Genomic DNA, 144,179 nt, shown 5'->3' with positions numbered 1-144,179 from the left:
TGCTTAAACCTTCTTTCCTCCAGACGTAGAGGATGCCCCCTTGTCCCTGTCTCAGGTCTATGATTAAAAAGATCACCAGAAAGGTCTTTGTACTGTCCCCTCATATATTTATACATTAAAATAAGATCACCCCTTAGTCTTCGTTTTTCCAAACTAAATAGCCCCAAGTGTAATAACCTATCTTGGTATTGCAGACCCCCCAGTCCTCTAATAACCTTGGTCGCTCTTCTCTGCACCCGCTCCAGTTCAGCTATGTCTTTCTTATACACCGGAGACCAGAACTGTGCACAGTATTCTAAGTGTGGTCGAACTAGTGACTTGTATAGAGGTAAAATTATGTTCTCCTCATGAGCATCTATGCCTCTTTTAATACATCCCATTATTTTATTTGCCTTTGTAGCAGCTGCCTGACACTGGCCACTGAATATGAGTTTGTCATCCACCCATACACCCAGGTCTTTTTCATTGACGGTTTTGCCCAGAGTTTTAGAATTAAGCACATAGTTATACATCTTATTACTTCTACCCAAGTGCATGACCTTACATTTATCCCCATTAAAGCTCATTTGCCATTTATCAGCCCAAGCTTCTAGTTTACATAAATCATCCTGTAATATAAAATTGTCCTCCCCTGTATTGATTACCCTGCAGAGTTTAGTGTCATCTGCAAATATTGAAATTCTACTCTGAATGCCCCCTACAAGGTCATTAATAAATATGTTAAAAAGAAGAGGGCCCAATACTGACCCCTGTGGTACCCCACTGCTAACCGCGACCCAGTCCGAGTGTGCTCCATTAATAACCACCCTTTGTTTCCTATCCCTGAGCCAGCTCTCAACCCACTTACACATATTTTCCCCTATCCCCATTACTCTCATTTTATGTAACAACCTTTTGTGTGGCACCGTATCAAAAGCTTTGGAAAAGTCCATATATACTACGTCCACTGGGTTCCCTTGGTCCAGTCCGGAACTTGCCTCTTCATAGAAGCTGATCAAATTAGTCTGACATGAACGGTCCCTAGTAAACCCGTGCTGATACTGGGTCATGAGGTTATTCCTCTTCAGATACTCCAGCATAGCATCCCTTAGAATGCCCTCCAGGATTTTACCCACAGTAGAGGTTAAGCTTACTGGCCTATAATTACCGAGTTCAGTTTTTGCCCCTTTTTTGAATATTGGCACCACATTTGCTATACGCCAGTCCTGTGGTACAGACCCTGTTATTATGGAGTCTTTAAAGATTAAAAATAATGGTCTATCAATGACTGTACTTAGTTCCTGCAGTACTCGGGGGTGTATCCCATCCGGGCCCGGAGATTTATCAATTTTAGTTATTTTTAGACGCCGCTGTACTTCCTGCTGGGTTAAGCAGGTGACATTTAATGGGGAATTTTTATCACTAGTCATTTTGTCTGCCATGGGATTTTCTTTTGTAAATACTGATGAAAAAAAGTCATTTAGCATATTGGCTTTTTCCTCATCCTCATCCACCATTTCACCCAGACTATTTTTAAGGGGGCCAACACTGTCATTTTTTAGTTTCTTACTATTTATATAGTTAAAGAATATTTTGGGATTATTTTTACTCTCTCTGGCAATGAGTCTCTCTGTCTCAATCTTTGCTGCCTTGATTTGCTTTTTACAGAATTTATTTAATTTTCTGTATTTATTTAATGCCTCCTCACTACCTACTTCCTTTAATTCTATAAATGCTTTCTTTTTGTCCCTTATTGCGCCCCTTACAGCTCTATTTAGCCATATTGGTTTCCTCCTATTTCTAGTATGTTTATTCCCATACGGTATATACTGTGCACAGGTCCTATCCAGGATGCTAATAAATGTCTCCCATTTTCTTTGTGTATTTTTGTGTCTCAGGATATCGTCCCAGTTAATAAAATGTTGTGACACTTGTGACATATTTCTATGGGTGTTACCATTTTCCACATCATAAATATGCTCACGGATTCTTGTTTTAAGTGGACGTATCGTGCTCCCCACATACTTAAGATGGCAAATTGTACATTCCATAATGTAAACCACGTTGGTGGTATTACAATTAAGGAATGTTTTGATTTGGTACGTTTTTTGGTTGTTTGCATCCGTGAAGTCGGAGCATTTCTGTGTAAATTTACAGATTTTACAGATTGAGGCACCACATTTGTGGAAGCCCTTAATGTTAAGCCAGTTGGAAGGCTGAGCATGAGATGTGTTTAACCCCTTTCTGTCATTGGACGTACTATTCCGTCCATGTGGGGTGGGCCCTACTTCCCAAGGACGGAATAGTACGTCCAGCACGATCGGCCGCGCTCACGGGGGGAGCGCGGCCGATCGCGGCCGGGTGTCAGCTGCCTATCACAGCTGACATCCGGCACTATGTGCCAGGAGCGGTCACGGACCGCCCCCGGCACATTAACCCCCGGCACACCACGATCAAACATGATCGCGGTGTACCGGCGGTATAGGGAAGCATCGCACAGGGAGGGGGCTCCCTGCGTGCTTCCCTGAGACCCCCGGAGCAACGCGATGTGATCGCGTTGCTCCGAGGGTCTCCTACCTCCTTCCTCGCTGCAGGTCCCGGATCCAAGATGGCCGCGGCATCCGGGTCCTGCAGGGAAGGAGGTGGCTTACCGAGTGTCTGCTCAGTGCAGACGCTGGTAAGCCTGCAGCCCTGTCAGTGAGATCGGTGATCTGATAGAGTGCTGTGCACACTATCAGATCATCGATCTGTGATGTCCCCCCCTGGGACAAAGTAAAAAAGTTAAAAAAAAATGTCCACATGTGTAAAAAAAAAAATAAAAAAAAAATTCCTAAATAAATAAATAATAAAAAAAAATTATTCCCATAAATACATTTCTTTATCTAAATAAAAAAAAAATCAAACAATAAAAGTACACATATTTAGTATCGCCGCGTCCGTAACGACCCCACCTATAAAACTACATAACTAGTTAACCCCTTCAGTGAACACCGTAAAAAAAAAAAAAAAAAGAGGCAAAAAACAACGCTTTATTCTCATACCGCCAATCAAAAAGTGGAATAACACGCGATCAAAAAGATGGATATAAATAACCATGGTACCACTGAAAACGTCATCTTGTCCCGCAAAAAACGAGGCACCATACACCATCATCAGCGAAAAAATTAAAAAGTTATAGTCCTCAGAATAAAGCGATGCCGAAATAATTATTTTTTCTATAAAATAGGTTTTATTGTATAAAAGCGCCAAAACATAAAAAAATGATGTAAATGAGATATCGCTGTAATCGTACTGACCCGAAGAATAAAACTGCTTTATCAATTTTACCAAACGTGGAACGGTATAAACGCCTCCCCCAAAAGAAATTAATGAATAGCTGGTTTTTGGTCATTCTGCCTCACAAAAATCGGAATAAAAAGCGATCAAAAAATCTCCCGTGCCCAAACATGTTACCAATAAAAACGTCAACTCGTCCCGCAAAAAACAAGACCTAACATGACTCTGTGGACTCAAATATGGAAAAATTATAGCTCTCAAAATGTGGTAATGCAAAAAATATTTTTTGCAATAAAAAGCGTCTTTCAGTGTGTGACGGCTGCCAATCATAAAAATCCGCTAAATAACCCGCTATAAAAGTAAATCAAACCCCCCTTCATCACCCGCTTAGGCTACATTCACATTTGCGTTGTGCGCCGCAGCGTCGGCGACGCAACACACAACGCAGGAACACCGCATGCACAACGCATGCACAACGCTGCGTTTTGCGACGCATGCGTCCTTTTTTTGCTTGATTTTGTACGGACAAAAAATGCAACTTGCTGCGTCCTCTGCGCCATGACGCGTGCGCCGTAGTGACGCACGCGTCGCAAAATGCAAGTGCAACGCATGTCCATGCGCCCCCATGTTAAATATAGGGGCGCATGACGCATGCGGCGATGCTGCGGCGCCCGACGCTGCGGCGCAGAACGCTAATGTGAACGTAGCCTTAGTTAGGGAAAAATTACAAAAATTTTAAAAATGTATTTATTTCCATTTTCCCATTAGGGTTAGGGCTAGGGTTAGAGCTAGGGTTAGGGCTAGGGTTAGGGCTAGGGTTAGGGCTAGAGCTAGGGTTAGGGCTACATTTAGGGTTGGGGCTAAAGTTAGGGTTAGGGTTGGGGCTAAAGTTAGGGTTTGGATTACATTTACGGTTGAGAATAGGGTTGGGATTAGGGTTAGGGGTGTGTCTGGGTTAGAGATGTGGTTAGGGTTACCGTTGGGATTAGGGTTAGGGGTGTGTGTGGATTAGGGTTTCAGTTATAATTGGGGGGTTTCCACTGTTTAGGCACATCAGGGGCTCTCCAAACGTGACATGGCGTCCCATTTCAATTCCAGCCAATTCTGCGTTGAAAAAGTAAAACAGTGCTCCTTCCCTTCCAAGCTCTCCCGTGCGCCCAAACAGGGGTTTACCCCAACATATGGGGTATCAGCGTACTCGGAACACATTGGAGAACAACTTTTGGGGTCCAATTTCTTCTGTTACCCTTGGGAAAATACAAAACTGAGGCTAAAAAATAATTTTTGTGGAAAAATTTTTTTTTTTTAATTTGCATGGCTCTGCGTTATAAACTGTAGTGAAACACTAGGGGGTTCAAAGCTCTCACAACACATCTAGATGAGTTCCTTAGGGGGTCTACTTTCCAAAATGGTGTCACTTGTGGGGGGTTTCTACTATTTAGGTACATTAGGGGCTCTGCAAACGCAATGTCACGCCTGCAGACAATTCCATCTAAGTCTGCATTCCAAATGGCGCTCCTTCCCTTCCGAGCCCTCCCATGCGCCTAAACGGTGGTTCCCCCCCACATATGGGGTATCAGCGTACTCAAGACAATTTGGACAACAACTTTTGGGGTCCAATTTCTCCTGTTACCATTGGGAAAATACAAAACTGGGGGCTAAAAAATAATTTTTGGGGGAAATTTTTTATGTTTTTATTTTCACGGCTCTGCGTTATAAACTGTAGTGAAACACTTGGGGGTTCAAAGTTCTCACAACACAACTAGATAAGTTCCTTGGGGGGTCTAGTTTCCAATATTGGGTCACTTGTGGGGGGTTTCTACTGTTTAGGTACATTAGGGGCTCTGCAAACGCAATGTGACGCCTGCAGACCAATCCATCTAAGTCTGCATTGCAAATGATGCTCCTTCCCTTCCGAGCTCTGCCATGCGCTCAAACGGTGGTTCCTCCCCAGATGTCAGGTATCAGCGTACTCAGGACAAATTGGACAACAATATATAGGGTCTAATTTCTCCTGTTACCCTTGGAAAAATAGAAAACTGGGGGCTAAAAAATAATTTTTGTGGAAAAAAAAATATTTTTATTTGCACGGCTCTGCGTTATAAACTGTAGTGAAACACTTAGGGGTTCAAATCTCTCACAACACATCTAGATGAGTTCCTTAGGGGGTCTACTTTCCAAAATGGTGTCACTTGTGTTTTTTTTTATTGTTTAGGTACATTAGGGGCTCTGCAAACGCAATGTGACGCCTGCAGACCATTCCATCTAAGTCTGCATTCCAAATGGCGCTCCATCCCTTCCGAGCCCTCCCATGCGCCCAAACGGTGGTTCCCCCCCACATATGGGGTATCAGCGTACTCAGGACAAATTGGACAACAACGTTTGGGGTCCAATTTCTCCTGTTACCCTCGGGAAAATACAAAACTGGGGGCTAAAATATAATTTTTGTGGGAAAAAAATTTTTATTTTATTTTTACGGCTCTGCATTATAAACGTCTGTGAAGCACTTGGTGGGTCAAAGTGCTCACCACACCTCTAGATAAGTTCCTTAGGGGGTCTAATTTCCAAAATGGTGTCACTTGTGGGGGGGTTTCAATGTTTAGGCACATCAGTGGCTCTCCAAACGCAACATGGCGTCCCATCTCAATTCCTGTCAATTTTGCAGTGAAAAGTCAAATGGCGCTCCTTCCCTTCCGAGCTCTCCCATGCGCCCAAACAGTGGTTTACCCCCACATATGGGGTATCACCATACTCAGGACAAATTGCACAACAACTTTTGTGGTCCAATTTCTTCTCTTACCCTTGGGAAAATAAAAAATTGGGGGCGAAAAGATCATTTTTGTGAAAAAATATGATTTTTTATTTTTACGGTCCTGCATTATAAACTCCTGTGAAGCACTTGGTGGGTCAAAGTGCTCACCACACATCTAGATAAGTTCCTTAGGGGGTCTACTTTCCAAAATGGTGTCACTTGTGGGGGGTTTCAATGTTTAGGCACATCAGTGGCTCTCCAAACGCAACATGGCGTCCCATCTCAATTCCTGTCAATTTTGCAGTGAAAAGTCAAACTTCCGAGCTCTCCCATGCGCCCAAACAGTGGTTTACCCCCACATATGGGGTATCGGCTTACTCAGGACAAATTGTATAACATCTTTTGGGGTCCATTTTCTCCTGTTACCCTTGGTAAAATAAAACAAATTGGAGCTGAATTAAATTTTGTGTGAAAAAAAGTTAAATGTTCATTTTTATTTAAACATTCCAAAAATTCCTGTGAAACACCTGAAGGGTTAATAAACTTTTTGAATGTGGTTTTGAGCACCTTGAGGGGTGCAGTTTTTAGAATGGTGTCACACTTGGGTATTTTCTATCATATAGACCCCCCAAAATGACTTCAAATGAGATGTGGTCCCTAAAAAAAAATGGTGTTGTAAAAATGAGAAATTGCTGGTCAACTTTTAACCCTTATAACTCCCTAACAAAAAAAAATTTTGGTTCCAAAATGATGCTGATGTAAAGTAGACATGTGGGAAATGTTACTTATTAAGTATTTTGTGTGACATATCACTGTGATTTAATTGCATAAAAATTCAAATTTGGAAAATTGCGAAATTTTCAAAATTTTCACCAAATTTCCATTTTTTTCACAAATAAACGCAGGTAATATCAAAGAAATTTTACCACTATCATGAAGTACAATATGTCACGAGAAAACAGTGTCAGAATCACCAGGATCCGTTGAAGCGTTCCAGAGTTATAACCTCATAAAGGGACAGTGGTCAGAATTGTAAAAATTGGCCCGGTCCATAACGTGCAAACCACCCTTGGGGGTGAAGGGGTTAAAGAGCTGGGTGATAAACTAAAGCCCAATGATGGTGCTTTTCTTGACACAATTCTGCATCCGTGTCTCAACACGGACGCAATATCAGGATTTTCCCGTAAGATGGCCAGGTTGTCTCTCATCAGTTTACTGATAGAAGCAAATTGATTGCTGTATTGAAAGACAACAGTAATGGGGTTAGTGGAGCCTGTTTTTTTATTCTGTTTTGATTTAAACCGTGATTTTTTCTCCACTATTTTTTCCGCCCTTTGTAAATACCCTTTACTGTAACCTCTCTGTGTGAGTCTTGCTTTAATTTCCTCAACCTCTCTAGAATAATCTTCTTGTGTGCTGCAATTTCGTTTTGCCCTAACCATTTCCCCCACAGGTATGCTTTTGATTGTATGCTTAGGATGATGACTGTTTGCCCTCAATATTGTGTTCCCCGCTGTATTTTTCTGAAAGTTGATGTCACTACAGGAATGTTGTTTACACCTTTGAGTTTTAGGTCCAGGAACTCTATGCTTGTGTGTTCCTGGCGAGCGGTGAAACTTAAATTAAACAAATTGCTATTGAAGTAGTCAATTAAGTTATGTACAGTAGATACATCGGAATTCCACACCATAATGATGTCATCGATGTATCTACCGTACCAAAATATGCAGTCCTTAAATGGATTCTCTACATTGTAAATATATGACTCCTCCCACCAGCTCATCACCAAATTGGCGAGAGATGGTGAGTACTTGGCCCCCATTGAGACACCGCTGATTTGCATATAATAAGTTTGATTAAAGCAGAAAAAATTGGTGGTCATGAGAAAATGGGTAACCTCTATTATATAAAATTGGAGATCCGGGGGGAAATCACTATATTTTTCCATATGAAATTTTAATGCATACAATGCTATCTCGTGTGGTATGGACGTGTACAATGAAACAACGTCCGAAGTGATCCATGAATAGTTAGGTTGCCATGTCAAGTCTTTCATGATATTAAGGACATCTGTACTGTCCCTAAGATAACCAGGTGTCCTCTGGACGAGAGGCTGGAGGAGCAGATCTAACCACTCCCCCAGTCTCTCACCCAGGGACCCAATGCCTGAGACAATTGGTCTCATGGGTGGTGGATATAGGTTTTTATGAGTTTTAGGCAAGGCATACATCACAGGGGTGACAGGATTCAAGACTTTGAGATGGTCGCTTTCTTTTTTGTTGAAGAAGCCCAAGCTAAGACCCTCTTCAATGAGCCCAAAAATCTGATCTTTTATCACTGAGGTGGGATTGGTGGGTAAACGTTTGTACACAGCAGAGTCTGATAGCATTTTGTCAACCCAGGCAATATAATCATTTCTACTCATCACGACAGAGCCACCTTTGTCAGAATTTTTAATGACAAGGTCATCATTATCTCGTAGTTCTCGTAGTGCCTGTTGTAATTTGGGTTTGAGATTATTGTTATACAGACGTGCATCATGGACGCCTTCAGAAAGGAGTCTTAGCTGCGTTTCCATGACATTTTGAAACCTATCCATCACAGGTTTACGTGCTTGTACAGGGTAAAATTGAGGATTAGGTACCTTAATGTGGCTCATGGAAGAATTTGAATTCATATCCGAACTAGATCCCTCTTCCTGTAATTCCAATAAGCATATGAGTGACAGTTGGTCAGCAAAATTAAACGATTTAAAGACATTATTATGCTCATGTATGTTACCTTCAACCTCAGTCAGATCGTCCTTAAAGTGCAATTTTAGCGCAATATTTCTGATAAACCTGTTTACATCACATATAGTAGAAAAAAGATCGAAGTTACAACTGGGTACAAAATTAAGGCCATGAGATAGAAGTTCTTTTTGATCATTAGTGAGGAGAGAGGAGGAAAAATTAATCACATCAAAATGCCCTAACGTTGATGTCTGAGATGATATCTGGGGGGATTTCTGTTGGCATCGGTGTTTCCTTCCCTTTCTACGGTAAACCTTTTTTTGTTGTTGTTGAATGGAGGCTTGCGTTTCTTGAAGTAGGAGTTTTTTGATGCCTGTAAGGGTTCTGAATCTGAATCTTCAGTAACTCCAGTGGACGTGTCCAATTCTGATGAACTAAAAGTAACCTGTCTTTGCATGCGGTTTTTAGAAATGCGGCGTTTCTGGGGTTTAAGGATTGACTTTTGGGATTGAGTTATTTTATCCCACCTTCCCCATTCATAAACTTGTTCATGTGCATAGTCATATAAATCGCGATCCAATTTGCGTTTTTTCATATCCATAATGTTTTCTTCTATTTTAACAATTTTGGAGTTGCTGGTATTCATAAACTCATCAAATTGAGCAGATGTCATCCTGTCTTTAGCGTCCTTGGTTGCAGTTTCAATGTCCTTTTGCAAATCTATTAACATCTCTTCCTCATGTTGAATAATCAGTGCAATAAGTTTCAAGGAACAATCAGATAAAATTGTATTCCATTCTTTGACAAACATATCTGAATAAACAGTGCTGGGGATTTTCTTTATTCTCAGCCCTCTTGGAATCACATTTTTATCTTTATAGTTTTTAAGTGAGCTGAGATCCCACCATACACGATTTTCTTTTAGCATTAATGATAATAAATTGTCCAGCAATGCATCTTTATTACCAGGCATTGAAGTATCCTCTATTGCCGTTTGTGCAAACAGTTTTTCAGCTTTGTTTTGTCTTCCAGACACATTCATAATGATAAGCCAAAGTCTATTGTGCTAGTTGTAAATATAATGTTAAGTCCTCTTGACATAAATAGTAATGATAAAAGGGAAACTATGTGAGCACGGAGACACTGGTAAATGTGAAGACAAAATAAAAAATCCAGCTCACCATAGTTGTAGTCCCTGGAGGCTTGGAGCACGGAAACACTGTGTCAAGGCGTGAGGAATGCAGGAAATAGTTATCTTGTTCCACGCAAAGAGTCTCCTGAGTTATCCCCTATAATTATTACAGGATACTCTAGCCTAAAAAAAAAAAGAAGGAGACTGCTGGAACAATGAATGCAGAAAGCAAATTAGAGCAGGTGTTTTCCATAATTAGATCACTGCAGAAAGATGTGGAAGGTCTGCAAAAGAAGTTTGGAAGCTTTGAACACAATCAACAAGTGTTTGGACAAACTTTGCAGGACTTGAGCAACCGCATGGCAGCCCAGGAAAACAAACTTGCTGGCATAGAGTCCCAGTATGGACGGGCTTTTCAGGACATAAGCGCGCAAATAGCTGCACAAGTGACTTTACCCTCTCGGCAACCGCCACAAGCTGGCCCACCTAAGTTGCCCCCATTCAGATTTAATGGTGATCGCGACAAATTTTGTGGCTTTGTGAATCAATGTATGCTATATTCTGATATGCTCATAGATTGTAAGCTTGCGAGCAGGGCCCTCATTCCTACTGGTATCTGTTTTGAACTGTGATTTCTGTTATGCTGTAATGTCTATTGTCTGTATAAGTCCCCTCTATAAGTTGTAAAGCGCTGCGGAATATGTTGGCGCTATATAAATAAAATTATTATTATTATTATTATATGCATGTTGACCGTTTTCCTACTGATAGATCCAAAGTATTGTGTGTAATAATGCTACTGACCTCACGAGCGCTCGCCTGGGCGAATCCGATGATTGAGTCTCGTGACCCACGGTTAAATGACTTGGATGATTTCTTGGCCGCTATGGCATTGATGTTTGATGACCCTAATCGCCGGGCAACCGCTGAAGCTGCTTTGTTGTCTTTACGCCAGGCTAAACGTTCTGTTATTGAGTATGCCACTGAATTCAGGAGATTGGCGGTAGATACCAATTGGGACAGTTATGCTCAAATGCCTATTTTTAAAAGGGGTCTGTCTAGTATTGTAAAAGATGAACTAGCCCGCTCTGAGTCACCACAAGAGTTAGAGACATTTATACAGCATTGTGTGCGCATAGACATTTGCCTGAGCGTAGGCAGGAGAAATTTGCTGCATATAACCGTGTTTCTAACTTTTCCCTTCCTTCCAAAGAGCCTGCAGGTAAAACCTCTCGGGAGGTGGAGGAGGTGCCCATGCAAATTGATTCCGTTCAGAGGCGCGAGATCAATGAGCGCCGGGAGCATCGCCTTTGTGAAAGTCTAGGTTTCTACTGCGGCCAGTCTGACCACTTCTTGATCAATTGTCCTAAGTGTCCTAAGATGGCCTAACAAGGTGCTAGTAGCAATAGGGGAGTATGACAACTGTGATGATGAATCTGACATCTCTGAATGTAGCCTGCCTTTAAACGCTGTATTCCATTCACTTTCTATGACTTCACCCCCTAAGGAGCTGAAGGAAAAGAACTCTCACTGTTCTCTCCCTATTAAGATCCTGTGTTCAGGACAGTGGATTTCCAGTTCAGCTATGATTGACTCTGGTGCAGGTGGCAATTTCATGGATATCGCATTTGCCAAGGAACATGGTATTAAAATTCAGCAAAGAGCCTCTCCAATTACCATGGAAACAGTGGATGGGTCACTGTTGTGAATTCCGTTCTTGGGCTCCATCCTGTGGTTACGAATGGTATTTTTGGGAGTTCTGCTCTTGGGCTCCCTCTGGTGGTTTTGAGTGGAACTTAGCAGCTGCTTTCACTAATCGGTTCCCTGGCCTTGTGTTATGACCCCAATGGCGAGGGTCTCAGAGATATCAGCAAGTCTGCGAAGTACAAAAATCCAGCTCATAGGGCAGTGGTAACTGGGTTGACCATATATCTACTCCTAACGCCAACCCTAGAAGTAGCCGGGGAACATGCCTACGTTGGTCGCTAGATGTCTCGCGCCAGCCGGAGAGCTAACTACCCCTAGAAGAGGAAAACAAAGACCTCTCTTGCCTCCAGAGAAAGGACCCCAAAAGTAGGATACGAGCCCCCCACAAATAATAACGGTGAGGTAAGAGGAAATGACAAACACAGAGATGAACTAGGTTTAGCACAGAGAGGCCCACTTACTAATAGCAGAATATAGTAAGATAACTTATATGGTCAACAAAAACCCTATCAAAAAATCCACGCTGGAGATTCAAGAACCCCCGAACCGTCTAACGGCCCGGGGGGAGAACACCAGCCGCCCTAGAGCTTCCAGCAAGGTCAGGATACAGATTATATACAAGCTGGACAAAAATAGCAAACAAAAACAAATTGCAAAAAGCAAAAAACAGACTTAGCTTAATGAAGCAGGAACCAGGATCAGTGGACAAGAGCACTACAGATTAGCTCTGATATCAATGTTGCCAGGCATTGAACTGAAGGTCCAGGGAGCTTATATAGCAACACCCCTGACCTAACGACCCAGGTGAGCATAAAAGGAATGACAGACATACCCAGAGTCAAATCCCTAGTAGCCACTAGAGGGAGCCAAAAAGTAAATTCACAACAGTACCCCCCCTTAGTGAGGGGTCACCGAACCCTCACCAAGACCACCAGGGCGATCAGGATGAGCGGCGTGAAAGGCACGAACTAAATCGGCCGCATGCACATCAGAGGCGACCACCCAGGAATTATCCTCCTGACCATAGCCCTTCCACTTGACCAGGTACTGAAGCCTCCGCCTGGAGAGACGAGAGTCCAAGATCTTCTCCACCACGTACTCCAACTCGCCCTCAACCAACACCGGAGCAGGAGGCTCAGCAGAAGGAACCACAGGCACAACGTACCGCCGCAACAAGGACCTATGAAATACGTTGTGAATGGCAAACGACACCGGAAGATCCAGGCGAAAAGATACAGGATTAAGGATCTCCAATATCTTGTAAGGACCAATAAATCGAGGCTTAAATTTGGGAGAGGAGACCTTCATAGGAACAAATCGAGAAGACAGCCATACCAAATCCCCAACGCGAAGTCAGGGACCCACACCGCGGCGGCGGTTGGCAAAACGCTGAGCCTTCTCCTGTGACAACTTCAAGTTGTCAACCACATGATTCCAGATCCGCTGCAACCTATCCACCACAGAATCCACCCCAGGACAGTCAGAAGGCTCCACATGTCCCGAGGAAAAACGAGGGTGGAAACCAGAGTTGCAGAAAAATGGCGAAACCAAGGTGGCAGAACTAGCCCGATTATTAAGGGCAAATTCAGCCAACAGCAAGAAGGTCACCCAATCATCCTGATCAGAAGAGACAAAACACCTCAAATACGCCTCCAGAGTCTGATTAGTTCGTTCCGTTTGACCGTTAGTCTGTGGATGAAAAGCGGACGAAAACGACAAATCTATGCCCATCCTACCACAAAAGGATCGCCAGAACCTGGAAACAAACTGGGATCCTCTGTCAGACACAATATTCTCAGGAATGCCGTGCAAACGAACCACGTTCTGGAAGAACACAGGAACCAGATCAGAAGAGGAAGGCAGTTTGGGCAAAGGAACCAGATGGACCATCTTGGAGAAACGATCACATATCACCCAGATGACAGACATGCCCTGAGACACCGGAAGATCCGAAATGAAATCCATAGAGATGTGTGTCCAAGGTCTCTTCGGGACAGGCAAGGGCAAGAGCAACCCGCTGGCACGAGAACAGCAAGGCTTAGCTCGAGCACAAGTACCACAGGACTGCACAAATGACCGCACATCTCTTGACAAGGAAGGCCACCAAAAGGACCTGGCCACCAGATCTCTAGTGCCAAAAATTCCCGGGTGCCCTGCCAACACAGAGGAATGAACCTCGGAAATGACTCTGCTGGTCCATTTAGCAGGCACAAACAATCTGTCAGGTGGACAAGAGTCAGGCCTACCAGCCTGAAATCTCTGCAACACACGTCGCAGATCTGGAGAAATAGCTGACAGGATAACTCCTTCCTTAAGAATACCCACAGGTTCAGCGACTCCAGGAGCATCAGGCACAAAGCTCCTAGACAGAGCATCGGCCTTCACATTCTTAGAACCTGGTAAATATGAAACCACAAAGTCAAAACGGGAGAAAAACAATGACCAGCGGGCCTGTCTAGGATTCAGGCGTTTAGCAGACTCGAGGTACATCAGATTTTTGTGATCAGTCAAGACCACCACACGATGCTTAGCACCCTCGAGCCAATGACGCCACTCCTCAAATGCCCACTTCATGGCCAACAACTCCCGATTGCCCACATCATAATTTCGCTCAGCCGGCGAAAACTTCCTAGAGAAAAAGGCACAAGGTCTCATAGTAGCACAACCAGGGCTTCTCTGCGACAAAACGGCCCCAGCCCCAATCTCCGAAGCATCCACTTCAACCTGAAAGGGAAGTGAGACATCAGGCTGGCACAAAACAGGCGCTGAAGCAAACCGAGCGCCAGAAAAAACGCATCAATATCAGCCAATGCCGGATCTCCTGGCGCCAGCGAGAAAGCCCAATCCTGAGGGTCGCCCCGTAAAAAAGAAATAACAATTTTCACTTGCTGAGCGGAGTCTCCAGAGGAACAGGGTCTCAGGGACAAAAACAATTTACAATTATTCCTGAAATTTCTAAACTTAAATCGATCTCCGGAAAACAGTTCAGGAATCGGTATCTTAGGTTCTAACATAGGATTTCTGGTAACATAATCTTGTATGCCCTGCACACGAGCAGCAAGCTGGTCCACACTTGTAATCAAGGTCTGGACATTCACGTCTGCAGCAATCACAAGCCACTCAGAGGTAAAGGGGAAAAGAAAAAAAAATGAGAGAGAGAAAAAAAACCTCAGAGCTTTCTTTCTTATAATCCCACTTCTGCAATGCATTTAACATTTAATACAGGCCTGGCAAACTGTTATGACCCCAATGGCGAGGGTCTCAGAGATATCAGCAAGTCTGCGAAGTACAAAAATCCAGCTCATAGGGCAGTGGTAACTGGGTTGACCATATATCTACTCCTAACGCCAACCCTAGAAGTAGCCGGGGAACATGCCTACGTTGGTCGCTAGATGTCTCGCGCCAGCCGGAGAGCTAACTACCCCTAGAAGAGGAAAACAAAGACCTCTCTTGCCTCCAGAGATAGGACCCCAAAAGTAGGATACGAGCCCCCCACAAATAATAACGGTGAGGTAAGAGGAAATGACAAACACAGAGATGAACTAGGTTTAGCACAGAGAGGCCCACTTACTAATAGCAGAATATAGTAAGATAACTTATATGGTCAACAAAAACCCTATCAAAAAATCCACGCTGGAGATTCAAGAACCCCCGAACCGTCTAACGGCCCGGGGGGAGAACACCAGCCGCCCTAGAGCTTCCAGCAAGGTCAGGATACAGATTATATACAAGCTGGACAAAAATAGCAAACAAAAACAAATTGCAAAAAGCAAAAAACAGACTTAGCTTAATGAAGCAGGAACCAGGATCAGTGGACAAGAGCACTACAGATTAGCTCTGATATCAACGTTGCCAGGCATTGAACTGAAGGTCCAGGGAGCTTATATAGCAACACCCCTGACCTAACGACCCAGGTGAGCATAAAAGGAATGACAGACATACCCAGAGTCAAATCCCTAGTAGCCACTAGAGGGAGCCAAAAAGTAAATTCACAACACCTTGTTATTTAACTGGGCTTTTGGCTGTAGTTGATGCCAGCTGTCAATGTTTTTCCTGTGGATTCAGTTCTTTCCTGGAAGTTCTCTGTTGGCCAGTCCATTTCAACTTAAGATAAGTTCTGCTAGTTTTTGGGTGTTTCCCTGCTTATGACCTTCTGTTCAGTTTAAGTTATGTCTCTTTTGTCCAGCTTGTCATTATGAAATATTCCGGCTAGTTGGAAGCTCTGGGGTCGCAGATTTGCCCCTCCACACCATGAGTCGGTGTGGAGGTTATTTTTGTAAACTCTGCGTGGACATTTAGTTTTTATACTGACTGCACACTAGCCTTTTCTATCTCTGTCTATTTAGATAGTATTGGCCTCCTTTGCTAAAATCTAGTTTCATTTCTGAGTTTGTCATTTCCCTCTCCACTCACCGTCAATATTTGTGGGGGGCTATCTTCCTTTGGGGGTTTCTCTGAGGCGAGATAGTTTTCCGTTTCCATCTTCAGGGGTAGCTAGTTCTTAGGCTGTGAAGAGGCGTCTAGGCAGAGATAGGAACGCTCCACGGCTATTTCTAGTGTTGGTGTTAAGAGTAGGGATTGCGGTCAGTAAAGCTACCACCTCCTCAGAGCTTGTACATTATTTGTTTTACCCACCAGGTCATTTCAGTGCTGCTTCGTAATCACTAGGTCATATCAGTGATTTCTGTCTGTGGAGCTGCCACTTCCTCTGAGCTTGTCCATGATTGGTTTTACCCACCAGGTCATCTCAGTACCGCTCCGTAACCACCAGGTCATGACAGTACAGCTGGTCCACAATGTGTTAAATGCATCTCAAAAGAGGGAAGAGAAAGTTCTGAGTCATTGGTTTTTTTTCTTGTTGCTTGTTTCGTCTTTTTTTTTCCCCTTGATTTTTGGATGGTGCAGGAGCTTGGTGCTGATATGGAGGTTCAGGGTCTGTCTGCGCGTGTTGATCATCTCGCTGCAAGGGTTCAGAGTATCCAAGACTATGTTGTTCAAACTCCTGTTTCTGAGCCTAGAATCCCTATCCTTGATTTGTTTTCAGGGGATAGATCTAAGTTCTTGAACTTTAAAAATAATTGAAGATTGTTTTTTGCTCTGAGACCCCGTTCCTCTGGTGACCCCATTCAGCAGGTGAAGATTGTTATTTCTCTGCTGCGCGGCGACCCGCAGGATTGGGCATTCTCCCTTGAGCCAGGGAATCCTGCATTGCTTCAATGTAGATTCATTTTTTCAAGCACTTGGATTGCTTTATGACAAACCCAATTCTGTGGATCAGGCAGAAAAAATTTTGCTGGCTCTGTGTCAGGGTCAGGAAGCGGCAGAGATATATTGTCAGAAATTTAGAAAGTGGTCTGTGCTTACAAAATGGAATGAGGATGCCCTGGCGGCTATTTTCAGAAAGGGTCTTTCTGAAGCCCTTCAAGATGTTATGGTGGGGTTTCCCACGCTTGCTGGTTTGAACGAATCAATGTCTCTGGCCATTCAGATTGATCGGCGCCTACGTGAACGTAAGGTAGTGCACCATATGGCGGTGTCCTCTGGGCAGAGTTCTGAGCCTATGCAATGTGATAAAATTTTGACGAGAGCAGAACGGCAGGAGTTCAGACGTCAGAATGGGCTGTGTTTTTACTGTGGTGACGCTACTCATGCTATCCCTGACTGCCCGAAGCGAACTAAGAGGGTTGCTAGGTCGGTTACCATCAGTACTGTACAGCCTAAGTTTCTCTTGTCTATTACCCTGATTTGCTCATTGTCGTCCTTTTCTGTAATGGCATTTGTGGATTCTGGCACTGCCCTGAACTTAATGGACTTAGAATTTGCCAAGCGCTGTGGTTTTTCCTTGGAGCCTTTGCAGAGTCCGATTCCCTTGAGGGGGATTGATGCTACGCCATTGGCCAAGAATAAACCTCAGTACTGGACACAGTTAGCCATGAACATGGCTCCAGCACATCAGGAAAATATTCGCTCTTTGGTGTTGCATAATTTGCATGATGTGGTTGTGCTGGGATTTCCATGGTTACAGGTACATAATCCAGTGCTGGATTGGAAATCTATGTCTGTGACTAGTTGGGGTTGTCAGGGGATACATAGTGACATTCCTCTGATGTCAATTTCCTCGTCCCCTTCTTCTGAAGTTCCTGAGTTTTTGTCGGATTTCCAGGATATATTTGAGGAGCCTAAATCCAGTCCTCTGCCTCCTCATAGGGACTGTGATTGCGCTATTAAATTGATTCCTGGCTGTAAGTTCCCTAAGGGTCGACTTTTCAATCTGTCAGTGCCAGAGCATGCCGCTATGCAGACTTATGTAAAGGAGTCCTTGGAGAAGGGGCATATTCACCCGTCTTCGTCACCGTTGGGAGCGGGGTTCTTTTTTGTTGCCAAGAAGGATGGCTCCTTGAGGCCCTGTATAGATTATCGCCTTCTCAATAAGATCACGGTCAAATTCCAGTACCCTTTGCCTTTGCTCTCTGATTTGTTTGCTCGGATTAAAGGGGCTAGCTGGTTTACCAAGATTGACCTTCGAGGGGCGTATAATCTGGCCCGCATCAAACAGGGTGATGAATGGAAAACAGCATTTAATACGCCCGAAGGCCATTTTGAATATCTTGTGATGCCTTTCGGGCTCTCTAATGCTCCATCTGTGTTTCAGTCCTTTATGCATGATATTTTCCGGGAGTATCTGGATAAATTTATGATTGTATATTTGGATGATATTTTGGTTTTTTCCAATGATTGGGAGTCTCATGTGAAGCAGGTCAGGATGGTATTTCAGATTCTTCGTGCTAATACTCTGTTTGTGAAGGGGTCTAAATGCCTTTTTGGAGTTCAGAAGGTTTCTTTTCTGGGGTTCATTTTTTCTCCCTCGGCTATTGAAATGGACCCTGTTAAGGTCCAGGCTATTTATGATTGGACCCAACCCACATCTGTGAAGAGCCTTCAGAAATTTTTGGGCTTTGCTAATTTTTATCGCCGCTTCATTGCTAATTTTTCTACTGTGGTTAAACCTCTGACCGATTTGACCAAGAAAGGTGCAGATGTGGTGAATTGGTCCTCTGCGGCTGTGGAGGCCTTTCAGGAGCTTAAGCGTCGTTTTACTTCTGCCCCTGTGTTGCGTCAGCCAGATGTTTCTCTCCCTTTTCAGGTTGAGGTTGACACTTCTGAGATTGGGGTAGGAGCTGTTCTGTCTCAGAGAAGTTCTGATGGCTCTGTGTTGAAACCGTGTGCTTTCTTCTCTAGAAAGTTTTCACCTGCTGAGCGTAATTATGATGTCGGCAATCGGGAGTTGTTGGCTATGAAGTGGGCATTTGAGGAGTGGCGACATTGGCTTGAGGGAGCCAAGCATCGTGTTGTGGTCTTGACCGATCATAAGAATTTGATTTACCTTGAGTCGGCCAAGCGGTTGAATCCTAGACAGGCTCGTTGGTCTTTATTTTTCTCCCGTTTTGATTTTGTGGTCTCGTATCTTCCGGGATCTAAGAATGTGAAGGCTGATGCCCTGTCTAGGAGTTTTTTGCCTGATTCTCCGGGAGTCCGTGAGCCGGCTGGTATTCTCAAGGAGGGGGTGATTCTTTCTGCTATCTCCCCTGATTTGCGGCGGGTGCTTCAGGAGTTTCAGGCTGATAGACCCGACCGCTGTCCTGTGGGGAAATTGTTTGTTCCTGATAGATGGACTAGTAAGGTGATTTCTGAGATTCATTGTTCGGTGTTGGCTGGTCATCCTGGGATCTTTGGTACCAGAGATTTGGTTGCCAGGTCCTTTTGGTGGCCTTCTTTGTCACGGGATGTGCGTTCCTTCGTGCAGTCCTGTGGGATCTGTGCCCGGGCTAAGCCCTGCTGTTCTCGTGCTAGTGGGTTGCTTTTGCCTTTGCCTATCCCTGAGAGGCCCTGGACGCATATTTCCATGGATTTTATTTCTGATCTTCCTGTTTCTCAGAAGATGTCTGTCATCTGGGTGGTTTGTGACCGGTTTTCTAAAATGGTCCATTTGGTACCTTTGCCTAAGTTGCCTTCCTCCTCTGATTTGGTTCCTTTGTTTTTCCAGCATGTGGTTCGTTTGCATGGTATTCCGGAGAATATTGTGCCTGACAGAGGTACCCAGTTTGTTTTTAGGTTTTTGCGGTCCTTTTGTGTTAGAATGGGCATTAATTTGTCTTTTTCTTCGAGGTTTCACCCTCAGACAAATGGACAGACGGAGCGAACCAATCAGACCTTGGAAACCTATTTGAGATGCTTTGTGTCTGCTGATCAGGATGATTGGGTTACCTTCTTGCCGTTGGCCGAGTTTGCCCTTAATAATCGGCCTAGTTCGGCTACTTTGGTTTCGCCTTTTTTTTGTAACTTCGGTTTTCATCCTCGCTTTTCTTCAGGACAGGTTGAGCCTTCAGACTGTCCTGGGGTAGATTCTGTGGTGGACAGGTTGCAGCGGATTTGGACTCATGTGGTGGACAATTTAACATTGTCTCAGGAAAAGGCTCAACGTTTTGCTAACCGCCGTCGGTGCGTTGGCCCCCGGCTTCGGGTTGGGGATTTGGTCTGGTTGTCTTCTCGTCATGTTCCTATGAAGGTCTCCTCCCCTAAGTTCAAACCTCGTTTTATTGGTCCTTATAGGATTTCGGAAATTATCAATCCGGTGTCTTTTCGTTTGGCCCTTCCAGCTTCCTTTTCCATTCATAATGTGTTCCATAGATCTTTGTTGCGGAGATATGTGGTGCCCATGGTTCCCTCCGTTGACCCTCCTGCTCCGGTGTTGGTTGAGGGGGAGCTGGAATATGTGGTGGAGAAGATTTTGGATTCTCGTCTTTCAAGGCGGAAACTTCAGTATCTGGTCAAGTGGAAGGGTTATGGCCAGGAGGATAACTCTTGGGTTTTTGCCTCCGATGTCCATGCTGCCGATTTGGTACGTGCTTTTCATTTGGCTCGTCCCGATCGGCCTGGGGGCTCTGGTGAGGGTTCGGTGACCCCTCCTCAAGGGGGGGGTACTGTTGTGAATTCCGTTCTTGGGCTCCATCCTGTGGTTACGAATGGTATTTTTGGGAGTTCTGCTCTTGGGCTCCCTCTGGTGGTTTCGAGTGGAACTTAGCAGCTGCTTTCACTAATCGGTTCCCTGGCCTTGTTATTTAACTGGGCTTTTGGCTGTAGTTGATGCCAGCTGTCAATGTTTTTCCTGTGGATTCAGTTCTTTCCTGGAAGTTCTCTGTTGGCCAGTCCATTTCAGCTTAAGATAAGTTCTGCTAGTTTTTGGGTGTTTCCCTGCTTATGACCTTCTGTTCAGTTTAAGTTATGTCTCTTTTGTCCAGCTTGTCATTATGAAATATTCCGGCTAGTTGGAAGCTCTGGGGTCGCAGATTTGCCCCTCCACACCGTGAGTCGGTGTGGAGCTTATTTTTGTAAACTCTGCGTGGACGTTTAGCTTTTATACTGCCCGCACAGTAGCCTTTTCTATCTCTGTCTATTTAGATAGTATTGGCCTCCTTTGCTAAAATCTAGTTTCATTTCTGAGTTTGTCATTTCCCTCTCCACTCACCGTCAATATTTGTGGGGGGCTATCTTCCTTTGGGGGTTTCTCTGAGGCGAGATAGTTTTCCGTTTCCATCTTCAGGGGTAGCTAGTTCTTAGGCTGTGAAGAGGCGTCTAGGCAGAGATAGGAACGCTCCACGGCTATTTCTAGTGTTGGTGTTAGGAGTAGGGATTGCGGTCAGTAAAGCTACCACCTCCTCAGAGCTTGTACATTATTTGTTTTACCCACCAGGTCATTTCAGTGCTGCTTCGTAATCACTAGGTCATATCAGTGATTTCTGTCTGTGGAGCTGCCACTTCCTCTGAGCTTGTCCATGATTGGTTTTACCCACCAGGTCATCTCAGTACCGCTCCGTAACCACCAAGTCATAACAGGTCACCTTTAATCTCTGGGCCTGTGGATCAGGAGACCGTACCCCTTGAAATTTTGTTGGAGCCTAATCATCAGGAGCAACTTTCTTTCTTGCTAATTTCTTCTCCTCATTTTCCTGTGATTTTAGACATTCCTTGGTTGCATTCTCAGAACCCAATTATCAACTGGGAGACCAAGGAGATTATCTTCCCAACAAGGTGCAACTCAGCGTTAACAGAAGCTGTCCCTGAGTCCACGGCTACGGAACCACATGTACAGGTATTTTCTTTACCTCCAGCTTATAAAGAGTTCTCTGACATCTGTGACAAGAAGAATGCAGATCAGCTTCCTCCACACAGGCATTATGACTGTCCCATTGAGCTGCTTCCCGGGGCAGCCATTCCTTTTGGTAACGTACACCCTTTGGCGGCACCTGAGCTTCAAGCCTTAAAAGAGTATATTGATGAAAATCTGGCCAAAGGCTTCATACGTCCTTCTTCCTCACCAGCAGGGGCACCTATCTTTTTTGTAAAGAAGAAGGATGAGACCCTGAGACCCTGTGTTGACTATCGAGAATTCAATAAGGTAACTGTACGAAACCGTTACCCTTTGTCTCTGATTCCCGAATTACTGGAAAGAGTCCACCATGCTAAGGTGTTCTCTAAACTGGATCTTCGTGGGGCTTATAATTTGGTGCGTATTCGTCCAAGGGATGAGTGGAAGATAGCATTCAGATGCCGGTATGGACACTTTGAATCTCTTGTGATGCCCTTCGGGCTTTGTAATGCCCCTGCAACATTTCAACACCTTGCTAATGACATTTTCAGAGATTTGTTGGACCAGTTTGTAGTGATCTATTTGGACGATATACTAATCTTTTCTGACTCTCTACAGGAACATGAAGAACATGTCAAAACTGTTTTAAGACGTCTGAAAGAGAACCATCTGTATATTAAGCCGGAGAAATGCGAGTTCCATCGTTCTGAGATACAGTTCTTAGGTTATATCATCTCTCCCCAGGGGCTGAATATGGAATCTGGTAAGATTCAGGCTATCCTTGACTGGCCGGTACCCAAGAACGTTAAGGAGGTCCAACGTTTTATTGGTTTTGCAAATTTCTACAGACGCTTCATTCGAAATTTTTCTGATATTGTCCGTCCCATTACTTCCTTGACAAAGAAGGAAAAGCCCTTTAAGTGGTCATCACAGGCTCAAGAAGCTTTTGATCGGCTTAAGATCTGTTTCACATCAGCACCGCTGTTGATACACCCAGATCCAACACTTCCTTTCATTGTGGAGGTGGACGCTTCTGATAATGCTTTGGGGGCTATTCTCTCCCAAAGAACTGGAGAGAAGGGTCTGCTACATCCTTGTGCTTTCTTTTCCCATAGACTAACCTCAGCAGAGAAGAATTACAACGTGGGAGACAAGGAATTGCTGGCTATTATTGCGGCTTTCAAAGAATGGAGGCATCATCTGCAAGGAACTGCACAACAGATCATAGTGCTAACTGACCATAGCAATCTAGAGTTCCTTAGATCCGCTAGATGTCTTTCTCCTCGTCAGGCTCGTTGGAACTTATTTTTAAATCAATTTAACTTTGTTATCTCGTACCGCCCAGGTTCTCGTAATGGGAAGGCTGATGCTTTATCCCGAATCCATGCTGTGGATTCCGTACCTGGAGCCCCGTCCAAGACCATTCTATCTGATGCCAATTTCATCAGAGTTAGCCACGATCAGGACTTGTGGAAGGAGTGCAGGGAGGCCGATGAAGGTGATGTATTTCTGGCCGACCCACCTGTGGATATTAATCTTGTCTTTAAGGGTGGCATGTGGTTCAGAGATCGATGTATCCACGTCCCGGAGGTCGTCCGCCTGCAGATCCTCAAGTTGGTACATGACTCCAAGTTGGCTGGTCACAGGGGGGTACAGAAGACACAAGAGTTCCTGAGCCGATTCTTCTGGTGGCCAACTTGCTTGAAGGATACCAAGGACTATGTTCTCTCTTGCGAGGTATGTGCCCGTAACAAGACTCCTCATGTGGCACCTATGGGTCTTCTACAACCATTACCTGTTCCGTCCCGCCCTTGGGGGTCTATATCAATGGACTTTATTGTGGAGCTGCCTATATCGGGGGGCATGAATACAATCATGGTGGTAGTTGATCGCCTGACTAAAGCTGCTCATTTTGTTCCGTGCACCGGCCTCCCTTCAGCTAAAGATACAGTGAACTTGGTTATACAGAATGTCTTTCGGTTGCACGGGGTTCCAGATGAGATCATCTCTGACCGTGGAGTACAGTTCACTTCAAGATTCTGGAAGGGGTTTTGCTCTGCACTCAATATTAATGTCTGTCTCTCTTCTGCTTACCATCCCCAGACAAATGGTCAGACTGAGCGTACCAACCAGATGCTGGAACAATATCTAAGATGTTATGTCAGCCATCTCCAGGATGATTGGTTGGAGTTGTTGCCGTTAGCCGAATTTTCATATAATAATTCTCAGAGTGCCTCCACTAAATTTACACCTTTCTTTGCCAATCTGGGTTATCATCCGTGTATTTTACCTAGGTCTCCAATTAATTCTCCGGTTCCGGCAGTGGAGGAAAGGCTGACTGCGATGAGACAGAATCTGGAGGTTCTGAAGGAATCCCTGACCACAGCTCAAGAACGTTATAAGAGATCGGCTGATAGATTCCGTAAACCTGCACCCATGTTCAAGGTAGGAGATTCCGTGTGGTTAGCAACTAAGAATCTGAAGTTAAACGTTCCTTCACAAAAACTTGGACAGAAATTCATTGGCCCTTTCAAGATCAACGGTATTGTGAGCTCTGTGGCCTGCCGGCTGAAGCTGCCTAGGACAATGAAAGTACACCCAGTTTTTCATGTATCTTTACTAAAGCCTGTATCTCCTAATACCTTCGAGGGACGTGTTGTGCCACCTCCGCAGCCTGTGGTGATTGATGGGCAAGAACAATTCGTGGTGGAGGAAATTATTGATTGCAGGATTCGCAGGAATCGGCTCCAATATCTGATAAGATGGCAGGGATATCCCCCTGAGGAAGACTATTGGGAACCTGTGGAAAACATCAATGCCCAACAGAATATTTCTCGTTTTCATCAGAGATTCCCTGAGAAACCAGGTACAGGATCATCCTGAGGCCGCTTCTAAGGAGGGAGTAATGTCAGGACTCTGAACATTTTTTACCTTTTGTGCATTACTGCCCTTTTCCAAGATGGCGTTTTTGGTCTCGTGTACTGTGTCTTCCTGCTATAAAACTCCACTCCAGCCTTCAGTCTGTGCTAGAGTATTCTGCCTTGCATCCAGCTCCTGACCTCTGATTACTCCCTGGCTATACACCTGCTCCTGTGAACCTGTGTGGTGATCCTGCTACTCAGCTCTGAGTTCCTGCTGCATACACACGTTTCCAGTAATCCTCCTTCATCTGCTGTTCGTGTGTACTTGCATCTGCATTTGCTGGACATGTGTTATGGTTCTCAATGGCAAGAGAACATAGCCCAGCATACATAGGAACTAGCTCTTGGAAGGATGGAAACTTAAACTGACCATGAACTAAACCTGCCGCACAACTAACAGTAGCCGGGTAGCGTAGCCTGCGTTTTATCCCTAGACGCCCAGCGCCGGCCGGAGGACTAACTAATCCTGGCAGAGGAAAATATAGTCCTGGCTCACCTCTAGAGAAATTTCCCCGAAAGGCAGACAGAGGCCCCCACATATATTGGCGGTGATTTAAGATGAAAATGACAAACGTAGTATGAAAATAGGTTTAGCAAAATCGAGGTCCGCTTACTAGATAGCAGGAAGACAGAAAGGGTACTTTCATGGTCAGCTGAAAACCCTATCAATACACCATCCTGAAATTACTTTAAGACTCTAGTATTAACTCATAACATCAGAGTGGCAATTTCAGATCACAAGAGCTTTCCAGACACAGAAACGAAACTGCAGCTGTGAACTGGAACAAAATGCAAAAAACAAACAAGGACAAAAGTCCGACTTAGCTGGAAGTTGTCTGGTAGCAGGAACATGCACAGAAAGGCTTCTGATTACAATGTTGACCGGCATGGAAGTGACAGAGGAGCAAGGTTAAATAGCGACTCCCACATCCTGATGGGAACAGGTGAACAGAGGGGATGATGCACACAAGTTCAATTCCACCAGTGGCCACCGGGGGAGCCCAAAATCCAATTTCACAACAGTACCCCCCCCTCAAGGAGGGGGCACCGAACCCTCACCAGAACCACCAGGGCGATCAGGATGAGACCTATGAAAGGCACGGACCAGATCGGAGGCATGAACATCAGAGGCAGTCACCCAAGAATTATCCTCCTGACCGTATCCCTTCCATTTGACCAGATACTGGAGTTTCCGTCTGGAAACACGGGAGTCCAAGATTTTTTCCACAACGTACTCCAACTCGCCCTCAACCAACACCGGAGCAGGAGGCTCAACGGAAGGCACAACCGGTACCTCATACCTGCGCAACAATGACCGATGAAAAACATTATGAATAGAAAAAGATGCAGGGAGGTCCAAACGGAAGGACACAGGGTTAAGAATCTCCAATATCTTGTACGGGCCGATGAACCGAGGCTTAAACTTAGGAGAAGAAACCCTCATAGGGACAAAACGAGAAGACAACCACACCAAGTCCCCGACACAAAGCCGAGGACCAACCCGACGCCGGCGGTTGGCAAAAAGCTGAGTCTTCTCCTGGGACAACTTCAAATTGTCCACCACCTGCCCCCAAATCTGATGCAACCTCTCCACCACAGCATCCACTCCAGGACAATCCGAAGATTCCACCTGACCGGAGGAAAATCGAGGATGAAACCCCGAATTACAGAAAAAAGGAGACACCAAGGTGGCAGAGCTGGCCCGATTATTGAGGGCAAACTCCGCTAAAGGCAAAAAAGCAACCCAATCATCCTGATCTGCAGACACAAAACACCTCAAATATGTCTCCAAAGTCTGATTCGTCCGCTCGGTCTGGCCATTAGTCTGAGGATGGAAAGCAGACGAGAAAGACAAATCTATGCCCATCCTAGCACAGAATGCCCGCCAAAATCTAGACACGAATTGGGTTCCTCTGTCAGAAACGATATTCTCCGGAATACCATGCAAACGAACCACATTTTGAAAAAACAGAGGAACCAACTCGGAAGAAGAAGGCAACTTAGGCAGGGGAACCAAATGGACCATCTTAGAGAAACGGTCGCACACCACCCAGATGACAGACATCTTCTGAGAAACAGGAAGATCCGAAATAAAATCCATCGAGATGTGCGTCCAAGGCCTCTTCGGGATAGGCAAGGGCAACAACAATCCACTAGCCCGAGAACAACAAGGCTTGGCCCGAGCACAAACGTCACAAGACTGCACAAAGCCTCGTACATCTCGTGACAGGGAAGGCCACCAGAAGGACCTTGCCACCAAATCCCTGGTACCAAAGATTCCAGGATGACCTGCCAACGCAGAAGAATGAACCTCAGAAATGACTTTACTGGTCCAATCATCAGGAACAAACAGTCTACCAGGTGGGCAACGATCAGGTCTATCCGCCTGAAAATCCTGCAAGGCCCGCCGCAGGTCTGGAGAAACGGCAGACAATATCACTCCATCCTTAAGGATACCTGTAGGTTCAGAATTACCAGGGGAGTCAGGCTCAAAACTCCTAGAAAGGGCATCCGCCTTAACATTCTTAGAACCCGGTAGGTATGACACCACAAAATTAAACCGAGAGAAAAACAACGACCAGCGCGCCTGTCTAGGATTCAGGCGTCTGGCGGACTCAAGATAAATTAAATTTTTGTGGTCGGTCAATACCACCACCTGATGTCTAGCCCCCTCAAGCCAATGACGCCACTCCTCAAAAGCCCACTTCATGGCCAAAAGCTCCCGATTCCCAATATCATAATTCCGCTCGGCGGGCGAAAATTTACGAGAAAAAAAAGCACAAGGTTTCATCACGGAGCAGTCGGAACTTCTTTGCGACAAAACCGCCCCAGCTCCGATTTCAGAAGCGTCGACCTCAACCTGAAAAGGAAGAGCAACATCAGGCTGACGCAACACAGGGGCGGAAGAAAAGCGGCGCTTAAGCTCCCGAAAGGCCTCCACAGCAGCAGGGGACCAATCAGCAACATCAGCACCCTTCTTAGTCAAATCAGTCAATGGTTTAACAACATCAGAAAAACCAGCAATAAATCGACGATAAAAGTTAGCAAAGCCCAAAAACTTCTGAAGACTCTTAAGAGAAGAGGGTTGCGTCCAATCACAAATAGCCCGAACCTTGACAGGATCCATCTCGATGGAAGAGGGGGAAAAAATGTATCCCAAGAAGGAAATCTTTTGAACCCCAAAAACGCACTTAGAACCCTTCACACACAAGGAATTAGACCGCAAAACCTGAAAAACCCTCCTGACCTGCTGGACATGAGAGTCCCAGTCATCCGAAAAAATCAGAATATCATCCAGATACACGATCATAAATTTATCCAAATAATCACGGAAAATGTCATGCATAAAGGACTGAAAGACTGAAGGGGCATTTGAAAGGCCAAAAGGCATCACCAAATACTCAAAGTGGCCCTCGGGCGTATTAAATGCGGTTTTCCACTCATCCCCCTGCTTAATTCGCACCAAATTATACGCCCCACGGAGATCTATCTTAGAGAACCACTTGGCCCCCTTTATGCGAGCAAACAAATCAGTCAGCAGTGGCAACGGATATTGATATTTAACCGTGATTTTATTCAAAAGCCGATAATCAATACACGGCCTCAAAGAGCCATCTTTCTTAGACACAAAGAAAAAACCGGCTCCTAAGGGAGATGACGAAGGACGAATATGTCCCTTTTCCAAGGACTCCTTTATATATTCTCGCATAGCAGCATGTTCAGGCACAGACAGATTAAATAAACGACCCTTAGGGTATTTACTACCCGGAATCAAATCTATGGCACAATCGCACTCCCGGTGCGGAGGTAATGAACCAAACTTAGGTTCTTCAAAAACGTCACGATAGTCAGACAAGAATTCAGGAATCTCAGAGGGAATAGATGACGAAATGGAAACCAAAGGTACGTCCCCATGCATCCCCTTACATCCCCAGCTTAAAGGGAACCTGTCACCACGTTTTTGGAAGATGGGATAAAAATAGCGTTAAATAGGGGCAGAGGTGGGCGTTACATTAGTGTGTGTGTTATGCGTTTATTACCCACCTAAGTTGCCGAAATAACTTTGCAAAGTCTCCGTTTTCGCCTGTCAATCAGGCTGGTCAGGTCGCATGGGCGTTGTCTTCCCCCAGATTTGGCGTAGTTTTCCGTTGGTGGCGTAGTGGTGTGCGCATGCCCAAAGTCCGGAATCCTCTTCCAGGGGATTTAAAATAGCGCGGTGTTCGTTATTGCATTGGTGATCGGTGGGCGCGGCCATCTTCCTTTGGCCGCGCGTGCGCAGAAGCGGCGCTCTGCTGGCCGCGGCTTCAGGAAAATGGCCGCCGCGATATCCATCTGCGCACGCGCGGCATCCCGCGGCCATTTTCCTGAAGCCGCGGCCAGCAGAGCGCCGCTTCTGCGCACGCGCGGCCAAAGGAAGATGGCCGCGCCCACCGATCACCAATGCAATAACGAACACCGCGCTATTTTAAATCCCCTGGAAGAGGATTCCGGACTTTGGGCATGCGCACACCACTACGCCACCAACGGAAAACTACGCCAAATCTGGGGGAAGACACCACGCCCATGTGACCTGACCAGCCTGATTGACAGGCGAAAACGGAGACTTTGCAAAGTTATTTCGGCAACTTAGGTGGGTAATAAACGCTTAACACACACACTAATGTAACGCCCACCTCTGCCCCTATTTAACGCTATTTTTATCCCATCTTCCAAAAACGTGGTGACAGGTTCCCTTTAACACAGACATAGCGTTCCAGTCGAGGACTGGGTTATGAGATTGCAGCCATGGCAATCCAAGCACCAACACATCATGTAGATTATACAGCACAAGAAAGCGAATAATCTCCTGATGATCCAGATTAATTCGCATAGTTACTTGTGTCCAGTATTGTGGTTTATTACTAGCCAATGGGGTGGAGTCAATCCCCTTCAGAGGTATAGGAGTTTCAAGAGGCTCTAAATCATACCCACAGCGTTTGGCAAAGGACCAATCCATAAGACTCAAAGCGGCGCCAGAGTCGACATAGGCATCCGCGGTAATAGATGATAAAGAACAAATCAGGGTCACAGATAGAATAAACTTAGACTGAAAAGTGCCAATTGAAACTGACTTATCAAGCTTCTTAGTACGCTTAGAGCATGCTGATATAACATGAGTTGAATCACCACAATAAAAGCACAACCCATTTTTTCGTCTAAAATTCTGCTGTTCGCTTCTGGACAGAATTCTATCACATTGCATATTCTCTGGCGTCTTCTCAGTAGACACCGCCAAATGGTGCACAGGTTTGCGCTCCCGCAGACGTCTATCGATCTGGATAGCCATTGTCATGGACTCATTCAGACCCGCAGGCACAGGGAACCCCACCATAACATCCTTAACGGCATCAGAGAGACCCTCTCTGAAATTCGCCGCCAGGGCGCACTCATTCCACTGAGTAAGCACAGACCATTTACGGAATTTTTGGCAGTATATTTCAACTTCATCTTGCCCCTGAGATAGGGACATCAAGGCTTTTTCCGCCTGAAGCTCTAAATGAGGTTCCTCATAAAGCAACCCCAAGGCCAGAAAAAACGCATCCACATTGAGCAACGCAGGATCCCCTGGAGCCAATGCAAAAGCCCAATCTTGAGGGTCGCCCCGGAGCAAGGAAATCACAATCCTGACCTGCTGAGCAGGATCTCCAGCAGAGCGAGATTTCAGGGACAAAAACAACTTGCAATTATTTTTGAAATTTTGAAAGCAAGATCTATTCCCCGAGAAAAATTCAGGCAAAGGAATTCTAGGTTCAGATATAGGAACATGAACAACAAAATCTTGTAAATTTTGAACTTTCGTGGTGAGATTATTCAAACCTGCAGCTAAACTCTGAATATCCATTTTAAACAGGTGAACACAGAGCCATTCCAGGATTAGAAGGAGAGAGAGAGAGGAAGGCTGCAATATAGGCAGACTTGCAAGTGATTCAATTGAAAGCACACTCAGAACTGAAGGAAAAAGAAAAAAAAAAAAAATTTTTCAGCAGACTTCTTTTTTCTCTCCTTTCTCTGCCAATTAATTTAACCCTTTGTTGGCCGGTCAAACTATTATGGTTCTCAATGGCAAGAGAACATAGCCCAGCATACATAGGAACTAGCTCTTGGAAGGATGGAAACTTAAACTGACCATGAACTAAACCTGCCGCACAACTAACAGTAGCCGGGTAGCGTAGCCTGCGTTTTATCCCTAGACGCCCAGCGCCGGCCGGAGGACTAACTAATCCTGGCAGAGGAAAATATAGTCCTGGCTCACCTCTAGAGAAATTTCCCCGAAAGGCAGACAGAGGCCCCCACATATATTGGCGGTGATTTAAGATGAAAATGACAAACGTAGTATGAAAATAGGTTTAGCAAAATCGAGGTCCGCTTACTAGATAGCAGGAAGACAGAAAGGGTACTTTCATGGTCAGCTGAAAACCCTATCAATACACCATCCTGAAATTACTTTAAGACTCTAGTATTAACTCATAACATCAGAGTGGCAATTTCAGATCACAAGAGCTTTCCAGACACAGAAACGAAACTGCAGCTGTGAACTGGAACAAAATGCAAAAAACAAACAAGGACAAAAGTCCGACTTAGCTGGAAGTTGTCTGGTAGCAGGAACATGCACAGAAAGGCTTCTGATTACAATGTTGACCGGCATGGAAGTGACAGAGGAGCAAGGTTAAATAGCGACTCCCACATCCTGATGGGAACAGGTGAACAGAGGGGATGATGCACACAAGTTCAATTCCACCAGTGGCCACCGGGGGAGCCCAAAATCCAATTTCACAACAGACATGTAAGCTGTTTCTGCTTTGCAATAACCTGAGACTATTAACCAGGCCTCCCTGGTTGAGCTAAGATATGATTTGAACTGCCTAATAAGCATATCTATCTGTGCCTGGACTAAGACAAGGATTTAGTCGTGTCAAGTATCCTCAAGAATAACTGTGCTTCATAGACTTTCTGCTTGATTGTATTTTGCTCTGAAGTTTCCTATAGACTGCTAAGCTGCGTTTATTATTTGCACCAAGTGTTGTGGGCTTGAGTTTCTCCCTGCACCTGTTTGGATCACCGTGTGATAATATAGACTTTACCACTTATAAAACTGTGTCCTGTAGTTGTCTTGTTCCACGCAAAGAGTCTCCTGAGTTATCCCCTATAATTATTACACTGATGTTCCCTGACAAGCTCCCCTTTATTTTACTCAACAGTACATTATCACTAACTTTCCAGCTACATACTATTAACTATGTAATACATTAACTTTTTGGTACAGTGCAACAAGTGAACCATCCCTTTAAGGGCGAACTCAAGTCTTTTTCTGAGGTAGTGCAAACAATCACATCATCTGTGTTCAAGTCAATTTAAAAGTGACGTGATGCGAAAGACCCGTGACAAACCCCTGAACGTTGGTCTTGGGTGGGCTACTAGACGTGTAATCCTGACCCGGAATTCTGCCACACCAATGGGTGTTTCTTCAGGTCTGTAAGGCAAAGTTATTTTACAGCAAAATTAACAGCAGTTTCTGTTAAGAGGCAGTCTCTGTAAAAGCCTCCTATGTAAAACCAGTAGAGAGCACCTTTAAGAAGGTGCAAACTATTTACAAGCAGTTTGTGACCATGCCCAGTCCATGATTCTACAGTTCTTTAAAGGCAATGACGAAACTTGTGCAAAAGACGTGCAACCAAAACATAGGGTCCCTTTAAACAGGGGACCCCTTTAAGCTAATAACCCTGGACGGGTTCAGTACTTGTAAAGCAGCAAAGAAGGAACAGTTAACTATTTACATTTTCTCGGGTTCTTCAAGGTTTATTTAAATGGTTTCCAGGGCATTACCTGGCACATAACCCTTCTTGGCCTGGGAAGGGTAGGATCCAGGGTCACACCCGGTGCCAAATAAACCCCATTTGTCTGTCTCTCGTGAATTGTCATATCATATGCAGCGATGGAAGTCTGCGTAGCTTGAGTATGGACATTTGCTGCATCAAAGGTAACGGCTGCTGCAAGATCAGTCACTGGAACGGAGTCATTAGCGGTGGCACGAGCAGTCGCTGGAGTGGTGTCGGTCATCAGGGCAGGGTCGTTCTTCATACCTGCTTCAGATGCGGTCCCTCCGGTGCCGGTCTGCTCCGTCTCCGCTGGGGTCTGGAATGCTGGTTGCAGGGCCTTGTGCTGCGGCGTTGTCATCTCTGTCTGCAGCATCTCGCTTTCCGGCAGGGCCTTGCTTTCTGGCTTCGGAGCGCCAGAACTTCTTTCTTGCTCCGGACCAGATGAGGCTGCCGGCGGATGTCTGTCGAGGCTCCCGATGGAGGTCTTCTTCTACCCGGCCACAGCTTCCAGCTCCTGGCACACGAGCTGACAGGCGCGTTCTACCTCTTCTTTCCGCAGGAGGTCCGGATTCATCGTCGGTGAAGGGTGCAGTTCTTGCAGGCCCTGGCTGGGAGGGTCATCATGCTCCATCCCACGCTCCAGGGTCCGCTCACCTCCCTCCGCCATGTTGCTTTTTTGGCCCCTCCTCCTTCCTCACATCACAGTCTTGGCAGAGGGCGGGCATATTTTTCGCACCGCTCTGCTGGACCCGCCCACGATGGCACGCCCTTCTTCTCCTGCGCTCCTTGTGGCGCTATAATGGCGGCAGTTTTGGCGGGAATTTTTGGCAGTAAATGGCAACACACAGTCCTTAAGCAAATCACAGTTCCAACACAGTTCTGGCACAGTTCTTAGGCGCACATGACCCGATTTTCAGGCTTAAGTAGATCCTGTTCGTGACGCCAAAAGATGGATCGCCCCCTGTAGGGCAATGGGGTACTCGGTACCAGCTCCTTCAGCTCTCGGCGGGGATGTCACGGTGGCTGACCCGGTCCGTGGCCCTAGGGACGTCCGTTGATAAATGGGGGAAAGGTCTTTAAAGGGATAATGTTTGTGACACCACCTGTGGTATTCGGTCAGGGTGTCCGACGCTGCTTAGGGGTCTGCTGGGGTGATGTAATGGCAGCTAGATGGTATACCTTCCCACAGGTGAAGTGTATCCCAAGGGCTTCCCAGAGTGTAGATGGTGAATGGTGTGAGGCGCAGTGAATAACGAGGACACCAGGTTGCAGTCTCTTTACCTTTACTTAAGGCTTCAGTGTCCACAGTCCAGGGCACCAGACCACAGGGTAGGCAGAGTCCGGCCGGTCCGAAGGCAAATCCAGAGTCCCCTTATCCAGGTGGAAATCAGTAGCCTTCCTCTAGCGCCTGGGTGTTGTAGTACCTCCCTGCTGAGCTTCTCGGTAAGGTCCTCACAACTATTGGAGATGTTTAGTCTCTTTCTCTCTCTGTCCCCCTGATGGATAGGATAGTACAAAACCCGTATGACTGGTGGCCTGAGGCTTTTTACAGGGACCCTACCACGCCCCGGCCCCCACAAGTTGCCACCGTGCCTCCTGGGTATAAGGTCAGGCAGCCAACGTGCAATTAACTGTCCTGCCAGTCTCTGAAGTAAAGCGTAGAGATCCTTACTCCCTCGGTGTTCTGGCTACCGGATTACTGCGCCTCAGAAGGAGGCAGCCTTTCACAGGGCAGAACTCGTTCTTGTTTCCTCTGCTTTTGCTATGACTTCGTTTCTCACTCACTGCAACGCAAGTCCCTTCAATGTCTCTTTCTTTGGATGCTGCCGCTCGTGGGGCAGGCACAGCTCTGTGGACCCTTGTCCTCAGACCGCAGTCTGTCATGATTCTCAATGGCGAGAGAACATAGCCCAGCATATATGAGAACTAGCTCTTGGAAGATGGAAACTATACTGACCATGAACTAAACCTGCCGCACAACTAGAAGTGGCCGGGTAGCATGCCTACGTTTTTTTATCCCTAGATGCCCAGCGCCAGCCGGAGAACTACCTAATCCTAGCAGAGGAAAAGACAGTCCTGGCTCACCTCTAGAGAAATTTTCCCAAAAGGCAGACAGAGGCCCCCACATATATTGGCGGTGATTTAAGATGAAATGACAAACGTAGTATGAAAATAGGTTTAGCAAAATCGAGGTCCGCTTACTAGATAGCATGAAGACAGAAAGGGCACTTTCATGGTCAGCAGAAAACCCTATCAAAACACCATCCAGAAATTACTTTAAGACTCTAGCATTAACTCATAACACCAGAGTGGCAATTTCCGCTCACAAGAGCTTTCCAGACACAGTAACGAAACAGCAGCTGTGAACAGGAACAAAATGCAAAAACACACAAGGACAAAAGTCCAACTTAGCTGGGAGTTGTCTAGTAGCAGGAACATGCACAGAAAGGCTACTGATTACATTGTTGACCGGCATGAAACTGACAGAGGAGCAAGGTTATATAGCGACTCCCACATCCTGATAGGAGCAGGTGAACAGAGGGGATGATGCACACAAGTTAAATTCCACAAGTGGCCACCGGGGGAGCCCAGAATCCAATTTCACAACAGTACCCCCCCCTCAAGGAGGGGGCACCGAACCCTCACCAGAACCACCAGGGCGATCAGGATGAGCCCTATGAAAGGCACGGACAAGATCGGAGGCATGAACATCAGAGGCAGTGACCCAAGAATTATCCTCCTGACCGTATCCCTTCCATTTGACCAGATACTGGAGTTTCCGTCTGGAAACACGAGAGTCCAAGATCTTTTCCACAACGTACTCCAACTCACCCTCATCCAACACCGGAGCAGGAGGCTCAACGGAAGGCACAGCTGGTACCTCATACCTGCGCAACAATGACCGATGAAAAACATTATGAATCGAAAAGGATGCAGGGAGGTCCAAACGGAAGGACACAGGGTTAAGAATCTCCAATATCTTGTACGGGCCGATGAACCGAGGCTTAAACTTAGGAGAAGAAACCCTCATAGGGACAAAACGAGAAGACAACCACACCAAGTCCCCAACACAAAGCCGAGGACCAACACGACGACGGCGGTTGGCAAAAAGCTGAGTCTTCTCCTGGGACAACTTCAAATTGTCCACCACCTGCCCCCAAATCTGATGCAACCTCTCCACCACAGCATCCACTCCAGGACAATCCGAAGATTCCACTTGACCGGAGGAAAATCGAGGATGAAACCCCGAATTACAGAAAAACGGGGACACCAAGGTGGCAGAGCTGGCCCGATTATTGAGGGCGAACTCCGCCAAAGGCAAAAAAGCAACCCAATCATCCTGATCCGCAGACACAAAACACCTCAAATATGTCTCCAAGGTCTGATTAGTCCGCTCGGTCTGGCCATTAGTCTGAGGATGGAAAGCAGACGAAAAAGACAAATCTATGCCCATCCTAGCACAGAATGCCCGCCAAAATCTAGACACGAATTGGGTCCCTCTGTCAGAAACGATATTCTCCGGAATACCATGCAAACGAACAACATTTTGAAAAAACAGAGGAACCAACTCGGAAGAAGAAGGCAACTTAGGCAAGGGAACCAGATGGACCATCTTAGAGAAACGGTCACACACCACCCAGATGACAGACATCTTCTGAGAAACAGGCAGATCCGAAATAAAATCCATCGAGATGTGCGTCCAAGGCCTCTTCGGGATAGGCAAGGGCAACAACAATCCACTAGCCCGAGAACAACAAGGCTTGGCCCGAGCACAAACGTCACAAGACTGCACAAAGCCTCGCACATCTCGTGACAGGGAAGGCCACCAGAAGGACCTTGCCACCAAATCCCTGGTACCAAAGATTCCAGGATGACCTGCCAACGCAGAAGAATGAACCTCAGAGATGACTCTACTGGTCCAATCATCAGGAACAAACAGTCTACCAGGTGGGCAACGATCAGGTCTATCCGCCTGAAACTCCTGCAAGGCCCGCCGCAGGTCTGGAGAAACGGCAGACAATATCACTCCATCTTTAAGGATACCTGTGGGCTCAGAATTACCAGGGGAGTCAGGCTCAAAACTCCTAGAAAGGGCATCCGCCTTAACATTCTTAGAACCCGGTAGGTAAGACACCACAAAATTAAACCGAGAGAAAAACAACGACCAGCGCGCTTGTCTAGGATTCAGGCGCCTGGCAGACTCAAGGTAAATAAAATTTTTGTGGTCAGTCAATACCACCACCTGATGTCTGGCCCCCTCAAGCCAGTGACGCCACTCCTCAAAAGCCCACTTCATGGCCAAAAGCTCCCGATTCCCAATATCATAATTCCGCTCGGCGGGCGAAAATTTACGGGAAAAAAAAGCACAAGGTCTCATCACGGAGCAGTCGGAACTTCTCTGCGACAACACCGCCCCAGCTCCGATTTCAGAAGCGTCGACCTCAACCTGAAAAGGAAGAGCAACATCAGGCTGACGCAACACTGGGGCGGAAGAAAAGCGGCGCTTGAGCTCCCGAAAGGCCTCCACAGCATCAGGGGACCAATCAGCAACATCAGCACCCTTCTTAGTCAAATCAGTCAATGGTTTTACAACATCAGAAAAACCAGCAATAAATCGACGATAAAAGTTAGCAAAGCCCAAAAATTTCTGAAGACTCTTAAGAGAAGAGGGTTGCGTCCAATCACCAATAGCCTGAACCTTGACAGGATCCATCTCGATGGAAGAGGGGGAAAAAATGTATCCCAAGAAGGAAATCTTCTGAACCCCAAAAACACACTTAGAACCCTTCACACACAAGGAATTAGACCGCAAAACCTGAAAAACCCTCCTGACCTGCTGGACATGAGAGTCCCAGTCATCCGAAAAAATCAGAATATCATCCAGATACACAATCATAAATTTATCCAAATAATCGCGGAAAATGTCATGCATAAAGGACTGGAAGACTGAAGGGGCATTTGAAAGACCAAAAGGCATCACCAAATACTCAAAATGGCCCTCGGGCGTATTAAATGCGGTTTTCCACTCATCCCCCTGCTTGATTCGCACCAAATTATACGCCCCACGGAGATCAATCTTAGAGAACCACTTGGCCCCCTTTATACGAGCAAACAAATCAGTAAGCAGTGGTAACGGATATTGATATTTAACCGTGATTTTATTCAAAAGTCGATAATCAATACACGGCCTCAAAGAGCCGTCTTTCTTAGATACAAAGAAAAAACCGGCTCCTAAGGGAGATGACGAAGGACGAATATGTCCCTTTTCCAAGGACTCCTTTATATATTCTCGCATAGCAGCGTGTTCAGGCACAGACAGATTAAATAAACGACCCTTAGGGTATTTACTACCCGGGATCAAGTCTATGGCACAATCGCACTCCCGGTGCGGAGGTAGTGAACCAACCTTGGGTTCTTCAAAAACGTCACGAAAGTCAGACAAGAATTCAGGAATCTCAGAGGGAATAGATGATGAAATGGAAACCAAAGGTACGTCCCCATGAGTTCCTTTACATCCCCAGCTTAACACAGACATAGCTCTCCAGTCGAGGACTGGGTTATGAGATTGCAGCCATGGCAATCCCAGCACCAAAACATCATGTAGATTATACAGCACCAGAAAGCGAATAACCTCCTGGTGATCCGGATTAACACGCATAGTCACTTGTGTCCAGTATTGTGGTTTATTACTAGCCAATGGGGTGGAGTCAATCCCTTTCAGAGGTATCGGAGCCTCCAATGGCTCCAAATCATACCCACAGCGTTTGGCAAAGGACCAATCCATAAGACTCAAAGCAGCGCCAGAGTCGACATAGGCGTCCGCGGTAATAGATGACAAAGAACAAATCAGGGTCACAGATAGAATAAACTTAGACTGTAAAGTGCTAATTGAAACAGACTTGTCAGGCTTCTTAGTACGCTTAAAGCATGCTGATATAACATGAGTTGAATCACCACAATAGAAGCACAACCCATTTTTTCGTCTAAAATTCTGCCGCTCGCTTCTGGACAGAATTCTATCACATTGCATATTTTCTGGCGTTTTCTCAGTAGACACCGCCAAATGGTGCACAGGTTTGCGCTCCCGCAGACGCCTATCGATCTGAATAGCCATCGTCATGGACTCATTCAGACTCGCAGGCACAGGGAACCCCACCATAACATCCTTAATGGCATCAGAGAGACCTTCTCTGAAAATCGCCGCCAGGGCGCACTCATTCCACTGAGTAAGCACAGACCATTTGCGGAATTTTTGGCAGTATATTTCAGCTTCATCTTGCCCCTGAGACAAGGACATCAAGGCCTTTTCCGCCTGAAGCTCTAAATGAGGTTCCTCATAAAGCAACCCCAAGGCCAGAAAAAACGCATCCACATTGAGCAACGCAGGATCCCCTGGTGCCAATGCAAAAGCCCAGTCTTGAGGGTCGCCCCGGAGCAAGGAAATTACAATCCTGACCTGCTGTGCAGGGTCTCCGGCAGAGCGAGACTTCAGGGACAAAAACAATTTGCAATTATTTTTAAAATTTTGAAAGTGAGATCTATTCCCCGAGAAGAATTCAGGCAAAGGAATTCTAGGCTCAGACATAGGTGCATGAACAACAAAATCTTGCAAATTTTGTACCTTTGTGGCGAGATTATTCAAACCTGTAGCTACACTTTGAAGATCCATTTGAAACAGGTGAACACAGAGCCATTCAAGGATTAGAAGGAGAGGAAGAGAGGAAGGCTGCAGTATAGGCAGACTAGCAAGTGATTCAATTAAGAGCACACTCAGAACTAGAGGGAAAAAAAAAAAAAAAAAAAAAAAAATTGTAGCAGACTTCTTTTTTCTCTCCTTTCTCAGCCAGTAATTTAACCCTTTTTTGGGCCGGTCAAACTGTCATGATTCTCAATGGCGAGAGAACATAGCCCAGCATATATGAGAACTAGCTCTTGGAAGATGGAAACTATACTGACCATGAACTAAACCTGCCGCACAACTAGAAGTGGCCGGGTAGCATGCCTACGTTTTTTTATCCCTAGATGCCCAGCGCCAGCCGGAGAACTACCTAATCCTAGCAGAGGAAAAGACAGTCCTGGCTCACCTCTAGAGAAATTTTCCCAAAAGGCAAACAGAGGCCCCCACATATATTGGCGGTGATTTAAGATGAAATGACAAACGTAGTATGAAAATAGGTTTAGCAAAATCGAGGTCCGCTTACTAGATAGCATGAAGACAGAAAGGGCACTTTCATGGTCAGCAGAAAACCCTATCAAAACACCATCCAGAAATTACTTTAAGACTCTAGCATTAACTCATAACACCAGAGTGGCAATTTCCGCTCACAAGAGCTTTCCAGACACAGTAACGAAACAGCAGCTGTGAACAGGAACAAAATGCAAAAACACACAAGGACAAAAGTCCAACTTAGCTGGGAGTTGTCTAGTAGCAGGAACATGCACAGAAAGGCTACTGATTACATTGTTGACCGGCATGAAACTGACAGAGGAGCAAGGTTATATAGCGACTCCCACATCCTGATAGGAGCAGGTGAACAGAGGGGATGATGCACACAGCAGTCTGGATCTGACTGGAGCTTGCTCCAGCCAGCTTCTGCCAAACTCCGTCGGGTTCTGACTAACTGTCTATTCAGACCACCAGTTTTACCTAATTGTGAGGAGTGCCCTAATAGACAGGAGCGTAGCTCCCCCTGGCGGCCTGGAGTGTAAAGTGTGTATGGATTGTGATACCTGGTAAAGAGATTTCCTTTATTGCCTTCAGACGTAATATCACTCCCCCTGGTGGAAGAACTACATTACTGCAACGACCAGGACTCTGGTGCGCTGCACACTGTGTACGGATAGTTGGGCACAGTACAGTGTATGGATAGATGGTCGCACCTCTGTGTATGGATAGTTGTGCACAGCACAGTGCACGGATAGTTGGACACAGTACAGTGTACGGATAGGTGGGTGCAGCTCTGTGTATGGATAATTGGGCACAGCACAGTGTACGGATAGTTAGGCACAGCACGGTGTACGGATAGTTGGGCATAGAACAGAGTACGGAGAGTTGGGCACAGCACAGTATATGGATAGTTGGTGTCAAGGGGAGACTAGGTGAGCGAGAGCTAAATACCCGGGCCCCTGCAGTTTCCCTCAGACTAGGGAAATCCTGACTGACCCTCTACCTGGAGTTTACACTGATGGTGTGCATGTCTAGGCCTCGAACCTCACCCTAACTCCTGTAATAACCCTAGGCTGATACCTCCGCCCTTCACCCAGTGAAGAGGTAATATTCCAATACCCACAGATAGAACAGACAAGGATAAAGGAAAATATACACCACGCCGCAGTCACTCAGGAATACACTATAAATGTGCAGGGCAAAATAAATACAAATATAGGAAGGAGTAAATAAGACAGAGGAAAATACACCACCAGCAACGAATCTCCAAACCAGCTCTCCACTCCAGACCGAGATAACAACGCACAAGAGAGAAGCTATAATCGGCGACGCCCAATGAACAGGAGAACTATTTAAAGGCCATGGGAATGGCCCAGCTTCCAATCCGAGGATCAGGTAAATTAACACCGGAACAGCTAGACAAAATCTAGCAGACGCCAATGAGCAAATAGTGGTCAACAGCGGAATTATCGCTCTGTCGGACGACCTAGTCTGAACAGCGTCCGACATGACAGTACCCCGCCTTCTACGAGGGACCCCAGGGCCCTCACGGCTTATAGGACCCGGATTGTCTGGATGCCGACGATGAAAAAACCTGACCAGCCGATCGGCATGAATGTCCGAGGCTGGTACCCAGGACCTCTCCTCAGGCCCATAACCATGCCAGTGTACCAAGTACTGTAAAGTGCGACGCACTACACGAGAGTCAACCACCTTGGAGACTTCAAACTCCAAATTACCATCCACCAAGACTGGAGGTGGCATAGGCGCCGTGTCCACAGAACCCACCACCTTCTTTAGAAGAGACCTGTGGAACACGTTGTGTATCTTATACACCGTAGGGAGCTCCAATCGGTATGCTACTGGGTTAATGACGGTGGTGACCCTAAATGGACCAATAAACCGTGGACCCAATTTAAGGGACGGTATTTTGAGTCTTATGTTTTTTTGTGGATAACCACACCCAGTCATCCACACTCAGGTCCGGACCTGGCACACGCCTACTGTCAGCCACACGCTTGTACCTAGCACCCATACTCAACAGGCGCTGCTTAACTCTCCTCCAGACTGATGACAATTGTGTCCCCAACTGGTCCTCCTCCGGAACGCCGGAAGAGCCCCTCTGACTCAAGGTACAAAATTGAGGATGTAGCCAGTAAACACAAAAAAACGGAGACTCCCCAGACAACTCCTGGCGGTGATTATTGATGGCAAACTCAGCCAAAGGAAGAAAGGTAGACCGCTCCTCCTGGTTATCAGAGACAAAACAGCGTAAGTACTGTTCCAAATTTTGGTTCATACGCTCAGTCTGACCATTTGACTGAGGATGAAACGCCGAAGAATGAGATAACTTGATCCCCAGACGTGCGCAAAATGCTCTCCAAAATTTTGCCACAAACTGAGACTCCCTATCAGACACGATGTCAGACGGAACCCCATGAAGTCTGACCACCTCCTGCACAAATACCTGAGCCAGAGTCTTAGCGTTAGGCAAAGAAGGCAAAGACACAAAGTGCGACATTTTAGAAAATCGATCAACAATCACCAAGATGACCGTGTTCCCAGCTGATGAGGGCAAATCAGTGATGAAATCCATGGAGATTTCTGTCCAAGGCTTACTAGGTACATCAAGAGGAAGTAGTGTGCCAACAGGACGGGAGCGAGGCGTCTTAGCCCTAGTGCACGTGGTACAAGCTGACACGTATGAGACCACGTCCTGTCGGATCTTGGGCCACCAAAACCGACGTGACACCAACTCCAAGGTACCTCTAACCCCTGGGTGGCCAGCCAGGACAGCATCATGATGCTCTGCCAAAACCTTTAGGCGGAGATGAAGCGGTACAAAAGATTTGTTGACGGGAAGCTCAGATGGTACCTCCTCCTGAGCCTCGGCAATCTCAGCCTCAACCTCGGTAGTGAGAGCCGAAACCACAACACCCTTTTGGAGGATGGGTACTGGATCTTCCCGAGGTTCTCCCCCTGGAAAACACCTGGACAGAGCATCCGCCTTAGTGTTTTTAGACCCCGGTCTGTAAGTGACCACAAAATTGAACCGCGTGAAAAACAATGCCCAGCGAGCCTGCCTGGGGGACAGACGCTTGGCTGACTCCAAATACAGCAAATTCTTATGATCGGTAATAACAGTAACCTGATGTACCGACCCCTCCAAGAAGTGTCGCCATTCCTCAAAGGCCAACTTAATTGCCAACAACTCCCTGTTGCCGATATCGTAGTTACGTTCGGCGGACGACAGTTTCTTGGAGAAATAGGCGCACGGACGTAAACCACTCAAAGATGAGCCTTGAGATAGTACTGCCCCCACACCAACCTCAGACGCATCGACTTCCACAACAAAGGGTTTAGATACGTCTGGCTGCACAAGAATGGGGGCTGAAACAAAACTGTTCTTAAGAAATTCAAATGCGCGCACAGCAGCCTCAGGCCAAACAGAGAAATTGGTACCCTTTTTAGTCATGTCAGTTAGCGGTTTAGCAATGATGGAAAAATCCTTGATAAATTTCCTATAGTAATTAGAAAACCCAAGGAACCGCTGAAGTGCTTTCAGGTTATCAGGACGTTCCCAATGCAGCACCGCTTGCACCTTAGCGGCGTCCATTTCAAAACCTGAAGCAGACACAATATAACCCAAGAAAGGCAACTCTTGAACAGAAAATACACATTTCTCAAGTTTAGCATACAGCTTATTCTCTCTGAGAAGCTGTAACACCTGCCTGACATGATCTAAATTAGCATCACGGTCGCAAGAATATATGAGAATGTCATCTAGGTACACGATAACGAATTTCCCCAAAACATGCGAGAACACATCATTGATGAAATGTTGGAACACTGCAGGTGCGTTAGTCAACCCAAATGGCATCACCAAATTTTCAAAATGACCCTCAGGGGTATTAAAAGCCGTCTTCCACTCATCACCTTGACGGACTCTTATGAGGTTGTACGCCCCCCCTGAGGTCAAGCTTGGTAAACCACTTAGCACCTGCCACCTGGTTGAACAAATCTGGTATCAGTGGCATAGGGTATGGATCACGAACCGTAATCTGATTCAACTCCCTGAAATCCAAACACGGGCGTAATCCGCCATCTTTCTTCTTCACGAAGAAGAACCCTGCTGCCACCGGCGAGGATGACGGCCTGATGTGCCCTTTGCTCAAGCTTTCAGCAATGTAATCTTTTAACGCTTGTCTCTCCGGACCGGAGATGTTAAACATCCTTGCTTTAGGCAATTTGGCCCCTGGTTTAAACCTGATAGAACAGTCATAGGGACGATGTGGCGGCAACTCTGAACAACCCTTCTCAGAGAACACATCCACAAAATCCAAAAGTGACTCAGGAACGCTTGAAGTCACCGAGCCACACATGTGGCCAGGCAATTCTCCTGGCAGAACTCGCTCCACCGAATTATGTCCTGAGTTTTCCAGTCAATTACCGGGTTGTGCATAGACAACCAAGGAAAACCCAAAACCACCTGAGCAGGAAGATTCCTGAGCACCTTATATGTAACCCGCTCGGAATGTAGAACTCCTATGTGGAGTTTCACCTCAGCCACAAATTCAGTTATCTCCCCCTGAGAGAGAGGAGCAGCATTGATGGTGACCACGCGGATAGGATGAGAGTTTTTCAATCCTAAAACCTTCTGTGCGCGCAAACTCCTCATCAATGAGATTTGTGGCTGAACCACTATCCACAAAAACAGTAATTGGCAGCTCACTGCCAGCAATAAAAACCTTAGCAGGGAGCATGCATTGAGAAACCACCATGGAGGATATACAGAAGCTCAGATTGGACTCCTCCACACCCTCTGAGCCTAGCAGTTTTCCGCCGTTGCGTTTTTCTTAGACAGCAGAGGACAGATGTTAATAAAATGACCAGTTTTACCACAGTAAAAACAGGCTCCCTGCTTCCTGAGCTCAGGAGCTTGACGCTTGACATGTGACACCCCTGCGATTTGCATAGGTTCCGTGGGCTCACCTGCAGCAACCTCACGTGAACCTAAACCTTCTCCCACAGGCGGCGTCTCATGCTCCCCATGACGCAAACGACGATCTATGCGGACAACCAGACTCATGGCGGAATCTAGAGACGCAGGAGTCTCGTACATCAGAAGGGCTTTTTTAACCCTTCCAGAAATCCCATGTATAAACTGACTCCGCAATGCTGGATCATTCCACTGTGTATCGATCGCCCAGCGACGAAATTCAGAACAGTAATCCTCTGCAACTCGCTCCCCCTAGCGAATAATGCGTATCTTAGATTCTGCTAGACCCATTCTGTCAGGTTCATCGTAGACTGTCCCAAGAGAAGAAAAAAAACTCTCCACAGAGTCAAATGCAACAGAATCAGATGGCAAAGAAAACGCCCACGCTTGGGGATCCCCGCTTAACAAAGACAACACCAGACCCACCTGCTGAGCCTCATTACCCGAGGAGATCGGGCGCATGCGGAAATATAGTTTGCAAGCTTCATGAAAAGAAACAAATTTACTGCATTCCCCAGTAAATCTTTCAGGCAAAGGAAATTTAGGCTCAGAAACTCTTCCTGTCGCTCCAGCCTGCACATTAGGTACTGCTAGTCCCTGTTGCTGCACTGCCCCCCTCAACTCAGTGACCTGTAGGGACAGCGCCTCCAACTGGCGGGTTATGGAAGTCATGGGATCTATGACAAGACAAAAAAAAAAAAGAAACCCCCTTTTTTTTTTTTTTTTTTGTTGGGCCGTTTATAATGTCAAGGGGAGACTAGGTGAGCGAGAGCTAAATACCCGGGCCCCTGCAGTTTCCCTCAGACTAGGGAAATCCTGACTGACCCTCTACCTGGAGTTTACACTGATGGTGTGCATGTCCAGGCCTCGAACCTCACCCTAACTCCTGTAATAACCCTAGGCTGATACCTCCGCCCTCCACCCAGTGAAGAGGTAATATTCCAATACCCACAGATAGAACAGACAAGGATAAAGGAAAATATACACCACGCCGCAGTCACTCAGGAATACACTATAAATAAGGAAAATACACCACCAGCAACGAATCTCCAAACCAGACCGAGATAACAAAGCACAAGAGAGAAGCTATAATCGGCGACGCCCAATGAACAGGAGAACTATTTAAAGGCCATGGGAATGGCCCAGCTTCCAATCCGAGGATCAGGTAAATTAAACAGCTAGACAAAATCTAGCAGACGCCAATGAGCAAATAGTGGTCAACAGCGGAATTACCGCTGTCTGTCGGACGACCTAGTCTGAACAGCGTCCGACATGACAGTTGGGCACAGCACAGTGTATGGATAGATGGGCGCAGCACAGTGTACGGATAGTTGGGCAAAACAGTGTACGGATAGTTGGGCACAGCACAGTGTATGGATAGTTGGGTGCAGTACAGTGTATGGATAGTTTGGCACAGCACAGTGTATGGACAGGTGGGCGCAGCACAGTGTACGAATAGTTGGGCACAGCACAGTGTATAGATAGTTGGGCACCACACAGTGTACGGATAGTTGGGCACAGTAAAGTGTACGGATAGGTGGGCGCAGCTCTGTGTATGGATAGTTGCGCACAGCACAGTGCACGGATAGTTGGACACAGTAGTGTACGGATAGGTGGGTGCAGCTCTGTGTATGGATAGTTGGGCACAGCACTGTGTACGGACAGTTGGGTACAGTACAGTGTATGAATAGGTGGTTGCAGCTCAGTGTATGGATAGTTGGGTGCAGCACAGCGTACGAATAGTTGGCCACAGTACAGTGTATGGATAGTTGGCCACAGTACAGTGTATGGATAGGTGGGCACAGCACAGTGCATGGATAGTTGGGCACAGTACAGTGTACGGATAGGTGGGCACAGCACAGTGTACGGATAGTTAGGCACAGCACAGTGTACGGATAGTTGGGCATAGAACAGAGTACGGAGAGTTGGGCACAACACAGTATATGGATAGTTGGGCGCAGCACAGTGTATGGATAGATGGGCGCAGCACAGTGTACGGATAGGTGGGCACAGCACAGTGTACGGATAGTTGGGCAAAGCAGTGTACGGATAGTTTGGCACAGCACAGTATATGGATAGTTGGGCACAGTACAGTGTATGGATAGTTGGGCGCAGTACAGTGTAAGGATAGTCTGGAACAGCACAGTGTATGGATAGGTGGGCGCAGCAGAGTGTACGAATAGTTGGGCACAGCACAGTGTATAGATAGTTGGGCACAGTACAGTGTACGGATAGGTGGGCGCAGCTCTGTGTATGGATAGTTGGGCACAGTACAGTGTATGGATAGGTGGTCTCAGCTCTGTGTATGGATAGTTGGGCGCAGTACAGTGTATGGATAGTTGGGCACAGCACTGTGTACGGATAGTTAGGCCCAGTACAGTGTACGGATGGGTGGGCGCAGCTCTGTGTATGGATAGTTGGGCACAGTACAGTGTATATATAGGTGGGCGCAGCAGTGTATGGATAGTTGGGCATAGTACAGTGTACGGATAGGTGGTCGCAGCTCTGTATATGGATAGTTGGGCACAGTACAGTGTACGTGTGATGCCAGCTGCGCCTCTACGTGGTTCGCAGTATACTTACCTCTCCCGGCGCACTTCTTCCACTGCTGCCGCTCCGGCTGGGTCTTCTTCCGGCTCCTGGCGTGCTTGTCCGGCTCTGCGCGTCCCCGGTGTGTCCGCGTGCCGCCTGGCCTCCTCACTTCCGGTCTCCTCGCTGGCTTCTGGTCTCCGGCAGTGGCGCGTGCGCACTCCTCTCTCCGGCTCCAGCGGCGCACGCGCACTCCCTCTGGCCGGCCTTCGTTCGTCCCGCTCCTCCTTTCCATGATGCTGCTGGTTTCCTGACCCGGAAGTTATACTGGACGCTTCCTTTATCAGGTAGCCTCTCCCTCTGTCCTTTGCCTGTTTGTCTATTGTTCTCCGCACTAGATACACGTCCCTCGCTTCCTGGCTCCTCTTGTTCTCGACCAGTCTGTTCAGTATTCTGTGTGTTTCCTATTCAGCTCTCTCCTGCTTTGTTATCTGTCTACCTGTCCCCTTTGTGCCTTTCATCCGTCCGTGCCCCCTCCTTGTTTGTTTTCTGTTTTTCGTGTCTCCGGAATATTCTCCATCCATCTTCGTCGTTCTGTGCCACATCTATCCCTCCCGGTATCTCCTGTCCTGCCTCTGCTACCTTTTTTCTCCGCCTACCTCTTGTGTTTCTCCTACGTCCTATCCCCGGGTATCAGCGTCCGCAGTAATAGTCTCCTTAGGGCCTGCCCCTGACGCTCCCTGTATAGGGGGTGGTTTTCCAGGCCAGCTCACCCTGGGGAGGTTTGTTGCCGTGGTCCACTGGGTTCACCCTAGGAGTCCCACAAATCCTACAGTACAATCAGGCCATGGACCCCGCTGGTACCCCATCCCCAACTCAAAAGGAACTTTTATTTTTACGGGAGAATCAGTCTAGGATCATGTCTTTCCTCAAAACCATGGAGTCCCGTCTATCGGCCTTCCAGAGGTCCGATCCAGGAAGCGCTGCCCAGCTCGCCAGTCTCCAGCAAGAGCTTGCTCAGCAGCGTGATACCCAGGCCCACATCCTTAGCTATATGGCGTCTGTGGATGACAGCCTTCTTGCTCTTCAGTCTGCTGCCTCCGCCTCGATCCAAAGCCACAATTCCTCACCCGCCGCCCCGCCTGGCGAAACTGCCACAGTACAGCGGAGATCCCAAATTATGTAGGAGATTTCTTAGTCAGTGCCAACTACATTTTGAGTTTTGTTGCCGTGGTCCACCGGGTTCACCCTAGGAGTCCCACAAATCCTACAGTATGGATGGTTGGGCACAGCACAGTGTATGAAAAGGTGGGCACAGTACAGTGTATCGATAGTTGAGCACGGTACAGTGTATGGATAGTTGAGCACGGTACAGTGTATGGATAGTTGGGCACAGCACAGTGTACAGATAGGTGGTCGCAGCTCTGTGTATGGATAGTTGGGCACAGTACAGTGCATGGATAGTTGGGCACAGCACTGTGTACGGACAGTTGGGTACAGTACAGTGTATGAATAGGTGGTTGCAGCTCAGTGTATGGATAGTTGGGTGCAGCACAGCGTACGAATAGTTGGCCACAGTACAGTGTATGGATAGTTGGCCACAGTACAGTGTATGGATAGGTGGGCACAGCACAGTGCATGGATAGTTGGGCACAGTACAGTGTACGGATAGGTGGGCACAGCGCAGTGTACGGATAGTTGGGCACAGTACAGTGTACGAATAGTTGGGCACAGCACAGTATACGGATTGTTGGGCACAGTGTATGGATAGTTGGACACAGTACAGTGTATGGATAGGTGGTCGCAGCTCTGTGTATGGATAGTTGGGCACAGTGTATAAAACGGTGGGCACAGTACACTGTATGGATAGGTGGGCATAGCTCTGTGTATGGATAGTTGGGCGCAGCACAGTGTATGGATAGTTGGGCACAGCACAGTGTACAGATAATTGGGCACAGTGTACAGATAGTTGGACGCAGCAGTGTATGGATAATTTGGCACAGCAGTGTATAGATAGTTGGGCACAGCACAGTGTATGGATAGTTGGGCACAGCACAGTGTACAGATAGTTGGGCGCAGCAGTGTATGGATAGTTGGGCACAGCACAGTGTATGGATAGTTTGGCACAGCAGTGTATGGATAGTTGGGCACAGCACAATATACGGATAGTTGGGCACAGTGTACAGATAGTTGGGCGCAGCACAGTGAATGGATAGTTGGGCACAGCACAGTGTACAGATAATTGGGCACAGTGTACAGATAGTTGGACGCAGCAGTGTATGGATAGTTGGGCACAGCACAGTGTATGGATAGTTGGGCACAGCACAGTGTAGATAATTGGGCACAGTGTATGGATAGTTGGGGCGCAGCAGTGTATGGATAGTTGGGCACAGCACAGTGTATGGATAGTTTGGCACAGCAGTGTATGGATAGTTGGGCACAGCACAATATACGGCTAGTTGGGCACAGTACAGTGTATGGATAGTTGGGCACAGTACAGTGTATGGATAGTTGGGCACAGCACAATATACGGCTAGTTGGGCACAGTGTATGGATAGTTGGGCACAGTACAGTGTATGGATAGTTGGGTGCAGCACAGTGTATGGATAGTTGGGCACAGCACAATATATGGATAGTTGGGCGCAGTGTATGGATAGTTGGGCACAGTACAGTGTATGGATAGTTGGGTGCAGCACAGTGTATGGATAGTTGGGCACAGTACAGTGTATGGATAGTTGGGCACAGCACAATATACGGATAGTTGGGCGCAGTGTATGGATAGTGGGGCACAGTACAGTGTATGGATAGTTGGGTGCAGCACAGTGTATGGATAGTTGGGCACAGTACAGTGTATGGATAGTTGGGCACAGCACAATATACGGATAGTTGGGCGCAGTACAGTGTATGGATAGTTGGGTGCAGCACAGTGTATGGATAGTTGGGCACAGCACAATATATGGATAGTTGGGCGCAGTGTATGGATAGTTGGGCACAGTACAGTGTATGGATAGTTGGGTGCAGCACAGTGTATGGATAGTTGGGCACAGTACAGTGTATGGATAGTTGGGCACAGCACAATATACGGATAGTTGGGCGCAGTGTATGGATAGTGGGGCACAGTACAGTGTATGGATAGTTGGGTGCAGCACAGTGTATGGATAGTTGGGCACAGTACAGTGTATGGATAGTTGGGCACAGCACAATATACGGATAGTTGGGCGCAGTACAGTGTATGGATAGTTGGGCACAGTACAGTGTATGGATAGTTGGGCACAGTACAGTGTATGGATAGTTGGGCACAGCACAGTGTATGGATAGTTGGGCACAGTACAGTGTATGGATAGTTGGGCACAGCACAATATACGCATAGTTGGGCACAGTACAGTGTATGGATAGTTGGGCACAGTACAGTGTATGGATAGTTGGGCACAGTACAGTGTATGGATAGTTGTGCACAGCACAATATACAGATAGTTGGGCGCAGTACAGTGTATGGATAGTTGGGCACAGTACAGTGTATGGATAGTTGGGCACAGCACAGTGTATGGATAGTTGGGCACAGTACAGTGTATGGATAGTTGGGCACAGTACAGTGTATGGATAGTTGGGCACAGTACAGTGTATGGATAGTTGGGCGCAGTACAGTGTATTATTATTATTATTATTATTATTATTTATTGTTATAGATCCATTTATTCCATGGCGCTTTACAAGTGAGGAGGGGTATACATAATAAAAACAAGTACAATAATCTTGAACAATACACGTCATAACTGGTACAGTAGGAGAGAGGACCCTGCCCGCGAAGGCTCACAATCTACAAGGGATGGGTGAGAATACAGTAGGTGAGGATAGAGCTGATCGTGCAGCGGTTGGTTGATCGGTGGTTACTGCAGGTTGTAGGCTTGTCGGAAGAGGTAGGTCTTCAGATTCTTTTTGAAGGTTTCGATGGTGGGCGAGAGTCTGATGTGTTGTGGTAGAGGGTTCCAGAGTAGGGGTGATACGCGAGAGAAATCTTGTATACGATTGTGGGAAGAGGAGATAAGAGGGGAGTAGAGAAGGAGATCTTGTGAGGATCGGAGGTTGCGTGCAGATAAGTATCGGGAGACGAGGTCACATATGTATGGAGGAGACAGGTTGTGGATGGCTTTGTACGTCATGGTTAGGGTTTTGTACTGGAGTCTCTGGGCAATGGGGAGCCAGTGAAGGGATTGACAGAAGGGAGAGGCCGGGAAATAACGGGGGGACAGGTGGATTAGTCGGGCGTCTGAGTTTAGAATAGATTGGAGGGGTGCGAGAGTGTTTGAGGGGAGGCCACAGAGCAGGAGGTTGCAGTCGTCAAGGCGAGAGATGATGAGGGCATGGACTAGGGTTTTTGCAGATTCTTGGTTGAGGAATAGTGTATGGATAGTTGGGCGCAGTACAGTGTATGGATAGTTGGGCACAGTACAGTGTATGGATAGTTGGGCACAGTACAGTGTATGGATAGTTGGGCACAGTACAGTGTATGGATAGTTGGGCACAGTACAGTGTATGGATAGTTGGGCACAGCACAATATATGGATAGTTGGGCGCAGTACAGTGTATGGATAGTTGGGCACAGTACAGTGTATGGATAGTTGGGCACAGCACAATATACGGATAGTTGGGCACAGTACAGTGTATGGATAGTTGGGCGCAGTACAGTGTATGGATAGTTGGGCGCAGCACAGTGTATGGATAGTTGGGGCAGTACAGTGTATGGATAGTTGGGCACAGTACAGTGTATGGATAGTTGGGCACAGTACAGTGTATGGATAGTTGGGCACAGCACAATATATGGATAGTTCGGCGCAGTACAGTGTATGGATAGTTGGGCACAGTACAGTGTATGGATAGTTGGGCACAGCACAATATACGGATAGTTGGGCGCAGTACAGTGTATGGATAGTTGGGCACAGTACAGTGTATGGATAGTTGGGCACAGTACAGTGTATGGATAGTTGGGCACAGCACAATATACGGATAGTTGGGCGCAGTGTATGGATAGTGGGGCACAGTACAGTGTATGGATAGTTGGGTGCAGCACAGTGTATGGATAGTTGGGCACAGTACAGTGTATGGATAGTTGGGCACAGCACAATATACGGATAGTTGGGCGCAGTACAGTGTATGGATAGTTGGGCACAGTACAGTATATGGATAGTTGGGCACAGTACAGTGTATGGATAGTTGGGCACAACACAGTGTATGGATAGTTGGGCACAGCACATTATATGGCTAGTTGGGCACAGTACAGTGTATGGATAGTTAGGCACAGCACAATATACGCATAGTTGGGCACAGTACAGTGTATGGATAGTTGGGCACAGTACAGTGTATGGATAGTTGGGCACAGTACAGTGTATGGATAGTTGTGCACAGCACAATATACGGATAGTTGGGCGCAGTACAGTGTATGGATAGTTGGGCACAGTACAGTGTATGGATAGTTGGGCACAGCACAGTGTATGGATAGTTGGGCACAGTACAGTGTATGGATAGTTGGGCACAGTAGTGTATGGATAGTTGGGCACAGTACAGTGTATGGATAGTTGGGCACAGTACAGTGTATGGATAGTTGGGCGCAGTACAGTGTATTATTATTATTATTATTTATTGTTATAGATCCATTTATTCCATGGCGCTTTACAAGTGAGGAGGGGTATACATAATAAAAACAAGTACAATAATCTTGAACAATACACGTCATAACTGGTACAGTAGGAGAGAGGACCCTGCCCGCGAAGGCTCACAATCTACAAGGGATGGGTGAGAATACAGTAGGTGAGGATAGAGCTGATCGTGCAGCGGTTGGTTGATCGGTGGTTACTGCAGGTTGTAGGCTTGTCGGAAGAGGTGAGTCTTCAGATTCTTTTTGAAGGTTTCGATGGTGGGCGAGAGTCTGATGTGTTGTGGTAGAGGGTTCCAGAGTAGGGGTGATACGCGAGAGAAATCTTGTATACGATTGTGGGAAGAGGAGATAAGAGGGGAGTAGAGAAGGAGATCTTGTGAGGATCGGAGGTTGCGTGCAGATAAGTATCGGGAGACGAGGTCACATATGTATGGAGGAGACAGGTTGTGGATGGCTTTGTACGTCATGGTTAGGGTTTTGTACTGGAGTCTCTGGGCAATGGGGAGCCAGTGAAGGGATTGACAGAGGGGAGAGGCCGGGAAATAGCGGGGGGACAGGTGGATTAGTCAGGCGTCTGAGTTTAGAATAGATTGGAGGGGTGCGAGAGTGTTTGAGGGGAGGCCACAGAGCAGGAGGTTGCAGTAGTCAAGGCGAGAGATGATGAGGGCATGGACTAGGGTTTTTGCAGATTCTTGGTTGAGGAATAGTGTATGGATAGTTGGGCGCAGTACAGTGTATGGATAGTTGGGCACAGTACAGTGTATGGATAGTTGGGCACAGTACAGTGTATGGATAGTTGGGCACAGTACAATATATGGATAGTTGGGCGCAGTACAGTGTATGGATAGTTGGGCACAGTACAGTGTATGGATAGTTGGGCACAGCACAATATACGGATAGTTGGGCACAGTACAGTGTATGGATAGTTGGGCGCAGTACAGTGTATGGATAGTTGGGCACAGCACAGTGTATGGATAGTTGGGCGCAGTACAGTGTATGGATAGTTGGGCACAGAACAGTGTATGGATAGTTGGGCACAGCACAATATACGGATAGTTGGGCACAGCACAATATACGGATAGTTGGGCACAGTACAGTGTATGGATAGTTGGGCGCAGTACAGTGTATGGATAGTTGGGCACAGCACAATATACGGATAGTTGGGCACAGTACAGTGTATGGATAGTTGGGCGCAGTACAGTGTATGGATAGTTGGGCACAGTACAGTGTATGGATAGTTGGGCGCAGCACAATATATGGATAGTTGGGCACAGCACAATATACGGATAGTTGGGCACAGTACAGTGTATGGATAGTTGGGCACAGTACAGTGTATGGATAGTTGGGCGCAGCACAATATATGGATAGTTGGGCACAGTACAGTGTATGGATAGTTGGGCACAGCACAATATACGGATAGTTGGGCGCAGTACAGTGTATGGATAGTTGGGCACAGCACAATATATGGATAGTTCGGCGCAGTACAGTGTATGGATAGTTGGGCACAGTACAGTGTATGGATAGTTGGGCGCAGCACAGTGTATGGATAGTTGGGCACAGTACAGTGTATGGATAGTTGGGCGCAGCACAATATATGGATAGTTGGGCACAGTACAGTGTATGGATAGTTGGGCACAGCACAATATACGGATAGTTGGGCGCAGTACAGTGTATGGATAGTTGGGCACAGCACAATATATGGATAGTTCGGCGCAGTACAGTGTATGGATAGTTGGGCACAGTACAGTGTATGGATAGTTGGGCGCAGCACAGTGTATGGATAGTTGGGCACAGCACAATATATGCATAGTTCGGCGCAGTACAGTGTACGGATAGTTGGGCGCAGCACAATATACGGATAGTTGGGCGCAGCACAATATATGGATAGTTGGGCGCAGCACAATATATGGATAGTTCGGCGCAGTACAGTGTATGGATAGTTGGGCGCAGCACAATATACGGATAGTTGGGCACAGCACAATATATGGATAGTTGGGCACAGTACAGTGTATGGATAGTTGGGCGCAGCACAGTGTATGGATAGTTGGGCACAGCACAATATACGGATAGTTGGGCGCAGCACAATATATGGATAGTTGGGCACAGTACAGTGTATGGATAGTTGGGCACAGCACAGTGTATGGATAGTTGGACACAGCACAGTGTATGGATAGTTGGGTGCAGCACAGTGTATGGATAGTTGGGCACAGCACAATATATGCATAGTTCGGCGCAGTACAGTGTACGGATAGTTGGGCGCAGCACAATATACGGATAGTTGGGCGCAGTACAGTGTATGGATAGTTGGGTGCAGCACAGTGTATGGATAGTTGGGCACAGCACAATATATGCATAGTTCGGCGCAGTACAGTGTACGGATAGTTGGGCACAGCACAATATACGGATAGTTGGGCGCAGCACAATATATGGATAGTTGGGCACAGCACAATATATGGATAGTTCGGCGCAGTACAGTGTACAGCTAGATGGGCGCAGCAGTGGCACAGACAAGTTTTGGGGTCACTTCTCTTCTCCTCATGCCATTTATAACCGTGAAAGAAAAAGCCATATGAAGCCGCCGGTCACAGCGTCTAGCTCCTCCTCAGCACGTGACTAGTCACATGTCCATGACATCATCAAAGGTCCTTCGTCCACTAGGCTTTCTCGTCTACCCCGGGCTTTCGTGTTGAGGGCCGTGCAGTCTCCAGGGTTGTGATGTGAATGGGAAGAGCGGACGGAGCGGCTCCACGAGAGCTGTGCGTGAGGCCGACCCCGCGGGACATGGAGCCACAGTGGACAGGCTGCGAGGGATGACGGCAGGGAGACATGTACGTACGGCTTCGTGTCTACGTGAACGCGCATAGCAGTCTATTGATTTGAATGGGAAGCAGCAGTCACTCAGCGCATCCTCGCGCACATCCATCCGTGTGCTGTAACTGTGCAGCTGATTCCCCGGCCGTGTGCTGCCGCCCGCTCCGAGGCTGAGAGCCGCGGCCATGGCCTGCAGTGTCCTAGCGCTGACAGGTAAACAGAGAGGCCTAAGCATCCTGCCTCCGCGGCTGGACCGAATGCCCTGTGCATAGGCGGCGAGCCGTCACAGCGCTGGGCGGATGCGGGCCGACATTGGAATACGTGAGGGCTGGTGTTTTCTTCTGTCTTCTTACAGTCAGTGTGGGGTCCTACTGCAGCCTGGCCGTGTATGGGTTCCACCACTTTCTGGGCCCCATTCATTCCTGTAACCCCAGTGTTTCCCTGTGACTGACTCTCAATGACTTCTTGATTTGTGACGGATTCATCATCCGTTTGTGCCATCTTTGATGTTGTCTTTTGTTTTGTGATGTTTACATCAGCGCAGCTTTCCCAGATGTTTCCACCTGAGTTATCAAGTGCAACTTAGTTAAAAAAAAATAAATAAATAATAAGTCTCTAAAGAGCTTAGCTTCCTTTCCCTTGATTTTCTGTATACCAGTTACTCTGTGCCATTGGGGGAAACTTGTCAGAGACAAAAAATTGATTTTGCGCAGGATGTAGGAGGAAGGGGGTGCTGTTTTGAAGAATTTAGTTCAAAGGAAGGGGGGGGGGGGAATAAAAAAAAAAAAAAAAGTGTCTTAGTCTACGTTCACATTAGCGTTCGGCGCCGCAGCGTCATGCGGCCCTATATTTAACATGGGGGCGCATGGACATGCGTTGTGCTGCGTTTTGCGACGCATGGCCGCAAGCGTTGGGCGCAGAGAACACAACAAGTTGCATTTTTTTTGCGTCCAACTTTCGGCCAAAAAGGACGCATGCTTCCTGTCCTGGCCGCACCTTCTACTGTATGAGCGGTCACGTGGGGCCACCGATTACAGTCATGAATATGCGGCTCCACCTCCCATAGGGGTGGAGCCGCATGGTCATTTCTGTAATGGACGGCCCCACGTGACCGCTCATACAGGAGAAGCTGCGGCCAGGACAGGAAGCAGCGCCAGCGAGGGAGGCGGGTGAGTATTTTAATAACAGCGGGCGGGCGCACAGGGGGTGGGAGGTGGGTGGGGAGATGGATCTTTATGTTAAACACGAGAAACAAAAAAAAAAAAGGATTATTCATATCTTCTCTACAGCAAACACTGCTGCAGAGAAGATATGAATGGCGGCTTCAGCACCACGTGGGGGGGACAGCGCTTACTGTAGCGCTGTCTCCTGCACGGCACACGGACAACGTCCGTGTGCGGTACGTGTTTTACACGGACCCATTGACTTTAATGGGTCCGTGTAATACGTGCGCTCCCACGAACACTGACATGTCTCTGTGTTTGGCACACGGAGACATGGTCCGCAAAAAATCAATGACATCTGCACAGATGCATTGATTTCAATGTGTCTATGTGTGTCAGTGGCTCCGGTACGTGAGGAAACTGTCACCTCACGTACCGGAGCCACTGACGTGTGAAACCGGCCTTAAAGGGAACCTGTCACCCCCAAAATGGAAGATGAGCTAAGCCCACCTGTATCAGGGGCTTATCTACAGCTTCTTCTAGCCTTCTCCTGCTTGGGGGGCCTCCACTATTTTAACTTTCAGAGTTTTGGGCAGCTTCTAAGGCTACGTTCACATTAGCGTTGTGCGGCGCAGCGTCGGGCGCAGCTGCGGCGACGCATGCGTCATGCGCCCCTATATTTAACATGGGGGGCGCATGGACATGCGTTGTCTTGTGTTTTGTGATGCATGCGTCATTTTGGCGCAATTGTCAGGGCGCAGAGGACGCTGCATGATGCAGTTTTTTCTGCGCCAAGAATCATACAAAAATTGAACGCATGCGTCACAAAACGCTGCGTTGTGCATGCGTTGTGCGTTGCGTCGCCGACGCTGCGCCGCACAACGCAAATGTGAACGTAGCCTTAGAACCAATGACTGAAGTTTTTGGGCACAAGGTTAGTGGAACCTGTTGTGTTTTTTTTTTTTTCTGTCAAGCTGGAAAATTAGCATCACCTGATTTTTCTTAACGATGATAATGAATAAGCCATAACCCAAACAGGCTAATTAAGGTCTGAAACCTTGGTCAGAGTTATCTGAGCGAGAAGAAGGAAAGATCCAATTTCCGATCCAGGTATATATTAAGCAAATTTCTCGAAACGTGTCTGGTATTGAGACCCCCAAGTCCTCTCTCACTCTTGCTCACTGTTGATGTGCAATTGTTCGTCGTCTTGTCAAATATTTTTATTTTTTTTTTGCAAGAGAGGAGTTTGTTTTATATAAACCCTGGATCGGAAGCTGGATTTTTCCTTCTTCTGCATATATTGGGCGCTGATCAGTGGCGCTGATCAGACTTCTGAACCAATTCCTCGAAAAAGGTGGGCTGGTGTTTTTTCCCTCTACAAAGTTATCTGAGCACACATAGCTCCAAGGGTGCCCAAACTTTTGCATTGGTCCATTTTTCTTTCTGTAATTTTTAAAATGTAAAAAATGACTTGTGTATATATTGTGTGTTTTTTTTTTTTTTTTGGCCTAAAATGCTAATTAAATTTATTAACTTTAGACCTTTTATAGATGATTTCATCTTCAACTTGCTTAACTGTTAACAATAACTAATGTTGACCAGGGGTGCCTAAACTTTTACATGCCACTAATAAATATGTATATTGTTTATATCCGAAAAGATAAAGGCAGCGCACTCCAAGGTCCAAGAAGATATGATTGTTTGACTTGTGGTCATAGTGGCGACGTTTCGTTCCAAATTTGGAGTGAACTGTCTCCACTACAGAGTTCTGCCTTTATCTTTTTGGATATACATTGAGATTTGGTTTTGCCTGGGAGGCTTTGTGCCCTCTGTCTCTTTCAGCTTATACTTGTGCTGCACCTATACTTTTATGTATGCACAGTTGAAACCAGATGTTTATATACTCTATATAGCAACACACATATGCATGTTTTTCTCAATATCTGACATGAAATCAGAATAAACCTTTCCCATGTTAGGTCAATTAGGATTACCATAATTATTAATCTTTGCCAAATGCCAGAATATGAGAGAGAGAAAATGTTTTAAGGCATTTTTAATACTTACTGCAAAGTCAAAAGTGTACATACACTAATATTACTATGCCTTTAACATATATATGCCTATACACCTGTAGATGTATTTTAATGCACACCTGAAACACACTGCTTCTTTGTGTAGCATCATGGGGAAGTCTCAAAAAATCAGCCAAGATATCAGGAAGAGAATTGTGGCCTTGCACAAGTCTTGCTCATCCTTGGGTACAATTTCAAAATACCTGAAGGTGCCTCGTTCATCTGTACAAACAATTATATGCAAGTACAAACAAGATGGGAATTTTTCAGCCGTCATACTGCTCAGGAAGGAGACGGGTTCTGTGTCCCAGAGATGAACATGGTTTGTTCCGACATGTGCATATCAACCCAAGGACAAAAGCAAAAGACCTTGTGAAGATCTACAAAAGGAGAACACTGAGTCAATGCTACAAAATTAAAACCAGAAATTGTATTTGAAAATAACACAATAGATAGCATCATGAGAAACAAAGATTATGTGGCAATAGTGAAGCAACATCTCAAGACATCAGTCAGGAAGTTAAAGCTTGGGTGGAAATGGGTCTTTCAAATAGACAATGCCCCGAAGCATACTGCCAAACTGGTAACAAAGTGGCTTAAGGATAACAAAGTCAATGTTTTGGAATGACCATCACAAAGCCCTGATCTCAATGATATTGAAAATTTACGGGCAAAGCTGAAAAAGCAGGTGCGAGCAAGGCGACCTACAAACCTGGATCAGTTACAATGGGCCCAAATTCCGACCAACTATTGAGAATCCTGTGGAAGGATATCCCAAACGTTTGACCCAAGACCTTCAGTTTAAGGGAAATGCTGCCAAATACTAATGAAATGTATGTAAACGTTTGACTTTGCAGTAAGTAATAAAAATGCCTTAAAACATTCTCTCTGTCTCTCTCTTTCATGTCAGATACTGTGAAAACATGCATATGTGTCTGTAAACTTCTGATTACAAGTGTGTGTATACATTAAATATATATATTTTCTCTAGTTGCCTTCCACGACAGCCTCAGGAGGTTGTCTCCATACCCTAATGGGGGACAGGAAGCACAAGAGGTTAAAAAGCCCCTCCCACCTCCCATTAACCAGTGTCTTTCCTGTTCTCCATGGAGCATGGAGAGGTTCCTGGTACGCTGCGCGGCCGGCTCTGGCAGTGGTACCTGTAAACTTTTGCCGGGCAGTGGTGGTCGGGCCCTGGGCTTCCTCCTCCGCTTTCTGCTCCCGTCTCCTTGGATTCTGGGACCGCTGTCCTGGTCCTCCTGCGTCCCCTTGCGGGGGTAAAGCGGACCAGCGATTCCCTCCCGGAGGCCTCCCTGAGCTCTCCGGCGTCTCCCCCTCCTGTGCAGGCTGTTCGGCGACCCGGAAGTCACGTGGTGCTTCGGCACTTCACTTCCGGGTCGGGCTCTCCTGTACAGGAGCGCTGTACTTCCGGGATTCCGGACCTCTGAACGGCGTGTGAGGCATGCTGCATCCTCACACGCCTGCCCGGGACTGCGGAGGGGGAGGGGATGGCTAATTGCCAGGCGCTGTGGCAGCTTTTATTTTCTATATAAAGTTGCAGAAGACGTCTCTCAGGTAAGCCTGCTCAGATGGATACGTCTTGCCCTGCAGCTGCAGAGCCCAGCGCTCCCCAGGCCCCAGTAAGTGTGGCAGGGTTGGGTCCCATTTAAGGGTGATTTTTAGTGTACATTCTTATACTGCTCCCTCTCTCATTTCAGGGAGACAAGCCTAAATCCACCTCTAAGCGCAAATGCGCTACATGTAATGAAAAATTACCGTTAAAATGGGAGAAAACATTGTGCCAACCCTGTACGGACAAAATAATCCTGGCTGAACATCCTTCACTAATTGAAGAGATACGTTCCTTGGTTAGGCAGGAGGTTCAGACCTCTATGGCCACATTTGCCCCTCCCCCGCCGCCGCCACCACCACCCTCACCTGGTCCATCGCTTCCCAAGAAAAGAAAAATCCAGGAATACTCTGACTCAGATTCTGACGGCTCATATACGTCATCCTCAGTTAAATGGGAAGACGTCCTACCTCAGAAAACTCCTAAAATCTTAAAGTACCTTTTCTCTTCTGAACATATTGAGGAGTTGGTGTCTGCGGTGAGAAATACTATGGGGCTTAAAGAGGAACCCGTTCCTCAAACTATACAGGACGAGTTATTTGGCATTCACACTGATAAACAGACTGGCTTTCCCGTACATAAGAGTATTATCGATATGATCAATAATGAGTGGGAACTTCCAGAGAAACGGCTAACCACCCCGTCAGACTTTAAGCACAGGTTTCCTCTGGATGAGGATTCAATTAAATGGAACATCCCAAAAATTGATGTTCAGGTGGCTAAGGTGGCTAAAAAGACTGCCCTGCCGTTCGAAGACTCCTCCCAGTTAAAAGATCCTCTAGATAGGAAGATTGAAAGCCTACTTAAGAAATCCTGGGAAACCTCCACTTCGGCTCTCAGGTTTAATATTGCATCTACCTGTGTGGCCAGGTCTCTCTTCCGCTGGATGGAAGAATTAGAAAACCACATCTCTCAGGGAACTCCTTGAGATGATTTATTGGACTCCTTGCCTATTTTACATAGAGCAACGGGTTTTCTTGCAGACACCTCCATGGAATCTATCCGTGTAGCCGCCAGATCCTTAGTCCAGACAAATTCAGCCAGAAGAGCGCTCTGGCTCAAGATGTGGAGTGCAGATGTGACTTCAAAAATAAAATTATGCTCCATTCCCTTTAAAGGAAACTATGTTTTCGGGCCTTCATTAGATGATATCCTGGAAAAAGCCACGGACAGGAAAAAGACTCTTCCTGAGCAGAGACCCCCAGAAAACGTCTTTTTCGGCCCTCCCAGTCTCAGCCCTCCCAGGCTAAGGGCAAAGGGAAAACCGGTAGATGGAGCTATGCTAAGGGGAAACCCAAAAATATCCTTATCCCCCAGCAGTCACAACAAGAGAAACAATGACTCCGATCCAGTAGGGGGGAGGCTCTCGAACTTCATTCACAGTTGGCGAAATATCTGCAACAGCCCCTGGGTTTTAAGTGTTATCCAGCAGGGTCTTTTTATAGAGTTCGAAGCCCCCCTCCCAGGATCTTAAGAGTCACCTCCCCATCATCTCGGGAGACTCAAAAATTGATGATGTCAGGATTACAAGACCTGATGGCTTCAAGAGCAATTTCTATGGTCCCAGTAAACGAGCAGGGAAGGGGGCATTATTCCCGTATATTCATGGTAAAGAAGCCCTCCGGACAAGCCCGGATCATAATAAACCTAAAAGCTCTCAATCAATACATCACTTAACGCAAATTCAAAATGGAGTCAGTAAAATCAGCCATCCCTCTAATAGCTCCGCATTCACATATGGCAACAATAGATCTCAAGGATGCCTATTTTCATATCCCGATACATCCTTCTCACAGGAAGTATCTGAGATTTGCGGTTCAGTTGAATCACAATATTCTACATTTTCAATACAATGTTCTTCCCTTCGGGATCTCCTCGGCTCCCAGGGTTTTCTCCAGAGTCATGGCGGAAGCTTTATCTCACATCGGAAGCCAAAGTGTCGCCATAGTACCCTACTTGGACGACCTTCTAATCATTGGTCCTGCCGCCGAAATTCTCAGAGAGTTGCCAGAACTCTAAACATCCTACAACTCTTGCGTTGGATACCCAATCTAAAGAAATCTCATCTTTTGCCTCCAAAGATGATAAAATTTTTTGGGGTCCTGTTGGACGCAGGGAACCAAAAGTCTTTCTTACCAGAAGATCACCGGAAGAAATTGGTATCCAAAGTACTAGATTTCAAAAAACAAAGGTCCCCTACTCTGCGGACAGCGATGTCTCTTCTAGGGTCGATGACGGCCTGCATAGAATCAGTCCAGTGGGCTCGGGCGCATTCCAGAGTTCTGCAGGCACACATTCTGGAAAACTGGAATGGAAATCCAAACTTCCTAAACAGAAGCGTATACACTCCAGGGAAGGTAAAAGCCTCCTTAGCCTGGTGGGTGATCCAAACAAACCTTCTCAAAGGCGTGGACTGGGTACAAACTCCACTGGTGACAGTAACAACAGATGCCAGTCGAAGGGGCTGGGGTGCCGTTGTCTCGCAAGTCCCATTCCAGGGTCACTGGAATCACAAAGAAAGCTCCAGTTCCTCCAGCCTCAGAGAATTGATGGCAGTGGAGAGGGCCCTTCTAGCCGCCAACAGTCTAATTGTAGGTCAACATGTCAGAGTGTACTCGGACAATATAACGACTGTAGCGCATCTCAAACACTAAGGGAGTCCAAAATTCAATTACCTGAGGGTCGTGTCAAGCAGAATTTTTTGCTGGGCAGAAAAACATCTCTCATTATCAGCAATACACCTCAAAGGGTCGGTGAATGTTCAAGCAGATCTCCTAAGTCGTCACGACTTACAACCAGGAGAATGGAGCCTGAAGACAGACGTTTTCAGGATGTTGACGAACAGATGGGGCCTTCCCGACATAGATCTGTTAGTTTCAAGTCAGAATTCACAGGTCGAGACTTATTTCTCTCTAAACCCCAGAGACAAATGTCAGGGAGTAGACGCTTTTGCCCATACATGAAGGTTCCCGTTAGCGTACGTATTTCCTCCAATACCGTTGCTTGCAAAGACCCTTCGGAAGATCCGAGAAGATCAGGTCCAGACTATCCTGGTAGCTCCAGCATGGCCGAAGAAGAGCTGGTACCACCTCATCAGGGAATTACAAGTGGATGGTCCAGTCGTTCTACAAACGTCAGACGATCTTCTCCTGCAGGGTCCCTTTCATCATCCGAACCCCCAAAAATTAAAACTGGCAGCCTGGCTATTGAAGCCCAGGTGCTAAGAGCTAAAGGGCTCTCAGAATCGGTGATCTCCACTTTACAAAAATCCAGGAAACCTGTCACTAACGCTATATATAGCAAAGTTTGGAAAAGGTTCTCCTCGTGGTGTCACCCTTGTAATCCTGACCCCTTCCACCCTAATATCTCACAAATATTAGACTTTTTACACAAAGGGCTGGAATTGGGGTTAAAACCGAGTACATTAAAAGTTCAAGTATCAGCCTTGAGTTCTGTCTTTGATCAAGACCTGGCAGGTCATCGTTGGATAAAAAGGTTTTTTGTCTCAGCATCAAGGCATCATCCAAAGCAACAAATCTTTGTGCCATCATGGGACTTAAACATAGTCCTAAAGGGCCTTACGGCTCCTCCATTTGAGCCACTATCCTCTTGTTCCTTGCAGCTGCTGTCCTGCAAGACCGCCTTCTTAGTTGCCATATCCACTGCAAGACGAGTGGGGGAAATACAAGCCCTTTCAATCAAAGAACCTTATCTCAGCATAAGGGACGATTCCATTGTGTTCCGACCTGATCCATGTTTTCTTCCAAAGGTGGTGTCAGAGTTTCACCGATCACAGGATATAGTCCTTCCATCGTTCTGTCACAATCCCACAAATCCGGAAGAACATAGATTCCATACTTTGGATGTACGTCGTATAGTTTTACACTATTTGGAACAAACTAAAGCTTTCAGAATTGACCAAAATATCTTCGTTCATTTATCTGGCCGAAACAAAGGCAAAAAGTAGCGAAGAGTACTATTGCCAACTGGATAAAAAAGGCCATATTTGAAGCATATTTAGCTCAGAATGTCGTGGTACCTGCAGGCCTAAAGGCTCATTCCACCAGATCTACCTCCGTCTCCTGGGCTGAAAGGGCAGGTGCATCCACGGAGCAGATTTGCAGGGCTGCAACATGGTCTTCTCTACACACATTCATTAAACATTATAGATTGGACTTCTGGTCCAACCGGGATCTAGTCTTTGGCCGGAAAGTTCTCCAGGCTGTGGTCCCTCCCTAAATACAGAATTGGTTGGCATTCCTCCTGAGGCTGTCGTGGAAGGCAACTAGAGAAAATAGAATTATTCTTACTGTTAATTCGGTTTCTAGGAGCCTTCCACGACAGCGTTAATTCCCTCCCGATGTTCTTGGATATTTTTTCTGAGAACCTAAAAGGTAACTGGTGCTATGGGTTCAGTTGTAAGTCACTGGTTAATGGGAGGTGGGAGGGGCTTTTTAACCTCTTGTGCTTCCTGTCCCCCATTAGGGTATGGAGACAATCTCCTGAGGCTGTTGTGGAAGGCTCCTAGAAACCGAATTAACGGTAAGAATAATTCTATTTTTTGGCTGCATAGTACTTTTTAATTCTTCATGGGTTTTCAAGATCTCTACTTGCGGTCCTTCAGTAGAAACCTTGATTGTTTGCATTCCTGGATTCTGCTTTACAGTGGCTCATGCACATGATGAATGATTAAAGAATCTCTTCCATTTCTCTCCCCCATGTGCCCACGACCTGGACTAGCAGCGTTTTAGATGCCGCTCACCTGTGCTATGTTCAAAATGCAGTTTTCTAGGTTACAAGTGCAGTGGATGAGATTTCTATAAATCCCATGCCCACTGTGCTTCTATTTGACGCTGCGTTAACTCACCCGGTTTACAAGCTGCAGCATGCCAATTGTTTGCAATGGAAACGCTATTCTCTGCTGCATTGTCTCACCCATAGCCATTTATTACATTTGGTAAATACGCACGCTTCAGTGAACACATGCAGATTTACCTGCGTGATTAGAATGCAGCGTTTTGGATGCAGTGATAATATGCTGCGTCCAAAACTCTGCTACAGCCTGATCGTGGGTACATACACTACATATAGCTTTAGAAAGTATTGGGGTAAGTGCATTAAAATACTTACCGATCTCTGTCTTCTTCTAGGGCTGCTTCAGTCCTCTTCTGGCCCATGTGACCTCCAGTCTGACCAGTTCCCTCACTAAGCTTTGAGTGCGCCGGAAGTCACTTTCTTAATGTAAATCAATGGAGCCGCCTTCTGGTTCCCATCGGCTTAAGTTGAGAAAGCTGCACTACCCCACACAGACGCTGTATGGTCTGGCAAAACTAAAGATCAGTCAGGTTTTTCCAGAAGAGGGCCAGAGCGACCATGGAAACCAAAGACAGCAGCGATTGGTAAGTATTTTAATACTTGCACTATACCTAGCTTACAACCTGTAATGACCACACGGCCACCTCAACACCATCGGAGCTCCTGCAACCCTCTACCTACTGTCTCCTTCCCCACCATCCTGTAGAGTGTAAGCCCACAGGGGCAGGGTCCTCTTCCCTCTGTATCAGTCTATCATTGTTAGTTTGCTTACTGTAAGTGATATTTGTATTTTGATGTAACCCCTTCTAATGTACAGCACCATGGAATTGATGGTGCTATGTAAAAAATAATAATAATAATAATAATAATAATATGCCACCCTACATGGATATTAAGAAAGGATTACCAGTAATAGAAATATTTTTTTCCCCGGGAGATGTTTTAAATTAATCATTTCAAAGGGTATTATCACACTTAGAAGTTTCCGCCTATCCCATGGAATTGAGAGTACCACATTATATATATATATATATATATATATATATATATATATATATATATATATATATATATATATATATATATATATATAATTTTTTTTTTTTTTGAAATATAAATTCATTTTGTAACTAGTCCCACCCTCACCTCACCTACCGAAATAAAACAAAACATAATAAATATATATGTATATAAGACCCGCAACTACACATGCATTACACTATTTAGTTCTTCCTTACCTTCTGTCATTGGGTTGTGCGATCTCGTGATTGCAAATTACATACTTTTATGTTCTCTCAAGGTAATCACCAGTATGATAAAACTGCATGCAATGTACCACACAAGTTGCAACTGTATTCACCCACAGCAGATCACAATAGTAATGTACTACAGGAAGTACAATGGTGTTCAAAAGTCCTGCATAGGCGTGAAGGAAACTATATGTTTCATACTTCTGCATCTCTACAGTGAAACTGGTGGAACATATATGTTTTTGTAATCCCTCATTGTATGCCATACTCATTTTTGAATGTCCCAAGTGTATAAATTGTTATGGTATGCGCATTTTTGATAATTTTTTTTACAGCATAACCATACCTACACCAGTACAGTGTGTTGAATGGTGAACAGGTTTCTAAGTTCATTAACTTCCAATGCAAGTTCACACAGACTTAAATTTTACTTTTTAAGATTTATTATTTTTTATTTAATTCAGAGTCCTGAAAAGGGCCTTTAGAGTGCATCTTTAGCTTCTAATACTTTATTGGCCAGCCTTTGCTCTTGAGCACCAGCTTGCATCTCTGTGGTATTGAGTGAACAAGCTTCTGCAGATGTTCACGAGTGATGATGTGGTTCCAGGCCTGTATCAGAGCCTCAATCAACTCACTCTTGGTCCTTGGCTGTTTTCTAGATATCGCTAATGATACCTTGTGCCACAAATTTTCAATTGGATTGAGGTCCGGGGACTGAGCTGGCCAGTAAATAGTAGCCACCTTGTTCTTTTTTTTTTTTTTCCATTCCGTTACTGTCTTAGCTCTGTGACAAGGAGCATTATCATCCTAGAAGGTATAATCCCCTGAAAACAGGTGTTGAGCAGAAGGCAGCATTTTCTTATTAAGGATGTCTATGTATTTTTTTGCATTAACCATACCCTCCACAATATGAAGCCTTCCAACACCATTGGCTGCCATACAGCCCCAGACCATTACTTTCATTGGATGTTTCACAGAGAAGCTCAAACACTCTGGCTTGTACTCTTCATGTGGGAACCTTCTCACATAAGACTTGCCATCATTTCCTAAAATGCAAAAAGTGCTTTCATCACTAAATAGCACTTTTTCCCACTCCTCCTTCCTCCATTTTAAATATTTCAATGCCCACAATTCTCCGCTGACAAAAATCTGAAGGCTCCCATCATAAAACTCTACAGTATGATTCACTAGATAGACCATCAGCTAAAACAAACAAACAAAGCAGCAGATGTGATGCAATGTAATGCAATGTTGATTGACTGCCATATCCAGGTTATGATTGGTCACAAGAACCTCATCTATGATTGGCTAATTTTGGATCTGAAGCTGTACAATATTTAGTTGTGCTTTCAATTCCCATATTGTTGCAATAATTTCAGGCAAAACTGCTTCAAAAGCTAAAAATATTACAGGGAGAGAATGCAAAATTGTACTCTGAACAAAACCATATATAATATGTCATATTAGCATCGAAGATATTCGACAGAAAACATTTAAAACTTGAAGAATCAATTAATCCTATGCCTATGCAGGACTTTTGAACACCACTGTAGAAGACCCCAATGATAGAGGCGGAACCGATGGAGAATACTGAAGAAACTACTCACACACCTACCATCCATAGAACGGGTGGTAGCCTAGTATTATACAATACATGCACACGGAAAAGACTTGTGCAAATACGTGTAGTGCATAGTGTCTGGCTTACAGCCTATTAGTAACGCCTATACCTTTTACAATGGCTTGCGAAGGTATTCACCCCCTTGGCATTTTTCTTGTTTTGTTACCTTACCACCTGAAATTTCACAGTTGTATTGAGGGTTTGCATCAGTTCACATTCCTACAACTGTGAACATTTAGTTTTCCTTTTATTGTGAAGCAAAAAACTAATAGAACAAAATAACTTTACTTTAGTGTTCATAACTGTTCATCCCCCTAAAGTCATTACTTTGTATAGCCTCCTTATGAGGCAGTTACAGCTGCAAGTTGCTTTGGATAAGTCTCTGAGCTTTCCACATCTTGCCACTGGGAATTTTGACCATTCATTAAGGCAAAACTGCTCTAGCTCCTTCGAGTTTGCTGTTCACTAGAGGAAACATCTCTTCAAGTCTAATCACAGATTCTAAATGGGATTAAGGTCTGGGCTTTGACTAGCCCCCTCCAGAACATGTACATGGTTACCCTTAACCCCTTCACCCCCAAGGGTGGTTTGCACGTTAATGACCAGGCCAATTTTTACAATTCTGACCACTGTCCCTTTATGAGGTTGTAACTCTGGAACGCTTCAACGGATCTTGGCAATTCTGACACTGTTTTCTTGTGACATATTGTACTTCATGTTAGTGGTAAAATTTATTCGATATAACTTGCGTTTATTTGAGAAAAAAACTGAAATTTGGCAAAAATTTTGAAAATTTCGCAATTTTCCAACTTTGAATTTTTATGCCCTTAAATCACAGAAATATGTCACGCAAAATACTTAATAAGTAACATTTCCCACATGTCTACTTTACATCAGCACAATTTTGGAACCAACATTTTTTTTTGTTAGGGAGTTATAAGGGTTAAAAGTTGACCAGCAATTTCTCATTTTTACAACACCATTTTTTTTTAGGGACCGCATCTCATTTGAAGTCATTTTGAAGGGTCTATATGATAGAAAATACCCAAGTGTGACACCATTCTAAAAACTGCACCCCTCAAGGTACTCAAAACCACATTCAAGAAGTTTATTAACCCTTCAGGTGTTTCACAGGAAGTTTTGGAATGTTTAAATAAAAATGAACATTTAACTTTTTTTCACACAATTTATTTCAGCTCCAATTTGTTTTATTTTACCAAGGGTAACAGGAGAAAATGGACCCCCAAAGTTGTTGTACAATTTGTCCTGAGTACGCTGATACCCCATATGTGGGGGTAAACCACTGTTTGGGCGCATGGCAGAGCTCGGAAGGAAAGGAGCGCCATTTGACTTTTCAATGCAAAATTGACTGGAATTGAGATGGGACGCCATGTTGCATTTGGAGAGCCCCTGATGTGCCTAAACATTGAAACCCACCACAAGTGACACCATTTTGGAAAGTAAACCCCTTAAGGAACTTATCTAGATGTGTGGTGAGCACTTTGACCCAACAAGTGATTCACAGAAGTTTATAGTGCAGAGCCGTAAAAAAAATAATCATATTTTTTCACAAAAATGATCTTTTCGCCCCCAATTTTTTATTTTCCCAGGGGTAAGAGAAGAAATTAGACCAGAAAAGTTGTTGTGCAAGTTGTCCTGAGTACGCTGATACCCCATATGTGGAGGTAAACCACTGTTTGGGAGCATAGCAGAGCTCTGAAGTGAAGGAGCGCCATTTTACTTTTCAATGCAAAATTGACTGGAATTAAGATGGGACGTCATGTTGCGTTTGGAGAGCCCCTGATGTGCCTAAACATTAAAACCCCCCACAAGTGACACCATTTTGGAAACTAGACCTCCCAAGGAACTTATCTAGATGTGTTGTGAGAACTTTGAACCCCCAAGTGTTTCACTACAGTTTATAACGCAGAGCCGTGAAAATAAAAAATCTTATTTTTCCCACAAAAATGATTTTTAACCCCCCAAATTTTTATTTTCCCAAGGATAAAAAGAGAACTTGGACCCCAAAAGTTGTTGTCCAATTTGTCCCGAGTACGCTGATACCCCATATGTTGGGGTAAACCCCTGTTTTGGCGCACGGGAGAGCTCGGAAGGGAAGGAGCACTGTTTTACTTTTTCAACGCAGAATTGGCTGGAATTGAGATCGGACGCCATGTCACGTTTGGAGAGCCCCTGATGTGCCTGAACAGTGGAAACTCCCCAATTCTACCTGAAACCCTAATCCAACAACACCCCTAACCTTAATCCCAACGGTAACCCTAACCACACCCCTAACCCTGACACACCCCTAATTCTAATCCCAACCCTAATACCAACCGTAAATGTAATCCAAACCCTAACTTTAGCCCCAACCCTAACCCCAGCCCTAACCCTAGCCCCAACCCTAACCCTAGCCCCAACCCTAGCCCTAACCCTAGCCCCAACCCTAACCCTAGCCGTAACCCTAGCCCTAATGGGAAAATGGAAATAAATACATTTTTTTAATTTTATTATTTTTCCCTAACTAAGGGGGTCATCACCCCCTTAGTTAGGGAAAAATAATAAAATTAAAAAAATGGGGGGTTTGATTTACTTTTATAGCATTTTTTATATCGGATTTTTTATGATTGGCAGCTGTCACACACTAAAAGACGCTTTTTTATAGCAAAAAAGTTTTTGTGTCTCCACATTTTGAGACCTATAATTTTTCCATATTTTGGTCCACAGAGTCATGTGAGGTCTTGTTTTTTGCGGGACGAGTTGACGTTTTTATTGGTAACATTTTCGGACATGTGACCGTTTTTATTCCGATTTTTGTGAGGCCGAATGACCAAAAACCAGCTATTCATGAATTTCTTTTGGGGGAGGCGTTTATACCGTTCCGCGTTTGGTAAAATTGATAAAGCAGTTTTATTCGTCGGGTCAGTACGATTACAGCGATATCTCATTTATATCATTTTTTTTGTTTTGGCGCTTTTATACGATAAAAGCTATTTTATAGAAAAAATAATTATTTTGGCATCGCTTTATTCTGAGGACTATAACTTTTTTATTTTTTTGCTTATGATGCTGTGTGGCGGCTCGTTTTTGCGGGACAAGATGACGTTTTCAGCGGTACCATGGTTATTTATATCCGTCTTTTTGATCGTGTGTTATTCCACTTTTTGTTTGGCGGTATGATAATAAAGCGTTGTTTTTTGGCTCTTTTTTTTTTTCTTTCTTACGGTGTTCACTGAAGGGGTTAACTAGTGGGACAGTTTTATAGGTTGGGTCATTACGGACGCGGCGATACTAAATATGTGTACTTTTATTGTTTTTTTGTTTTTTTTTTAGATAAAGAAATGTATTTATGGGAATATTTTTTTTTTTTCTTTATTTAGGAATTTTTTTTTTTTTTTTTTTTACACATGTGGAATTTTTTTTTTTTTACTTTGTCCCGGGGGGGACATCACAGATCGCCGATCTTACAGTTTGCATAGCACTCTGTGAGATCGGCGATCTCACTCATCGCTGCAGGCTTACAGAGCTGCAGCTGCAGCCTGCTCCTGACCCGGAAGTACTCCCTGCAGGACCCGGATGCAGCCCCGCGGCCATTTTGGATCCGGGGACTGCAGGGAGAAGATGCTCAGTACAAGGTGAGTACATTCCCTTGTACCGATCGTCTCAGGGAAGCCCGCAGGGAGCCCCCTCCCTGCGTGATGTTTCCCTGTACCGCCGACACACTGCGATCATGTTTGATCGCGGTGTGCCAGGGGTTAATGTGCCGGGGGCGGTCCGTGACCGCTCCTGGCACATAGTGCCGGAGGTCAGCTGCGATAGGCAGCTGACACCCGGCCGCGATCGGCCGCGCTCCCCCCGTGAGTGCGGCCGATCGCGCTGGACGTACTATCCCGTCGGTGGTCATACGGGCCCACCCCACCTCGACGGGATAGTACGTCCAATGTCAGAAAGGGGTTAAACCAATCGAGTGTTGCTTTAGCAGTACTGCATTGTCTTGTTGGAAGGTGAACCTCCGCTCCAGTCTCAAATCGCTGACAGACTGAAACAGGTTTTGTTCAAGAATATCCATGTGTTTCGCACCATCAATCTTCCCCTTGACTCTGACCATTTTCTCTGTCCCTGCTGCCTAAAAGCATCACCACAGCATGTTGCTGCCACCACCATGTTTCACTGTGGGGATGGCGTTATTGGGGTAATAAGCTGTGTTGGTTTGGCACCAGACATAACATTTACTTTGGTGGCCAAAAAGTTCAAATTTAGTCTCATCTGACCACAGCACCTGCCTCCATACATTTGGGGAGTTTCCCACAGTTTTTTTTAGCAAACTCAAAATGATCCATACAATTTTGGTATGTAAGTAAAGGCTTTTTTTTTTTTTGCCCACTCTTTCAAAAAGGCCACCTCTATGGAGTGTACTGCTTATTGTGGTCTGGACAGATACTCCAGTCTCTGCTTGGGATTCAGCAGCTCCTTCAGTGTTACCATTTGCTACCTCTCTGATTAATGTCCTGCTTGATCGGGCTGAGTTTTGGTGGGCGGCCTCTCTTGGCAGGTGTGTTGTGGTACAAAGTGATTTTGATGATAATGTGTTTGGTGCTCCAGGGAATCATCTGAGATTGAGATTTTTTATTTTTTTTTATAACCCAACCCCGACTTATACTTGTCAACAACTTTGTCCCTGACTATTTGGAGATCTCCTTGCTCTTCATGGTGTTGTTAGTTTAGTACTGCCTATTGCTTAATGGTGTTGCAGCCTATGTGGCCAATAGGTGCGTATATACTGACAGACCATGTGACACTTAGATTGCAAACTTCCTTTCACTAAGCATGTGACTTTTGAAGGTAATTGCTTGTACCAGAAATTTTTGGAGGCTTCATAGCAAAAGGTGTGAATATAGTACACATGCCAATTTTTACTTATTTGATCCCATAAATTTAAAGGGGTATTCCACCACTAGGACAACCCCTTGGTCCAAATGTTTGGCCCCCATAAAATAATAAAACCGATACTCGCCTCCCGTGGCAGCGCCGTTCTCGCGGTGTTGGCACTCGTCTTCGGGCTCCAGTGCTTCTGTTGTGACGCCAGCACCCTATCAATGCTGTTGTTACTGTTCCAGCTTTCAGATAAATGGATTATGAAGTTGAAGTCCGGGCTGCAGCTGATCTCAGACTCTCTTCCTGCTCAATTCGACAAGATGGGACAGTGTTGCCAGCGCTGATTGGGCGCCGGCGTCACAGGTCACAACAACAGCATGGGAATGCCGACACAGCAGGGACAGCGCCATCATGGGAGGTGAGTATATGCTTTATTATTTTATGGTGGCCAAGCAAGGGACATGAGAAGTTGTTCAAATAGTGAACAACTTCTTTAATTTATTCCTATATTTTTCTCATTTCACCAATTTAGACTATTAGTGCTGGTGCATCACCCACTAATCCGATTAAAAAATTATTTAAACACAGATTGTAATATAACATTATGGGTACAAAGCTAAGGGGGTGAATACTTTAGCAAGTCACTTTATATCAGATGTGGCTTGTAAATTAAAACCCTCCCCAGCTCATTGATACTTGCTCTGCAAGCACACACTGCAAAACAGGCTAAGAATCAATGTGATGAGGAGTAATTCTATAATGAGCGATAATTGCAATCACTCTCTGCACCGCCTCAATGACTGGAAGCAATTGTCTATTTGAAGAGTAAAGGTACCTTCACACTAAACGATATCGCTAGCGATCCGTGACGTTGCAGCGTCCTGGCTAGCGATATCGTTGAGTTTGACAGGCAGCAGCGATCAGGATCCTGCTGTGATATCGCTGGTCGTTGGTTAAAGTTCAGAACTTTATTTGGTCGTCAGATCGCCGTGTATCGTTGTGTTTGACAGCAAAAGCAACGATACCAGCGATGTTTTACAATGGTAACCAGGGTAAATATCGGGTTACTAAGCGCAGGGCCGCGCTTAGTAACCCGATGTTTACCCTGGTTACCAGTGTAAAATGTAAAAAAACAAACAGTACATACTCGCCTTCGCGTCCCCGGGCGTCCGCTTCCTGCACTGACTGAGCGCCGGCCGTAAAGTGAAAGCACAGCACAGCGGTGACGTCACCGCTCTGCTGTTAGGGCCGGCACTCAGTCAGTGCAGGAAGCGGACTACGGGGGACGCGAAGGTGAGTATGTACTGTTTGTTTTTTTACATTTTACACTGATAACCAGGGTAAACATCGGGTTACTAAGCGCGGCCCTGCGCTTAGCAACCCGATGTTTACCCTGGTTACCCGGGGACCTCGGCATCGTTGGTCGCTGGAGAGCTGTCTGTGTGACAGCTCTCCAGCGACCAAACCGCGACGCTGCAGCGATCGGCATAGTTGTCTGTATCGCTGCAGCGTCGCTTAATGTGATGGTACCTTAAGACTTAATTTTCTCCCTGTAGCCACAGTTCCAGTAAACCTGGCTTACATGATTTACCTAAAGTCTGCAACTATATGTCCAGGTAAGTAATGTTTCTGGAGGTGACTGGTTCCCTTGAATTTCCTACAGCCAGGATTCACAGAGATTACAGGTGCTGGTTTCCTAGCAGAGTAAACCCTATGTCTAAACTAAAGCTGTGAGCAAGGGCCTATGACTGTCCAACCAGTTGTGCACAGCTTCCAGGGGCTACGGTTTCATAGACATTTGCTACTGGCACCTACAGGAGCAAAGAAGGCTTGCTAGGCTACAAAGAAGCAGAGTGCCTTCTAGGTTGAGGTGTTTCCTAAATTCTACATTTGTTATCCATCCTTGACTCCAACCAGGGAGAAATGATTTGCTTTTGAAACTGTTAAACTGTAAAGCGCTGCGGAATATGTTGGCGTTATATAAATGAAGATTATTATTATTATTATATGTCTGCCTAGGCCTCTTGAAGAGCCTAGGTTGGTTTCCTCCCTCTCTGCTGCAAAATATAATTTTTTTCACTAAGTGTATAACTGTATGGATCTTTGTTTTCTTCCTGACAGGTGATATGTGGATTGATGGCATGTAGCCTCTTCTGGCCTCTTTGGTTCCATGTCGTAAAGCAGAGAGATGGTGCAGCGAAGTGGCACTTATGGGCCCTGAATTCTAAGAATATTCTTCATCCATGGCCTCATTAAGGTAAAAAAGTCTTAGTCTATTAATATCTAAATGACAAACAAATATTTTTGGGGTCTGACTATCCTTATATTACATGAATGGCCAGTTATTTGAATGGTCACTATGTACATTTCCTCTGTAGCAGCAGCAGCTGCAGTAGTAATACCTGCCTGACTGCCACTTACAAATTGGTTGTTTGCCTTGGGTGACAGAAGTAAGACTACTGCATCGGTCATTCTTCCTCTTAATCTGAATGCTGCTGTGAGGGCTAGCAGGTCCCTTGTGTATTTTTTATTTTTTTTATTTTTCCCCCTTAAAGGGAACCTGTCAGCTGAATTTGGCGGGACAGGTTTGCGGTCATATGGGCGGGGTTTTCGGGTGTTTGATTCACCCTTTCCTTACCCGCTGGCTGCATGCTGGCCGCAATATTTGATTGAAGTTCATGCTCTGTCCTCGGACATAGTGCGCCGGCGCATGCGCACTAATGCTTTTCGGCTTTGCCTGCAGATGGGCAAAGCATACTGCGCGTGCGCAAGGCAAGATTGCCTTGCACAGGCGTCTACTACGGAGGACAGAGCATGAACTTCAATCAAATATTGCGGCCAGCATGCAGCCAGCGGGTAAGGAAAGGGTGAATCAAACACCCGAAAACCCCGCCCATATGACCGCAAACCTGTCCCGCCAAATTCAGCTGACAGGTTCCCTTTAAAAATAATCCCATCTTGCTTTGGCGATCTGTGCTACAGATGTGTTGATGCTCAGCTGCTTTGTGTGTAATATCTTAAGGGCTTGTTTCCATTTGCGAGAAACACGTCCGTGTCTCGCATGTGGAAACCAAGCTCTGGTGCCGGCACTTGGGAGCGGAGAGTGCGGCCGCATAGGAACACATGGAGCTGCACAGCTCCGCTCCAAAGTGCCGGAGCCAGAGCTTGGTTTCCACATGCGAGACACGGACGTGTTTCTCGCAAGTGGAAACAAGCCCTTATGCTCGACAACTGAAGGTTCTGCCATTTCCTAGAAGGCTGTTCTCTAAAAACCGTCCAAAATCTTCAGTTACCCTTAGCGAGTTAATTCCCTTGTCCATTTTTTTCACAGTCTAAAAATGAGGAGCCCTGTCAAATATATGCTTATGTTTCATTTACTAATTTTGCAAATGTAAATTTCATATTTGCCAGTCCAAGTCAACCTGCTTCGCCTGAGAACGTCCATTACCCTGCTGCAGTCTGCCGATGATATCACTACTTTTTAATGTGTACCAATACCCCTCCTCCTGATAAAGCTTTCTTCCTGTTTGTTGGGTAATAAGCCAGGATTTCATAAGCCATGGAGCCGGTCAAGGGTTGCCTCCCTACTTGGTAGAACTGTCAAACAGGACTAGATATCACATAAGACCACTGGCCCTCCTTTCTGCAGTTTAATCTCTTTTCTCTCTCTGGTTTTGCTTGAAGATCTTGGAAAGGTTAGTAGAGGCCAAATCGGGGGTTTTTCTTTTAGCAAAGTTCCATTCCAGATCTTCAGGCTCGTGCTCTCTTCAGATGGAAGAAATGTCCACTCACCTTTTGATCAGCCTATCCTACTAACTCAGCCACGTGCTCCAGTGTTATACTGAGATGTCTCCATTCTGCATTGATTCTTGCTATAATTGCTCACCATTCACTGACTGGTCCTAATCATAGGTGCTAGTCCCCATGGACGTTATACAACCAAAGGCCCGTGGATTCCTCAGTAAGTTCTCCTGGTTATAAACATTTTGGAGCTCAGTTCAATTTTCCTCTTTTTATTTCGCTAGCAAGAAATTATAGTGGAATACCCACTCCACGCCCTAACAGACAAGCTCACAGCTATCTGACATATGTGTGCCATTCAAAGCCATTTTACAGAAGCCATGTTAACCTTTCTTGTGCAGTGATGGTGAACTTTTTTCATGTGGTCATAAATTAGCATAGAAGTGTTCTTGAGAAGATAAAGGGTAAAATACCATGTCATTAAAAGAGCTCGTGAACCATTATAGCTGATTTAAAAAAAAATAAAAAAAAAAAAAAAACCTCTTCAACCAAAAATGAAAGCATAGAATGCAAAATATTTCCCCAGCTGTGTCCATATACTTCAACAAATGTGTTGGCTTTATAAATCTTTCATCCCCCATCCAAAATTTAGTTTAAACCAATGAAACAAGAATGATTTAAATAGCTCGACACAGCTAATATAACAAGTGGTTTCTCCAAGTTTAACGAAAAATGCCACATTTAGTGACTATAGCTTTAGGTCTCCAAATAATTCAACTCCTTCATAACAAGAGTCTTTTCTACTTAGTGAACCCTTTTGGCTTTCATGACCTGTTGCACTTTTTTTGCACACCAGCTTCTGGCAACGTTCTTGAGAACTCTCATTTCTCATGAGTAAGAGCCTCCAGTTCTCAAACATTCTTGGTTTTGCTGTCTGCAATCACCATTTTCAAATCCTCCCAAATATTTTCTTTGGGTTTCTAGTCCAGAAACCTCCAGGACTTCTGAATTGGAGCCTTAGTGGGCATTGAGGTATGCTTGTGATCACTGTTGGAAGGTCCTATTATGTCTAAACTTCAGCTTCCTCACAGAAGGCTTGACATTTTATCCTAGGATTTCCTGATACATGATTGAATCCATATTTTCTTCTACACACTACAAGTTTCCAGTGTCAAAGGAGGCAAAGTAGCCCCAGAGTGTCACTGACCCACTGCCTTGATTCACTGTAAACAGCGCAGTTATTTGAGTTTTTTTGGTCACTTGCATCGGCGATGGCTTCCTCTTTCTGCCATTTCCAAATAGTTTAGTCAGTGTTTCTTTAAATTTGAATTTGCCAACTTTATTTCCAACTCTATCTCTAGGAATATTCAATTCTTTTTGATATCTTGATATGTTTTTACATCTCTTTTTTTTACTTCTCAATTTGAACCACACTCTAGACAACTCAAAAATATTTGTGAACTGGAGGCCATTGCCCACCAGAAATGAACTAACCATTTTCAGGAATGCTGATAGAAGTTGGTTTCTGGCTGTGCATCATGTTTGTAGCAGGTCACAGTGGCCAAAGTGGCCCTCTACTAAGTACTAAGAATGTGTGTCATGACAAGGATGAATAATTAAGCCTGCAACAGTCATTACAAATGGTATTTTAAGATAAATGTGATGAAAACCACTTGTTATATTAGGTTAAGGTATTCAAATTCTTCTTGGTTATTGCAAACAGCAGGAAGTTTGTACATTTTGCTAATAAGCCTAGTTTGCTAAAGGTAGTTGAATAATTTTGATTGCATCAAGAAACTACTTGTAATCAGACTGATAAGGAAGGCTTAGGCCATGTGCACACGTTCAGGATTTTTCGCGTTTTTTTCGCGTTGTTTCGCTATAAAAACGTGATAAAAACGCGAAAAAAACGCTTACATATGCCTCCTATTATTTACAGGGTATTCCGCATTTTTTGTGCAAATGTTGCATTTTTTTCCGCGAAAAAATCGCATCGCGGAAAAAAAAGCAACATGTTCATTAAAAATGCGGAATTGCGGGGATTCCGCACACCTAGGAGTGCATTGATCTGCTTACTTCCCGCACGGGGCTGTGCCCACCATGCGGGAAGTAAGCAGATTATGTGCGGTTGGTACCCAGGGTGGAGGAGAGGAGACTCTCCTCCACGGACTGGGCACCATATAATTGGTAAAAAAAAAAGAATTAAAATAAAAAATAGTGATATACTCACCCTCTAATGTCTCCCGAAGTGTTCCCGCCTCTCCGGTGCATGCTCTCTCTTCCGTTCCTATAGATGGTGTGGTTCAGGACCTGTGGTGACGTCGCTGTCTTGTGATTGGTCGCGTGACCGCTCATGTGACTCACGTGACCAATCACAAGCCGCGACGTCATCGAAGGTCCTGAACCACACCGGCATCTATAGGAACGGACGCCGCTGAGATCGGCTGTCTGCAGAGGGTGAGTATAACCATTTTTTTATTTTTTTTATTATTTTTAAACATTCTATCTTTTACTATAGATGCTGCATAAGCAGCATCTATAGTAAAAAGTTGGTCACACTTGTCAAACAGTGTGACCAACTTGTCAGTCAGTTTTCCAAGCGATGCTACAGATTGCTTGGAAAACTTTAGCATTCTGCAAGCTAATTACGCTTGCAGAATGCTAAAAAAAACCGCAAAAAAAAAATGCGGATTTCTTGCAGAAAATTTCCGGTTTTCTTCAGGAAATTTCTGCAAGAAATCCGGACGTGTGCACATACCCTAATCTTTAAGGCAATCTACCATGTCCCTAAGCGCTATTAATCTGCAAATATAGGGTTAATTTGCAGGTTAATAGCATTACAGTCTTGTCTTTCTGGCTTACTGAAAGCATGGCTACCAGGAGAAAACGAGCCTTATTCCTCCAGGGAACCGCCAGCTTTCAGTCATAGAGGCATGCAAGGAGTGGCTACAGTCACCGCTGAGGACACAGTGAGCGCCAGCTGTAAGTATGCCTGGCACTTTGACAGCTCGCGCTACATAGATTTGCCGTGGCTAGAGTTATCGGATGTGACAGGTTTCCTCGTACTGTATAAAAGGGTAAATGTATTAGTATCTTGCTTTACATGTCAGATGTGGTATAGTTTCAGGAGTAAAGTCTGCAAAACACACTACAGATTCCTTACCATGTTGTACAGGAGGTGCCTGCCTCTATTAGCTGGGTAGCTCTAATTCCTGTTATCATTGATGCTGTTAAACCACTCTGATTCTCTCTGTTCCTGATTTACCTCACTTTTAGATACCATCAAGCTAATCTTGATGTTGAATTCACTTTCTGCTTCTGTGCACTGTCTGCTTCTGTACAGTACCCTGCCTAACCAATTTTTTATCTTCTGCCATCTACATAAGTATAGCAGTCTGCACATAGGGCAGATGAATTATCTTCTGCCTTATGCTTCAACAGAGTAGCATTTGCAGATTAAGATCACTAATCTATTAGCAGAAGGAGAAAACATAGCTCGGCTCTGCCTTTCCTAGTAATTCTAAATGTAAATGAACAGAAGTCAGCAGGTGGACTGACGACCGGGGACGGAATTCTGTATGGTAGATGGGACCTGGGATATATAGTAAACTGCGCCCAGACCACCATTATAATTCAATCTCACATTTGGAGGTTCTCTACTTCCTCGCCTTCAAATAGCCAGATCCGATAATTTGCAGGGAAATATTCATATTGACATTTCTTATATCTTTTGCAAAACAATCCTTGTGTCCTAAACCATGTTACAAAGATAAGCTATATACGATAGAAAAAATTAAGCAGTGTTAAATAAAGGAAAGCTGTCAAACTTTAAATTGAATTTTGAAGTTGTGAATTGGGGTGTGACAATGCAGTCCTAAATTCTCAGTCTCACAATATATTTCTTGCCTAACATCACCTTCCTAAGGCTGATTTTACAAGTCAGTGGCTATGTACCAAAGAAAATGCCTTGTCAATCAGCTATGGGAGGGAACTACAAGGTAGGAAATCTAGTGTCAGGCTAATACGCTAGAAGTGAATTGTTGCACACCTTTACACTTCCAGATATAACTTCAAATCGTGATTTTTCACTGCTGGAGCAGTGCTTTGGGGGTCATAAAGGAACTGACTGGCTTATCTTTTAAAGGGCTAAACAATCATATTATTGGTTTTTGGGTTGGGGTAATAGTGTATATTCACCCTTCTTTTAACGGCCCCACCAGTTTGCTGCACAAGACAAATGGGAAACTGTTGATACAAAAGTGGCGTGGAGTAACGATTTTGGCATTTTGGTGGATTGCCTTTTCCAAAAGCCTAATGACTTTTTAGTGCAAAAGTCACATGTTCCATTAAAATATCACAAAAATTATGCCAAATCACCTGGGAGGGGGCGACATGAATACAGCCGCTCCTCATTTTACAATGTCACAATTAATTGATCACGTAAAAACATCTTGAAACCTGAAACGTGCTAACGTTGGAAAACATTGAACAAAAAAACTAGATGAAAACATAAATCGGTCTTAATAAAAGGCGTAAATAAAAAAAAAAAAAAAAAAAAAAAAAGGTGCAAATGAAAAGCAGGTGAAACACACTGTAAACTAGACAAAAAAGGCACAAATCAATAATGAATTGAGCTTGAAGATTATAAAGTGAAAATCCAATACACTTCATCTGGCAATTGTACCTTAATACAGTGTGCATCAGCCCTATCCATTTTCTCTGGAATAAGCTATCTTGGGTCAGAGATCCTATGATGTTCTCTTCATATATCCATACCTGATTGTGGCAAGAACCATCCATTCGCTCCAACAACAATCTGCTTGTCTGCCAACTCAACTCCCACCTGGTTAAGTTGCTAAAGTGGCAGTCACTGTTGCACCACTTTCACTGTTTTTCGGGAAATGACGATCATGTGCTCAGCCTTGCTTGAAGATACCCAGATGATAAAAAGCCATTGCTTCACTTTTCAAACAACAAGACTGTTGCTACTCCCCAAAAAAGGGATAATTCTTCAAACCTCATTTGTCAAAATGTCATGACTTCTTCTGAGTCCACCTCCTGTGTATCAACACTGGCTCAGCCGGCATCCGCATAATAAAGCCATATATGTTGCGGTCACTTTGACTTTACTAAGATTGTGTTTGTGTTTAGAGCTTGAAAAGAGCTTGGATACAGTCCTAGAAGTCTTCACTGTCATACATTTCTTTTCAGTGCTATTGGAGGCTTTACAGTACTTGGCGATTTGCGACAAATCAATATATATAATTTTAGTTTTTTGTTTAACACCAACTTGTGTATTACTGTCTGTATTTAGTACAGCCTTAATCGTACTGACCCCTTTCTGAATGTTTAGTTCATTTGTGTTCTGTTTTGTTTTGTTTTTTTTCTGCAATGTATGGTGTAAACTAGTCTTGCAAAAAATCAAGCCCTCACCTGCAATGCATACAGAAACTTTCGGAGGGAGAGTAAAAAAAACAACTGGCTCTGGTGAGATGGGGTTAAAATTAGTTGTAAAAAAAACAAAACCCTGTATTTACACAAAAGGTAAAAAACATAAGATCACATGTACTCCTAACAATCATTTGAATAGGGGTACCAAGACCAGTTCCAATTACAAGACCCATTTTAACTCTTTTTGCAGTGCTGTGAGCAAGCACCCTACTGCTCCTTTCAAAATCCAATTTTGTTTTCACTGGTATACCACCAACCCATGGAATAGATAATCACTTACTGATTACTACTGTTACCCACACCAAACTCAGAATGGAGACCTTGTATTCTTGTCAGGGCACTTTTATCCCAAGAAATTTGGCATGCGCACTGATGCTGTATTTTGACTGGGTGAAAATTCACCATTCTGCCGATCAGTGGAAGGTGTCTGCAGTCGGACCCCCTCCAATCAACAATCGCTAGATGGGTGATAACTTGTTCTCACCATAAAACCCCCTTAACCATCATTATTATGAAACTGCATAAAAATCTTAAGACAGAGATAATTCTTGTAAAAGTTAACTTTATTTTTTGTACTTCTTGATTTTAGAGGAAAACTGATGTGCTGATATCATGGGAAGCTGCTGCAGCTGTCGAGACGGGCTCCCAGAAAATCATCCAACCAAGTTCAAAGTAAATTACTGTCTCACCAAAGTGTGCAGTAGAGTTGTGCTTTTTGAACAAATAAAAATTAATGAGTTGACCGCTAAATTTCTTAAAAACTGCCTCTAAATTTAAAAGGAACATTTAAGTGGAAAATTGGCATCTAAATAGGAAAATAACCATGACTGAGGAGTTATCCATTTTTGGGTGAAGTTGAAGATGACAAAATAAACTGGCTTCAGAATTAAATATTGTATAATTAAATTTTATTAATTGCATAGCTTGATGATAATTATTTTTATAGGATTTCAGGGATGTTTAAAAAGAACCTTTCACCATGAAAATGCCATCCAATCTGCAAACTCCATGTTATAGAGCAGGGGTGGAACAGATTGGTTTATAGTTTTGTTAAAATACAGGATATAATTAATGATTTCTAATAATCAAAACCTCTGCTGTCCGGGATTTTTGGTCCAGTGGGCTTTATCTATATGAACACTTACACAAAGAAGGTGGTCAGTCACTGATTGGAATCGCCCACCGGACTGAAAATCCCAGAAAGAGCAGAGAATTAAATGATTAAAATACTAGTTATACTAAATTATTTCTCCTAAAACTATGCATGTTGCATGGTGCCATTTCAGGCACTGCCAGTAGGCAATGATATAGTGAGTATAGTTGGCACATATTGCAGTTCAACACTGTATAGCACAAGGGTTTCTTCTTTGAGTGATTCTCCTCTTTACGGTCACATCTATCAACATATGTAAGTAAAGTGTTTTCAGTGGTTTAACTGGTGTTAGTCTTATTTGGGACTTGCTGGAGTCCACCCTGGTACACAGCTTACACCTATATATTACACTGCATTTTCATGGTGACCAATTCTCTTTAACAATTTTAATTGTAGACACATGCAAAGTTATAACCACCTAAGGCCTTTTATTTACCTTTTTACTGCACTAACTGTATTTGCTAGTTATTGTACGTCAGCTATTTATAAATTGTGGTTAACATGATTAAAAGATAACTCGATTATGTTTGCAATAGCTCATCTACTGTCGGGCATTTAAATGGGTTATCTGTGACTTTTAGTATTTTTGCGTATGTGACTAAGAACTAACCGGCAGGTAGTTGCTAACTTTCTAGCTACGTTTTCTACTCCTGACAGCGGTTCCCCTGTTTCCACTGATGTCACGTTGACAGAGCAACTTCTTCTCTGCTGCTCTGCTCTGTTGACGGGGCATTTCTGATTATGTCATCCTGCAGGGAACTCCTGGGAGCCCGCTGACTAAGAGCTGCTCTGTTCACAAGAGGTGACATAGAGAAGGGGAATTGGCAGCTGAGCTGGCAGAGATCTTCCCCGCAGTTGCTTACTACCTGCCTATTATTTCTTAACCTTGTAGCCAAAAAATAAGTTCTGGAAAACCCCTTTAACTGCTTTCAAAATTGTGCTACTGTTTTGTCTTTGTAGGCAGTTGTACTTTTCATCTGTACGATATTTATTGCTATCTAACCAAATGTATTGAAGCAAGACGAAGGGGCTAAGGCCTCTTTCACACTAGCGTCGTACGACGCACGTTGCAATGCGTCGTTTTGGAAAAAAACCGCATCCTGCAAAATTACTTGCAGGATGCGTTTTTTCTCCATAGACTAACATTAGCGGCGCATTGCCACACGTCGCAACCGTCGTGCGACGGTTGTGTCGTGTTGCGTCGGACCGTCGGCACAAAAAAACGTTGCATGTAACGTTTTTTGGTGCGTCGTGTCCAGCATTTCCTTCCCGGAGCTCACAATGGGGCAGCGGATGCGTGGAAAAACTGCATCCGCTGCCCCCGTTGTGCGGCGCTTTCACAGTATGCGTCGGTACGTCGCAACGTCACATTACGACGTGCGTCGTACGACGCTAGTGTGAAAGTAGCCAAACACAGTAGGGAAAAAAAAAAGTGAACTCCATATCAGTTGAACACCATCAATTTTCTTGCAGGTAACCAATGTAGATGATGAGGGGACAGAGTTGGGCTCCGGAATTATGGAGCTAACACAGACTGAGCTGGTTTTACACACCAGGAAACGGGATGCTGTGAGATGGCCATACCTGTGCTTGCGGCGCTATGGATATGATTCTAATCTCTTCTCTTTTGAAAGTGGCCGACGATGTCAAACTGGGCAGGGTATGTTTCTGCTCAAGAGCCATAAGCTGATAAGGGCACATTCACATGATATTTTTTTCTCTACTAACTTTGTGTGCTAGGGACATTTCTATTTTATTACGCTGTTCTATGTCTGCTGTACATGTCTTGGTAAAATTACTCTTATAGTTTTGTCTTTCGCTTAGAAATACCCTTTTTTCAAAGCAATATCCATGAACCCTTCCCAGTCTGAGAATACCAGCCCTCAGCTGTCAGTTTTACATTGGCTGGCTATCAAAAATAGAGGGGTCCCACAACTGTTTTTTTAAATTATTTAAATAAATAATGAAAAAAATAAACCCACTACCGTGGGTTCCCCCCTAGGTTTGACAACCAGCCAAGCTAAAGCGGACTGCTGGGGTCTGGTATTCTCATCCTGGGAAGGGGCCATGGATTTTGGCCCTCCCTAGCCTTAAAATAGTAGCCTGAACCGCCCCCCAAAATTGTGTCTATTACACTGTGTTCCAAATTATTATGCAAATAATATTTCCTCATATTTTCTCTAATTTACCTATCTGAATTGCAGTCATTGTTATTTTCCAGTCATCTACTAGTATAATTGCAATGTTTTGGAAAAAACTGCCTATGAAAACAGTATCTTTTTAAAAAAAATAAACACTCAAAATGCATGTTCCAAATTATTATGCACAGCAGAGTTTTCAACCTTTTTTTTTATTTTGACCAAAAAAATGGTCAATTGTGAGGTTATAAGCATTATCAGCTTATTTCAAAATGAAATCAAACAGTTTTCAAGTGAAAACTTTATGCTAGGTGATGTTACATTTGCACATAGGACCCCTTGTTCAAAAGAAGCTTCTGAACTCTCTCGTCCATTGAATTTGTCAGTTTTTGGATGGTTTCTGCTTTGATTGTTTTGCATGTGGACAGAATACTCTCCCAGAGCTGTTGCTTAGATGTGAACTGCCTCCCGCCATCATAGACACTCCTTTTGATGATGCTCCAGAGGTTCTCAATGGGGTTGAGGTCAGGGGAAGATGGTGGCCACACCATAAGTTTGTCCTCTTTTATGCCCATAGCAGCCAGAGATGCAGATGTGTTTTTTGGAGCATGAGACAGTGCATTATCATGCATGAAAATGATATTGCTGCAGAAAGCACAGTTCTTCCTCTTGAACGATGGCAGGTTGTTTTAGAAACTCCACATAGATTATGGAGTTCATCTTTACCCCTTCAGGGATCATAAATCCAATCTCTCTCCCCATGATTCCAGCCCAAAACATTACTCCACCGCCTCCTTGTTGGTGCCTTAGCCGTGTTTTCATGGGGTGTCCATCAACCAGCCATCCTCCACTCCATCCATCTGGACCATCGAGCATTGCACGGCACTCATCGGTGAACAAAACAGTTTGGAAGTCAGTCTTCATGTATTGTTTGGCCCACTGGAGCCGTTTCTGCTTGTTGCAGTGGATAGAGGTGGTCGACAGGATGGCTTACGCACAGCTGCAAACCTCTGAAGGACCCTGCATCTTGTTGTTCTGGGGACTTTGGAGGCACCAGCAGCTTCAAAAACTTGTCTGCTGCTATGACAAGGCATTTTTTCAGCTGCTCTTTTAACCTTACACAATTGCCTGTTGGAAAGAGTCCTCAATTTTTTCCTTATCAGCACGCACACGTGTGTGCTGGAAATCAGCTACATACTTCTTGATTGTGCGATGATCACGATGAAGTGTCTTGGCAATGTTGATTGTAGTCATGCCTTGACCTAAATACTCCACAATTTGTTGCTTCTCAGCAGCCGACACATCCTTTTTCTTTCCCAGTTTGGCAATAAATGTAGGCTGCTTAATAATGTGGAACAGCTTTCTTAAGTAGTCTTGCCTTTATTTGGACACACCGGCCAAACTAATTTGCACAGGTATCTGCAATTGCTTTCAGTGATATAAAGAGCCCTGACACACATCACCATCAATAAGTTTAAATGACAAACAAAAAAATTCTAACCTTCTCACTCCTAAACTCTATGTGCATAATAATTTGGAACACAGTGTAGATGCGCCAATTCTGCCGCAGTGGCAAGTGGGGTAATATCTGTGGGGCTGATGTCAGTTTCGTAATTTCAGTTGACATCAAGCACAGAGGTTAGTAATGGAACAAAGTCTATAAGACACGCCCATTACTAACCCAATAGTAAAAATTCAATAAAGACACCCAGAGAAACTCATTTATTTGAAATAAACACTCCGCATCCTCTTTTTATCCATTTATTACTGTAAAATTAAAACTAATAAAACACCATATTCCTCACCGGTACGCCAATAATCCATTTGTCCCATGAAGAGGCCAACCTTGCTCCATCTGAATTGCATGGCTGAGCAGTGGCATGATGCGACCACTCAATCGTGAATGCTGGAGACACAGACTGAACCTGTGAATGGCTGCCTACTGGTAACCTCAATGACCCCACCGCAGGTCATGCTCAGCTTAGTGTTTCCTGGGTTCAGAGCAGAGCAGTCGCATCATACCACTGCTCAGCCAAGCAATCCAGCTGAAGCAGAGTTGGTCTCTTCGTGGGACAAATGGATTATTCGTGGAATGGTAAGAAATATGTATGGACCCCGAACCTTATCTGTGGTGGTGGTGGTGAGGGTCCCCGAACAACCCAGCGCCTCTCAAAGGAGCGCAAGGCACGCTGGGAACTGATTTAGCCTGCAGCTGACGCTACAGAAAAGCCCAGTGTCTGTTGTGATCCAAAGAAAACAAAGGGGATGGTGTCAACAAAAGTAAACGGGTGCAGTAATGACTCTGTACTCCAGATAGTGGGGGGGAAAAACGTCTGCTGTTGATTGGTGCAGTACTTGTGACAGTATGAGAGGTAAATGACTAACCCCTTAAAGTAATTGACTTGTGTGTCTGATATAGAGAAGTTAGTTTGTGAGCCATATTCATAAACCGTGAAGGGAACATGACGCGCATAGTGGTGCCATGGCACATTCAATTAGCTTTAATGTTGAGGATGTGGTGCCAAGATCCCATGACCAGATTTTAATGGTCAATAAGAAATCTGCTTCTGTTAAAACCTCTTGAAATTTTCCTGTATTTCCTTTTAGGGATATTCGCATTTAAATGTTCTCGAGCAGAAGAAATTTTCAACCTGTTGCAGGAACTTATGCAGCGTAACAGCATCAGCGTTGTTGAAGAGCCAGTCATGATCACAAGAACTGGCCACCCAGCTGAAATGGAAATGCCCCGAACACCACAGACCTCTGGCGGTATATAAAAATGCATTTTTTCTTTTTTCTTAAATATATAATATTTACTGACCACACAAGATGTTTTCTTCTACTACTTGTAAATTCCTGACATCTACATATTCGGCAGAATGCATTGCAATGAATAAGGATTAAATTTCAAAACCATTATGCTAGATTTGCACGCCTTTTCTGCCTATGTACACTGGTGCGACTTTTTAATTCTTCAATTAAGACTTCTTTATTTTATTCAACACACTGGATATTTTTCTACTTCTACAAATGGTTTCCTAAATGTGGCACTGCAGGTTTCCATGCATGGTATCCATTGAGAAGGTGAGCTGATATTTTTCTCCCTTTTAAGCTCTAGGATACACCGGTTTTCCAAATGGTTTCCACAATTTTCCACGGGATGGTCCTTCATACCCTTCAGCACATCACCCATCAATGGGAAACTTGAGGCACCAATCTGTTGGGGAGGATTCTACACATGGCATAATAACTCCAGATGATCAGGTATCTACTCTTTTAGATAACGCTGTATAGCAATATATTACTACAGAACAGAAATTTGTATAAGGATGTTCTACATTTGTTTTACATTTCTGTTTACTGAAATAATCACTCCAATCGTTCTCTAATATACAGTCCTGAGAAAATACACTGCTCAAAAAAATAAAGGGAACACTTAAACAACAGAATATAACTCCAAGTAAATCAAACTTCTGTGAAATCAAACTGTCCACTTAGGAAGCAACACTGTTTGACAATCAATTTCACATGCTGTTGTGCAAATGGAATAGACAACAGATGGAAATTATTGGCAATTATCAAGAAGCACTCAATAAAGGAGTGGTTCTGCATGTGGGGACCACAGACCACATCTCAGTACCAATGTTTCTGGCTGATGTTTTGGTCACTTTTGAATGTTGGTTGTGCTTTCACATTCGTGGTAGCATGAGACGGACTCTACAACCCACACAAGTAGCTCAGGGAGTGCAGCTCATCCAGGATGGCACATCAATGCGAGCTGTGCTGTGGTTTGCTGTGTCTGTCAGTGTAGTGTTCAGAGGCTGGAGGCGCTACCAGGAGACAGGCCAGTACACCAGGAGACATGGGGCCATAGGAGGGCACAACCCAGCAGCAGGACCGCTACCTCAGCCTTTGTGCAAGGAGGAACAGGAGGAGCACTGCCAGAGCCCTGCAAAATGACCTCCAGCAGGCCACAAATGTGCATGTGTCTGCACAAACGGTTAGAAACCGACTCCATGAGGATGGTCTGAGTGCCCGACGTCCACAGATGGGGGTTGTGCTCACAGCCCAACACCGTGCAGGACCCTTGGCATTTGCCACAGAACACCAGGATTGGCAAATTCGCCACTTGCGCCCTGTGCTCTTCACAGATGAAAGAAGGTTCACACTGACCACATGTGACAGAGTCTGTATTCGCTGTGGAGAGCGATCTGCTGCCTGCTACCGGTTTGGCGGTGGGTCAGTAATGGTGTGGGGTGGCATTTCTTTGGAGGGCTGCACAGCCCTCCATGTGCTCGCCAGAGGTAGCCTGACTGCCATTAGGTACCTAGATCCTCAGTCCCCTTGTGAGACAATATGCTGGTGCGGTTGGCCCTGGATTCCTCCGAATGCAGGACAATGCCAGACCTCGTGGCTGGAGTGTGTCAGCAGTTCCTGCAAGATGAAGGCATTGAAGCTGTGGACTGGCCCGCCCATTCCCCAGATGTGTATCCGATTGAACACATCTGGGACATCATGTCTCGCACCATCCACCAACGTCACGTTGCACCACAGACTGTCCAGGAGTTGGTAGATGCTTTAGTCCAGGTCTGGTAGGAGATCCCTCAGGAGACCATCCGCCGCCTCATCAGGAGCATGCCCAGGCGTTATAGGGAGGTCATACAGGCACGTGAAGGCCACACACACTACTGAGCATCATTTCCTTGTCCTGAGGCATTTCCACTGAAGTTGGATCAGCCTGTAACTTCATTTTCCAGTTTGATTTTGAGCATCATTCCAACTCCAGACCTCAATGGGATATGAGTTGTGATTTACGTTGATCATTTTTAGGTTTTATTGTTCTCAACACACTCCACTATGCAATGAATAAAGATTTACAACTGGAATATTTCTTTCAGTGATATCTAGGATGTGGGATATTAGTGTTCCCTTTATTTTTCTGAGCAGTCTGTGTGTGTGTGTGTGTGTGTGTGTGTGTATATATGTATATATGTGTGTGTGTATATATATATATATATATATATATATATAATCTATCTATATATACATATACAGTTAGGTCCATATATATTTGGACAGAGACAACATTTTTCTAGTTTTGGTTATAGACAATACCACAATGAATTTTAAACAAAACAATTCAGATGCAGTTGAAGTTCAGACTTTCAGCTTTCATTTGAGGGTATCCACATTAAAATCGGATGAAGGGTTTAAGAGTTTCAGCTCCTTAACATGTGCCACCCTGTTTTTAAAAGGACCAAAAGTAATTGGACAGATTCAATAATTTTAAATAAAATGTTCATTTTTAGTACTTGGTTGAAAACCCTTGGCTGGCAATGACTGCCTGAAGTCTTGAACTCATGGACATCACCAGACGCTGTGTTTCCTCCTTTTTGATGCTCTGTCAGGCCTTCACTGCGGTGGTTTTCAGTTGCTGGCTGTTTGTGGGCCTTTCTGTCTGAAGTTTAGTCTTTAACAAGTGAAATGCATGCTCAATTTGGTTGAGATCAGGTGACTGACTTGGCCATTCAAGAATATTCCACTTCTTTGATTTAATTAACTCCTGGGTTGCTTTGGCTTCATGTTTTGGGTCATTGTCTATCTGTAGGATGAAACGACGACCAATCAGTTTGGCTGCATTTGGCTGGATCTGAGCACACAGTGTGGCTCTGAATACCTCAGAATTCATTCGGCTCCTGTGTCACATCATCAATAAACACTAGTGACCCAGTGCCACTGGCAGCCATGCATGCCCAAGCCATCACACTGCCTCCGCCGTGTTTTACAGATGATGTGGTATGCTTTGGATCATGAGCTGTACCACACCTTCGCCATACTTTTCTCTTTCCATCATTCTGGTAGAGGTTGATCATGGTTTCATCTGTTCAAAGAATGTTCTTCCAGAACTGTGCTGGCTTTTTTAGATGTTTTATAGCAAAGTCCAGTCTAGCCTTTTTATTCTTGATTCTTATGAGTGGTTTGCACCGTGCAGTGAACCCTCTGTATTTACTTTCATGCAGTCTTCTCTTTATGGTAGATTTGGATATTGATACGCCTACCTCCTGGAGAGTGTTGTTCACTTGGTTGGCTGTTGTGAAGGGGTTTCTCTTCACCATGGAGATTATTCTGCCATCATCCACCACTGTTGTCTTCCGTGGACGCCCAGGTCTTTTTGCATTGATGAGTTCACCAGTGCTTTCTTTCTTTCTCAGGATGTACCAAACTGTAGATTTTGCCACTCCTAATATTGTAGCAATTTCTCGGCTTGTTTTTTTCTGTTTTCGCAGCTTAAGGATGGCTTGTTTCACTTGCATGGAGAGCTCCTTTGACCGCATGTTTACTTCACAGCAAAACCTTCCAAATGCAAGCACCACATCTCAAATCAACTCCAGGCCTTTTATCTGCTTAATTGAGAATGACATAACGAGGGGATTGCCCACACCTGTTCATGAAATAGCCTTGGAGTCAATTGTCCAATTACTTTTGGTCCCTTTAAAAACAGGGTCGCACATGTTAAGGAGCTGAAACTCCTAAACCCGTCATCCAATTTTATTGTGGATACCCTCAAATGAAAGCTGAAAGTCTGAACTTCAACTGCATCTGAATTGTTTTGTTTAAAATTCATTGTGGTAATGTCTATAACCAAAATTAGAAAAATGTTGTCTCTGTCCAAATATATATGGACCTAACTGTGTGTGTGAGTGTGTGTGTGTATATATATATATATAAATATATATATATATATATATATATCTTTTTTTAGTTTGTCATTCAAGATTTTTTTTTTTAAGTGAAACGATTGTAAAACTGCAAAGTTATTTATTTATTTTTATAGTGTTCATTTGGCGGGATAAATGGTGTGCTCATTCTATGTTTCGATCATTATGGACATGGTGCTACCAAATATGTATAATCTATTTATATTTTATTTCTTTCTCACTATAAGATCCCATTTACAAAACAACAAACAGGGATTTTTGTGTACTCACCGTAAAATCCTTTTCTCCGAGCTACTCATTGGGGCACACAGGACCGTGAGTGTATGCTATTGCCACTAGGAGGCTGACACTAAGTTAATACAAAGAAATGTAGCTCCTCCTCTGCAGTATACACCCTCATACTAACAAAAGGAGAAACATAGGAGTTTTATGGTAGAAAAACTTATGACAAATCTTTATTAATACAATCACACATATATTGACAATTTAAAAAAAAATATATATATATGAAGGTAAAGGACACCAATGAGCAACATACAGCACCATATAAATATAATCGTCCAACGAAAAGGACAATTGTTTGAATACTCCTTGAAGAATCCACTGGGTTTGGGACCACAAAAGATAGGAGACTCGAAGAATAAATTATCGTTAGCATGATGCCATGAAACGCTACAATTTGGAATAACCCCTTTATGATATGTATTATTTTGTAATGGTGTCTAAAGCTCATCTGGTATTTATATGTGCTGCTGTGGCTGCGGTGCGCGTGCTTCCGCTTGCTGCCGCCTGCTGCCCTGCGCGGTCCGGCAATGGTCGCCGCTGGCGTCTGACTGGGAGCCATGGTTACCTCCTGCTCGGACGCTGGGTGGTGACGCGCCGGGCGGCGTGGGTTTGGTGGGGTCGGCCGCAGGCGCATGCGCCATATACACACAGCCCAGCAGCGTCCGGTCACAAGATACACGTGACCGGTTACCAGGGATACTTAAGGTCCTGCAGGAGAGTGGAAACACACCTTCCCTTGAGAAAGCCATGCTGTAAAGCGGCAAAACGTACGTCGGGGTGCATCCATTTGCGCATTACGGCATCGGTAAGGTTAACCCTTAATTTTTCTGTCTAATACCTATGTTATAACTTTGTACCTACATGATGGCATGTGAGACTGAGCTTTTATGAACTGTGGACATTATCATGCATTAATTAATGAGAGAAGAAAAAGTGGCACTCACCCTTCTGTGCAGTATAAGTGTTGTCCTTTATTTGCGATTAGCAGATTACAGACATTTTCTGTGGCGGCTGGTGAGGAGAGGGGTGCGGGGAGTGGACGACGGCCGTTTCGCGCTCTTGCGCTTCTACGGGTCCATCACGTCCTGATCTACAAAGGATCGAGTATACCTTTATATCTCTACGTAAAGTACAGCATTCAGTGCCGTTCATACCCATCTTTCTCTTGAAGCGATTAACATGCATTAACCATTGGGACAGAACTTGTGCTGTCTTCCCCCTAGAGGTCTTGAGGGGATATGTTTGGACACACTATTGGATAGGGTTATTTACCTTATATACTTTAAGTCCTTTTCGTTGGACGTTCATATTTATATGGTGCTGTATGTTGCTCATTGGTGTCCTTTACCTTCATATATATATATATTTTTTTAAATTGTCAATATATGTGTGATTGTATTAATAAAGATTTTGTCATAAGTTTTTCTACCATAAAACTCCTATGTTTCTCCTTTTGTTAGTATATTGTAATGGAGTGGTATACAGGTAGCTAGGTGATGGCGCTTGGCTTACTGATTAATATGAGTCTGGGCATTTTTGTATTAGTATACATCCTCATGCTGGCTCCTAGAGAGCCAGTTCAGTGCAAAAGCAGTTGGAGAACAATAACAACATATAAGAGTACAACATGTCAAACTAACGAAAAACACCTGCCACTAGGCTAACAGGGTGGGTGCTGTGTCCCCCAATGAGTGGCTCGGAGGAAAGAATTTTACAGTGAGTACACAAAAATCCCTGTTTCTCCTTCGCCTCATTGAGGGACACAGGACCGTAGGACTTCCCAAAGCAGTCCCTGGGTGGGAAAACAACAGAAAACATCAGGCTTCACGTAACAACTGCCTAGATGTGCGCCACTGCAGCCTGCAGAATTCTTCTGCCCAGCCCCGCATCAGCAGAAGCTTGAGTATGAACGTTATAGTGCTTCTAGAAAGTATGAAGGCTGGACCAAGTCGCTGCTCTACAGATCTGTTCCACCGACGGCTGATGCCCAATGCCCCAAGAAGCCCCCCACTGACCGAGTGGAGTGTGCCCTGATCCCCGCTGGGATAGGCTTATCTCTGATAGGTAGGACTCCCGAATGGTGGCCTTTGAAGCGGCTAGACCCTTACTGTAAAAAATCGGGATATGCAGGAAAGCATCTTGAATATCGACGGATGCTAGAAACTCCCCTTTTTCCATAGAGGTAATGACCGAACGCAGAGATTCCATGCAGAAATGACAGACCTTTACAAACCTGTTTAGAAGTTTGAGGTCTAGTATGGGTCTCGCTTTTCCGTCCTTCTTTGGGACAACAAATAGGTTGAAGTAGAAACCCTTGAACCTTTCGTTTTCCGGAACCGGGACAATGACCCCATCGTGACGCAAAGAATCTATGGCTTGGGGGGGAAAAAGCTTTTGCTTTTGCCTTTTGAGGTTGGAAGCCGGGAAGGTAAGAAACGTTCTGGGGGCGCGAAGAAAACTCTATTTTTGTATCCAGAAGACACCAGGTCTCTGACCCATTCGTTGTGAACGACCGAGAGCCAGACCTGTTGGAAAAGAAGTAGGCGCTCGCTTGCCCTGCTGTTGTCGACCGGGTAATGGCAGGAGTCAATGAGTGGGATATATGAGTCCTAAATCCTTTAGATCCAGACTGTTTGGGCCGACCCTTCCACTGCTGATTGGACCTGTAGGATGCCTAGGGTCCTCTGTGCCTACGTGGAGAACGTCCTGACCCAGAAAAAATAGTGGACCAACTCGGATTGGTGCAAAAGTGTTGGAATCGGATTTGTTGTTGACGCTGAAAAGGACTCCTAAGCCTCTGCTGGGGAAGAAATTTGCTCTTTCCTCCCGTAGCAGCCGAGATAAGCTGATCCAGCTTCTCTCCAAATAAACGCCCACTCTGGTAAGGGAGAGATGTCAGAGACTTTTTTGACGCAGAATCCGCTTTCCATTCTCTGAGCCATACGGTCCTTGATTGATCGTGATAGCATTTGCCCCTAACAGAGCAGCACAGTTGGCCGCATCCAAAGAAGCGTGTACCAGGTAATCTCCTGCCTGAGAGATCTGGCTAGCCAGATGTGCTGCCTCCGGAATTACTGCTCTGAATGGAATTAGCTAAGGTCTCAGACCAGGAAACCATTGCTTTAGCTAACCACGCTGCAGCAAAGGAGGGATAGAGCGCTGCACCTGAGGCCTCGAAGACAGATCAAGCCAAATTTTCAATCTGGCAGTCTGTGAGATTTTTAATAGATGATCCATCTGGCAGGGATAGAAGTGTTTTGGATGCCAAGTGAGATAGTGGCAAGTCTACTACAGGGGATTCAGCCCAATCTTTCCTCTAATCGGCTGAAAAATGGTACTTCACCTCAAGAGGTTTTTGACCTGTGAAACTCTTGTCCGGTCACTCCCTGTGCCGATTAACTATGTCCCGAAACTCCGGGTGAATGGCAAATGTTTTATGAGGGCATTTAGTCGTCTTGAAACACACAGCGTGATCTGCTACAGAGCCAGAGTCTTCATCAACCTTCAGAATCTGGTTGACAGCCTCAATCCGAGAATCCACCATTTTCTGAAAATCTGGCGAATCCGGATCCAAGGAGGCGTTGGATTCATAGTTAGAATCGTGTTCGTTACAGACGTCTGGAGAGGGAGAGTGAGAAACAGAACGTACAGATGCCAGGGCAAATGAATGCCTGGGAGACATACTACGGATCTGTTTTCTGGACACTTGTATGATTCTAGATTGTGAGCGGCCTCTGCTAGCCAACGGTTCCCGTGTAGGAGAGGGTCCCCCTACGTCAGACATTCGAACACCGCGAACCCCAGAAGGAACAGTGAAGGATTCAAGTGCTTTGGTCAGAGAAGTCATGGATTGCAACAGAGGGGGGCTAAGTACACTGGGTTCAACGGCAGCGGGGGGGCTCTTGAGCACATTTGGGGTCACAGTCTTTGCAGAGCGGCGAACTCTGTGCTTCAGGAAACAGACTGGTAGGAGTTACATGAAGTGAAAAAGACTGTCATAGTCTTATGAGATTTCTTAGGAGCCTGAGGCTGGGATATGATGAACCCTTATGTGCCCCTTTTAAAAAAGGGATTCCCACAGAGGATCGGATAAAGAAGATGTGAAAGGGAGAGTTCTGCGCTCCCTTACCCAGATCCTGTGTCCCAGCTGTGCAGTGTGAGCCTCAGAGGGAGTATCCAAGACTATCAGTGCTGTCCTGAGCGTAGGTTCACCGGCAAGCAGGTGCTTCCTGATGTCAGCGTGCGACAGTGGGAGCAGAAAGATGGCTGCCGAGATTACAAGAGCGCCTCTCGTCCAGAACGAAAAGCGCTGGAAAAAGTGGGCGGAGCCGCCGCAGCACACAATAGTGGGGCGGAGTCTCCGGCTGCGGCCTACAGAAGGCTGAAGCCGGGAGCTAAATTTTTATCTAAGGCCGACTGCCGCCAAAAAATCGGAGGAACACGTCCCCTGCCAGTAAATGTCCTGAGCATTGCCCAGAACTGCTTGTAGCCCCCTTTTCTCATGCGCTTACCAGGAGAAGCTGCCGGGAGAATCCTGTCTCAGTAGGATGTTGCAGGTAAGTCCCGGTGTTTCCTGCCGCTGCTTGCTCTGGACGGTGCAGGGATAAAGGGGAAGAAACCCTCAATCCACTCTCCCTTCCATAGGTAGATGGAGAGGGACTGTCCGCCTCCTTGCTTCATCCGCTAACCAGTGGTGAAGCAGTGGGGGCCACACGGATGCCAAACGGGGGTGCCTCTGTGCATCCAATAGGATTGATTCCTCTGGGTGGACAGGGCTGGTTGTCCGGCATTAGGCCTGGTATTGTGAACTCTATTTTTGGGCTCCCTCTAGTGGTCACAAGCGGTACTGTGTAGTGTTGTCTTTCTGCAGGTTGCAGCATCAGCTGGTTCGTTATCCTTGGTTGGTTTCCTATTTAGCCCACCTGGATACTCCGTTCCTTGCCTGCTATCAATGTATTCAGTACTCTTCAGATTCCTTGTGTCTACCTTGCTCCCAGTCTCTCCAAGACAAGCTAAGTTTTTGTTTGATCATTTTTTGATTATCAGCGTTCATTATGTTTTTAGTCCAGCTCGCTAAAATGTGATTTCCTCGCTTGCTGGTTGCTCTAGGGGACTGAGTTTCTCCCCCCACACCGTTAGTTGGTGTGGGGGTTCTTGAAATCTCAGAGTGGATATTTTGTAAGTGTTTTTTACTGACCGCATAGATTCCCTTTTCTATTTTCTGCTATCTAGTATTAGTGGGCCTCATTTGCTGAATCTGCTTTCACCCCTGTGTATGTGCCTTCCTCTTACCTCACCGTTATTATTTGTTGGGGGCTTCTATATCTTTGGGGATTATTTCTCTGGAGGCAAGAGAGGTCTTTCTTTCGCTCTAGGGGTAGTTAGTTCCTCAGGCTGGCTCGAGACGTCTAGGATTTTTAGGCACGTTCACCGGCTACTTCTAGTGTGTTTGGATAGGTTCAGATTTGCGGTCAGTCCAGTTTGCCACCTCCCTAGAGCTTGTCCTATGTTTGTTACTTAGCTGGAGTAATTTGTGATCCTCAACCACTAAGGATCATAACAGTATAGCAGGCCAAAAAGTGTTTAATGCATCGCTGAAGTGGGATAAAAAGAAGACCTGAGTACATTTTTTCTTTTTTTTTTCCTCCCGCTTTTCCTTTGCTGCTGTCTGTTTAGCTTCTTTCATCCCCTTGAACTCTGGGTGGTTTTGAGCTCAGCTGTAGACATGAATGTTCAGACTCTGACTTCTAGTGTGGATTATCTTACTGCACGGGTGCAAAGTATTCAGGATTTTGTTATTCATAGCCCTATGTCAGAACCAAAGATACCCATTCCTGAGTTGTTTTCTGGAGATAGATCTAGGTTTCTAAATTTTAAGAATAATTGTAAGTTATTTCTATCTCTGAGACCTCGTTCCTCTGGTGATTCCGCTCAGCAAGTTAAAATTGTTATCTCCTTGTTGCGTGGCGACCCTCAAGATTGGGCTTTCTCTCTGGCGCCAGGAGATCCTGCATTGCTTAATGTAGATGCATTTTTTCTGGCTCTTGGACTGCTTTATGAGGAGCCTAATCTTGAGAATCAGGCAGAAAAAGCGTTGCTGGCTATCTCTCAAGGTCAGGATGAAGCAGAGGTGTATTGTCAAGAATTTCGGAAATGGTCGGTGCTTACTCAATGGAATGAGTGTGCCCTGGCTGCAAATTTCAGAGAAGGTCTTTCTGAGGCCGTTAAGAATGTTATGGTGGGGTTTCCCACCCCTACAAGTCTGAGTAATTCTATGGCTTTAGCCATTCAGGTTGATCGGCGTTTGCGGGAGCGCAAATCTGCTCATCCTTTGGCGGTATTTTCTGGACAGAGACCTGAGCCTATGCAATGTGACCGAACTCTGACCAGAATTGAGCGACAAAGTCATAGACGTCAAAATGGGTTGTGCTTTTACTGTGGTGATTCTACTCATGTTATCTCAGCATGCTCTAAACGCTTAAAAAAAAATCGCTAAACCTGTCACCATTGGTACTATACAGACTAAATTTATTTTGTCTGTTACTTTGATTTGTTCTTTGTCCTACCCGGTTATGGCTTTTGTGGATTCGGGTGCTGCCCTGAATCTTATGGATTTGTCGTTTGCCAGGCACTGTGGTTTTGTCCTGGAGCCTTTGGAATTTCCTATTCCTCTGAGGGGAATTGATGCTACGCCATTGGCTGAGAATAAGCCTCAGTATTGGACGCAAATGACCATGTGCATGACTCCCGTACATCAGGAGGTGATTCGCTTTCTTGTTCTGCATAATTTGCATGATGTTGTCGTTTTGGGTCTGCCATGGCTGCAAGCTCATAATCCAGTTTTAGATTGGAAAGCTATGTCTGTGTCGAGTTGGGGTTGTCAGGGAATTCATGGCGATACTCCGTTGGTGTCTATTGCGTCTTCCACTCCTTCTGAGGTCCCTGAGTTTTTGTCTGACTTCCAGGATGTATTTGATGAGCCCAGGTCCAGTGCCCTGCTCCCTCATAGGGATTGTGACTGTGCTATAAATTTAATTCCTGGTAGTAAATTCCCTAAGGGACGACTTTTTAATTTGTCTATACCAGAGCATGCCGCGATGCGGAGTTATATAAAGGAGTCTTTGGAGAAGGGACATATTCACCCATCCTCTTCCCCTCTTGGTGCAGGATTTTTATTTGTGGCCAAGAAGGACGGTTCTTTGAGACCTTGTATAGATTATCGTCTTCTGAATAAAATTACAGTCAAATTTCAGTATCCTTTGCGACTATTGTCTGATTTGTTTGCTCGGATTAAGGGTGCCAGTTGGTTCACCAAGATAGATCTCCGTGGTGCGTATAACCTTGTGCGCATTAAGCAGGGAGATGAATGGAAAACAGCATTTAATACGCCCGAAGGCCATTTTGAGTACTTAGTGATGCCTTTTGGACTCTCTAATGCTCCTTCTGTGTTTCAGTCCTTCATGCATGACATCTTCCGAGAATATCTGGATAAATTTATGATTGTTTATCTGGATGACATTTTGGTCTTTTCTGATGATTGGGAGTCCCATGTGAAGCAGGTCAGGATGGTGTTTCAGGTCCTGCGTGCTAATGCTTTATTTGTGAAGGGCTCAAAATGCCTCTTCGGAGTACAGAAGGTCTCCTTTTTGGGTTTTATTTTTTCTCCTTCTACTGTGGAGATGGACCCAGTCAAGGTCCAGGCTATTCATCACTGGACTCAGCCCACGTCTGTTAAGAGTCTTCAGAAGTTCTTGGGTTTTGCTAATTTTTACCGTCGTTTCATCGCTAATTTTTCTAGCGTGGTTAAACCTTTGACGGATTTGACCAAGAAGGGTTCTGATGTGACTAATTGGTCTCCTGCGGCCGTGGAGGCCTTTCGGGAGCTGAAGCACCGGTTTTCTTCAGCTCCAGTCTTATGTCAGCCAGATGTCTCTCTCCCCTTCCAGGTCGAGGTTGATGCTTCTGAGATTGGAGCAGGGGCTGTTTTGTCGCAGAGAAGCTCTGAGGGCTCTGTGATGAAGCCAAGTGCTTTCTTTTCAAGAAAGTTTTCGCCTGCCGAGCGGAATTATGATGTTGGTAATCGGGAGTTGTTGGCTATGAAGTGGGCATTTGAGGAGTGTCGACATTGGCTCGAAGGAGCTAAACATCGTGTGGTGGTCTTGACGGATCACAAAAATCTGATTTATCTTGAATCTGCCAAGCGCCTGAATCCTAGACAGGCTCGTTGGTCGTTGTTTTTCTCCCGTTTCAACTTCGTGGTCTCATACCTGCCCAGTTCGAAGAACGTGAAAGCTGATGCACTTTCTAGGAGTTTTGTGCCTGACTCTCCGGGAGTTTCTGAGCCGGCTGGTATTCTCAGAGAGGGAGTTATTTTGTCTGCCATTTCCCCAGATTTGCGACGAGTGCTGCAGAAATTTCAGGCGGATAGACCTGACCGTTGTCCACCAGAGAGACTGTTTGTCCTGGATAGATGGACCAGCAGAGTTATTTCCGAGGTTCATTCTTCGGTGTTGGCGGGTCATCCTGGGATTTTTGTTACCAGAGATTTGGTGGCTAGGTCCTTCTGGTGGCCTTCCTTGTCGCGGGATGTGCGTTCCTTTGTGCAGTCTTGTGGGATTTGTGCTCGGGCTAAGCCTTGCTGTTCTCGTTCCAGCGGTTTGCTTTTGCCTGTTCCGAAAAGGCCTTGGACGCACATTTCCATGGATTTTATTTCGGATCTTCCAGTATCTCAGAAAATGTCTGTCATCTGGGTGGTGTGTGATGTGCCTTCTTCCTCCGATTTGGTTCCTCTATTTTTTCAGAATGTGGTTCGCTTGCACGGCATTCCTGAAAATATTGTGTCTGATAGAGGATCCCAGTTTGTGTCCAGGTTTTGGCGGACTTTTTGTGCTAAGATGGGCATTGATTTGTCTTTTTCGTCGGCCTTCCATCCTCAGACTAATGGCCAAACCGAGCGAACTAATCAGACGTTGGAAACTTATTTGAGATGTTTTGTTTCTGCTGATCAGGATGATTGGGTGACTTTTTTGCCTTTGGCCGAGTTTGCCCTTAATAATCGGGCTAGTTCTGCTACTTTGGTTTTGCCTTTTTTTCTGCAATTCTGGTTTCCATCCTCGTTTTTCCTCGGGTCAGGTTGAGCCTTCTGACTGTCCTGGGGTGGATTCTGTGGTGGATAGGTTGCAGCAGATTTGGAACCATGTGGTGGACAATTTGAGGTTGTCACAGGAGAAGGCTCAGCGCTTTGCCAACCGCCGCCGCGGTGTGGGTCCCCGACTTCGTGTTGGGGATTTGGTGTGGCTGTCTTCTCGGTATGTTCCTATGAAGGTCTCCTCTCCTAAATTCAAGCCTCGCTTCATTGGTCCTTATAAGATCTTGGAAATCCTTAACCCGGTGTCTTTTCGTTTGGATCTCCCAGCATCGTTTGCCATTCATAATGTGTTCCATAGGTCTTTGTTGCGGAGGTATGTGGTACCTGTGGTTCCTTCTGTTGAGCCTCCTGCTCCGGTGCTGGTCGAGGGCGAATTGGAGTACGTGGTGGAGAAGATTTTGGATTCTCGTATCTCTAGACGGAGGCTGCAGTATTTGGTTAAGTGGAGGGGCTATGGTCAGGAGGATAATTCCTGGGTTGTCGCCTCTGATGTTCATGCGGCCGATTTGGTTCGTGCCTTCCACGCGGCTCATCCTGATCGCCCTGGGGGTCTTGATGAGGGTTCGGTGACCCCTCCTCAAGGGGGGGTACTGTTGTGAACTCTATTTTTGGGCTCCCTCTAGTGGTCACAAGCGGTACTGTGTAGTGTTGTCTTTCTGCAGGTTGCAGCATCAGCTGGTTCGTTATCCTTGGTTGGTTTCCTATTTAGCCCACCTGGATACTCCGTTCCTTGCCTGCTATCAATGTATTCAGTGCTCTTCAGATTCCTTGTGTCTACCTTGCTCCCAGTCTCTCTAAGACAAGCTAAGTTTTTGTTTGATCATTTTTTGATTATCAGCGTTCATTATGTTTTTAGTCCAGCCCGCTAAAATGTGATTTCCTCGCTTGCTGGTTGCTCAAGGGGACTGAGTTTCTCCCCCCACACCGTTAGTTGGTGTGGGGGTTCTTGAAATCTCAGAGTGGATATTTTGTAAGGGTTTTTTACTGACCGCATAGATTCCCTTTTCTATTTTCTGCTATCTAGTATTAGTGGGCCTCATTTGCTGAATCTGCTTTCACCCCTGTGTATGTGCCTTCCTCTTACCTCACCGTTATTATTTGTTGGGGGCTTCTATATCTTTGGGGATTATTTCTCTGGAGGCAAGTGAGGTCTTTTTCTCTCTCTAGGGGTAGTTAGTTCCTCAGGCTGGCTTGAGACGTCTAGGATTTTAGGCACGTTCACCGGCTACTTCTAGTGTGTTTGGATAGGTTCAGATTTGCGGTCAGTCCAGTTTGCCACCTCCCTAGAGCTTGTCCTATGTTTGTTACTTAGCTGGAGTAATTTGTGATCCTCAACCACTAAGGATCATAACAGCCTGGCTGCAGAATAGGGTACATGGAGGCGACACTCCATGTGCTCGTCTGTTGATAGTGTGGGGAGATCGGTACCCTTTAAGGGAACCGTCGCCCCTAAAAATCAGCTCACGCATGGCGTCCCACATCGCAGGAGAGGGTACATGGGAGGAGAGACACTCCACATTCTCGCCTGTTGTTGGTTCGGGGAGATCGGAGCCTTGAAAGAATCTGTTACTACTTCATCCAGGTAAAATTTAAAAAATGAAGCGTTTTTAAAATTTAAATTTAAAATAAAATTAAAATAAGTTTTTGGTCAGAATACGGACCCGTGTGCCTCCTACGGACACTAAGCATGAACTGCTTCTCTAGGAGCCAGCATAAGGGTGTATACTGCAGAGGAGGAGCTAACTTTCTTTGTATTAACTTAGTGTCAGCCTCCTAGTGGTAACAGCAATACACCCACGGTCCTGTGTCCCCCAATGAGGCGAAGGAGAAATAAGTTATGGCTCTTAGAATATAGACACAAATGTTATTTTGGGGAATGCTTGAGGTCTTGTCTTTTGTGTGATGAACTGTAAATGTAGTTGGTAGAATTTTTGGTCTGATTCCTGTATAAAAGAAAAATAATTTTTTGGGGGGAAATGGCAAAAAAAAAAAATTTTCATGGGCCCTGGGCGAAAGAGTCCCGGTGGGCCCCTTTAACACATACCACAATTCATAACGCACCGATACGGCAGAGAAATATAGGTATAGTACAATGCCAAAGATTTCACTTACTACTTACATTACATGAGTGATATCTATTGTACATTCTACTTTAGCTCAGAAACCGGACAGTATAGTCCTCTATACAGAATAATGAGCCCCATATATTGCCCCATACAGTATAATGGCCCCATATAGTGCTCCATACAGTATAATTGGCACCACATAGTCCTCTATACAGAATAATGAGCCCCATATATTGCTCCAAACAGAATAATGAGCCCAATATTATGCTCCATACAGAATAATGAGCCTCATATAATGCTCCATACAGTATAATGGGCACCACAGAGTGCTCCATACAGAATGAGCTGCATATATTGCTCCATACGAAATTGACCCCATATAATGCTCCATACAGTATAGTGAGCCACATATAATTCTCCATACAGTATATGATGGGCCCCATCTATTGCTCCATATATAATGGGCCTCATATAATGCTCCATACAGTATATGATCGGCCCCATACAGTATACTGAGTCCCATATATTGCTCCATACAGAATGGGCCCCATATAATGCTCCATATATAATTAGCCATATAAAATGCTCCATATATAATTAGTCCCATAAGATGCTTCATAATATTATTGGCCCCATATACTGCTCCGTATGTAAATGGCCCCATATACTGCTCCATATTGAATTGGCCACATAAGATGCTCCATATTAAATTGGTCCCATATAATGCTCCCTATAGAATTCGCTTCATAAGATGCTCCCTATATTATTGGCCCCATAAGATACTCCATATAGAATTAGCCCCATATAATGCTACATATATGGGCCCCTTCTGATGGTCCCCATATATTGCTCCAAATATTTAAAAAAAAAAGAAATACTCACCTCTCGTCGCTGCTCTGCTCTGGACTCCTTAGCGTCGGCGTCTTCCTGCTCTGTGCTGCGACTGCTCAGGCAGAGGGTGCGCACTGGTGACGTCATCTCGCCCTCTGACCTGAACGTCACAGTCAGAGGATGGAAGACCCTGCAGCGCTGGAACCGGGAGAGGTAAGTATCGTAGGTGGGGGGTCCACTCGCGGGGGGCCGGCACTATAGCGCGCCAGTATCCCCGACGGCGAGTGGGCCCCCTGCCTGCTCAGAGCCCCGGCACTTGCCCGGGTGCGCCGGGTGCTGACGCCGGCCCTGATTGTACACATACACAGGTGTTTCTCACAAAATTAGAATAGCATGAAAAAGTTAATTTATTTCAGTTCTTCAATACAAAAAGAGAAACTCATGTTATTACATAGTCATTACAAACAGAGTGATGTGTTTATTTGTTAAAGTTGATGATTATGGCTTACAGACAATGAAAACCCAAAAGTCATTATCTCAGTAAATTAGAATACTTTATAACGCTAGCTTGAAAAATTATTTTAAAATCCGAAATGTTGGCCTACTGAAATGTATGTTCAGTAAATGCACTCAATACTTGGTCGGGGCTCCTTTTGCATCAATTACTGCATCAATGCGGTGTGGCATGGATGCCATCAACCTGTGGCACTGCTGAGGTGTTATGGAAGCCCAGGTTGCTTTGATAGCAGCCTTCAGCTCATCTGCATTGTTGGGTCTGGTGTCTCTCATCTTCTTCTTGACAATACCCTATAGAATCTCTATGGGGTTAAGGTCAGGCAAATTTGCTGGTCCTTCAAGTACAGTGATACTGTTGTTTTTAAGCCAGGTATTGGCACCTGTCCACACTGCCAAAAGTACCAAGTCCTGCTGGAGAATGAAATTTCCATCTCCAAAAAGCTTGTCGGCAGAGGGAAGCATGAAGTGCTCCAAAATTTCCTGGTAAATGGCTGCGCTGACTTTGGTCTTGATAAAACACAGTGAACCTACACTAGCCGATGACATGGCTCCCCAAACCATCACTGATTGTGGAAACTTCACACTAGACCTCAAGCAGCATGAATTGTGTGCCTCTCCACTCTTCCTCCAGACTCTGGGACTTTGATTTCCAAATGAAATGCAAAGTTTACTTTTATCTGAAAGCTACACCTTGCACCACTGAGCAACAGTACAGTTCTTTTTCTCCTTGGCCAAGGTAAGACACTTATAGTGTTGTCTATTGCTCATGAGTGGCTTGAGCCAATTAATGCAACACTTAAAGCCCATGTCCTGGATACGTCTGTGTGTGGTGGCTCTTGAAGCATTGACTCCAGCAGCAGTCCACTCCTTGTGAATCTCCCTCAAATTTTTGAATGGCCTTTTCTTAACATTCCTTTCAAGGCTGCGATTATCCCGGTTGCTTGTGCACCTTTTTCTACCACACTTTTTCCTTCCACTCAACTTTCCATTAATGTGATTGGATACAGCACTCTGTAAACAGCCAGCTTCTTTAGCAATTACCTTTTGTGGCTTATCCGCCTTGTGTGGAGTGTGTCAATGACTGCTTTCTGGACATCTGTCAATTCAGCATTCTTTCCCATGATTGTGGAGCTACCTAAACAGACTAAGGGACCTTTTTAAACGCTTAGGAAGCCTTTGTAGGTGTATTTTTTGTTAATTCTATTTTACTGAGATAATGACCTTTTGGGTTTTCATTGACTGTAAGGGTATGTTTCCACGGTCAGGAACCGGCAGCGCTTTGGACGCAGCACATGTCCACTCCATCTAAAGCGCTGCTGGCTTTTGAACGCCAGTGATTCTGCATGTCTTCATTGAACCGTGCGGAATTACCGCATCCTATACATTGGACGGTGATATTTATGTTGCAGAGATGGAGCATCTCGGCAAGATAAATTGACATGCTGCAGTCTGGAAAGACGCAACGCATGTGCGTCTGTGCAGGGAAGCCGGAGGTGTCCCTGCATGCATAGTGGACATGGGATTTCTTCCACTCCCATCCACTATGCTGTAACATCTGGCCGCTGCGGGTTTGACACTGCGGGTGAACGCAGCGTTAAACCTGCAACTTTTACTGACCGTGGAAAAATACCCTTAGCCATAATCATCAACATTAACAGAAATAAACACTTGAAAGAGATCACTCTGTTTGTAATGCCTCTATATAATGAGTTTCACTTTTTGCATTGAAGAACTGAAATAAATTAACTTTTTGATGATCTAATCTTGTGTTGAGCAGCACGTGTGTGTGTGTGTGTGTGTGTGTGTGTGTGTGTGTGTGTGTGTGTGTGTGTGTGTGTGTGTGTGTGTGTGTGTGTGTGTGTGTGTATGTATATGTATGTGTGGATAGATAGATGGATAGATAGATGGATAGATAGATAGATAGATGGATATACAGTACAGACCAAAAGTTTGGACACACCTCATTTAAAGATTTTTCTGTATTTTCATGACTATGAAAATTGTACATTCACACTGAAGGCATCAAAACTATGAATTAACACATATGGAATGATATACTTAACAAAAAAGTGTGAAATAACTGAAATTATGTCTTATACTCTAGGTTCTTCAAAGTAGCCACCTTTTGCTTTGATGACTGCTTTGCACACTCTTGGCATTCTCTTGATGTGCTTCAAGAGGTAGTCACCGGGAATGGTCTTCCAACAATCTTGAAGGAGTTCCCAGAGATGCTTAGCACTTGTTGGCCCTTTTGCCTTCACTCTGTGGTCCAGCTCACCAAACCATCTCCATTGGGTTCAGGTCTGGTGACTGTGGAGGCCAGGTCATCTGGCGTACCACCCCATCACTCTCCTTCTTGGTCAAATAGCCCTTACACAGCCTGGAGGTGTGTTTGGGGTCATTGTCCTGTTGAAAAATAAATGATGGTCCAACTAAACGCAAACCGGATGGAATAGCATGCCGTTGCAAGATGCTGGGGTAGCCATGCTGGTTCAGTATGCCTTCAATTTTGAATAAATCCCCAACAGTGTCACCAGCAAAGCACTCCTAGACCATCACACCTCCTCCTCCATGCTTCACGGTGGGAACCAGGCATGTAGAGTCCATCTGTTCACCTTTTCTGCGTCACACAAAGACATAGTGGTTGGCACCAAAGATCTCAAATTTGGACTCATCAGACCAAAGCACAGATTTCTACTGGTCTAATGTCCATTCCTTGTGTTCTTTAGCTCAAACATGTCTCTTCTGCTTGTTGCCTGTCCTTAGCAGTGGTTTCCTAGCAGCTAATTTACCATGAAGGCCTGCTGCACAAAGTCTCCTCTTAACAGTTGTTGTAGAGATGTGTCTGCTGCTAGAACTCTGTGTGGCATTGACCTGGTCTCTAATCTGAGCTGCTGTTAACCTGCGATTTCTGAGGCTGGTGACTCGGATAAACTTATCCTCAGAAGCAGATGTGACTCTAGGTCTTCCTTTCCTGGGGCGGTCCTCATGTGAGCCACTGCACTTGGGGACACCTTCAAAGTTTTCCCAATTTTTCGGACTGACTGACCTTCATTTCTTAAAGTAATGATGGCCACTCGTTTTTCTTTACTTAGCTGCTTATTTCTTGCCATAATACAAATTCTAACAGTCTATTCAGTAGGACTATCAGCTGTGTATCCACCAGACTTCTGCACAACTGATGGTCCCAACCCCATTTATAAGGCAAGAAATCCAACTTATTTAAAAATGACAGGGCACACCTGTGAAGTGAAAACCATTCCCGGTGACTACTTCTTGAAGCTCATCAAGAGAATGCCAAAAGTGTGCAAAGCAGTCATCAAAGCAAAAGGTGGCTAGTTTGAAGAACCTAGAATATAAGACATAATTTCAGTTGTTTCACACTTTTTTTGTTAAGTATATAATTCCACATGTGTTAATTCGTAGTTTTGATGCCTTCAGTGTGAATGTACAATTTTCAGTGTCATAAAAATACAGAAAAATCTTTAAATGAGAAGGTGTGTCCAAACTTTTAGTCTGTACTGTAGATTCAAAAAAAGCTGAAGCAGTACACCATATCCAGATTCACAAAGTGCTCTTTAATAGCCCATCTTGCGACATTTCGGTCCTGGGTACAGACCTTTTTCAAGTCTGTGCCCAGGACTGAAACGTCGCCACATGGGCTATTAAAGATAATCTGTCACCTACTTTTTCGTATATAAGTTTCAGCCATCGCCATCAGGGGCTTATCTACAGCATACTGTAATGCTGTAGATAAGCCTCCGATGTAACCTGAAAGATAAGAAAAACAGGTTAGATTATACTCACCTGGAGGGGCGGTCCGGTTCGATGGGCGTTGCAGTCCGGGTCCGGCACCTCCCATCTTTATTCGATGACGTCCTCTTCCTTGCATCCTGTCGCTGCTCCTGTGCAGGCGTACTTTGTCTGCCCTGTTGAGGGCAGCGTAAAGTACTGCAGTGTGCAGGCGCCGGGGATCTCTGACCTTTCCCGGCGCCTGCGCACTGCAGTACTTTGCTCCGCCCTCGACAGGGCAGATAAAGTACGCCTGCGCAGGAGCCGCGACAGGAAGCAAGGAAGAGTACATCATTGCATGAATGTGGGAGGCGCCGGACCGCAACGTCCATCGGTTTTATAAGCAGTTTCTGATGAAGATAGGCAATCTTGCATTTGCATCAAAGAAGGGGGAAACGGAAGAGCAGTTGTTTCTTACATTGGGTTCACCAAGAGGCTTTGTTTAACTCTTTCCCAAGTCCAGTTTAATCCCTGATGTCAGGCTTGGTCATGACTTGGAAAGGGTTAAACAAAGCCTCTTGGTGAACCCAATGTAAGAAATAACTTTGCAAGGCAAGTTTGCCTGTCTTCATCAGAAACTGCTTATAAAACCCTGACTTCTAGGATTAGAGACCGTGCTGTATCTCCCTCAGACTAGTTAATCCATCAGTACTTTATACTCCCTTACCCTCAGCACAACACACTTTAAACTGTGCTGGCTCCGTTCAAGGTGTGTCGGCACTCGTGGTCCAGGGGCTGTGATTGGGTGCCAGGCATCACGTGTCATTCCGCCACATCAGCGCTGGCGTCAGTGTTCCCGCCTTTGGACAAACTGAACATGAAGAGGAAGTCCAGGATGAGCTGCAGCCGTGGCTTTCTCTTCATATTCAGTTTGTTCAAAGGCGGAGGCAGTGACACGAGCACTAATTGGGCATTGGTGTCACGTGTCACACCGCATCACAGCCCCGAGGAGAGCGAATACCAGACCACTGGAACAGAGCAGGCACGGGAGGAGAGTATAAGCTTTATTATTTTATTGGGGCTGAACACTTAGTTAAGAAGGGGTTTTTTCATGTAGTGGACAACCTCTTTTAAGGGGGTTAATGTGAACTATAAAAATAAAACCGCAATGGCTTAAGTCCAGTCCTTAACCTCTAACTGTAAAATGTGGCTATATGTCATAGTATACCTTTTATTTTTTAAAAGCAGTATACAGTATATAACCTACAGAAGGTTAGGTTACCTTTGCTCTGTAATACTTTAATTTGATAATGCATCTCGTAAATGGTTTTACAACCTAGAATTTGTGATAATGCTAAACTTTCTAAATTGATAGAAATAGGAGTTGGGCAGTAAAGCTAGCACCCCAATTTCTGGGGAGAAAAAAAATGCAAAACCTAATTAATACATCCAGACCAGCATGTTTAAAAAATTTTTCTTATAGGGATCACCTATTTAGTTTTTAGACCTTGCTAACCACTCCTTTCCAATTCTGTCAGCATTAGCTATTCTACATGTTAAACTAAAGGAATAACTGAAGTCTTCTTTTTCTTGTCAAGATACTGATATATTTGCATTGTTTCCTTTGACTTAGGGTACCGTCACACATTGAAATTTCCATCGCTACGACGTTACGATTCGTGACGTTCTAGCGATATCGTTACGATATCGCTGTGTCTGACACGCTACTGCGATCAGACACCCTGCTGAGAATCGTACGTCGTAGCAGATCGTTTGGAACTTTCTTTCGTCGCTTGATCACCCGCTGACATCGCTGGATCGTTGTGTGTGACAGCGATCCAGCGATGTCTTCGCTTGTAACCAGGGTAAACATCGGGTAACTAAGCGCAGGGCCGCGCTTAGTAACCCGATGTTTACCCTGGTTACAAGCGTAAACGTAAAAAAACAAACCGTACATACTCACCCGTCGGTGTCCTTCAGGTCCCTTGCCGTCTGCTTCCTGCTCTGAGTGCCGGCCGGAAAGTGAGAGCAGAGCGCAGCGGTGCTGCGATCTGCTCTCACTGTACGGCTGCACTCAGAGCAGGAAGCAGACGGCAAGGGACCTGAAGGACACCGACGGGTGAGTATGTACGGTTTGTTTTTTTACGTTTACGCTTGTAACCAGGGTAAACATCGGGTTACTAAGCGCGGCCCTGCGCTTAGTTACCCGATGTTTACCCTGGTTACCCGGGGACTTCGGCATCGCTCCAGCGCCGTGATTGCAACGTGTGACCGCAGTCTACGACGCTGGAGCGATGATTATACGACGCTGCGACGTCCCGAATCGTGCCGTCGCAGCGATGAAAATTTCAATGTGTGACGGTACCCTTATAGTGCTAACGTGGATATCTTGTCATTTATTTCTATTTCGTTTGTCTTTCAGTCTCATACATATGTGAATACGACCAGTGGGGAAGAGGAAATGGGTGGTCGCCATTGCATGCACTCCTTGCCTGAAGCACGTGCATCATACCATGATCCACCAAGGCATGTGTTAGGTCCTGGTTGTTCGATGGAAGAACGGAATCCACAAGTCTTTCTCCAGCCTGGTGAAGTGAAATTTGTACTTGGTCCAGCACCGGCCTACAGACGACTGCCATTGCGGGGAGAAAGCTTTTGTCGGCACCATAGAGATTGTCAAGGCCATGTCTGTGCTGGAGAGAGAGAGCACTTACCTCCACATAACAACAATAATGAGTGCAAGGAACAGTGGGGTTCACACAAGTGTGCCTATGAAAATATCAATGGCTTAGTACCATCAGGAAGCATTGCTCTGCGAAGGGGTAATGCAAACAGGAGTCTCAAATTATCAACCGAGGGACTGCCATACAGCAGTTGTTCACACCGCAGGACGGCAATGTTGCACTACGAGAACCTACCCCCACTGCCTCCTGTTTGGGAGTGTCAGTCCCTACAACACGATGATGATGAGGAAGAGGAGGATGAAGAAGATGATTCCACTGATGCCATGACACCATCTCTTAATGGATACCATGATGACCCAGTGCAAAACTACATAAATGCTGAGAGTATTAATGCATGTGGTGGGCATCATCATCATCATCGACCAGACTGCCAGCCACTGAGAAGTTGCCCTCCCAACGTGTTCAACTTTGACTTCAGAAGGCCACGTACAGAACAGAGGCAACTCAACTATATTCAGGTGGAGCTGGAGGGGAAAAATGAAGGAAAAGGGAGGCAGATTCCTCAGATAACCTGTACGCCTGCTCCCAATCACCCACCGCGCCGAGCAGACTCTTATGCTGTCATTGACCTTAAAAAGACAGCTGCAATGTCCAGCCTACAAAGAGCTATGCCCCGTGATGACGGCACCTCTAGGAAAACCCGACACAACAGCACGGACCTTCCTCTGTAAAAGCTGCTTGTTCTTACCCCATCTTCTTTTGATCTTCTCTAAAAGCCATCTCTACTGATCTTACCTTGGCTTTTATTTTCATTTTTGCCCAAAGCAGTGCAAACTCTTAAACTATGTAGAAAGTGAAGGCCTACTTTCCAGGATATGAAGATGCAAAAGTAGCTGCCGAAGAGAATACTGGGTGGGGTGTTTTTTTTTGTTTTGTTTCTTTTTTTTTTGGGGGGGGGGGCGAAGCCTGTGTTGGCACCTTGATAAAATTTAGCTTTTTGGTGTTTTTTTTTTTTTTATTTTATTTTTTTTGTTACTAAAGTTACTTTTGTAAATAATGTTTTCCATTTCAGATTAATTTATTAATTTAACTTATTTTTTCTATTTATTTTTGTATAACCATTCCATGCCTTATTGTGCCCTCCATACTTATTAAGCACTGCTTCTAAGCAGACACTTAAGGTCACTTTTTTTGACCAATGTGCGTTACTGGTTTTAAACTTTGTACCTCTTCTGATACCGTCAGAACAATGCCATGTTACAGAGAAAAAAATGTATATGCCCCTGTTATTGCAATTTTTTATTTCCAGACTCTAATTGTAAGTGCTAATTTAAGAATGTGATGGTCCTTTATGGAAAAACATGTATGAATATATAGACATTTATATAAAGATATAAGGGGCTTGGAGAAAACTAAGTTGCATCAAAGACTGAATGATACTTATAAGGAATAGATACAAGCCCAATATTTTATGCATCTACTTGAATGAAAAGTGCCAAATGTTGCTACCTGTGCCAAGATGAAAATATCCGATCACAGATACTTTCCTTTAATCCGGCACCTTTTGCAGATTTTCTAGATAATTTCAAGATTCTTAAGAAGGGATTTTCAAATAATGTAGTTATTGCATTGATGAGCAAACTTGGTTAGTTACTGAGTGAGTTTTCCAAATCTAAGTTGTGATAAGTAACCCAAATGCCTCCTAAAAGGACATGACTTTCTATCAGAAGCTGGGCCTGAAATTCTGGATCAAGGTTCAAGATCTTGCCGTTTCACTGCAAGAGGGATTGAGGGTAGTGAGAATCCACTACCAGAAATTTTGGACCTGACTTTTGCTGCAAAGTCAGGCCCCTTTGGGGGGACATAAGGGTGACTTTAATGAGCACTTTTGACATTTTGACTTGGACATCAGTCTGGGGCTAGCCATTCATTTATTAAAGGCAATCTGTCAGCAGACTTTTGCTACCTCATCTGAGAACAGTAAAATGGAGGAAAAGAGACCCTGATTCCAATGATATCACTTAGTTTACTGAGTGCAGCAGTTGTGATGGAATCAGTTTTTAGAAGTAGCAGTACATTGTATATTGACAGTAACCTGCTAATCAGTGCTGGGAGTGGAGTTGGACCAGTATGCACGTGAGCTGTAGTCCTGTAGTGTAATCTCTTGCTGATAAAACACTCATGGAATTGAAACCGCACATTGTCTAATAAGTGACACATTGCTGAAGTCCATGTCCCAACCCCTACCTCATGCTGCCTACAGATTACACAGCAAAAAATTGCAGACAAATTCCCTTGAAATAAAGAGCAATCTCAGACTAGTGAAAGGTACTTGTTCAGTTTAATAGTGTACAAACTTAAGTGAGTTTTATTTTGCATAAGTGTTATTTAAATGTTTAAAGAGTGCAGATGTTTACTATAAAGGTCGCTTGGATATATTTTTGGCACCTATAGCAAATTGGTAATCTTGGCAAATCTGTATATATCAAAATTTCACATGGAGGTCAAGAAAAGATGATGGTAAGTACTGCAACATGCATCCATGAGTGTGAGCAGTTTTGTTGGTCTGAATATTTTCCCCACCAATATTGCAAATTGTTAAGTGTGCCTTTCATTGTGCTTTTTTTTTTGGCATTTGTAAAAAGAAAACAGCAGTATAAATGGTTTATAAGTAAACCTAATAGGGGTACAATGCTCTTTTATATGTTATAAGTAGGGGAATACTATCTGCCTGCTAACATGTAAGAACTGCACATCTAGGATGATGCATTCAGGTACTATAAAACCTTGTTCTAATGCACATTTTGCACATTTACATGTACAAATTGCCTGCATGATATCCAAACATAAATTAGTTATCACCTGTTCATTCATTTAACTGTATTATATTTTTAACTCCTTATCTCCCCATGACTGATATAACCGTCATGGTGTGGTTTAGGCTGTGTGAAGCGGGGTCAGGAGCTGAGCCTGCACCACACATGGCAGATGCCAGCTCCAATAAATAGCAACTGTATAAAAGAGCCATTGTCAGAGCTGAGCTCCACCCATGGCTGTTAACCATTTAGATGTCCCTGTCAATTTCCCTATTAAATGGCAGAGTTGACGATGCTTGCGCAAACCAACTTCCATCGACTCCCTGCGACACGATAATGGGGAAACTGATGGGTTACAATGCCATCTCGATTCTCCTGTGATTAGAGACCATGATTTATGCTATATGCTGCAATATTATATAGTAGTGTATAGTATAAGTGATCAGGGGATTGCAGATTCAAGTCCCCTATGGGGATTAAAAAATAAAAGTTAACAGACAATTGAATCCCACTCCCCCTTTTTTTTTTTTTCTCTCTCTCATTAAAAGTATAGAAATTTGATGGAAAAATGTTATGGATCTCAAAATTTTCTTAGTTACATATTAAGAAAAATGTGTGATCTGATGTCTCTTTCCAGAGAAATCCAGACATCAGGGTATCATTTCATTCAGCTTCCTATGACGTACATGCCCATAGTGACGGCATAGGGGGGTTGAGCCTACTGACATTCCATTTAATTAGAATGCGGTTTGGGGTTTATTTTCCAGATTTGGGAGACCTTCTGACTATTGTGTGCCGAATTAAAGGAAATATACTGTGTGATTGTATTCTTCTAATTATCTAATATTACTGTAACTCTTTATCTATGTTAGTGTCCCCATGTGAGCAAGAAATCCAAATGGAGGCACTGTGAGTCACAGAAGTCCTTTAGTTGGTGTGAAGCCTTTATAAGCAGTGAGCCAATGCGTCTAAACGTATTAATTCAATGATTTATTTCATAAAGACTACAGTATAGCTAATTAAACTGCTGAATTATGTAATACCTTTACATCAACAGCCAAATAATGGACCGGAAAAGTAAAATAAAAATACACGATTTTGCTCTATCATGAATAACATTTTTATTTTTGGGGTATTTTTTTGGTACATTTATTTTGAAACGTGTAGCATATACCAAATTTGGCAAATGTTGCAGTGTTTATTTGCTTTGTACTGTCCAACTGTCTGTACCCGTTCTTATCGCACATATCGCAATAGATCACTATTTTCTTTACTCATTTTTGTCTTCATGGGACATGTTATGAATAATGGTCTATTGCTGACTGTTTACACTGATGTCAAAAGACTTTTTAACTGGTTACTTACTTTTTCTTATTGTATTCACACTGCTCTTTATTTTCAGTAGATTATTTGTCTCATGTTTGTAATATAACATTTCTGCTCTAACAGGTTCACTGTGCAAGCAAAAGTAATGTGATCATATATAGGTAGAGTAATAATTATTTGATGTACAATACTTTCATTTAATTCGCTGTTATAAACCGAATACATCCGTGCTGATGTCATGGAAATTTAGCGCACCTTAATAGGAGCTATAATACAGCTGTTTAAAACAGGAAAGGTAAAAGTATATAGAGATCTAGTTGGCCAATTTTTTTTTCTTAAAGTTAATAACGTCCGTAACATATTGTGGCATAAGATTTTAATGAGTGCTGTGAGCAGTCATTAATCTCTATTTTAATAATTTCCACACTCCTTTTACAGGAAGAACTGATGTTGTGTTCCCTTTAAATGTTGAAATAATTTGTTAAAAATGGTACAATTGCCTTTTGCTTGCCATGTGTTTAAATGAAAAGTGAAAAATGTTTTGTTTCATTTGCGCAGTTATTTGTATTCAGGTCAAACATCTGACTTTTGCACGTTTAGGGTTTTAATCTTTAAATGGGTTGTCTGGTCCAAATCGATAAATTTGTAATCACTCAGTGTAACTGCAGACTGAATCCCCCCAGCCTAGGCACTGTGTGCTGCAGGGATTCACCCGTTTCTTTTCTGGGACCGTAGGGTATATATGCGTTATATATACTCCCAGCCTGAACCCGACTAGTGGGCACGACCCTGCTTCATACACTTGTGTGGTGCAAGGCCACACCTTCTAGTAGTCCACACCCACTGGACGGCCCATGTTTAATTGGGGCGTGGCCTTGCTCAATACAAGTGTATGGAGTGAGACCGCACCCACTAGTCAGGCCCTGGCCGGGACTATGTATAACGCATACATCCTGGTCCTGGCTCAGAAACCAGTGAAACCCTGCTGTGCACAGTGCATGCCCTGGGGGGGATTCATTGGTCGGCAGCCACACAGTGTGATGGGAGTCTTATTGATTTGGACTGGACAACCCTTTAAATGAGGACTCTGCTGTAAATGTGGGTCTCCTGAATCTGGCATGATTTTTCGTTTTGTTCATGCACCTCTAGATACGGCCTCCCTCTTCTTTATATGTCTTTGGATGCCTCTGGTTATCAACTTTTCTCGGTGACTGTATTTTAAAGGACCATGCCCCAATAGCTAAAAATATTTACATTTAGGGAAGAAGGAGGGGTATCCTATGTCTGGAACAAAAAAAAATCATGCCAGATTCAGGACAACAGCAGCATTTACATCAGGTTAAAAATAAAAAAAATCATATTCATGTAAAGTGACAGGTGAAATTCCACTGAATTTTGTAGATAGGTCAAGAGTATTTGGAGGCTTAAAGGGAATCTTTCACCATGAAAATGCAGACCAATCTGCAGCCATCATGTTCTAGAGCAGGAGTTGCTGGGTGGATTGATAGTTGTTTGAGACGAGATTCAATATAACCTGTGATTGTGGGAAAAATAATCAGTATGGCCTGTGATTTAACCATTTAGTCCTCTGCTCTTTCTGGGGTTTTCAGTCCAGTGGGCGGTCCTATCAGTGACTGACAGCTGTCTAAGTGTGCATAATGAGCTAACTGTCTCTCTGATGGCTCTGCCCACAAACCCCAGAAAGAGCAGTGGATTAAAGACTTAAGGCCACATGCACACATTGAGTATTTGGTGAGTTTTTTACCCCAGTATTTGTAAGCCAAAACCAGGAGTGGAACAATTAGAGGAAAAGTATAATAGAAACACGTCACCTCTTCTGTATTTTTCACCCACTCCTGGTTTTGGCTTGCAAATAATGGGGTAAAAAACTCACCAAATACTCAATGTGTGCATGTGGCCTAAATCACAGGTTATACTGAATCTTGTCTCACCAAACTATATATCAATCTGCTTAGTTCCCCCGCTCTATAACATGATGACTGCTAATTGGACTTCATTTTCATGATGACCGGTTCCCTTTAACCTCTGCATGCTTCCTAAAAAGCATGTTCTCTAGCTTCAAGTGTAGATTCACAAGTGTATGTGTGTTTCATAGAGCTCAATCGGAACTGGTGTGGCTGACTAAAGGATCTTTACACTATTTCACCAATTGGAGCATCTTTTTTTTAACGAGTTTTTTCTGTTTTCTTTATTTTAATCTTGGAAGCAAAGCTTTCTGCTGGAACCACTCATAGATCAGCAAAGCTCACTTAGGCTATGTTCACACTTGCGTACTGGGGCTTTGTGGTCAGCTGCGTACTTCCTCCCTGGAGCTCCACCCACTTTTGCACTTCCGTTTAGACCCGCCTACTTCTGCATGCGTCCTACATGCCTATCTTTAACATTGGGTACGTAGGACATGGGAATGTATGCGGATGCGTCATTTTGACATGCCCGCCAACCGCATGGGGACGCAGTCATCCGCAAAGCCCTGGTTACGCAAGTGTGAACGTAGCCATAATTGAGTCAAATTACTGTACGATACACAGACTACATTTCCAGAAGGCCAGTCAGCCTTCTGGCGTTAATGGATGTTTTCATACTATGTGAGTGCTGTGCCTTTACCATGTGCTCCAAGAAAGCTGCAGACACATCATCGACATGGATCTTTACCCTAGTCACTTGACCAAGACCTTTTGCCCTATTTTGGTGGTATACCTCAGCACAGTCAGATGTGCTATTCCATACTGAGGCATCCAATAAAAACTCAAATAATGTGTTCTGTGAGACAGATGGCAGTTATTGACATCCATTACAAGTATGTCTGATGTCTTCATTGATGAGTTATCCTCCAAAAAACACGGCCAAAGCAGAAGGTGTGATATTGAGCCAGACTTGTAGCGATAGTTTGCATAGTTGCTGAGTACTTCTTATATAATCTATAGTGAATTAGATGGTAGAAAGCTGCTTACAGACTGACCCAAATGCTGTGTGCAACGCTATTTACGTAGCCGTTGCACAAAGGCAGATGACCAAGCACAAAGACAATGCACCAACACCACATTTTTCTTCGTTTCTCTAGTGTTGCATTGATTCAGTATTGTACATTCACATTCTCTGAATTGTGTGTATCATTTTATTTATTTATTTTGCTTTTCTAGTCTGGTGTGTGTATTATGGCCAACTGGACATTTCTGGGGGAAAAAAAAAATCTGTGACTTTGTTGTACCTATCCGTGGTCGTGTGTATTAAATATAGAGATTATATGGGTGGAGAATACATCTTTAAACTCTTCCTGTTTCAATTCCATTTTGGCTCAATGTAGAGCACTTTATTTTTTCTCATTCCATACCTCTTTATATTCCATCTATAAGATTATTAATGCAAATAAAATGAAAAGTGATTCCAAACAGAAAAAAACGAATGTTTTATTCGGCACCTTGAACATGCGGTGGCTGCATTGACATTGGCTTAGATACAGCCAATTAAAGATGGTACTAATGCAGTGGTTTTTTCTAGGTCTCCAAAGAAATATGTACCCATCTAAACACAAAAATCTGTTCTTATTGTGAAATTGCACAAATGTTGGGCAGTGTAAGCAGGCTCACAGTCACCTGACAAACAAGTGAAACGTTCCGTAAGGTGAAATGTTTTTTTTTTTTTAAGCTTGCTTAAAGGGAATCCGTCAACAGGTTTTTTCTACCTCATCTGAGAGCAGCCTGGTATAGGCGAAGAGAAGCTGAATCCAATGTTGCATCATTTAGATTACATGCTGCATCTGTTCTCACACAAAGCTTTTAGATTTAGAATGAAGCAAAGCTGAGAAAGCTAACTCCACCCTCACCAGGCTCTCCATTTACACATCCCTGAATTCTGTGTTTCAGTCTCTACATCCTGCTGTTTTCAGATTGCATACCAAAACCTGCTGACAGATTCCCTTTAAAAATCATTGTTCTCAGCAGCACATCATCCTGGATAAACTAGACATATGCTGCCGAGAACATAAACTGTATTTACTACTGATCTTCCTGTGCACACTGGAAGCAGTCTTGTTTAACCCATTTCCGACATGTGACGCTGCAGTCCCACAAATCGTCTTATATGTACACGACGTGATGATCACGTGGGCTTGCGCTGAGCACTGCCGTGATCAAATGCGAGTGTCAGCTCTATATGAGAGCTGACACCATGCAGTAATGCCAACAATCAATGCTAGCGCCGATCACGGGCATTTAACCCCTCTGATGCCGCTGCCAAAAGAAAGAAAGAGAGCTTCCTCTGTGCTCCCATCGGCACAACAAGTTTGCGATCGCATTGTGCCGATAGTCTCCGGAAGATGGCCATGGGGTCATCCAGGATGTTGGCCTGTAAGCTCCTGCTCAGAGCAGAAGTTGACACCGCTCCTCCCTGCACATGAGAAGCTGATCTAATGCTATTAGATCAACGATCCATAAACTGTAAAGTTGATGTCCCATCCTGTTAAAAAAAATAAAAAATAATAAAAAAAAATAACAAAAAAAGAAATATTATACCAATAAATACATTTATGCAAAAATAAACAAAGTACACATTTGGTATTGCCACATTCGTAATGACCCACCCTATAAAACTAGGGCAAAAAACTGCTATCATCATACCGCTGCACAAAAAGTGGAATAAAATATGATCAAAAAGACAAATGTAAATAAAAATTGGGTCTCTGAAAACCTCATCTTGTCCTGCAAAAGACAGGCTGTCATACAGTTTTGTCAGCGGAAAAAAAAAAGTTCTAGCTCTCAGAATAAAGCAAAGCAAAAATAATAATTTTTCTCTAAAAAAAATTTATTGCGTAAAAGTGCCAAAACATAAAAAAAATAAATGTCTGTAATCATACTGACCCGAGGAGTAAAGTTACCTTATCAATTTTACGACACACGGAACATTAAAAAAAAAATCCTGAATTGCTGGTCTTTCTTCATAATGCCTCCCAAAAATCTATAATAGAAAGTGATCAAAAAAATGTTGTGTGCCCGAAAATGGTATCAATAAAAATATCAACTTGTCCCACAAAAAAAAAGCCCTCACATGAGTCGGCAGAAATATTGAAAAATTATAGGTAAGTAAATATGGAGATGCAATAAGTTTGAACAATAAAAAGTCTTAATGCATGACAGCAGCCAAACATAAAAACCAATATAAATCTAGTATCGCTGTAATTGCACCGACCCGAAGAATAAAGTTAATCACTTGTACGAGGTACTATCACGAGGAACAGCAAAAAAAAACAATTCACTTGCTGTTTGATTTTTATTTTTTTTTTTCATTCTGCTTCCCAAAGGGCGCCATAAGGCTCGGCTCACCTTTATCCTGCGCTCTGTGCTGATCACTTACATCGGGTTTCCATGTAAATCTCTGAAATTTGTGATTCAGAGGGAACCTCTAGCGCAGGAGTAGGGAATATCCGTCCCGTGGGCTGCATGGCTTTTCATGCGGCCCACGGGCATTTCCCCGCAATCCTCGGGTGGAAGCTGTATGCTGTTAGCTGCCGACCCTTTAACTCCCAAGTGCGCGGTACTGAGCATTCATTACAGAATGCTGCCTGCCTGCACATGAATGGTGACATCAGGGTGGGCGGGGGTTAGTGTCTGGGTGGGTGGGGTTAGCGCCCAATGTACTCCCGTCCTGTCCCGGAAGAGGAGCTGCTGCCATCGTGTCCAGATCTATCTGCATGTTGGCAGCTCTGTGCCTGTCTGGTGATTTCTGTGCCTCTCAGCTATGTGCCCTAATATGATCTCTGTGCCCCCCAACTATATGCCCCTGTGATATCTGCCTCCCAGCTATGTGCCCCATGTGATCTCTGGCCCCCAGCTATGTGCCCCCTGTGATCTCTGTGCCCCATCTATGATCTCTGGCCCCTGCTATATGCCCCCCTGTGATCTGTGCCCCCCAACTATGTGCCCCCTGTGATCTCTGTGGCCCCAGCTATGTGATCCCTGTGTCCTAGCTATGTGCCCCCTGTTATTTCTGTGCCCGCAGTTATGTGCCCTGTGATCTCTCTGCCCCCCCCCCCAGCTATATGCCCATCTGTGATTTCTGTGCCCTCCAGCTATGTGCACCCCTGTGATCTCTGGCTCCCAGCTTTGTGCCCCCTGTGATCTATATGCCCCCCTGCAGTGATGTCTATTTCAGCCTCCCCGATGATGAATGTCTCAGTATCTCCTGTGATGTCCATGCCCCCTCAGCCCCTTCAGTAATTTATATGACCTCAGAGTCTCCTGTGATGAATATACAGCAGTCTCAATGTTTCCTATGTTATGTATGTACAGCAGTCCCATCGTCTCCTATGTAATGTATATACAGCTGTCTCAGCGTCTCCTATGTGATGTATATACAGCAGTCCCAGCGTCTCCTATGTGATGTATAGACAGCAGTCACAGCGTCTCCTGTGTGATACTTAGGCTACTTTCACACTAGCATCGGTACGGGGCCATCGCGCTGCGTCGGCCCGACGTACCGACGCATACTGTGCAAGCACCGCACAACGGGGGCAGTGGATGCTGTTTTTCCACGCATCTGCTGCCCCATTGTGAGGTGCGGGGAGGTGGGGGCGGAGTTCCGGGCGCGCATGCGCGGTCGGAAATGGAAGACCGTCGCCACAAAAAAGTTACATGTAACGTTTTTTGCTGCCGGCTGTCCGCCACAACACGACGCAACCGTCGCACGACGGTTGCGACGTGTGTCAATACGTCGCAATGCGTCGCTAATGTTAGTCTATGGGGAAAAAACGCATCCTGCAGACGACTTTGCAGGATGCGTTTCTTCGCCAAAACGACGCATTGCGACGTATGCAAAAAAAACTAGTGTGAAAGTAGCCTTATATAGCAGTCCCATCGTCTCCTATGTGGTGTATATGCAGCTGTGTCAGCGTCTCCTATGTGATGTATATACAGTAGTCCCAGCGTCTCCTATGGGATGTAAATGATTTACAAAACTTATGGCAAAAAGTTGACTGCTCTCCTGGCCGACATAAACCTGGAAAAGCAGCTGTGAGAAGCAACATGATCAGTATCCCCTAACATCACACCAAAGAGAAGTAGCTCCGGCCGTCACATTAAGGGTGAGTTACCGTATTTGTATTGACTAAATATACCGGGGTAATTTTCAAGGTGATCATTTGTGTGGCCCCAGAATGATGGTAGAAATTTCCAATTGGCCCCCGGCTAGAAAAAGGTTTCCCCACCCCTGCTCTAGTGGAAGATTCCCTATAATGAGGCAGATAGAGGTACTGTGGACACCGTTTGACCTGTGATCTGACGGTGACTTTTTTTTTTTTTTTAAGGCATGCATAAAAGCGCTGTCAGCCAGAGTTTTGTATACTTCTGAAATGGACAGCATTGAGCAAAAGCCAGACAGTCCAGAGTTACTCTGCTGCCTCATTACAGTAAATGGGGGTTTAATCTTGATCTCATCACTCAGAGATTTAGATGGAAACCCTGATGCAAGTGCTCAGCATAGAGCATCGGATAAATGTGATCCCAAACATTATAGAAAATGTTCCCAACAAAAGCTTCAACTCGATCCAGAAAAAATGCAAGTCCCCTCTCAGGTCTGTCATCTGTCAATGGAAATATAGGGGGCTTCCATGTTACTGGTAGCACAAAGGCTCTGTAAAAGTGATATGGCTTCTCGGCCCCCAAAAGATATTCAACAAATTCTACGTTCCCAAATGCCCCTCTGAGCCTTGCAGTGTGTGTAAACCACTTTTAGTGTCCACATGTTTGTAATTTCAGCAGCGGTGACAGCCCTCCTGGTTTACAGGTGCGTGTCTTCAGAAGTTTGAGCTGGGCACTACAACGTACTGGGCACTGCAATGACAGTTTTCAATTTGCTCAGTAACATCCTTTGTTTGTTTCTGGAAAACACTCAAGGAGTCAAAATCATCACTACGCCTGTAGATAAGCTCCCAGAGGGGTATAATTTCCAAAATGCGGTCCCTTGAGAGGGGATTCTGCTCAACTATCACTTAGGAGCTCTGTATATGAAGTCTACAAACTTCTAGCAAAATTTGCGCTCCAGAAGGCATAGTGCTCCATTCCTCCTAAGTTTAGCCGTGTGGCTAAGCAGCACTGTACAGCCACATATGGGATATTTCTACATTCAGCAGAGATTGTGGAATTTTTACCCATTTACCAGTGTAAAAATGTAAAATCTGGAGCTAAAACAAAATTTAGGTAGTAAAAATGTATTTTTTTCTTCACTGCCCAATGGTATAAAATTCTGTGACACACCTGTTTTTGTCAATATGATCACTGCACCCATAGATGAATTGAGAGGTTTAGTCTGCAAAATGGAGTAATTATGGGGGGATTCTGCTGTTTTGGCACCTTACAGGCTCTGCCAATGTGACATGGCACCCTCAAACCAGTCCAGCAAAATCTGAACTCCTGTGTCATGCTTCTTCACTTCTGTGCTTTTGCACTGTGCCTCAAAAGTCATTTTCGACCACATATGGGGAATTGGAGTACTCAGGAGAAATTGCACTACATTTTTGGGGTCCATTTTCTCCTGTTACCCTTGTGAAAATAAAAATTAAGGGCCCAAACAACATTAAAAAAAAAAACCCCGAAAACTGATGTTTGCATTTTCATGGCTCAGCGTTATAAACTTCTGTGAAGTACCAGGGGGTTTAAGGTGCTCACCACACATCTATAAAAATTACTTGAAGGTTCTTGTTTCCAAAATGGGGTCACGTGTGTAGGGTTTCTACTGTTTTGGCACATCAGGAGATCTCCAAACGCAACATGACACCCGCAGAGCATTCCATCAAAATCTGTGTTCCAAAATGTCACTTCATCCTCTCTGAGCCTGACCATGCGCTCAAACAGTAGTTTTCCGCCACATATGGTGTTTCGGCGTACTCAGGAGAAATTGCACAACAAATTTTGGGGTCCACTTTCTCCTGTTACCCTTGTGAAAATAAAAAAAATGGACTAAAAACATTTGTGGGGAAGATTTTTTTTTTTTTTTTTTATACAGCTAATTGCATAAAAAGTGCAGCACTCTGTTCGTAGAAGGTGCTTCTAAGAAAAATCATAAATTTAAATAAACAGTCAAATTTTTAAATGTAGATGTATAATTTCTGAAAAATTTTTTTAGCCCCAATTTTGAATTTTCATGAGGCTAACAAGTGAATATGCACCAATTTATTTGTGCAATTTCTCCTAAGTACACCGATAACCAATATGTGGAGGAAAACTACTGTTTGGACTCACGGCAGAGCTTGGAAGGAAAGGAGCGCCATCAGACTTTTTGAATGCAAAATTTGCTGGAATCTAGAGAGTACGCCATGTTGCATTTGGACAGTGCCTGATGTGCCTAAACAGTGGAAACCCCCCATTTTGGAAGCTAGACCACTCAGGGAACTTATCTAGAAGTATAACCATAGATATATAACTTCAGAAAAAAATATATACATTATTATTATACATTTATATAGCGCCATTTATTCCATGGCGCTTTACATACGAAAATTTTGAAAATGAAAATTTCGTTTGAAAGGGGCAAATATAACAAGCACAATAAACATGAGCAAAACAAGGTGCACACACAAGTACAGAAGGAGAGAGGACCCTGCCCGTGAGGGCTCACAGTCTACAGGGGATGGGCGAGGATACAGTAGGAGAGGGTAGAGCTGGTTGTTTGGCGGTTCTGCAAACTATGGATCATTGCAGGTTGTAGGCTTGTCAGAAGAGGTGGGTCTTCATGTTCTTTTTGAAGGTTTCTGTGGTAGGCGAGAGTCTGATGTGTTGGGGTGGAGAGTTGCAGAGTATGGGGGAAGCACGGGAGAAGTCTTGTATGATGTGGGAACAAGAGATGAGGGGAGTAGAGAAGGCGATCTTGAGAGGAACGAAGGTTGCGTGTGGGTAAGTACCGGGAGACCATGTCACAGATGTATGGAGGAGACAGGTTGTGGATGGCTTTGTATGTCATAGGGTTTTGAACTGGAGCCTCTGGACAATAGAAAGCCAGTGAAGGGCTTGGCAGAGAGGAGAGGCTGGGGAATACGGGGAGACAGGTGGATTAGTTGGGAAGCAGAGTGTAGGATGGATTGGATTGGTGCCAGAGTGCTAGAGGGGAGGTCAGAGAGTAGGAGGTTGCAGTAATCGAGGCAGGAGATAAGGGCATGCACTAGCATTTTTTGTGGTTTCATGGTCAAGGAATGCACGGATCCGGGAAATATTTTTGAGTTTCAGTCGGCAGGAGGAGGCAAGGGCTTGGATATGAGGCTTGAAAGAGAGGGCAGAGTCGAGGATCACCCCGAGGCATCGAGCATGTGGGACTGGGGAAAGTGAGCAGCCATTGACATTGATGGATAGGTCTCGTGGAGGGGCAGAGTGAGATGGAGGAAAGATGATGATTTCTGTTTTGTCCATGTTCAGTTTTAGAAAGCAGAAAAGAAAGCTGAAATAGCACAGACATTGTGGGATTTTGGTCAGTAAGGACGTGAGGTCGGGTCCAGATAGGTAGATCTACGTGTCTTCAGCGTAGCGATGATACTGCAAACTGTGGGATTCTATGAGATGGCCCAGGCCGAAGGTGTAGATGGAGAAAAGCAGGGGCCCTAGGACTGAGCCTTGGGGAAAACCGACAGACGGGGCGAGGTGGGGAAAACCGACAGACGGGGCGAGGTGAGGAGGTGGTGTGGGAGAAGGAGACGCTGAATGTTCGGTCTGTTAAATATGAGATTCAGGATAGGGCCAAGTCTGTGATGCCAAGAAATGAAAGAATCTAGCAGGAGGGAATGGTCAACAGTGTCGAAGGCAGAAGACAGGTCTGGGAGAAGGACGACAGAGTAGTGTCGCTTGCTCTTGGCGGTTAGTAGATCATTGGTGACTTTAGTTAGGGCGGTTTCAGTTGAGTGATGCGGTCGGAAGCCAGATTGTAACCGGTCAAAGAGGGAGCAGGAGGAGAGGTAGGCGGACAGTTCATGATGGACGTGTTGTTCCTGTAGTTTTGAAGCGTAAGGGAGAAGTGATATCGGGTGATAGCTAGACACAGAGGATGGGTCGAGGGAGAGCTTTTTGAGAATGGGTGAGACTGAGGCATGCTTGAAGGATGAGGGGAAGACACCAGTTGTGAGTGAGAGGTTGAAGAGGTGTGTTAGGGGTGGGATGAAGACTGGCGAGTTTATGGATGAGGTGGGACTGGAGCAGGTCAAGTGTGCAGGTGTTGAGATGTGATCTTGACAGGGGGGTGGAGAGCTTATCTTTGTCATGGTGCAGAAGCTGATTTTGTAGTAAAAGGGTTGAGCAGCTAAGGGGCATTGGCGGTTGCAGGCCAAAGCTTTCTCTGATCGTATCAACCTGCTTAAAGAAAGAGGTAAAGTCTTCAGCAGAATTGAGAGGAGAGGGTGAGGTGCAGGGGGACGGAGTAGAGAATTTAAAGTGTTGAAAAGCTGTTTAAGGTTGTGAGACAGAGTGTATATGAGATGAGAAGTAAGTTTGTTTTGCGGCAGTGAGTGTGGACTTGAAGCTGGCGAGGGACTGTTAGTATGCGATGAAGTGCTCGGTAGAGCAGGATCGCTTACATCTCCGCTCAGCGACCCTGGAAGCCTGTCTCAATTCTTTGGTCAGCCAGGGCTGCCTGTTAATTGTACGAGTTTTGCTATGCGTGAGGGGGCGGCCGAATAAAGTGTTGCTGTTATTGTGGTGTTATACAAAGTAGCAGCAGCCTCTTTTTCATGAAGGGAAGCTATGTCTGTAAGAGGGAGAAGGGACTCCGAGAGAGATTGTAAATCGAGGTGTTTGAGATTTCTGCGAAGGTGAGTGACTTTGTGGAGTGGGGGTTACACACTAGGAGAGGAGAGAGATGAGAATGTCAGTAGGTTGTGGTCAGACAGGGGGAGGGGTGAGTTAGTGAGATTAGCAAGGGAACACAGGCTGGTGAAGATAAGGTCCAGCATGTGACCATCTTTGTGAGTGGCTGTGGAGGACCATTGAGGTGAGGCCAAAGGAGGCAGTGAGCGATAGAAGTTTAAAGGCAGCTGGGGTGGAAGCGTCAATGGGGATGTTGAAGTCACCCTTGATGATAGTGGGGATGTCAGCAGCGAGGAAATGATGTAGCCAGGTGGTGAAGTGGTCAAGAAAGGTGGAGATGGCTAGTTCTGGGGGGCGATAGATGACAGCCAGTTGGAGGGGGAGTAGATGCTGTGATGAGGGAGCAGCCGCCATCTTGGATATGGGCATACTAACAGAGATTAGCATGACTCTATTTTGTCCTCTATCAATCCACCTGGTCACACATCTGCAGGGATGAGCGCTCCTGGCCCCCACCTTTTCTCATGAATAAAGTTCCTTTTAGTATGGTAATGGGCTGAGCTCTGTGTAGCAGGCAGAAGGTACTTCAAAGCTCAATGAGGAAGCCACACCAGCAGGGGACAAGGAGGCACCTGGGGGCTCAATTAAAGCACGCATGTCAAGTGGCCACAGGATACACGTCTATTGTGGCCTTCCAGTCAAACAGTCTCCAACATGGAATCCTTAATTACGGACGCATCGTCCGAGGTACAGGCTCATAAAAAATATCCCCCTCGCCCTAACGAAATTGCGCATCTGACAGTGCAACTCCCGGATCCATGGGAGTTCTGGAACCTGAGATATAGAGATCAGCCTCCGACAACGACCAAATGGGTCCAGGTTTGATTCCTATACAACTGGCAGAACAAACCTCATGCGCTGGTACCGCCCGTGTATTGATCCGATCACCCTGAGAGCAGTTATCCCATTTATTAGATATTGGAATAAATCTTGCAGGGGAGCTGAGTGGTGGAGATTGCTAGCCCACCCAGTTACAGGGGGAAGGGACACGGAAGGTTTAAGAGCTGAGGACACTTGGAGAGTGACGCACAGAGATGACTAACTGAGGAACTACGAAAGAGGGCAGGCCAGTCAGAGGGGGGTAAGCACACGCTTTCTGGGGGCTGCCCGGCAACTAAGCTGTCTACCTGTGGAGCGCAGAGCCCCCCGGCTTCCACAAGCGACCTTCAACCTGGTAAATTGACCTCCAGCTTTATACCTTTAAGCCTTGTATTATTATTGTTATATTTTACTCTGACTGTAACTCGTGATATATTTTTACTGTATATTTCTTGTAATTACCTAGTGCGCCCTTGAGGCAATTAAATCATAAATTAATTTTGGGCTGATCATTTTACTCTGATCGCGAATCTTAGAATACCCAGTGTGGGTAACAGGGCAGTCTCACCGGCGGTCATTTGCTCTAGGTGCAGTTCCCTTATTGACCTGAGAGACAAAGGGGGCGCCGGAGAGGTGTGCCTGGGTAGTTACGTCACGGATTGGTGACGTGGGAGGAACGGGGTGTCCTTCACATTGGTGGTAGCGTGTGGTATCAGAGTAATAGTGTGCGTGGGACCTCTACTCCCAGACACTAAAGACTACCAGCGGTAACTTTCATTGCTGGGGTCTTAAGGACAGCCCAGCACTAGACGGTCAGAGTGTAGATATAATAAGTTGTGTGCAAGGTCAGGGTTACAGCTGTGTCAGTAACCAGAGGTTCTAATGATGGTGGATGGCACCAGGAGTGCGGTGAGGGCGCAGGCCAGTGCTATGGTCTATGAGGAGGTGGTGGTGGACGGTACCGTTCCAGGCGAGGGGGAGCTCAGCCCGAACTCTCCAAGGAGCAAGCCACCCATGCTTAGTCCTGCAAGGGACAACCCACCACCTACCCGCCCCAGCCTGTCCACATTAGAGGCCCTTGTTGCAGCGGCAGTGGCACGCCTCGAGGCGCGTAATGAAGATGCCTATGTGAGACTCATGGCAGCTGCAGAGAAAGCAGCGGAGGCTGAGCATGCAGAACGCCGTGAAGCAGCGGAGCGTGCAGAGAAAGCAGCGGAGGCCGAGCGTGCAGAACGCCGTGAAGCAGCGGAGCAAGCAGCGACAGAGAGGGCAGCGGAGCGCCATTACCGACTGGAGATGGCTCAACACGGGCTCCTGCTGGACGCCCCAGCACCACCAGAGTACAGGGTTTCCAAAGTCCGGGCTGAGGACTTCCCTCTGCTTGAGAAGGACCTGGATTCCTTCCTGCTGGCCTTTGAAAGGACCTGCCTTCAACACCATCTGGCCCCGGAGTAGTGGGCAAGATACCTGACCCCCCCGTTTGAGGGGTAAGTCCCTGGAAGTTTTGGGGGACTTACCTGCCGGGGCAGAACAGGACTATAGCAGCATCAAGCGGGCCCTGATCCAGCACTACAATCTCACCCCCGAGTCCTACCGCAAGAAGTTCCGGAGCCTGCAGCGGGGCCCAAAGGACACCTGGACCTACCACATGTGGGCATTGCTGAGAGCTGCAGAGCACTGGACCTCGGGTCTAGCACTCACCACCCACCAGGAGGTCCAGGAACTGTTTGTCACAGAGCAGCTATTGTGGAACTGCCCAGAGGACCTCCAGCAGTTCCTCCATGGCTGGAAACCAAAGGGGGCTTCTGCTACAGCCGCCCTGGCAGATGAGTATGCCAATAACAGGGCGCCTGAGCTGAAGAAGCCTGCCAGGAGCACCTGGAGAGGGGGTAAGCCCAATCCTGCCCGTTTCCCCAGCCCCCAGAGTGCAAGGGGTATACCCCCCTGCTGCCCTCTCCAGGCCAGGCACAGAACCCAGACATTGTCATCACTGCAACCAGCTGGGACACTTCAAGGCGGTATGTCCCCAGCGTCATAAGGCCCCATCCCTACCCCAGAAACCATCCACTGTTTTATGTGTGGGAGGGGGTGGTGGGAGGTCCCTGGACAATTACCAACCCGTCACCATCGGCCACTCAGCGGTCATAGGACTGCGGGACACTGGCGCTGAACGAACACTGGTGCATCCTGAGGTGGTGTCCCCTCAAGACTTGGTACCGGGGAAAACCCTCTCCATCTCCGGAATTGGAGGCGTGGAACCGGTGCTGCCTGTCGCAAAGGTGTTTTATCCTGAGGTGGTGTCCCCTCAAGACTTGGTACCGGGGAAAACCCTCTCCGTCTCCGGAATTGGAGGCGTGGAACCGGTGCTGCCTGTCGCAAAGGTGTTTTTGAGCTGGGGCGCCGGGAGGGGAGTGCGGGAGGTGGGAGTAACATCAAATATTCCTGCCAATGTATTACTTGGGACGGATTTGGAGCTACTAGTGTCTCAGTATGTGGCCACTGAACCCCCAAGTTCGGCTCCCCAAGAATGTCATGACTCTACTGTGAATGTTGATGTGTTGAATGTGCCTCCAACAGTGGGGGAAGGAGTGGAACCTGATGTTAATCCATACGCTGACACCACACACACAGGGCTCACAGTGAGGACAGGTGAGGAGACTGTAGGGAAGAGCTCAGAGGTGGAGGGAGGGGCTGCTATGGGCAGTGTAGGGCCCCTAAGTGAATCCAGCCTGCTGAGTCTAGGGCCCCTGCAGGAAGAGGAACATGCCATGGGGGGGAGGAGGCGTCCCGGGAGAGGAGCCACCAGGTTAGACCCCAGGGCAAGAGTTCCCCACACCTGGGATGTCAGGAGTGCAGGGAGGTCTGCTTGACCTGGCGACTTGGTCAGGGGCCGGGGGAAGCAGGCGCTACCCGTGGGCACAGCGGTCGTGGCCAAGGAGCCTCGCAGAGGTCCGACGGCTTCCCCCTCTCTGACCAAGTGGCTGCCGAGTCAGACAGTGGCAGGAGACAGATTCGGGGAGCTGACAGCGGATGTGGCAGTGTCATCCATGCTCGCCACATTGAGTCAGGGATTTCAGGCAGTGTTGGAAGCTGATGCTAGCCTGAAAGCTCTCAAGGAGCAGGCGGCATAGCCTCCTGGGGAGTCAGACCACGAGCGGGCTGTACCTGGTAATGGTCCAGCAGGGTTCACCGGAGGCGTGGCCCAGGGACCGACAGTTAGTGGTACCCTATCCGTTCAGGGCGGAATTGTTGCAGATAGCACACGAGATTCCCATGGCCGAACACCTAGGGATCGTTAAAACCAGGGCCAGGCTAGCGCAGCATTTCTATTGGCCTGGAATGAGGACCGAGGTAATTGCCTACTGCCGTTTGTGTTCCTGTCAGAGGGTGGTTAAGGCGGGGCGGCGCCCCAAAGCCCCACTGCTAACTCTGCCCATCATTGAAGAGCCTTTCTCGAGGGTGGCTGTGGATCTGATTGGACCTCTGTCCACTCCCAGCCGCTCCGGAAAATGCTTCATATTAACGGTAGTGGACAATGCCACATGGTACCCGGAGGCGGTAGCTTTGTCGTCCATTCGGACTGACAAAGTGGCCACTGCCTTACTGGAGATCTTCTCCAGAGTGGGGTTTCCCCAGGAAATGCTCACCGACTGAGGGACCCAGTTCATGTCCCAGCTGATGGAGTCGCTCTGTAAGCAGATTCAGGTGCAACATCTGGTAGCCAGCCCATATCACTCACAGACCAGTGGCCTGTGTGAGCGGTTCAATGGCACCTTAAAGCAGATGCTTAAGATGTTGGTTGACTCCCACGGGAGAGACTGGGAGCAGTATCTCCCACACCTATTTGCCTACCGGCAGGTTCCACAGGCCTCAACGGGGTTCTCCCCCTTTGAGCTCCTGTATGGGCAACGTGTACGGGGGCCCCTTGCCCTGGTGAAGGAAGCGTGGGAAGGAGATGTGGCCACCCCTGGAGTGTCAGCCATTGAGTATGTTGTGCGCTTCTGGGACAGAATGACTGCCTTATATAGTAAATAATTTGGCACTCAACTTGTTAATGGCTGATGCTTTGAAAGAAAATAATTTATTGCAGTCCAAAATAAATAAACAGAATGACTGCCTTGACACGGCTGGTGCATGACAATATGGCCCATGCCCAAGCTGACCAGAAGCGGTGGTATGACCAGAATGCTTGTGAAAGGACCTACCAGGTGGGTCAAAAGGTGTGGGTACTGGTCCTCGTCCCACAAAACAAGCTTCAGGCGGCCTGGGAGGGTCCATACCTCGTGCACCAGCAGCTCAACGCCATCACCTATCTGGTCACCCTGGACCACGCCCGAAGAAGGAGGAAGGCCTTCCACGTGAACATGATGAAGGCACATCATGAGCGGGAGGCTTGTGCCCACCCAGTGTGCAACCTCCCCGAGGAAGGTGAGGTAGAAACCCTCCTGGATCTGCTCACCCAAGTCAAGGCGGGTGGATCCATCAAGGATGTAGGGGTTGGACACCAGCTCTCGGAGGACCAGCATTCCCAGCTGGGGGTCACCCTACACCCCTTTCGGGGGCTGTTTAGCAGCCTGCCCAGAAGGACTGAGGCAGCCGTCCACGAGGTGGACACCGGCAATCACCCCCCGATCCAGCGTTCAGCATATCTGGTCTCTTTCGAGGTGCAGCAGCACATGCGCCAAGAGATAGATGCGATGCTGAAGCTGGGGGGTGATTCAAGCATCAGACAACAGCTAACATAGAAAAAATTCAGAAAAAATACATACAATGAGATACGGCCTTCCCAAAACCCTGTCTGATGACAAATGCACACTTAGCAGGATGCAGCAGGCCTCCACTGATAAAGGCTAGGAGCGGCACAAGTGCAAACTACTTGATAAAAACAACCACCCCCACACTCCAAACATTGCAGGGGTTGGCTGCCTAGCAGAAAAAATGCACATTGATATAACTCACATAGGACGCCAGTCACACTGATAAGTGTGGTGCACAGTGTCTGGTATGCAACCTATTAATGACGCCATTTGTATTAACAGGCGGGCTGCCCAGCACTATAATTTGCAGCACACAGTGACAGACGCCCCAGAAAAACCTAACCAACATAAAGAGGCCTGGCCACATCCTGCAAAAAAGGATATGATATAGTGCAAAAAAATGTATGCATATGATAAACACATACACTATATGAGGTATTGGTTTAATATTTTGGCCAAAATAAAGTAAGCCCGCAACCCAACGTCAAGGGTCCTCATAATATTGCGGGTCCTACCACTAATATAAAAAAACAGCTAACATAGAAAAAACTCAGAAAAAATACATACAATGAGATACGGCCTTCCCAAAATCCTGTCTGATGACAAATGCACACTTAGCAGGATGCAGCAGGCCTCCACTGATAAAGGCTAGGAGCGGCACAAGTGCAAACTACTTGATAAAAACAACCACTCCCACCCTCCAAACATTGCAGGGGTTGGCTGCCTAGCAGAAAAAATGCACATTGATATAACTCAGGCCGGCGTCACACTCAACGTAAGACAATACGGTCCGTTTTTTACGGCCGTAATACGGAGAAATGTTCCCAAAATAGTGATCCGTATGTCATCCGTAGGCAGGGTGTGTCAGCGTATTTTGCGCATGGCATCCTCCGTAGGTAATCCGCATGGCATCCGTACTGCGATATTTTCTCGCAGGCTTGCAAAACCGACATCTAATGGATTTATGTGCTCAAATGTTCGTTAAAACATATATACAGTGTGTGTGTGTGTGTGTGTGTGTATATATATATATATATATATATATATATATATATATATATATATATATATATATATATATATATATATATATATATAATGTCATTGAGACACATATATATATTCTGTATTTATATTTAATTCAGCATGATATATGTGAAAAGCCGGTAATTCAATTGCCGGCTTTTCATTTCTCCTTCCCAAACCCGACATGATATGAGACATGGTTTACATACAACCATCTCATATTCCCCTTTTTTTTGCATATTCCACACTACTAATGTTAGTAGTGTGTATGTGCAAAATTTGGGCGCTGTAGCTTGTAAAATAAAGGGTTAAATTGCGGAAAAAAATGGTGTGGGCTCCCACGCAATTTTCTCCGCCACAGTGGTAAAGCCAGTGACTGAGGGCAGATATTAATAGACTAGAGAGGGTCCATGGTTATTGGCCCCCCCTGGCTACAAACATCTGCCCCCAGCCACCCCAGAAAAGGCACATCTGGAAGATGCGCCTATTCTGGCACTTGGCCACTCTCTTCCCACTCCCGTGTAGCAGTGGGATATGGGGTAATAAAGGGTTAATGTCACCTTGCTATTGTAAGGTGACATTAAGCCAGATTAATAATGGAGAGGCGTCAATTATGACACCTATCCATTATTAATCCAATAGTACGAAATAGTTAATAAAACACACGCACATTATTGCAAAGTATTTTAATGAAATAAAGACACATGTTGTTGTAATATTTTATTATACTGGTAATCCACCTGAAGACCCTCGTTCTGTAACAAAGTTAAAAAAACAAACAACAATATTCCATACCTTCCGTTGTTATGTCCCACGATGTAAATCCATCTGAAGGGGTTAAATCATTTTACAGCCAGGAGCTGTGCTAATGCACTCGCTTGTGCCTGTAAACCCCCGGGTACTGAAAGGAAAGCTGGGTGATCTGTAGTTACCTTGAGTCGCGGTGATGCACCCTCTGCTGGATGTCCTCATATGAACTCGAGCGTGGGAACTTTTCCAAGGCTCCAGTTCATGAGGACATCCAGCAGAGGGCGCCTCACCGCATCTCAAGGTAACTACAGATCACCCAGCTTTCCTTTCAGTACCCGGGGGTTTAGAGGCAGGAGCGAGTGCATTAGCGCAGCTCCTGGCTGTAAAATGATTTAACCCCTTCAGATGGATTTACATCATGGGACATAACGACGGAAGGTATGGAATATTGTTGTTTGTTTTTTTTACTTTGTTTCAGGACGATGGTCTTCAGGTGGATTAAGAGTCTAATAAAATATTACAACAACATGTGTCTTTATTTCATTAAAATACTTTGCCATAATGTGTGTGTGTTTTATTAACTATTTCGTACTATTGGATTAATAATGGATAGGTGTCATAATTGACGCCTCTCCATTATTAATCTGGCTTAATGTCACCTTACAATAGCAAGGTGACATTAACCCTTCATTACCCCATATCCCACTGCTACACGGGAGTGGGAAGAGAGTGGCCAAGTGCAAGAATAGGCGCATCTTCCAGATGTGCCTTTTCTGGGGTGGCTGGGGGCAGATGTTTGTAGCCGGGGGGGCCAATAACCATGGACCCTCTCTAGGATATTAATATCTGCCCTCAGTCACTGGCTTTACCACTCTGACGGAGAAAATTGCGCGGGAGCCCACGCCAATTTTTTCCGTGATTTAACCCTTTATTTTAGCAGCTACAGCGCCCAAATTTTGCACATACACACTACTAACATTAGTAGTGTGGAATATGCAAAAAAAAAAAGGGATATGAGATGGTTTACTGTATGTAAACCATGTCTCATATCCTGTCGGGTTTGGGAAGGAGAAATGAAAAGCCGGCAATTGAATTATCGGCTTTTCTCTCTAACACCGGTGCGTATTTCTCGCAGGTCACACTGCTGGTCCGTGTGTAATCCGTATTTTTCTCACCCCCATAGACTTTCATTGGCGATTTTTTTGCGCAATACGGTGACAAACGCAGCATGCTGCGATTTTATACGGCCGTACAAGACCGTATAATACGGATCAGTAAAATACGGCTGATAGGAGCTGGGACATAGGGAATCATTGGGCCGTGTGTTATGCGTATTTTACGGACGTAGTTTATGCGCTCATACGTCCGTAAAACTCGCTAGTGGGACGCCGGCCTCACATAGGACGCCAGTCACACTGATAAGTGTGGTGCACAGTGTCTGATATGCAACCTATTAATGACACCCCTTGTATTAACAGGCGGGATGCCCAGCACTATATGCAGCACACAGTGACAGACGCCCCAGAAAAACCTAACCAACATAGAGGTCTGGCCACATCCTGAAAAAAGGATATGATATAGTGCAAAAAAATGTATGCATATGATAAACACATACACTATATGAGGTATTGGCTCCTGTATGGGCGACGTGTACGGGGGCCCCTTGCCCTGGTGAAGGAAGCGTGGGAAGGAGATGTGGCCACCCCTGGAGTGTCAGCCATTGAGTATGTGGTGCGCTTCTGGGACAGAATGACTGCCTTATATAGTAAATAATTTGGCACTCAACTTGTTAATGGCTGATGCTTTGAAAGAAAATAATTTATTGCAGTCCAAAATAAATAAACAGAATGACTGCCTTGACACGGCTGGTGCATGACAATATGGCCCATGCCCAAGCTGACCAGAAGCGGTGGTATGACCAGAATGCTTGTGAAAGGACCTACCAGGTGGGTCAAAAGGTGTGGGTACTGGTCCTCGTCCCACAAAACAAGCTTCAGGCGGCCTGGGAGGGTCCATACCTCGTGCACCAGCAGCTCAACGCCATCACCTATCTGGTCACCCTGGACCACGCCCGAAGAAGGAGGAAGGCCTTCCACGTGAACATGATGAAGGCACATCATGATCGGGAGGCTTGTGCCCACCCAGTGTGCAACCTCCCCGAGGAAGGTGAGGTAGAAACCCTCCTGGATCTGCTCACCCAAGTCAAGGCGGGTGGATCCATCAAGGATGTAGGGGTTGGACACCAGCTCTCGGAGGACCAGCATTCCCAGCTGGGGGTCACCCTACACCCCTTTCGGGGGCTGTTTAGCAGCCTGCCCAGAAGGACTGAGGCAGCCGTCCACGAGGTGGACACCGGCAATCACCCCCCGATCCAGCGTTCAGCATATCTGGTCTCTTTCGAGGTGCAGCAGCACATGCGCCAAGAGATAGATAAGATGCTGAAGCTGGGGGGTGATTCAAGCATCAGACAACAGCTAACATAGAAAAAACTCAGAAAAAATACATACAATGAGATACGGCCTTCCCAAAACCCTGTCTGATGACAAATGCACACTTAGCAGGATGCAGCAGGCCTCCACTGATAAAGGCTAGGAGCGGCACAAGTGCAAACTACTTGATAAAAACAACCACCCACACACTCCAAACATTGCAGGGGTTGGCTGCCTAGCAGAAAAAATGCACATTGATATAACTCACATAGGACGCCAGTCACACTGATAAGTGTGGTGCACAGTGTCTGGTATGCAACCTATATTAAATACAATGTGCATTTTTTCTGCTAGGCAGCCAACCCCTGCAATGTTTGGATGGTGGGGGTGGTTGTTTTTATCAAGTAGTTTGCACTTGTGCCGCTCCTAGCCTTTATCAGTGGAGGCCTGCTGCATCCTGCTAAGTGTGCATTTGTCATCAGACGGTGATTCAAGCATCCAACAGCGCATGGGCTTCGCCTGTAGTCCTCATCCCTAAAAAGGACCAAACTACGCGGTTCTGCATGGACTACCGGGGGCTCAACGCTGTGACTGTCACCGATGCGTACCCAATGCCACGCATCGATGACCTGCTCGATCAGCTGGCCGGGGCCAAGCACCTGTCCATCATGGATCTGAGCAGGGGATATTGGCAGATTCCCCTGACCCCTAAGGCACGGGAATGCTCTGCCTTTATCACCCCATTTGGACTGTACGAGTCCACGGTGATGCCCTTCGGCATGAAGAATGCCCCTGCCACTTTTCAGTGGATGGTCAACATGCTGCTTGAGGCCACGTATCTGGATGACATTGCCAACTTCAGTCCCACCTGGGAGGATCACCTACAAGCACCTGGTGCAGGTGTTGGGGTTGATCCAGAGAGCAGGGTTGACCATTAAGCCAGAAAAGTGCCAGCTGGGTATGAGTGAGGTCCACTACCTGGGACAATGGGTAGGTGGGGGAGCTCTATAGCCAGAGCCCGGGAAGGTGGATGCCATCACCTCCTGGCCCTCCCCAGGACCAAGAAGCAGGTGATGTCCTTCTTGGAGACTGCCGGGTACTATAGGAGGTTTGTTCCACACTATAGCACCATGGCCAAGCCCCTGACGGACCTCACCAAGAAGAAGCTGCCCATCTCAGTCGACTGGACAGTCGCCTGTGAGACAGCTTTCCAGGCTCTCAAAACCGCCCTGTCTAGCTCTCCCGTACTACAGGTAGCCGACTTCACACGGCCGTTCGTAGTACAGACTGACGCCAGCGACTTTGGCCTCGGTGCTGTCCTCAGCCAGGTTGACACTACGGGACATGAACACCCCGTTTTGTACCTGAGCCAGAAGCTCCTGCCGAGGGAAGTGGCCTATTCCACGATGGAGAAGGAATGTCTGGCAATTGTATGGGCCCTGCAGCGTCTGCAGCCATACTTGTACAGATGCCACTTCACCAAGGAAACAGACCACAACCCCCTCAGCTGGTTACACTCGGTCTCTGGGACGAATGGGAGGTTGCTACGCTGGAGCCTCGCTCTCCAGCAGTATCACTTCACCATTTGCCACAGAAGCGGCAGAGACCATGGTAACGCTGATGGGTTGTCCCGGCAAGGAGAAGGTGCGGAAGGGCGCATGGGGGAACACAGGAATGTGATGCCCCCTAGCGCCCTTTAAGCAGGGAGGTGTGATGAGGGAGCTGCCACTATCTTGGAAACGGGCATACTGACAGAGATTGGCGTGACTCCATTTTGTCCCCTATCAATCCACCTGGTCACACATCTGCAGGGATGAGCGCTCCTGGCCCCCATCTGTTCTCATGAATAAAGTTCCTTTTAGTATGGTAATGGTCTGAGCTCAGTGTAGCAGGCAGAAGGTACTTCAAAGCTCAATGAGGAAGCCACACCAGCAGGGGACAAGGAGGCACCTGGGGGCTCAATTAAAGCACGCATGTCAAGTGGCCACAGGATACACGTCTATTGTGGCCTTCCATGTCAACCGTCTCCAACATGAAATCCTGAATTACGGATGCATCGTCAGAGGTACAATCTCATAAAAAGTATCCCCCTCGCCCTAAAGAAATTGCGCATCTGACAGTGCAACTCCCGGGTCCATGGGAGTTCTGGCACCTGAGATATAGAGATCAGCCTCCGACATTGACCGAATGGGTCCAGGTTTGATCCCTATACGACTGGCAGAACAAACCTCATGCTCTGGTAACGCCCGTGTATTGATCCGATCACCCTGACAGCAGTTATCCCATTTATTAGATATTGGAATAAATCTTGCAGGGAAGCTGAGGGGTGAAGATTGCTAGCCCACCCAGTTACAGGGGGAAGGGACACGGAAGGTTTAAGAGCTGAGGACACTTGGAGAGTGACGCACAGGGAAGATGACTAACTGAGGAACTACGAAAGAGGGCAGTCCAGTCAGAGGGGGGGTAAGGACATGCTTTCTGGGGGCTGCCCGGCAACTAAGCTGTCTACCTGTGGAGCGCAGAGCCCCCCGGCTTCCACAAGCGACCTTCAACCTGGTAAATTGACCTCCAGCTTTATACCTTTAAGCCTTGTATTATTATTGTTATATTTTACTCTGACTGTAACTCTTGATATATTTTTACTGTATATTTCTTCTAATTACCTAGTGCGCCCTTAAGGCAATTAAATCATAAATTAATTTTGGGCTGATCCTTTTACTCTGATCGCGAATCTTAGAATACCCAGTGTGGGTAACAGGGCAGTCTCACTGGCGGTCATTTGCTCTAAGTGCAGTTCCCTTATTGACCTGAGAGACAAAGGGGGCGCCGGAGAGGTGTGCTTCGGTAGTTATGTCACGGATTGGTGATGTGGGAGGAACGGGGCTTCCTTCACAGATGCGGACAGAGTGTACATCAAACGAGGGAAGAGTAGCGGAGGGTGGTAGTGGAATTAGGGTAAAGGAGCAGGTATCTGACAGGAGGAAGCCAACTCCGCCACGTTTGTTGCTGGGGCAAGGGGTGTGAGACAGATGGAATCCACCGTAGGAAAGTGCAGCTGAACAGGCTGAGTCAGAGGGGGTAAGCCAGGTTTCAGTGGTGCGAAGGAAGGAGAGTTTGTTGGTGATAAAGAGGTCATGGATAAATGACAGTTTGTTGCAGGCAGAGCGTGTGTTCCATAGTGCACCAGGTAGGGGGATCGGGGGAATGGGGGCTAGATGAATGGGTATGAGGTTATCATGGTTGGGAAAACATCCCAGGATCGCGGTAGGGTGTTAGAAATTAGTGTGGGGATGTGTTGAGGAGGGCCAGGATTTGGGGATACGTCGCCAGCAATGAGGAGTAGCAGGCAGAGCATTAGAAGGTGGGAGCAGGATAGGAGATGGTGTCTCCGTGTGTGTCTTGAAAAAAAGGATTGTATGTGGAGGAACAGCTGTGAGGAGGAAGTGAGATGGCTGGGGAGGATGGAGGGGGAAAATACTAGTTCCTTACTAGATGGAGGGATTCCAGTAGGTAGGGAAAAACAGAGTAGTATAGGTGTGAAAGAGAAAAGAAACTGAAATATTGTAGTGGTTTTATATTCCTTTACCTTACAGCCAATTCTAGTCTAATTCAGAGTAGTGTAATTAGAAATCTGCAATTTGAAAGATGGAATTTGAAAGATGGCTGGAGCAGACTACGTCTGGGGCAGACACATGGCTCTGAATTGATCTGCAAGCTGTTTAGTTGATCATTCTAATATACACCCATTTTCAATGTTATATTAACCATGTTAAAATCCACCTTCAGTGCATTTTATCTTTATCTTGTTCAGTTTTTTCATTTTGTATTTTTCTGTTACTTTTGTTATTTAATCAATAATGTTTAAATCTTTTATGATTTATAGTTGTGAATCATGTTATAGGTTTTGATTCCCGTGACGGTGATTGACAGAATAGAGAATCACTGCATAGACCGGAGCAGCGCAACTCTGGAACTGGGTTGGGTGAGTAGTGTGTGTTTTTTTAATATCAGGAATTGTGGGGCATCATATTAAATGAGTGGGCAGCAAATGGGGGCCATTATACTGAGTTGGGGGCTGTGGTGGAATGTAAGGGTCTTCATACTGATTTGGGGTCTTCATTTTGTGTAGTAGGTTATTGTGGCAAGAATACTGTGTGAGGGGCTGTGGGGGCCATCATACTGTGTGGCAGCCCTCATTCTGAGCTACATGGGCACGCAGGATAAAAATTTCCTGGTGATGAGCCAGATAGGGATAATTAAGTGAGAAATACAGAACTTTGGTCTATCTGGTTGCAGACTTGAATTGATTTGGTGTTGTGTGCCAGAAAGGAGACATCAGATAGTACGTTCTAAAGGAAAACAAAGATATTAGGTTCTTTAGAAGGATGTAGATCTGGGAAATTATTCTGACGGAATATATAGGCTGAACTGGATGGACAAATGTCTTTTTTCGGCCTCGCTAACTATGTTACTATATAAAGGAAGTGGGAATCTGGTTTCCAGGCAGGAGGCGTAGCGAAGACAGAGAGCAGGTTGAGGACCTTGGCTCAGGCTAGGAGGCCTCCTTAAAGGGAATCTGTCACCCCATTCCAGGCCCACAAGCCAAGGCCACCACCATCAGGGGTCCATCCACAGTACTCTACAACGCTGCAGACAAGCCCCCGATGTAACCCGAAAGACAAGAAAAACAAGCCAGACCACACTCACGCATGCAAATAGTACATTTCTGGGAAATTAAAGTATAATCGATTATGATTGCCCTATATCAACTGCGCCCATTTTGTCAAATGAAAAATATTAGGTGTATTCCACTGAATTATTGCAGACATTCAAACATAATCGGCTGTGCCCATTTCAAACGTTTCAGCTCTTCCCGAGCTTTGTTCACATTTAGTCACTAAAATAGAAATAAACTTCAATATTAATCCATCAATAAAATATAACACACATATGTTGTGTAAACTGAATATTAATCTATAAATGGGACCCACATTAGGTACAGATATAGTCTGATAAACAGCAATGTATGAGAAACACTCAAAATTTAAAGAGCGAAATCCAACAAATAGTCTGGGGAAAGACATGTATAACCTAGGAACTGATCCAATGTAAAGAGGTACTCACTGGTAACCCATAGGAAGGAAGAATTACAGGAATAACATTACAAGCTACTAGTATAAAGACATTCAGGTGAAGCACCTAAGGGTGGCAGCTCAGTTCAGTGTAGTGGCCTGGCTTAAATGTGGGTTATATACAGTCAGGGCTGTATTTAGAGTTTCTGCTGCCCTAGGCACTTTTAGTGCTGCCTCCCACTTTGGTGAGTATGACACTAACGGCAGTGACTTTGCCATAAATCGCTGATGTGAAAGCAGCCTTTTGCAGCAGATCCGGCAGTTTTTCCGCATCTGCCGCGTAAGGGATCACTTACGGCAACACTGCGTTCGGCCTCATTCATTCCCTATGGGACTTGCAGACATGTGCAGCACTTGCGGTTTTGCCGCGATCCGGCAAATGCGGTACTTGCAGCAATGGAAAAAAACACTGCTAGCAGTGTTTTTTGTATCACCGCAAGTGCAAAACCGCAATTGCCGCACTTGTCCGCAAGTAGCCATCCCTGCACCTTGCTAGCTCATCCCTAACCATCGCTCTGACCTAAAACTACACTATAAAGCTTTAGAAAAACAATTTAGTAACTGACATATTCCTATGATAATGAGGGCTCCAGGCTACGGCGTAGACTAGGACGGGCAGTCTCCAGGTCTCCATTCTCTCTGTGTGCACACCCTCAGTCCCTGCCTCACTCCCTGTGCACAGACATCCCTCTACCGGACCCGGTAATCGCCGCTCGCAGTAGCATACCGGCAGAGGTGTATCTAGGTTTTCTGGCACCAGGGGCAAGAATTCATTTTGGTGCCCCCCCCTCCGCCAAAGACATATGCGATTTGCACACTCAGTCATGTGCCCACGAGCTCCTCTCCCTAATGCTCTCAATGTTCAGTGAAAAACTGAGAGAAGCAGAAGAGAAGCTCACAGGACCATGAGTATGAAAGTCGCATGTGAGTGATGTGTCCATCTGACTACTGGAACCTGCAGAGCTGAATCCTGACATCGCAGCTTCTGAATTCTCACAACTAATGCACTGCACACTTTTAGGATTATCCCTTGCCGGTGGACAGTCATGTCAGCACAAGCATGTCATTTGTATACTTCTGACCACATTCCGACTAGACGTGCCCGGCCTCAGTTCATTTTCATTGACGGAGGCCACACATGTCTAGTCAGCATGTGACCGCATTAATGTAAATCCCCAGCATGAGAGAATTCTGACAGCGTGCAGTGCGCACTGTGAGAATTCAGAAGTCTGCAGTCACAAAGAATGACTGCAGACTCATCACAAACCTGGACATCCCCTTCAATGCTCCTAACATAAATAAAAACATGAGTTGGTCAGTATCACAAATAACATTTACATCTAGGTACCTGATAGATGACGTCCTCTCTCGAGCCGTTCTCCTTCTTTTCTTCATCTTGTCCAGATCCCATGATGAGTTTTCTCATCCACAGTAGTCTCTGCAGACTTCCATCTTCTCCGCTCTTTTGCAGAAAATCTCCACATGATACCCTTAAAGATACAAGTGTCATTATAATGCTCCTGAATAAAAAATTGCCCCTCACTATATTGTCTGCACAAAATATGACCCTCCCAAACTGTCCCTCTTATGGTACATGCTCTTCACACTGACCTCTCTTTTCTATACCGGCCCCCTCTTCACACTGTCCTCTTACACTGTGTCCCCCCATATAAGGCCCAGTATTTATACTCCATATTTATACTCCATCCTCCCA

At 45.4% G+C, this 144,179-nt stretch overlaps 1 protein-coding gene across 2 annotated transcripts; it reads left to right on the top strand.

Annotated features, from left to right (window-relative positions):
- Window positions 1-55,492: 55,492 nt before the first annotated feature.
- On the top strand, window positions 55,493-120,923 carry FRS3 (fibroblast growth factor receptor substrate 3). 2 transcript variants are annotated; one of them, XM_077295289.1, is made up of 7 exons: window positions 55,493-55,679; window positions 75,213-75,348; window positions 82,873-82,955; window positions 84,910-85,096; window positions 88,182-88,343; window positions 88,687-88,838; window positions 111,294-120,923. In XM_077295289.1, exons 3-7 carry the CDS (start codon window positions 82,896-82,898, stop codon window positions 112,284-112,286), a joined length of 1,554 nt encoding a protein of 517 aa, XP_077151404.1. In that variant the 5' UTR covers window positions 55,493-55,679; window positions 75,213-75,348; window positions 82,873-82,895; the 3' UTR covers window positions 112,287-120,923. The 2 variants fall into 2 exon arrangements, with proteins under 2 accessions (XP_077151404.1, XP_077151405.1); XM_077295290.1 differs by lacking the exon at window positions 55,493-55,679 and adding an exon at window positions 55,778-55,983 and having other exon boundaries at window positions 111,294-112,467.
- The last annotated feature ends 23,256 nt before the right edge of the window (window positions 120,924-144,179 follow it).

Source organism: Ranitomeya variabilis, chromosome 3, assembly GCF_051348905.1.
Source record: "Ranitomeya variabilis isolate aRanVar5 chromosome 3, aRanVar5.hap1, whole genome shotgun sequence".
Taxonomy (NCBI): domain Eukaryota; kingdom Metazoa; phylum Chordata; class Amphibia; order Anura; family Dendrobatidae; genus Ranitomeya; species Ranitomeya variabilis.
Note: the sequence above shows the minus strand (reverse complement) of the source record. Positions and strands in the feature narration are given on the sequence as shown.

Excerpts from the sequence above, each read along its gene's own strand:
- FRS3 (XM_077295289.1), top strand. The coding sequence starts at position 82,896 with ATGGGAAGCTGCTGCAGCTGTCGAGACGGGCTCCCAGAAAATCATCCA. Across the intron at positions 82,956-84,909 it reads ATCATCCAACCAAGTTCAAA|GTAACCAATGTAGATGATGA; the intron begins GTAAATTACTGT and ends ATTTTCTTGCAG. Across the intron at positions 88,839-111,293 it reads TAATAACTCCAGATGATCAG|TCTCATACATATGTGAATAC; the intron begins GTATCTACTCTT and ends TTTGTCTTTCAG.